Genomic DNA, 144179 nt, shown 5'->3' with positions numbered 1-144179 from the left:
GTCAGGGCCAGGGGATTCTGTGAGTTCAAGGCCAGTCTGGTCTACAGAGCAAGTTCCAGGACAGCCAGAGCTGTTAACACAGAGAAACACTGTCTCAAAAAACCAAAAATACACAAAAAAGTTGGTCACCACTTGGAATATCATTCCACTGTTTTGTGCCTTTTCCATAGCATTTGCTGGTGTTTTCTGATTACAGCAGCCACACAGCGTGAAAGCAAGCTTGCTGAGGAGTATTGTATCAATGTCTAGCAACAAGGTGGATTTAGGACAAAAATGACTCCAAGTTAGGAAATGTAGAATAATGCAAGAATAAAAGTTAAGACAGCTTATAATTTCATTCTCTAGGAAAAATACTTGTGATACAACACCAAGGCATTTTCCTTTACACTATCCTAAAAATTCTTTTGTATATTACACAGCCTATACTTAGCTATACATATGCGTATTTTATACATATATGAGAGTATTTTTAATTAAATATTTGTCATATGATTTTATTTTTCTTAACATATAAACACTATTTTTTCATGGTTATAGTACTTGGAAGTACAACATTCCACTAATTATATATATAATTTTAAAATTTCATATAATATATAATATTATATATATAGAGAGAGTATAATAATTTGAATTTTCAAAAAGTGAGTACACAGGTGAGGCCCTCATGTCAATCAAGGTCAGGATGATGAGGAAGATAATGATGATGGGACTGTAGTCTGCTATGCTTTGTATCCTAAGTGCACATCAAACACCCCCATCTCAATCTGTGCTCTGATTACAGTTAGGTACCACCTTGCCTATCATCATAGATGATATATAATTATTATATGTCTAATATTGGAGACATTCTTATGAAAACTAGATTACTAAAATCAGATTCTTCTGAGATTTTCAGTTCTCTTGTTTTCTGTTCTGGAGATATGGTCTAAAGTACAATGTTTAAGTTTTCTGAAGCTCAAGTTCCTCATTCCTAAAATTAAAAACATTGGTCTGTACTTCCCAGGACTGTGGCAAGTGTAGATGAGTTGAGCAGGTAGCAGAATGCCTGTAACAGAGTGAAAACCGAGCACATTTCAGTTCCTTTCCTTTGCCTCCTACACGGTACAGACACTTTTCTCAAGGTTTAGTCAAAGGTGAGGTAAGAGAACAAGGCTCAAATAAATAAACAAACAAATAAAGAAAGAAAGCATGGTCAAGTAGAGCTATGTGGAGTGGAAAAGAAAAACACAGCTTTGCTTTTTTCTGCTGCATTTTCATTTCATATGAAAAACACTAACATGTCAGTCGTGTATGCACTATGTAGTATATCTAAACTAATATTATATGTCCAGATCCATGAAGCTGTGTTCAATTTTATAAATTTGATATTTGTTCTTAAAAGACAAATTATTTGTCTTGTTCTATTTGACTTGGGATAAACATGAAAATGATCTTGCTTCTGTATTGTATCATTCTGGGACTATAATACAATACCTGAAGAAGGGTACCTGTCATTTGAAAGGCTCCATTTAACTCTTAGTTTTGGAGGCTGAAAGTTCAATATTAGGCAGACACATCTGTTTGGGCTTTGATGAGTGTTCTCTTGGCTACAATACGTGTCAGAAGGCTGGAAGGAAGCAACTATGTGGAAGAGTGTAAGCACACAGAATGCCCTTGCTTTCTCTCTTGAGTCTTTATAGGGCCATAGTAACCTCTTTGGAAGGGTGTGCCCAGGGATCTAATTGGTTTCAAGAAGGTCCCCCTCTTCAGGGTCCCACTATCTCCCATCACTGTCTGACTAGCAACTGAGTTTTTAGCTCATGACCCCTGACTTTTCTTTCTGTGTAAGAATTTAGAGAAATTGGTCACCAAAAGAACACGTAATCCAATAAAAAAAAATGGAGTACAGACCTAAACAGAGAATTCTCAACAGAGGAATCTAAAATGGCTAAAAGACACTTAAGGAAATGTTCAACATCCTTAGTCATCAGAGAAATGCAAATCAAAACAACTCTGAGATTCCATCTTACACCTGTAAGAATGGCCAAGATCAAAAACACTGATGACAACTTATGCTGGAGAGGTTGTGGGGTAAATGGGAACACTCCTGCATTGCTGGTGGGAGTGCAAATAGCCCCTTTGGATGTCAGTGTGGAGATTTCTCAGAAAATTAGGAAACAACCTCTCTCAAGACCCAGTAATACCACTTTTAGGTGTATATCCAAAGGATACTCAATCATGCCACAAGGACATGTGCTCAACTATGTTCATAGCAGTTTGTTTGTCATACCCAGAACCTGGAAACAACCTAAATGCCCCTCGACCAAAGAATGGATAAGAATAATGTGTTACATTTACACAATGGAGTACTAAACAGAAGAAAAAAAATAATGACATCTTGAATTTTGCAGGAAAATGGATGGAGCTAGAAAACATCATTTTGAGTGAGGTAACCCAGACCCAGAAAGACAATTATCACATGTACTCACTCATAGATGGCTTTTAAACATAAAACAAAGAAAACCAGCATACAAACCACAATCCCAGAGAACTTAGACAACAATGTGGACCCTAAGAGAGACTTACATAGATCTAATCTACATAGGAAGTAGAAAAAGATAAGATCTCCGGAGTAAATTGGGAGCATGGGAACCTTGGGGGAGGGTTAAAGGGGGTAGGGGAGAGGCATGAAGGGGAGCAGGGAAAAATATAGAGCTCAATAAAAAAAGAATTTAGAAGTTAAGCCTGATGTAACTCAAGAAGAAAGACAGCACACCTTAAAAGAACAAAGGGGTGAGAATCTAGACGGGGACAAGAGTAAGAAAAGGGTAAGGGGTAGAAAGATGGTAAGAAAAACTAAGATAAATGTGGGCAATGCCAGGAAGGGACCGGCACAAGGGGGCATTGAGTAAGAGCAAAGCGTGAGATAGGATGGAAAAGCATGGAGCAGGAGCAATAGGGGACCCTGGCAATGAAGAGCAGAGAGGATGAAACAGCTCTGGGCTGCGAATGCAAACTGAGATGAAGAGTTAACTGGCTGGCAGACTAAAGGGGCCTTCGAGTTCTGGACAGCATTGAGGGAAGTTACAGGTCTCCTTGTTTGTTTATTAAAGTACTGCGAAGAGCTATCAAAGGAGGCAGTTGAAGATACCTGGTTTTGACTCCTGTTGCTGTTCCTCCAGGATCTCTGTCTTACCCAAGGATGCAAATGGTTTCCCCCTGTGTTCCGTAACATGGATCTATCTTTACTCTAACTGTTCTGTGCTGCCGGTACTTGTGGGAGAGACTATCTTGTGAGGAAATTGTATGCAACCTATAGATTGACATATAACACCTGAGGATAGTTTGCACACACGCACTCACACTCATGCGCATGCACACACACACACACACACACACACACACACACACACACACACACACCTGAGGAGGGAATCAGTATGAGAACTAGGAAATAACTTCTTTTTCTTGTTGTTTATTTGGTTGGTTTTTTTGTTTGTTTTTTGTTTTGCATTTTTTTTTTTTGAGACAGGGTTTCTCTGTAGCCCTATAGTCCTGGAACTCACTCTGTAGACCAAGCTGGCCTCAAACTCACAGAGATCCTTCTGCCTCTGCCTCTAGAATGCAGTGATTAAAGGTGTGCACCACCAGCCAGTGGAAATAACTTCTTAAACTCCGTCCTTGGAGTCTGTCTCTTCGTCTCAATTTTTCACATAAATAAATAAATACAAAAAAGAGGAACTCAGTCAGGTTTCTAATTGATATGTAATCCATCTTAGCTACTCCAGGAAGACTGTGTGTTACTAATGCCATTTACTGTGTTGATTAACACATGGCAATAAAATAATAGGGAAATAGAATCCTTCCCCCCCCCCCCCCGAAATTTCTCTCTCTCTCTCTCTCTTTTTTTTTATGCAATGGTGTTTGGAGGCTGGGAAGAGGCTGTGGTGGCAAAGGGGGAGTATATCCAACGAGGGGGAACCTCATTACTACAGTATTCTGATGAAGTCTGAGTAAAAACATCTCTGATCTGGCAAAATCTAAATCGTGTCTTCCACAGGGCCTTGTGTTTGGATGAGGGGTCCACACTTAGAACACATGGGACCTGATCCATGCAGTGACTCAGACCAGGAGCAGAAAATGGAACTGTTGAAGTGACAACAGCCATGACCACTCCCTGCTGGGCTGCACCCAGGTAAGGCACGCTTCCTTAAACTGTAACATCTGCGGTGAAGTTCCCTGTATTTCCTCGTTAATGGGGAGAGAGTGGAGTCTGCGTGTGCTCACAGATGTATCTGTTCATCTCCGTTTTGTTCCCTGCGATTTCCAGTGCTCCCAGTGTTCACTGCACTGGTTGTGGCTGCCGTGGGTGTTCATTTAAATGAGGTTAAGCATTTTGCAAAGAGCGTGGCACACAGGGATCCTCGGTTGGTGCCTGAGGAGAGTACTGCAGGCGCGGAGGTGGTGTGACTTTTGTGTTCTCCGCTGGCCTCCTCCCTCCTGGGCTTCAGCTGAGCAGTGTGACCTGACTCTAACAGATTTGTTTTCGGTGGCATTTGGTATTGGTTGCTGGCTCACCGTTTCTATGGGGGAAGTGTCACGCTGAAGTCTGTAGGGGTGGCCGACTGTGCCCCTCTTTGACATTATTACTCATTTCTTGAGCGGAGAATGTCATCTAGGGTCAACTTCCCCCATTTTTTCAATGTATTGGAGCTGGCCATATCTTCTCTGTCACTCGAGCAGAAAGTACAGCCTTCACAGACTACAGGATGGGGTGGGGGTGGGGGGGTGACACAGGCTCCGGAGGTTGGGCTTCCTTTTCCCTTTCTTTTCAGCATTTCTGTCTTAATGTGAGTCCCTCAACCTGCCCGATGTCTTAAACAGCGTGACAGACTTGTTTTGTCCCTGCTTCATGGTGAGAAACCTCTTATTTTAAATGTTTGAGAATCTTGCAGGGCCTCTGGGTCCCGGAAGAATGCATCAAACATAGAGACCCATTGCTTTCAGTTTCTGCCCGTTACCCCGTGACACCAAGGCACAGGGTAAAACTTCTCAGTTTTGTTTTTATGTGTCTCAAGGTCTCCGTGTCTTTCTCCTGGCATTTTCGTGCATGAGAACATTTTCTATCTGCCTTTTATTTGATCTCGTATGTTAGCTCAGTGTTTTGGTTAGATTGGGAGGGACTTTGGATGAACTATCCATTTCCTTTCTGTGTGTGGTGGCAAGCCTCATCACTGACCCGGGTTCCCAGGTAGCAAATGTTCTTTTGGCCTGCAGCTGTGAGGTCACAATTAACTGGAGCGAGGATGTTGGCAGTTTTTTTTTTATTTTCCTCTCTTTTTTTTCTTTTCGTCCGCTAGTCATTCACTACGCGTATGCACTATTGAGTGTGTGCATGTGTGAACACTATGTGTGCCGTGCTGCAGACTAAGTCCTTCCACACGCCTGTGAACACCGGTTTTCCTTTCGTTGTGTGGCATGTCCCCGGTCTAGAGCGCTGAAGAACACATTTGGGACAGGCTGTCTGGGACAAAGACTTCATTCATGATTTGGAAAATAAAAATCCTGGAAAGAGGTTTTGCTCTGACTTTCTGTAGTCTACACAGAAGCTTGTCTAGACTTTGTAGCTTATTTATATGCTGCCTGGACTAGATGGGCCTGCTCAGTAGGGCATGCTCTAAAGCCAGTGAAGGCCAATAGAGCCTATGCCTGTTTCTACTCTGTGACCCGTTGCCTCCATCTTCCTGCTGTCTGAGAACAGATCGGAGAGTTGTGTGGTGCCGAAGACCCACAGCCTCAGTCCCACTTGGTGCCGAGCGAGAAAAGTGTGCACGCCGCCATGTCGTGTCTTCCCCCAAGTTTTGCTCACCTGTTTTCTTCTCAGTGAAGCTTATTCTAATGGCATTATTCAAAGTTGAAAACTGCACCTTCCTATCTCCCAATCCCCTGATTCTGCTCTCCACGGGGCTTACCTTTTGTATATATTTACTGTTTGTGTATGTGGTTGTTTTATTTCCCTGATCCCTTTGGGTTATAAATTCCACAAAGGCAAGGCCTTTAAAAATATTTTAATTGCTTCATCCTAAATGCCAATCAATGATCCGGCACAGAATAGATGTTTGATAAGTAAATGTCATTGGTTGAACAAATATGTGTGCCCGTAACAATACTTATTTTACCATTAAGGTCAAGGCACTCTGTTGCTCTGAAATAGCTGTTGGTGAAGGCCTTTAGGGTTTTCAGTCTGAGCCCAACTCTAGGATTACCTTCACTACCCTCATCACCTCATTCTGCTCGGGGCTTTTCAAGGGATGTTCCCTATGTACTTACAAAAAAATTCCCATTCTCGTCAGGAGGCAGGATCAATGCTCCGTGAACCCTTAGATGGCAGGGCTGGGTTCATGAGACATGGAGATCTCCGTCTTCCTCACGATAAGCAGATTTAGATGGACCCAGGCAAGTGTCCTCTCCATCCTTTTCATTCCCAGAGCATTGCCTACGCCTTCACGGCTGTTCACAGGTACCAGTGTGATGGGGATGACTTGATTGTTCTGACCACTGGGTTTTGTCACCTATCCTCTGTGTGCAAATCCCTAAACAGGGATGCCTTTGGAACCTGAGCGACGAGCATAGATACCGCAGTCTGTAGAAAGCTCTTCAATCTCGGTTACATCCTCACAGGAGACACTAAGCCTAACGGTCTCTGGGCTGCAGTCTAGATTTCTTTTTTCTGCACATTGGTGAGTCCCCTTGAGAGAAGTTAGTGGGCAATAAAGATCTCAGCTGGGGAACAGGATTCTCTGGTACCTGGTAGGGATCACATGTGTACCAGGCTGGGGACAGCTGACCAATGAGATTGAGCGAGTGTCTATTTTGTGTTTTTCATTTCCTCTAATCACCCTTCCATCGCCTTTAGGAGTCAGGCAAAGAGAGAGTCTGTGGTCTTAATGACCCCTCAGCTAGTCTACGCTGAAGTGGGGTGCAGGGGAGAAGACCATACAAACAGCACTCAGCACAGGATTAGAATAAGCCAACGACAGGCAACAGCTGAACCTGGCTCAGCAACGTAATCCACACTAAGTTGAAAGCCTGGCTCACAGTTGGGCAGAGTGGCTCATGTCTGTACCTCCTAGCTGAGACACGAGGCTCAGAAGGAGTTTGAGGCCAGTCTGGACTGCATAATGAACTCCTCGTCGGTCTGTGCTCAATAAGCAAAGCAACACAACAAAGCAGGCTGGCTCAGTTGAGTCAAGGGTCTTAGGAAACCAACTCCAAACCTATCTCCAGCATCCAAGTGCTTCACGTTGGTCTTTTTGGATAGAGTCTCACTCCCTTCCCAGAGAGTGACAGTCTGACTGTCTGTGGCTTGGAAGCAGAATAGGGAAGAGGGCACCAGTCTGCTGCCTTCAGCATCCACTAAGGACTCTTTCGTCTTTGCTGGGTCAACCTGCTACACCTGCCATTGTACCTGCTGTTCCTTGAGGGCCAGAAACCTTGGGGCTATCTTTTCAAGAAGCAAATGTTATGTCAAGGTGGGGAAAGAAGTGTGGAGAAGATGAAGGATTTTGAACTTCCCTGAAACAGTATTGACTCGGCCCTTCTCTCAGGTAGCCCCCTCTCCGTCAGTTCCAGAGACACTGGCACCTGCTGTTCCCAAGAACTCTGTAGATGCTGTGGTGTTACTTCTCCCCAGGGTTGACCACTGTCCACATGAGATTTGGTTCTCTCAGATATCTGTTTACTCACGAGCTGTTCATCTCTTTTTAGCATCTGCATTAAGTTGCTTTGGTCTTTTCTCCTCTCCTACCATTCTGGGGGGTTTGTCTTTTGAACACATCCTTCTCTGTAGATACAGCTTGAAGGAGTGAAGGAGAGGAACATAGGAAATTTGTCACTTCATCCTAGACCCTTTAAGGAAGTCCTGTCTTTCTCTAGAACTATCTTGATATGTTTCCAGGAAACCCATCCGTTGACTAGGGGTAGGGGGAATCAATTAGTTATGTGTCATAATTTAAAATCACTTTAAGCAATGCTTTGTCTCCCTAGGGAATAAGACTAGATGTTCTCCGACCACCTCTCTTTGCTCCTGTGTTTCTGCTTTATATACTATGCATACATCTTGATAAGGAGATCTTGATAAGGAGGCTTTGGGCCCAAGTACTCTAGGATCATGTGATATTTGTGTTTTTCTGGCTGCTGCTTGCCTCGCTGGCAAAGCAGGTTTAAGGGTAGCTGGTACCTTCATCTGAATTGCTTAGAACCTGTTAGTCCCTGTTGGCTGACCTGGTTTAATTTTGGCTTTCACCGGCCATAATCCCTGGGGTCTCCACCAGTTACCCCACTGCCCACCGGTCTGCCTCAGCCTTCACACAATGTTGCTGCTAATGTGAAGTCAGTGGGTGGACTGCCTGGTGTTGATGCCTCCCTGGTACTCCAAGGGGAGTAAAGGTTGCTCTGAAAGCTGAGTTGGAGACATGCCCTCCGCACCGAGTTTCTTAATTGTGTGCCCATACACAACCAATAGGAGTATTCTGCAGATAGCTCAGATGGGACTAGGCTATGGGCAAGTTCTGCTGCCTCCAGTGTTAACTGATTATGAACCTGCTCCACTATAGACCAGACCCTGGGATGAAGGAAACCAGGACCCACATGCTTAACAGTCTTGCTCTCCCATTGCCCTGAGTTTTTTTTCCTTTATAAAAAAAATGATAGAATGGATTATTTTCAGGGCCATCTCTTCTGTTTATCTTGAGGCAGACAGCTTCATTGACTGTTTGCCCGGGCTCTGTGTTTCTATCTTTGGGACGGAGGACCTCGATACAGGTATGATAGTTTGGAAAGATTTTCTTCCTGGAAAGTATGACAATGCCTTTTCAATGTCTCTGTTTGTATTTTGGAGGTTGGATATTAGATAATTTTTCATCTCTGCATTTTTTATAAAATATCTTAGTCCCTCCTTACTTAAAAAAATTGACACAAGTCTATTGTATTCAGGGAAAAAAAGGCAAAAGAGAAAGGCAAGTAAAATTTTCAAAATACTGTTTGCTCAGTCCTGATGGGATGATGTGGATAGAGTTTGAAAAGACTTAGAAAGCTTGACTGTCGTGAAGCGTTGGCACTTGGATGGTGTGTGGAGTAGGGATTCTAGTTACAGAAGCTGAGACTTTTGGTTACAGAATTCTGAGTATTAGCCCTGTGAGGTAGAATCATTGTTTAACAACCTCCATCTGTATAAAGGACTACAGGTCATTTTCGTTCACTCCCCTCTCCCCTTCCCTCTCCTGATGAAACCCCTTCTTTTCGGCAAACACTTCACGTCTGATTTCTGTATGTGACCCATTGAATTTAATTAGGGTTTCTTGCCCCTGTGTGGTTGGGAAGTTGTTTCCTGGAACATGGGCAACATAACAGCATCTACCCCAATGAGAAAACGACATTGTCTTTTACCTCCCCCGGCAACTATGAACTGCCAAGATAAACACATGCAGACTGAGTTCAAAAGGGCCATGTTGTCTTGCCAGAAGGCATTCAAAACACACACACATATATACATACATTATATATGCATAGGTGTATATATAATATTTGTATATTTTAATAAAACATCTATAAGAATTGAAAGTACCAAAAAATTAAGACACACTAATGTTGGCTCATGAAATTTTGAGTGATTTTATCCCTTCTCCCGCCACAAGGAGAAAAACAAAATGGTAAAGATATTAAAGGATTGATCTTTTGAAAAAATGTAATTATTTCATTTTCACTGAAACAACGTGTCAAACAGCCAAGGCTACCATGGTAAGGTCAGGCTGAGATGTGGGTGGGTGGAGTGCTGGTGTATCTGGTCTCGCAGCCCCCAACATGTACACCTGATTATCCCACCAGGCCACCTCTCCATCCCTGTTCCACCAGTGCATTTGACCATGCATACATGCAAAAGTGTTATTTTGTAAGAGCCCAGATTGAAACAAAACATGACACTCTCTTGACAGGATGACTGTTGCTAAAGATGAAGCGGAGGTCAAAGCTTCGCCTGTCTCTGCATTCTGTACACATTCTCCTAAGACAGACAGTAGGGGCTAGCTCTGGGCTTCACTCAAAACAAGCGATTTTCCACTGCTTGCACAGATGGCCCTGGCGAAACTGAATGGGTCACAAAAGAGAGGGGCGTTTTGATAAGAGGCAAAGGTTAATGGGGTTTGGAAAGAGATAAGGGACACTACAGGAGTAAAGTAGTCAGAATGCATTGTACGCATGCACGGAGCTGTCAAAGAACAAACCTCATTAAAAAGGAATATAACTACAAGATTTTGTACATGTTTTCATTTTTATGTGAAGTCACCTATTGGTGCATACAGTATCCATGAGGAGGGTAAAATAAAAAGGGAATTGAAAAACTAAGCAAGGCTCTTCTGCTCTTGCTACAAACTAAAAGATTTCTAAAATAATTCAGTCCAGTAGCCAGCATCTAGAGGAGAGGTTCTCAACCTGTGGGTCGCGAACTCTGGCATCAAACGACCCTGTCATACGAGTCACCTAAGCCCATCGTAAAATACATATATTTACATTAAGATTCATAACAGTAGTAAAATTACAGTTATGAAGTAGCAACAAAAATAGTGTAATGTTTGGGGGGGGTCACCACAATATGAGAAACTGGATTAAAGGGTAGCGGCATTAGGAAGGTTGAGGAACGCAGCTCTACCCTAGAAAATTGCTACTCTGACAGTGGCCACATGGTGGCGCAGTGACACCTCACAAAAGTGGCTCTCAGCCTCTTTAGACGCAAAAAGCTTAGGATCCTAAAGAAAGGTCTTTAGGACTCCAGGGGGACCCCCAGAAAGAGAGGAACTGGTCCCATGTGCTTCTGGCTTCCAAGAACAGGCACTGCCGTTTTAATATTTCTGTTAAAAATGTGGTTGGACTTCTCCCAGAAGCGGTATATGAAACTTTCCCTTCTGGTCTTTTGTGTGAAAGAGACAGCAATATCGTTAATCTTTGTGTCTGCTTGGTTTTGTTTTGATTACAAGCGATGGATTTCATTAAGAATCCACAAGTTTTCTGTGTGCTTCTGCATCTTCATTTCTTTGGCTTGAACTGGGTTCCCTTGAATTGGCTTGAATCGACCCTGACTCACCTCTCCCCAACCTATTCTCTTTGCAGCTGAGTTACGTGTGGTTGTAATACACATATTATTCAGCTCCCTGCAGCTTGGGGTTCACTCTCATTTTCTGAATGTCGTTGATGAACTTCACACCGCTGAACTGAAGGTGACTTTCTCAGTGTGTATCTATGTCTCCACCTTCCTTTGCTGGCTGTAATCTCTCCTGGTGCCCTTCTTACTTAACATTTTTTTTGACATTTATTGTTTCTTAACATGCATGCATGTTTGGCAGGAGTGTGCCCACAGCAGGCGTGGGAAGTCAAAGGCCAGCTTTTACGTGTCCATTTTTGTTTCGTTTTTGAGATTATAATTGAATTACATTTCTCCCTTTCCTCCCTCTACACTTCCACATAATCCTCCCTGCTCTTCTTCAAATCCATGACCTTTTTTTCATTAACACATGCAATGCATATGAATATACATATATATTCCTAAAAATAACCTGTCCAGTTTGTATAATATTATTTGCATGTTTTCAGAGTTGGCCATTTCGCACTGGACAACCAGTTGGAGTGCTATTCCCTGAGGAAGACTTCTCTTGCCTTCCTTCCACCATGTGGGCTCCAGGGATCAAACTCAGGTCATCAGACTTGGCTACAAGAGTGCTTTCCCACGGAGCCATTCTGCTGGCCCCCTCATACATCTCTAGCCATTCATCCCCAGCTTTGAGGAGTTTTTCTATTTTCTCTGCTGGTATACCCCAGGGTTCTTTCTATGCTTGCCCCAAAGTTTTTGTTTACCTTTGCACACTTCTCATGCAGAATCCCAACACTGATATTGTTTGGAGACTATTGGTACATGCAGGAGGCAGTGCACAGAGCAGAACCAAGAAGGACATTTTAATTTACGTCAGATTTGAGATCTCTATGGAATATGCGAGACTAAAGTTCAAAGGTCAAGGTTAAGGTGTATTAACCTTATCACCACTGCTGCCATCTCCATTTAGTTGCCCAAACCAGAGACAGCGAAGCCATGCAAAACTTCTTTGTCTGAACTCTCTGCATCAGGCCAGTCAGTAGAGTTCATTAGTTTGGGCCCTGAATGATTTTGAATCTGTCTTTGGAACCATCGCCATCCGCAGGATTCTGGTCTTTCCTTTCTGGCTTAGAACATTGTTTTCTCCAGTCCCTTTCCCCTGACTTGAGTCCTTAGGTATATTTTCTGCACGATAGAGAAAATACTTCCTCTAAAGCAAAACTGAATCTTTTAACGTCTTTACTCAAACACTCTGTCGTTCCAGATTCGAGTGCTACGTTGGTAGTATCATTTCCCAAATGCCACTTGCTTTGTTTATGTCTTCTCGTCACTTCTTGCCTCATTTCTCACCAGTCCGTCTTGTTTTACACCATTGTCTAATGACACTCAGATGTTTGTTACTCCTCGCGCCTTTCCCACTGTTTTCGTCTCTGGTTTCGCTTATTTCGTGCCCTTTGTCTCAAATTCTCTTCCAAGTGTTCTTTGCCTTGAAGTTTTTTAGCTCATCTCTCAATATTCTCATCCATGGCATCTAAGTTTTCCCTCCAGCTTCTGTTTGTTCTGACTGCTCTCTTATGACCCTTCCACAGACCCACACTGATATCTGTCCTGTGGGGCTTCCTGTATGCTAATACAGTGAGTTGCCTCTGTGTGTCTGATCTAATAGGCCAGTCTTCCTTCAAAGAAGGGATCATAACTATTCATTTCTCTTACACACCCCTGTTTTGGCACAGGACATAGTGCATAATGGATGTTTAATAAAGTTTTGTTATGTAGAATTTGACATGTTGCGGGCTCAAAGTCTTGCTGTGTGAAGTCTACTCTGGTCCTGAGACCAGGAAGCCCAAACTGGCTTCCTGAAAAGAGAGTTCACTGGATTTGGACTAGGAGAAGAAATAGTGTATAACTGGAAAGCATTTGAATGAGCAAAGTGAGAAGAGTTGCGTGGAGGACAGAGAAGCAACAGAGCTAAGCAATCTTCAGGTTTCCAAGCGGATTGGTGGAGCTTTTGAGAGGGTCTGGTGGACATAGGGCCCGTCCCTGAGCAGAAGGAAGCTGTAGAGATCCTGGAATAGCGAGATGGCATTTCCAGAGTGCAGGAAGAACAGCCCAGCATGGGGAACTAGGAGAGCTGAAGTAGGAAGTGGAAGGGACCAGCGAGGTCAGGGATGCTTGGTGGACAGGCACCAGGTGAGAAGGTCTCAGACAAGCATGGAACTGTGGGGGGGGGAGACAAAAGAGTGACTCTTACTTACTTGCTTCTCAAACACACAAGATCTATTTAAAATAATTAAATAAAATTTCAGAACTGGAGAGATGGCTCAGAGGTTACAAGCATTGGCTGCTCTTCCAGAGTACCTGGATTCAGTACCCAATATTCAGATGGTGGTTCACAATCATCTGTAACTCCATTCTAGGGAATCTGATGCCCTCTTCTGACCTCCACTGGCACCAGGCATACACCTGGGTGCACAGACATACAAGCAGGCAAAGCACCAGAATACATGACCTAATTTTTTTTTAAAAAAAAGTTTAATAAATATTTAAACACATATGGTAAAAAAGTACCTAGAATGTATGAAAGCTTTCATAAATCAGAAAGTCAAAACTTGAAGCTGGGGAGATAATTCAGTTGGTAAAATAGTTCAGCAAAAAGACATTCAGTTCGTACCTTAAGTATTGCTGTGAAAATCTGGGTATAGAGACATCCACGCACATATAATCCCAAAGCTGAAAAGGCAGGGACAGGAGCATTTCTGGGGACCATCAGATAAAATGAGAGATCCTGCATAAAATGAAAAGGTGAAGGGCTTGTATGTGAAGCTCTTTGGTCAATCGCTGGCACCTTGTAAACCAGGAATGAGGACGTTGACCTGGCATACGTGAGAGGTGGAAGCATGCGGATTAAGAATTTAAGCCCAGCTTCAGCTACATATTGGGTTCAAGGCCAAGCTAGACTGCACAGGTGCTGTTTAAAAATCAAACAAAATTCATATAAGCCCTCTAAGAATTTGACAACATCATATTTGATCCAGTAAGTTCTTGCAAGTTACCTTAAAGAAATAGTTGTTTGGCACCAATATTTAATTATAAACATGTTTATTACCATTTTATCTCTCAGCAGTGCAAAGCGGGGCACACTCTTCCGCTGAGCCGAATAGTCAGACGTCTGGAATGCTGCCACCTGTGTTGAGTGGTACTTGGCTGCCCCCTTAAATAGCTCTCAGCAAAGCTGTCTTAGTGGTGCCTGGCGCCTTGTGTTGAGCTCTCACACAGCGCGTATTTTCGTGGTTATTCCTATAGTCTAATCTACAGCATGTATCGCTCTTCTTTTACAATTGCACAGCCTCTTCTCTCAAATTCTCAGTGTCATTGCTGCGGAGTCTCATTGGCATGCCGCAGATTATCTGCTCGTCCCGCTGAGTTTCATGCATAAATATTTCACTGTTCCTCAAAGAATCTTGCTTTCCAGTTGACTGATGTTGAATCAAATATCCTTACTCTCCTCTCAAGTCTTTTAAAGCAACAGTTGACTGTGTTTCCAAAAATGCACGGACTGCCTGAGGTGCCATAAATACAATGTTTTCAAACCTTTGAATGCTCCATTTTGCATGAAAGGTCATATGGTTCACTTAATGCTATAAGTTGTGTAACTCTAACTCCAGTTATTTTTTTAAGATTTTATTTTGCAATGTTGTGTTTATGTGTGTGTGTGTGTGTGTGGCTCTGTGTACATGAGTGCAGATGCTCAAGGAGGCCAGAGGTTTGAGATCCCCATGGGCTTGGAGTTATAGAAGAAGTTGTGATCCAGTTGACATGGATACTGAGAACTGAACTTGGGTCCTCTGGAGAAGCAATATGCTCTCTTAACCATTGAGATATCTCTCTAGTCCCTTAACTCTAGTCTTTAAAAAACATTAACTATGTTCTTAAAAACTTAGATGATTTCTTTAAATGCTAAAAGAATCCATCAATGACTATGTTCATCAGTTATAAATACATTAGTAAATGCTAGATTTTACTTTTACAGAGCCCCACTATATATCACCTAGGTTGACCTCAAAGTCTTGATACCCCCCGTGTCTGCTCCCTGAGTGCTAAGATTGCAGCTGTGCACCACAACATCTGGCTTTAGAATCTAGCTGGGTGATCATTGGCAAGCCATGCCCTTTTGATTCCTGGGAAGTGGTCCTAAGTATCGTCTATTTAGACAGATAGGCAGATAAGTATATATGCTAGATTAGAGTAAATACATAGTATGAAAATGATTAAAAATGTAGAACTGGTTTAATAAGATGATCAGTTATTTTACTTCACCTCTTAGCACACATAGAAAAAAATGGGTCACCACAATTAGTCATTGCTTGTTTGATCATGCCTTCAATACTGCCAAGAATCAGAATGAAATAAGAGAAGTTCTATTCTTAGTTGGTAGGTATAGTTAAACTTATTAATTGTTCAGTGAAATATGATGAATAAAAGCTCAGGGTCAGACATTGGGGTTCAACCTGAAGATACAAAAAGTAAAACAGCCAGCCACTGGCTCTTACCTTAATCTTAGTCCAAAAAATGGTGATCCTGCCTCCAAAAATCTCCTAATGAGACTGTGTGTCTGAGAGCTGTCTAGCCCCGTTTTATATTCTTTTCTAGGGCTGGGATTAAAGGTGCACGTCATTGTGGCTACTGGGATTAAAGGTGTGTGCCGCCATAACCTGGTCTGCAAGGCTGACCAGTGGGGCTGTTTTACTCTCAGATCTTCAGGCAAGCTTTATTTAGTAAAATACAACCAAAATGCCACTACAGCTCAGGCTCAGTTTAGTCTAGTCATGGGACTTCTCTTCTTTACTAGGCTTGTTTTCTCTCCTGTACATTGAGTATATTGTTAAGGCTGTACATTGAGTATATTGTTAAGTCTTTAAAGTACTAGCAAGATGGCTTCTGTTTTGTACTGAGATTGGAGACATGGGTGCCTTATACCTTATGGAAATGTTTTGTATCTCATAAATGTACACAGAAAGGATGGACAAGCTATCGAACTAATGACGCTAGGATAGTTCACTGAAGACTCTAGTCATTTACCGAGAAGACTACAAAGGTCCCAGGAAACACCTTGAAGAACTCTTCCCATGGCCATCCTGCCTTTTTCATAGGCACAGGCAGACAGATGCTCATTCCACGGTTAAACAGTTTTCCTGTTTGCAAAATGGTGCTGCTCCTGCAGTGTTTGTTATGTGGGTAGTCCTAATATGTTGGTTGGCAATCCAGAACTTAAAATTCTCATGTTCTAGATGTCTACCCAGAGACATCTAGATAAAGCAAAGTACATATGTAGTCTATGAAAATCTTTCTGCTAAGCAATATGGAGGTATTTGTTAAATTCATCTCTTTCCTTTTGCCTAAGGCCCAACCAAAGTAAACTCTTTTTCCACTCTTTCCTAGCTCCATTCAGCCCCTGCTTCTGTGTCCATCTATTCTTAGAGCCAGAAGAAGCAAACCTGAGGAGGTGCAAACTCCAGAATGTCTGAGAGGGCCCAGAATACTCATAGTTTAGTCTGTGTACCACAGGCAGCATCTCCAGCCACACGAAAGAGAGATGTCACCTGTTGGAACTTGGGTGTCTAGTATTTATTTACTTATTTATTTGGTTATATAAAACACTCTGGTTCTCGGCATTTTATATCTGTTAATGCTTTTGAACTAAATTCACACACACACACACACACACACACACACTGGGCTGAGGAAACATGGCAGGATTTTATGACTGTTGAGAGATAGGATGAAAACAGGTTAATATAACGTTCATGAAAGTTGACTCTGCTGCTGAACGGCGTGGGTTAAAATCGTGTTTTTGTCACATCATGGGTCAGTAGAGTTAATTAACGATTCTGTTCCTCTGTTTTCTTAGCTATGACATGTGGAAAGTATAAATCATAAGGATTGCTTAGTGGTGAAGAACTGCTTTTGGAATATACTAAAAGCTTACAAAATACAGCATACAGAGGGGAATCCCACATCAGTGGCTGTCCAGCAATATCATGTGGCAGTTCCATCAGAAAAACACTGTGGTGTTTCTGAGAGGTGGTCATCAACGTCCAAAAACATCCCCCTGAGTTTTATTAGCATAGTCTTGGGTCACTGACATCGATTTATGTTTTGCTAAAAATCAGGTTCACAATCAACTGCTTAGTCCACATATTAAGTGATAATGCATGATATTATAATTTGTTTTGATTGCTTAGTTTTTCCCACCCAGGTAGAAAAAGCAAATGAGGAGGAATATAAAAATATAATCAGAAAATTGATAGAAAATATGACATTTGATTATGAGGAGGTTCTGTGGGCCCAACTAGATGATTGAATCTCTCTGTCATTTCTAAGAATAAACATACAGATTGGACAGATGCCATGCTGACTAGTGAAGAAAGCATAAGGAAAACAGGACCTCGGCTTCTCTTTCCTGACTCTAAAGAGTGCATTTCCCTTCCAATCCATAGGTTCCACGTTGAGAGAGAATCAGCCCCAGGGGTTACATTCTTCAGATTTCATAGTTGAGTCTTGCTATTTGGCCTGACTCAGCATGGAGATCCACAGAGCTCCGACAATTACAGAAAATCATGCAGAAGAGAACTGCGGTTGCGGTCAGGCCCCTGCTTTGCCCTGTTGTAACACAGGGCTTCCCTGAGGATGTCAGATGCCTCCCGTTGGCGCGTTGTGAGTGCTAGGTGTTTAAACCATGCAGAGTTACACAAATTAAGAAACCTGTTATGCACCATTAACTTCTTCCTAATGAAGAGATTTTGTTGCTTCCTGGCTGGGAAGATTGTCTTGTGGAGGAAAAAAAAAAGATCATCAAAGCAATCACTGTAATTTAAAACATTTGTGCTTGTCTTTTGATATGGGCTCCCTAGTTAAGTCACTGACATTTTCTGTCTGTCACAGAGGGTCCTGTCTTATGGGAGGAAAATGGACATCAAAGCAATAACTGTGATCTAAAGCATTTTTGCTTGTCTTTTGCTATTCCTAGTATTCCCTAGTAAAGCCGCCGACATTTTCTGTCTGCCAGAGTGCCCCTCCCAACAAGTGGTTCTTTTCAGGCTTGCCCCTAGCTTTCCCAGAGGGCAACTCCCTGTGACTTTGAGTAAATGCCAAAGTATATTTCTGTATGTCACAATCTCTGTTTCAAGTCAGAGTAGCTTGATCGTATCCTTCATACTCAACGGAAAAACCGACTTCGTATTTTCACTTAATGGGAGAGTAAATGGGGAGATTGTATTTGCTTTATTTACAAAGGTTGATTTTAGGAGCTATCATCCCCAGGGTCCACCTGACCCCACTGTCTGCCTGCTTTGAGACAGTCTCAATGACTTACAACTCACCCATTAGTCTAGACTTGCTAAGCAGGAAGTGCCAAGGAGTTTCTCCCTGTCTTCATTACCCACCGCAAGTGTGTGATGCTGCACTTGGCATTAGAACACAGGCTCTAGGAAGCAAACTCATCCTTGCAAGGCAAGTGCCCAGGAGTTACTAATTTTTGAGTAGCTATTTTGTTCTATGAGCATCATGGTTTGCATTTATTCCCTCCTCTCATTCCTAAAAAAAAAAAATCCAAAAAAGTGAAGTTGAACTAAGTTACAATAATAAAGCATCAAGACCCCACCAAAAGTTTCAGTTGTTGAGCAAGGCAAACGTTTATCATCTACCCAAACTCTACTGTCAGTCATCAAGTGTTCTTCATCTCATAAAGCCAAATCTCAGCTTATAAATCTGGCTGGGTAGTGTCAACATAAAGGGACCGATGCCATTAAAAATAAAAAGTTATTGTTTCTCACGGTTTTCCTGGAAGTGAGGGGCATGACTCACTGCAAGGACCATATGCCACCCAAGTCAGTCAACCAGCAGAATTAGAAGCAACAGGAAAACAGGCCCGAGGTTTTCATTGTATTTTCTGAGGATTCAGTCCAGTAGGTCAGAGTCAACAGATGAGTTCTGAGTTCTGACTAGCTTGGATAGGGGTTAGTCTTGGGCCTGGTAGTCTCTAGTTGCTTGTTTTGGACCCTTGGTGACATCATGAGAGGAGGATACTGGCTCTGTATGTGAGAGTTAGCCATGGGAGGTGGCCAGACACAGACACGGGATTAGCTGCTTTGGAATGTCGTTTCTCTGGTGCACTTTTCAAGGCTGGTCTCCAGAAGAGGTATAAACAACTTCGGCTGTTAATTTGGCACTGTGATTGATTAATGGAAGCTCCTCGGACAAATATAGAATCTATGAAAATCCAGAACACATTTCAACACCTGGCCCCTGAGTTTAGCATAGCTGAGCAGAAGAAGAGAGAGCAAGGCTCCCTCTGGGGACTTTGCAAATGTCAAATCTGTCTGTCTATAACCATGGCCAGGGTGCTCACAAGACCTAGAGGATTCTACTTCTGATGTTTGCTGAACGGACACGTCATCAAACTGCCTTCTACGTATTTATGATTACGGCCATAGACTAGTGCTGTCTCAGCCCTGGTCGGAGGAGCTTTGTTTTACAGTGGGCTGAGGTAAATGAAGACACCGCTAACCGGCCCAAGTGTTGAGAACAAGTGACGGTTAGGTGTCCAGTCTGAAATGTGACATCTATAGCACACTGCCCAAGGCTTCAGGAATGAAGCACTACAGAAGAGAATGTGAAAAGATTGTAAGGCTCAGAAGACAGGAGACGTATTGTGAACTACTGTCTTCTGGGTATGTCATGGCCATTGTGATTATGAACGCTCATGGCTGAGGCTACCACACAGAACTTGCACAAAAAATAATTCATAAAAATAGGATGGGGGCTAATTGGAGTGAAAAAGAGGGGCATTCGAAGTGGGAGATTGATAAGAGGGAAATGGGTGAGATATAAGATCACAATACATTTTATAGACATATAAAAACTGTAAAAATGTTATAAAGTTTAGAGCTGAGAACTCCGTAATGACCACTTGTGATTTCTGTGCTAATTTCTGTCTATTGCAAAAGGAAGCCTCTCTGATGAGAGCTGAGGGACAAGCTGATCTATGCACTGATCTTCACATCTACCATATAAAGATATTAACTTAGAGGGCAGTTTGATACTATGTCCATTTAGCAAGAAATAGCAGTAGGTTATTTCCTGAGGTTTACAACCCATCTAGCTCCGGGTTCTCTGTTCTAATAATGGTGCCAGGTATTAAAATTGAAAGTGGTGCTGACTTTCCAATCCAATAAATATGGTATACTAAGACCCATCAGCTTGTATAAATGGCACATTGTATGCTATGAGTATTCTTTATCAATGAAGATTTTATTTTTTTAAGATGGCTCAGATAAGATTCTAGGAATCAGATGGATTCCAGAGTTTAGCAATTAGGGCACTGATATAATGTAAGGGAGAATTCCTGACTTTACCGCTGTGTTATCAAGCTTTAAGCATGAGAGCCTTGAAAGACTCAAATAGCCTAGAAAACCACTGCTCTCAAAGGGTTTGAATTTCTCTCTGAAAACAGAGATATGAAGAACATGCTTGTCACCATCAGGTACTTTTTTGGTGAGACAGCTCAGTGAGAGCCTGGTCTGGCATCCCCAGGGTCACCATACCACAGTGCTGCCAGTCTAGTTACCTCAGTAACACATCTGGAGGCGCATCTTCAAGACAACGGATGAGAACAGGCGAGGCGCAGGCCGACGCCGTGGTGCAGAAAGTCCCCACTGAGCACCACAGTGAGTTCCTGGAAACGGTGTCATACAGCACACCAGTATGCGGTACTCACATTTTGGCAGACAAACAATGCTGTATGTCAAGTGCAGGCTATGCAGCTACCAAATACAACTTAACTCAAACATGACCAGACGACTTTTGGAAGCGAAGGTATCTCCACTACAGACCCTATTACAATTCCAGAACAAAATATGACAATTTCTAGATCTTCTATAGGAAATGCAAACACTGAGTTTGCTTTGAATCTGAATAATATTTTCATGTAGTATGAAGCCTAACTCACAAATTGTATCTTCACTGATTCATAACCATGACTTCAAACACATTCTGTTCCTTGTGATTAACCATTCTATTTGAAATTTTAGAATGTAAGTTTTAAATATTAACCAGATTTTTCAGGTCTCTTAGAGGACTGTCTGAGGAAGTCTAACAGATGTGTGTGTGTGTCGTGTGTGTGTGTGTGTGTCTGTCTGTCTGTCTGTCTGTCTGTGTGTGCGTGTGTATGCATATTGCGTTTTACAGTTTTCTCAGCATTAAATATACATTTTCAGAATCATTCAATAGATTCATTGTATGCAAGAAGTGTATGACAAAATGGTGCATATGTGTACAATAGGGACAAATATACCCATCTAGAATAGGTACAGCTCTCTCCAGCAAGAGCTGTCTCTAACAGGGAAATGGTAGATGTTGTCTGTGGGCTTATAGTCAGTTCAAGAAAGATGAGAAAGTCCCTTTTTAGGCTTGGCAGTGCCTAAAATCAACAGACTGATTTTTTTCAATTACTGTGCACCAGCTCTCTTAATTTACGTATTTACACATAAAACTATATTTGTTAGTGACCCAGTGACTACATTTATAGATTCAAGAGAAACAAAGAACACATCTTCACAAAAATATGTTCAACAATGTCCATTACTGATAAGAGCCAAAATCATTCCAAATCCTCCTAAACTGATAAATGTGTGAATAAAGTATTATATACACATGTGTGTGCATGTATGTGCACGTGTGTGTGCATGTATCAGAATACCATCTGCCATAAAACATATATAAATAGCATAGATGAATTTTTTAAAAAACTAAAATTTATTTGGGTTGTATATGAACCTATGTCTGTGTGTGTACACGTGAACCAGAGTGTGCAGGTGGAGGTCAGAGGGTAACTTTTTGGAGTCAACTCTTTCCTTCCACCACATGTGTCCAGGGGATCAAACTCAGATGATTAGGTTTGCTGGCTGATATCTTTACTCACTGAGCCATCTCAACGGCCAACACAAATGAATCCTGAAAGCAACAATCTTAGGGTTGCTAGCGTAGTGGAGCTAGACACAAAGGACTGAATATTGAAAAATCCCCATCCAGAGGGTAGCGAACAGGATGGAGTAGAAGTGAGACAGTGATGAAAGGATACGAGGTTTCCTAGAGTGTGAAGATATTCTAAAATGTATTGGAAAAAATGGTGAGCTACCAAATTATAGACTTTGACTGATTCAGTAATATTGTATGCAGATTGTATTTCAGTGAGGCTGAAGTAAAATTTCTATAACATCTACCACAGCTCAACACTCCAGAGGCAACACAAAAAGAATTTTCATATTATATGTTTTCATTTCAGGCACAAAAATATCATAGCATTCCTGGCACTCTGGTGTCAGGGAGGGAAACATAACTGAATAGTCTCAGGACATGTGGGGCTTATTTTTGAGGAGGCAAGATTTACTCCAAGAACCACCAAGAGGCTAGTTTACCACTTGGTACTATTCTTAAGACTTGTTTGGTTGGTTGGATCAGTTTGGGTTTCTTTTATATGTTGTTAAATCATATGTTTTTTTGTTTTTATATATTGATTTCACAGATCTCAGTAAGTAAATGATATAGTCCAAACACTATGCATGTAAAGGATGACACCTTTTCATCTTCAGTTTTGTCTCAAGCCATCATGGTCCGCAGGGATAGAGATTAAGACATCCTGAGAGCATCAGTGTCAGGGGCATGCTGGGTGTTGTGAAGGGTTCAGTAAAGAGGTTAAGAAGATACTGATTGGTTTATAAAGGGCTATTATTAGATTTATTGTCTAATGACACTCATTTTCTTTGAACCATAGTTTGATCTTCAGTTAAAAGAAGGGGCAGCTGAGGATAGAGTTGGTAAAGTCCTTGCCTAGCAGGCACAAAGCATTGGGTTTGATGTCTGTTAACACAAAACTGAGTCAGGGTGGTACACACCTCTAATCCTCACACTTGAAAGGTTGAGACAGAAAGATCAGAAGTCCAAGACCATCCTCACATATACAGCCAATTCCAGGACAGCTTAGGATTCATGAGGCCAAGGTTCTAAAGATTATTTAATGGTGAACAAAATATAAAAGAGATCCTAGATTTTTCCTCCCCCCTCCAGGACTGTATCCTACTTCTGTTGCAGAGAGGTTCACTGCCTTCCACTTAGGAAATGTTTCCTTCTTTCTGTTGTGGAAGGAAAGAGAATCAGGTGCATCTTAAAAGAGAAACTGCCTTTCCTATTTTCTTAGATAAATAGTATTTCTTTGCCACAGGTGATCTGATACCCAAGGTTTTCATGGTGAACAATTGTTTCCTTACCCAGCATGACACGTGTGTCAGTAATCACTAGTGTCTCTGGGCAATGCTGCTGGGAAGGGAACTTCCACTTATTCCCAGGAATTCTCAGGACTGCATCCTTTCCCTCCTGTGTGAAAATTCATTTGTAGTTTTGTGAAGAAGAAAATTAATAATGAAACTTGAATTATCACCCATGATGTTACTGGTTTCCATTTACCCCAAGACTCATTTATCTCTTGCCATCTCTTGGCATTTGATCAAAACCCAAAGGATGCGAAAATGAGTCATGGCTTTGTGAGTCTTACTTTCTCTATCTGTAGCCTTTACCTTCACGGCGGCTAGGAGTGAGAGAAAAGGTGTGTCTCTTAGCCACTCTTAGCCAGTAACAGAGGAAGTGAAGGGAGCTCTTCGAAGCCCAGGACAAGAATATGCATTTGTTGTGGTGACTACCTTGGAAAATGAAAGTTTGGTACTGTTTACCTGTGATAGTTTGGTTCTCCAAAGTTGCCTTCTAAGAGGCAAAGCAAAAAAAAAAAAAAATTAGCATGGTTTGTATGGAATACATTCTTGAGATGAGAAGACTTGAGAAGACTACACATGCTATTCATTCTCAAGAACATTTACTCCTGGTGCCACTGGACAACAGCCAGTGCATGTGTGTGTGTTTGTGCATATGTGTGCGCATGTATGTGTGCATGCATGCATGTATGTTATGGAGGGGGAATAAAAAGCGTCTTCCTTCTGTAAGAGTGGCTATGTTCCAGAGGGGGAACCAGAAGAGTCTTCTGTGGCTATGTTCCAACCTGCAGATGACAAGACTGCTCTGTGGAACCAGAACCAGGAGAATCCATCTCATAGAAAATGTGAACTTGGAGATTCCGCATCATAGAGCCAGGTGGTGGTGGCATACACCTTTAATATTTCTCCTCATTTTGAATCTGGCTCTCAGGCACAACTGCTTTGACCAATGGCATGCCAGCTTTCAAAATAGCTTTAAGGCAACTAAGGAGATTTCTTCCTTGGGGTGGAGCTCTGAACTTTCATATGAGAATTCCAGCTAGCTTCTGGAGATGCCTGGATGGGGAGAGGAAGAAAGCTCAGATGCAGCCTCACAGATGCCACTGCCATGGCAGTTGGTATGGGAAGGAGACCATCCTGGCCTCTCCAATCTGATGAACTATCTGTTAGAAACCAAATGTGCTCCATGAAGAATAGGTAGATATCCCAGCCCAGGTACCCAATTCTACATAACTGTGAGGCACAAGCTGCCCTGAGGTTTAGGTTTGAGGCTAGTTAATTATGCTGCAATAGACCATAATGAACTACAGTAGGAATCAAGTAAGTAGATACACAAAATGCAATTAAGCAGGGTATGGTTAATAACCAATAGCATTTCCTTCTCTGTCCCCTCTCCCTTTCTTCTTCCTTCCTTCTATTCTTCCTCTCTTTTCTCTTACTTTTTCTCATACCTTCTGAAATATGTCAATGACTTGGCAAATCCTGCAGTTCTCAGCATTCAGCACTCACAGTCTTTGTCCTGTCCATTCATAGCACGGAGTGAAACCTAGATGGCATCATTTCCTGATGGATTTCTTGGCTTTTCACTTTTTCCCCACGCTCAAGACAGCTGATAAGTCATCCTGACATTCAAGACTTCAGTTTGACGTATTACTTTTGAAACCTTGTCTTTTCCCATTTATGAATACATCCTGGAAGTACTTAACACTAACCTATAAACTGTTAGGTTCTTGGAGAAAGGGGTGGATTACATCAGTATCACCATCAGGGAGATTAAATAGAGTGGGAGCAAGTGACAGTGAAGGAACAAACAGAGTGTCCCAGAGGCAAGAGTCTGAGGCTGTGGGAGTGAGGAGTAAAGGGATCATTCTAGGTAGCAAGGTCAGGGAAGGTCCTGAGACATGACACCAACACCAAGGTCTAGTAGACATGATGTCAAGGCCGTGAGATGGATCCAGAGCGTCCTTCTAGGTGGAGAGGGAACTGGGTGGTGTGGAGACCTGGTGGAAAGGAAAGGAAGTCCAGTGCTTGGTATCTAGGCTAAGATGGAGGAGCAGATCTGCCATTGGGTGTTGACACCCGCCTCTAGGGATTCTGAGAGGGCAAGGCAGGTTGGGGCTCATGCAGGCCATTCACATGGGAGGCTCTCTGATGTTCTCTACTTTAGATTTTGAAGGTGTCACCTCTAAGATTGCTGAAGGATTGAGCCCATTGGGAGAAAGGAAAAGATAAAGACTTTGTCATCTCCAAAACTGATTCCAGAATCTCCAAGCAGAGGGTTTTGCTTTTTTTCTTCTCTGTGGAGAATATTACAAGCAAAACTTGTTGTTGTTTTAAGAGAGGATTTCAGTATTTAGCTCTGGCTCCTCTGAAACTCACTAATTCAGGATGTCCTCAAACTCAGAGATGTATCCAGGCCCCACTCCCACCCCACCCCACCACCATTTCCCCCCGGAAAGTACTGGAATTAAAGACTCGTGCCCTTGTGCTCGGCTTGAAACTTTCGTACACATGACATCATTTGACCTCTTGTATAGCCTTATAGTTTATCATGTGTGTTTCAGTACTAGCGGAAATTCAGCTCATTCCTGAGAATGCTTTGAAAGAATTGAGAATCTCAGTTTTATGCAGTAATAATGAACATTTCTTGAATCAGACTAAGAATGATTGCAGGTGTCATGAGTTTTCAAAATTATACCTATATAAACATTTCTAGTGATAGTAATGTTAATACTTGGAAACGACAGACAACAAAATATAATATATATAGTGTAAATATAATATATAAATATAATGTATCTAAGTATATATATATATATTAAAGCTTATAAATGGTTTTCTTTAAAAAATAAATGTCTTGACATTCCCTTAAGTGACTTCTATAGAGTACTAACACTTTGAATGCTTCCAGAAAACAAAATGCCCTTTTCAGTTTTTGGAACCACTTCAATCCCATCTGGGAAATACACAGAACTCAGAATCCCATGGACAGCACTTTTTTTTTTCTTGTTTTCCTAATGATAATTTGCTTCTGAACCCATTTGAAGACACAGAGTACCTATTACCTTCCTGCAAAGTACTATCTGCAAAAGAACCCCAGGAAAGCAGATCCAACTAATTTTTCAATATCAAATGGTCAGCCCTGAAAACATATGCATATAAATAATATAAAGACCAATCAGATTGTAGTTATGTGTTTAGGAATACATATGTCTACACATATACATACACATGTATAACAACAATTAATGAAAAAAAAAGAGGCCATAAAGTTGAAAGAGAGCAAGGAGGAAGATTATGGGAAGGTAAAGAGGAAGGAAATGGGAGGGGAGATGATATAATTAAACTATCACCTCAAAAGATAAAAATATAATTATGAAAATGATATAAAATTTAGATGGGGCATGTGAAAAGAGATTTCCATTTAAATGAATCAATCTGTGGTGAGTTCATTTATAAAAAGGGAACATTCTGGCTGCGTTGTTTTCAGGCCATGTTTGGAAGATGGATGAGAAGAGCTGAAAGTGAAGACTGAATGCTGGCTAGCAGTCTGAGGGAATGCTGGGCAAGCTGACAGGTCATGGCCGCTATGTTCATTTACTGTGGGAAATGCTGATTCTCCTGACTTTTATGAACAGGGTTATTTATGGTCTTTCTCCATGAATTTTATTTATTTATTCATTTATTTATATTGAGATACATGGCCAAAATGAGAGAGATGAAAATCACTATGATTATAAATTATGTCTCAGATGGCTCTCGGAAGTGAAAAACTAATTCATTATTTTATTCATAACTATGTCAAGTGGATATTTTAAGCTAATTAAATAAATCTACAATAGTGTTTCATATTTGTTTAAAATTGTTTCTCTAATTTACGGAGTGAGAGGCTTTTTTTTAAAAGTCTCATCACAATGTTTACTAACCTAAAAACTACTTACAAGTTACTTCAGTAACTTGTGTTATTTGTTAAGCTTGGCCATTTCATAGGAAGTTGTCTAACACACTCAGGAAGAGGAGATGAAAGTGGAAAACAAGGAGCCGAGCTACTTCATGCTTGAGAAAAATGGAGAAGACCAAATCGAGCTCACTGAATTTGACCGCAGCAGCCTGGTCCTCCCCTGGTACCCTAGTTCTCTCTTCCTTTTTACCCTGAAACCACAAATTGTGTTGGTCACGTTTATTTATTATGTTCTTAGCATACAGTTAATACTTAGTAAGGAGCAATGAAGAAAGAAAGGAAGGAAGGGAGGGAGGGAGGGAGGGAGGGAGGGAGGGAGGGAGGGAGAAATAGAAATAGAGAGGAGACAGCGGGAGGTTTTGTACTTTCACAGAAAGGTTCTAATAATACACATTATCTTTACCTTGATCATAGTTTCATAACAGAAAATGATGTGCTGTGGTTCATGTTTTCATACAACCTTCTCCAATTCACATAAATTCACTGGTCCTATGGGGAACTGGAGGTTTTATAGGATTCCACCTAGTGATTTTTGTTTTTAATGGGGGGGACACTAACATATGTAATTGTACATGTTCAAATGTATGCACGTGTACATGTGCACGCAGGAAGAGGCAAGAGGTTGATGTCAGTTGATTTCCACCTTTGTATTTACACAGGGTCTCTCACTGAGCCTCCTGAGGCTCATTCCCAGGGATCCTCCTGCCTCTACCTCCACAACTGGAGGACTACAGGTATGCACTGTCTCACCTAGATTTTTGTGTGGATGCTGAGGGTACAAACTTGGTCCTCAGGTCCCCATGGCAAGTACTTTACTGACTGAGCCATCGCCCTGGTCCTCTCCATCTAGTCCTAAACTGATACTGCGATCTGTGGGAGGTATGTCTCCAATCTTGTCTCCTTATTTATAATATTTATAATATGAATAATAGGGCTGTGGAGCAGATTCAGCAGCTGAGAAAACGCTCTGCACAACCGCGAGGAACTAATTCTGGAGCTGCAGCATCTGCCATCCATGTTGTTGTTTGTTTATCTGCTTTTTAATTTTTTTCTTTTCTTTTTTTTTTGGATTTTCAAGACAGGGTTTCTCCGTAGCTTTTGGTTCCTGTCCTGGAACTAGCTCTTGTAGACCAGGCTGGCCTCGAACTCACAGAGATCCGCCTGCCTCTACCTCCCGAGTGCTGGGATTAAAGGCGTGCGCCACCACCACCCGGCTTCTTTTTGATTTTTTTTATTGATTTTATTGAGCTCTACATTTTTTCTCGGCTCCCCTCCCTTCTTCTTCCCTCCTCTTCTACCCTCTCCCATGGTCCCCATGCTTCCAATTTACTCACGAGATATTGTCTTTTTCTACTTTCCATGTAGACAAGATCCACGGATGTCTCTCTTAGTGTCCTCATTGTTGTCTAGGTTCTCTGGGATTGTGAATTGTTGGCTGGTTTGCTTTGCTTTGTGTCTAAAAGCCACATGTTCTAGTTCTAGTAGAGAGTAACAGGAGGATCACTATTGATAGCTGGTCAGCTACCGGAGCAAAAGGGGCAAGCTCCAGGCTCAGTGAGAGACTCCGTCCCAAAGAAATAAGACCGAGAACTATCGAACAGGATGTCCCACATCCTTCTTCTGGCTTTTACACATGCACACATGCACATACAAAACGTGAGCACACACACATAAATGAAAAAGAAAAGCAAAACCAAGGTTAAATCTAAAGACCCCTGGCAATCCTCTCTACCCCTTGTGCACATGCGTGCATGCTCACACAAGTCACTTGTATGACAATTTCTACCTTAGAGTCTTTACTCAGGGTGTCAGGGTGTGTCTTATAAAACACCCTCATCCCTCTCTACTCTTCTGCACCTTCCCCCCTTCAAAGTGTAAGTCATATGTGAAGCTATGGGATCATGAAGTTGCTCCCTGTACAATGTCTCTGTTTCCTACTTATTGCTCTTACAAGCTCCTTCAGCATTCCAGTGAGTCCCTCCAGACAACTAGCATGAGGATTATATCCCAGTTTTCTATGTATCCCCTCAACTTTGCCCCTGACCACTGTAGTGCTAGTTCTAATGGTCTTAATAATAAAAGCCCAGAGTCAGCTACCAGGGGTGAAAGTTGAAAGATCAGAGAAGCAGAGCAGCCAGCCACTAGTTCTAACATTTACCTTGGACCTAAAGGGCAATTCTGTCTCTATGAATCCTCACGCTGAATGCCCGTATGCCTGTCTCCTCCCGCCTTATATTCCTCTCTCTACCACTCATATCCCTTCCTGTCTCCGCCTCCCCAGTGATGGTATTAAAAGCTTGTGACTCCCAAGTACCAGGATTAAGAGTTTAGATCACCACCACCCGACTCTGTTTCTCTTTTAGACTGGATCATGTTCGTGTACCCAAGGGTGGCCTTGAACTCACAGAGATCTATCTGCCTCCGTCTCCTTGAGCGCTGCGATTAAAGGTATCTGCCACCACAACCTGGCCTCTGTGGGTAACAAGTGTGGCTAGCTCTGAACTGTGATCTTCAGTCAAGCTTTATTTGTTATAGTACAAACAAAATATCACCACAGACCACCTCCGATAAAACTTTCAAGCCCTGGACAGGTCCCTGCCCTCACTGCTGGTAATCCCCCTGACTCTGGAGTGTGGTTTGGAACTCCCACGTAGTGATCTTCTGCCCTACTTCTGGATTTTACAGTAAACAGCTTAGCAGCTGGAGGCGCTGAAGTGGCAGAAAGGTCCTGTGGGTTTGCTTCTGATAATATTCATATTGTTTCTAAACCGTTGAATGTTTCCTGCTCTTGTTGAAGAATCTCTCTCAATTTTTTTTTATTGTTGTCTGCCTTTCCTGGATTCCAGGCCCTTCCTGAGTTCTACCCGCTTGGGGCTTCCCCATTACATCTCTTTGTTTCTCTTAGCCACGTACTTTTCTTCCTTCCGTTAACTCAGGTCTCCCATGGCAGCTTTGTTGTTTATTCCTATTAGTTCAATAATAACTTCCTAGAGAATGAGATTTCGTTTAGTGGAATTGTGATATCTCATCCTGACTTCATTTCTAATCTGAATGCATGCCCTATAGTCAACCCAGCTGACACAGTTTGTTTGTGTTTTTGGTTAAGCACTGTTCAACCGATCTTGTTGAGCACTGCTTTCTCTACATATTCAGGTGTCCAGGTGTCCTGGCTCTGTCTTCCCTCTCTATGCCTTTTTTACAGAGACAGGGAGGATCAATGTACTGACTAAAGTAAATTACTTTAGCCATTTCAACTCTTCGTTTCTATCTTCTTTTGCAGAAACATGACAATTTCACAACTTTTGAGAGGAAGTGAGATATCGTCCTAAATAACACTCTCATACTCCAATTTCACTCTATTTTGGTCTTCTTAGCTTTACCCTTGTTCATTTCTTCAGTACCTATCTCAGCCCATATAGTGTGGCAGGCACTGAGGTGGCTTTGGAAAGTCGGGAATGAAATGTGTTGGGTGGCGTTGCCACTCTCACAGGGTATGTGGTCCTGATTGGGAGATAAGCAAGCCTCCATCTCTCCATTCTGTTCCCCCTCGCTGGGTAAAGCTCTGAGAATATGCTCCTATACACAGGTGCTGCGATTATTTCCATTAGGGTTTCAAAAAAAAAAAGTGCCTGAGCCATGAAGGAGTTACAGCCTACATCTGGTGTGTGTAGTAGAGAGGAAGGATATTCAGACGGGGAACTGGCCGTTTCTGGAGCAGTGGGCTGGTGAAGAGAGATGGAAGCTTGCTTATCAGACTCTCCCATCAGATCATAAGTTCATATATAACACCATCTAACAAATTTCATTCCTGACTTCTCAAAACCACCTCAGTACCTGCCACGCATGAGCTCAGATAGTTACTGAATATACTGAGGCTTTTCCCACATATTCTCTTTGCTAACCCACCTCTCCAAATATGTTCACTACCCTGTCTGCCTGTCCATTCTTTCTACTGCACACACCAGACATAGGCGGTAGCTCCTTGATGGCACAGGCATTATCTATCTATCTATCTATCTATCTATCTATCTATCTATCTATCTATCTATCTATCCATCCATCCATTTATTTATTTTAAATCCTAAATCACAGCACCTGACATGTAGGAGCACATTCTCTGAGAACTTTCCTGAAGAGGCAGTTCCTGAAGAGATGACTGATTTTATTGAAGGGGGCAGAGAAGTATTTCTGAATGAGCAGCATACCTGAAAAATGACTATTTGATGTTGCGGTTTCTCTGGGCAGTTATAGATAGATCTGCACAGCAGTTGGTTCTTCTACCGTGTAATCTGTAAGGGAAGGGGTGCTAAGGAGAGAATTGGCTAGTCAAGAAAGGCCATGTGTGCTGTGACTGAGAGGGTTTGTTTGTAAGATGGCCTCTAAATGAGGATTGAATACAGTGATAGAGTACTTGGACTAAGAACATTAAGTGCTTATCAGGTAGGACTTGTGGGTTTACTTACAAGATATTAGGGAATAACTAATAGGTTTAAAACAGAAGACAGAGATGCTCTGTTGGATATTTGCATAGGCCTGTTGTAGGAACAGTGGGCTGCGTTCCTACTGCCCAGCTCCTGGTTACCTGGCTAGCTTTACACCCGAAATAACAACACACAAACTGTTTTGTTATATGTAATTTTGATATGTTAAAGTTAAAGCCTTCTTTTTTGTTGTTTAAACAGAAAAAGGGGAAATGATGTGGGAGTGTCATATCAATCTGTTGCTTTCATTGGTTAATTAATAAAGAAACTGCTTGGCCTGATAGGTTAGAACATAGGTGGGTGGAGTAAACAGAACAGAATGCTGGGAGGAAGAGGAAGTGAGGCAGATACCATGCCGCTCCTTTCCAAGGCAGATGCCATGCTGCTCCTCTCTGGTCAGACGCGATGGAGCAAGCCGCTAGGTCAGACATGCTGAATCTTTCCCAGTAAGACACTGGGACACAGATTACTAAATATGGGTTAAGCAAGATATGAGAGTTAGCCAAGAAGAGGCTAGATATAATGGGCCAGGCAGTGTTTAAAAGAATACAATTTGTGTGTTGTTATTTTGGGACATAAGCTAGCCAGGCGGCCAGGAGCCAGGCAGCAGGAATGCAGCCCACAGCTCCCACTACACAGGCCACTTTATATAACGCAAAGGAAGGAGGCTACCACAGCAACCTGGGTGAGCTATCAAGTCACAACAGGCAGAGAGTATGAGTTTTGGTTCTGAGAACTGTCTGATTCTTGATGGCTGCAATAGTATGAAGAGATGGAATTGGTGGTTCTGTGAATCTGCACCAGGAGAGGGACACAAATCTTAAAGGTGACAACAGATTTTCTAGCCCAGGGAATGAGAAACACATAGTATCTGAGAAGAGGGAAAGGAGCAGGTGGGGCGTGCATGTGGGAGCCCCAGGTGCTCAGATTTGCTCAGATTAGTTTAAGGAACATGATGAGCACCCAAATCTGTGTATCAGCTCAGCAGCTGGATGGAGCTAGATCTGTAGTTTGGCAGTCCGTCAAATTCCTGCGAAGATGTAAGTTTGATTCACAAATCATTAGCACAGCAGTGCTGTGCAAAAGGATGACACTGAGTGAAGCCACTTAAAGCAATGTTTTCAAACATTTTGGACAACAATATGAAATTCATATTACCTTACACACACACACATACACACACACACACACCTCCTCCTGATTAAAAACTTTCAGAGACCAAATCTGAGTGCACAAATGTTATTCTCTGACATTTTTAATTTTGTTTCACTTTTAAAATATTGGTTATGATGTTCTAAACTGACATCAGAACACTAATATTTTGCAAGCCACATTTTAAAAACCCGGTGTAGGAAATTAGTAGAGGTCTGAGAACTGAATCCTGCTGCCAAACTAGTGTGTGGACTTCTAATACTATTTTTGAAATATCCAAGCTAATGAATGTTACTATTATAGTAAAACTATTATTTATATTTATTGATTGAAAATGATATTTTAAAAAGTCACTCCTCTGAAGAAATTGACGTACTGTAAAAGATATTTTATATAAATATTTAGCCTTTATAGGGTTTCCCTAAAATTGAAGTGGCTGTATCCTAATTTGGTTTCTGTTGCTGTGATGAGACACTAACCAAAAGCAACTTGGAGGAAGAAAGTGTTTGTGTTTGATTTGTTTTGTTCTGAGCTTGTATTTCACACTACACTCCATCTTGGAAGGAGGCCAGGAGAAGGTCAGTGCAGGAGCCTGAAGCATAGATCATAGATGAATGTTGTTCCATGGCTCACTTCTAGGCTCCTGTTCATCTACTTTGTCATATAGCCCAGGACACAGCCACATATGCTCCCACCCATAGTGATCTGGTCCCTCCCACATCAATTAGCAATCAAGAAAATATGCTGGATGGAGGAGGGCTGTCTGTCTATGTGTTACTTTCATTGGTTAAATAAAGATACTGCCTTGGCCTTTGATAGGGCAGCCCTTAGATGGGCGGAGAGGACAGAACAGAATTGTGGAAAGAAGAAAGCAGAGACAGGCAGACACCATGGCTCTCCTCTCTGAGACAGACACTGGTTTGACTCATGCTGGTAAACCACAGTCAAGTGGCAATACACATTAATAGAAATGGATTAGTTAAGATGTGAGAATTAGCCAATATGAGGCTAGAAATAATGGTTCAGGCAGTGTTTAAATGAATACAGTTTGGGTGTGGTTATTTTGGGGGTTAAGCGGCCGGGCGCCAGGAACACTGCCCGCCGCTCCCTTCTACTACAAATCATAATGCATTATTACCATATTCTTAATCTTTGCCACACTTTCTCTCGCTCTCTCTCCCTGCCTCCTGTGTGCGTGTATGAATATTTCTCATGTATAGCCTCAAGTCGCCTTGATGAACCATATTGAGATCACCCTGTATAGAAATTTCCATTCCTGTGGGTGCCCTCATCAACCCTTGTGGATTCTGTTACACACCTGGATTTTCCTTCCACGCAGTTCTCCTCATCCATCAGTTGATCTCTGATATCCCCTCCCCTCTAGGTCTTTCCTGGGCTCTGACACATCAAGACTCACCTGTCCCTGGCTCCCTGAAGATATCCAGCTCACATATTTTCAAGGGTACTCTCCCTGCTGGGCCACCCTCAGTTCATATCCATTAGGATGTGGTTCTGACTTCAGCACCCAAATTAAGTTCGCTAACTTCTGTAGGCACGTTCTCTGCACCTTTCTTGGGTTCTATTATAGCCTCCACCCTCATCATTCATTGGGTCCACCAGCTTGCATCAAGGTAGTCCCCTGAGACATCCACATGTAGCCGCCTATTTTACTAAACCCTCAACCCTATCTGTGTTGTTATTCTTTTTTTCTCTTTATTCTTGGGGGGGGGGCACTACCTAGCTTCCAAATAAATCAGACATGGAAGGTTATTCTTTCTTATAAGCACCCAGCCTTCAGTTGACTTATTTCTTCCCTGCTTTTCTTAATGTATCCCAGCTACCTTTTGCCTCTGGGCTTTTTCCTTGTCTTACTTCTGTATGTCTTACTTTCACTCTTATTCCATGGCTGCTTGGTTGACTGGCTCCTGATGTTCTCCTCTCCTTGTTCTCTCTTGGCTCCTCTCCTTCCCAGATTTCTCCTCCTATTTATTCTCTCTGCCTGCCAGTCCCACCTATCCTTTCTCCTGCCTTGCTACTGGCTGTTCAGCTCTTTATTAGACCATCAGATGTTTTAGACAGGCAAAGAATCACAGTTTCACAGATTTAAACAAATTGGACATAAATAAAAGCAACACATCTTTACATCATTAAGCAAATCTTCCACAGCATAAACAAAAGTAACACACCTTAAAATAACATTCCACACCATATCTGATGGTTTGGGGATGACATTTCTGAGGAAGGAAAAGAAGAAAGGTTTAGTTAATTCTTAAGATTTTATCTTTATTGTTTCACTGGCTAAAAATCCATTGCCCAAGGGTGGACAGGGGTGGACCAAGAGATCACATACCAAAAATTCAAATGGAACAGGAAAGTAGAATTGAGTTAAAGTTTAACATAAAATGACCCCTGAAAGAATTCTTCAGGAATTCAGGCTTCCTAGCATTTCATATGAATGACAAGTTTTATTTAGTTCTCCAAGCTCCTGGTAGCTTGAGTTCCATCATTTTCCTATTGAAATAATTTATTTTTCCAAAGCAAGTTTATTCTGAAGATTCTCTAGAATATTTCTTCTTATGTATTTTGACCACCGGTTCTCTTCTCTGTGATTATTCAAATCAGAAATTCTGAATTACTTGATTATAACAGAACTTTGATAACCAAATTTCCTGTGGTTTTCTAATTGTTTTCCTGTGTAATAATGGACCACCCCAGAAGTTTGTTAGTTACTTCAAAAGGTCTAACAGAAATCCAAGCTCACAAACAGGTTCACAAAGCTCAGTTAATGCAACTGATACTGTAACAACAACAATAACAACAACAACAACAGTAACAACAAAACCAAAACCCCAGGACCAGGACCAGGGAGGGGATTTCCCTGCATCCTTATTTCTCTTTCCTCTCTTTACTAGTAGACTTTATCCCTACCGGCATCTGTCACCTTCACCTACATTCATTTGCATCATTGTTGTCTGAGGCCAAAGCCCTCTATTTACTAAGAGAATTGCAAGCTGAGTAATTTCTGGAGAGATACTTGGGTTTCTGACACAATCAGAGAAAACCACCCAGTCCTATCACATTCACCAAGCTCATCTGGTCAGTGGCATAAGAGAGTCCTGGAATTCCCCCCCTTGCGGTGGAAGAATGCAGGGCAGACCAAGAAAAATACCCTTTTACAGGTCCATTCTCAAGGCTGCTTTAGAATAACCAGGGATATTGTTTTTTTTCCCTCTTTTGAGAATTGTATTATTCCATTGGCTCTGAGTTCACTAAGTGGAGATTTGTCATTTCCTATCCCACTAGCCTGCCGTGAGCTCATTGACAATCCTGGAGCACTGGTAGATACATCTTTGTGGTGTTGAATAGCTTGGTCCCCAGGGTGGTGCTATAGTGGAGGTGGTAGAGTCCTGATGTTGGGGAAGACTTTGGGAGGTCCTTCTGTCATAGGTGATGTGTCCTTGAAGAAAATTTTGGAATACTGACCTCTTCCTGTTTCTTTTATACTTCCTGCTCCTGAAATATGACATCTGCTTCTTCTACACTCCCACTATGATGTGCAACCTCCACTTAAAGTCCCAAGTGAAGACGCCACTAGATCTTGCGCCAGAACTACAGCAGTGGTTCATTTGAAATTGTTCGTTGCTCTCCAGTATTGATCCTTTTTTTGCCAAAAGGAAGGTCTTTCCTCAGGTTCTGGTTGACTAAGTGCAGGAAAACAACATCTATTGTGTGGTATTTGCCAGAGAAGAGGAAGAAAGCATTTTTGTGTATGATGAAGATTCCCAGGCACAGAGATTTCCTACACATTGTCTCATGTCACATGTGTCTCATATAGTACCTTTCTACCCCTGGACCTTCCTGAAGATAGAGATTTGTGACAGAAAAGGCTTCACTATTCTCCTCAGGGCCAGCTGTGGACATATCTCCTTCCTCCCGCCAATATCTGTCTTCCAGGTTTTGATGGAGTGGCCAGCAGGACAAACCTCCCAAGCCAACCATTTCCTTCTTTCAGGCTGAGTGTTGGTTTTCATTTATTTGTGTCTATCACATTTTATTATCCATTAATCCATCAGTGGTCATATGGGTTGCTCCAGTGTTTAGGCTATTGTGAATATAAGAGGAATCTAAGAGATATCTAAGACTCCAACTGCAATTTCTTTAGATACACACCAAGAAATAGGATTCCTGGAACAGACGATGATTTCATTTTTAATTTTTTGAGGTACATTTGTATCCATATTAACTGGTACAGAGGACTGCCTTTTCCCCACATCTTCTGCTATAGAGTAACAGCCATTCTAACTATTACTAAGTGATTTTTTTCATCATGATTTTCATTTTCAATTTTCATTTCCATGATATTACTGATGCTGAACCTTCCTTAAAGTCACCTTTGCACATCTTCTTCAATGTCTATATAGTACCTTTGTTAAACTTTTAATCAGATTTTGGGGGGGCATATTTACTTGATGGAGAGCATCCCACAGTTGCTCAACTCTTCATTTTATATCAACTTTTCATTTTATACATGGTTTGTAATAGAATCCTGTATTTTTTTTTCTTGATGTTTCAGCACATAGAAGCCACAAGACCATTACATGGAATATGGGCACAGTTTGTTTTATAAAGCTTCAAATCTTAAAGTTTTTTTAATAAGGAGAAATTTAGCAGCTGAATATTTTAATTCAATATTAAAATGACTATCATGGGGTTGAAACTAGAGAAGATAAGCCTCTAAGGACGAATGGAGGAGGGAGGCAATAAATACGATGGAGTAAAATATACTTAGCACCAAATAGAGGCATCATTGGGTTAAGAATAAATAAGAATGAGAAGTGACTTCTTCCTAGAGAGAACCAAGTCTCCCAGAGAAGACTGTTCCATGAGTTCAGTAAGCCAAAGTTGGGAAGTATAAGACTTGAGGAGAGGATGCCTGCTAGGATAAGGTACAAGGTTTCTGAGGACTATGGCCAGAAATAATTCATGAAAGGCAGTTGCAGAATGGATCATGATCTCTGGGCTCTTGATTGATGGGTTCAGATTTTGTTGTGCTTTACATCTCAAGTGTCTCCTGTTAAGAATATTCTCAAACAGAGCCTCTCTGCCAGCGCAAAGAATTCCAATCAGACCAGATTAAGCCAAATTAAACGCCCAAGTTTAATAGGCGGCAGACTCCCAGGTAGCTGGGAGCATGGCAGTGGGAAGACAGAGGGAGCTCACTGCAAACCTAGTCATGTGTTACTTGTTCCAGCTGCGACCCAAAATACCCTGTGGGAGGGTCAGCGCTTGGCAGGCTGGGAGTTGGAGTCTGGACCAACATCTCCCAAAGGCCCATTTGTAAAGGCTCTGTTGTCATTAGAGATACATTGTGGAAGGGAATATTGGGAAACCAGCCTCTCCCCTACCTTAAAGCTTCTTTGTTACCGTGAAGTGGGCAGCCTCATCAGCCAAGCCCTCTCTCCATGCTGCCAAAGGCTTAAAGCAACAGGACCAAAACTTTGAATAACACTTTTTCTTACTAAGACAATTTTTTTCCTGATATTTTCCCATAGTGCTGAAAACCTAACCCAGATTACATTTTATTAGTAGCATGAAGGAATTGTGTAAGAAAGTGAGTGGCATGAACTGATTATCAGTTTGGGAGCTGTGTGGTAGAGTGGGCAGCCTTGGTGACATAAGGTAAATTTTATTACAGTCTGACCATTTATTTATTTATTCTGCAAGTATTTGTTGAGCATTCAGTAGTAGTGCTGTTCGGTCTAACAAGGTGTGGCACCTGTCTTTGAACCCTTTCTAGCCAGGTTGGTGGCATAGCTTTGAGAGTGATAGTACAAAGAAAATGTAGCTCAGAGTGATAAGGAGGGGTAAGAATGAAGCTATGTGGGTAGGTGGCACTGTGCTTGAGTTTTGAAGGATGGGTGTGCGTATATATCAACTAGACATATCTGGTGTGTATATGCGGGCATGTATGGTGATGGTGGCGACATGCATGGTGACCAGACGCTTCAAGTACAGAGACTCATGCATGACTACATAGACATGTAAATTATTTCACAAAAGTGGGTTTAGCAGTATGCAGCCGAAATGGCAAGAAAATAAGCTTAGGGAGATAGACAGACATAAAATCATGAAGGGTCTTGGTTGATCAATAAAGAATTGTGTCAGGGGCCATGCGAAAGTGACAGCAAGCAGCATTGAAACTCGTGGAACATGGCTCAGCAGTCAGCTTAGACACACTGGAAAGGCAGAGCCCCAGGGACTACGTGGGCTAAGGACCTCGTGCTCTTATCAACATGGCTCTACTTCCTGTACATCCCTCATAACCTATGACTTCTATGAAAACTCTCAGGGGGTTTCTGGACCCGCACTGGGCGCTGTCACTGGTACTTACAATAAGAGTGATTGACTTTTTCCAAGCCTTGTTGCTGGAGCAGATAAATGATTCAACCACCACACTTAAAAGGAATTTAGACATGTAGATTTTTAGTAAAGTTAGGTTAAGATGTTTTTGTTAATGGCTTTGATGTAGAAAATCTTGGAAGAACATTTTAAAGTTTAAAAAGACAGACTTTTAATAGTTGAACAAAGGATTCATTGAGGTCAGAGAACAAGAGAAAAGGAAATCTGGCTATTGCTGACTGGTGTTAACTTTCTTGCTAAAGATGGGTTGTTGATCAAAGGTGATGATTAATTCCTTGTACCCATTTTTTCCCCTCAGTTTCATGGTATGATTTAATAAAAAACTGTTGATGAATGGTTATCCACCCTGAGGATGTAAAGTATAAATGACTGATTATTTTATTTAAAAAGTTTAGATTTGTTATTCTTTTAATTTAAGGTCTTTATAAGATTACCCTTTGAGATAAATAATAAAATGATTGATTATTTCTTTTTAACCACCATTAAGCCTGCTATTAAAAGAACTGGCTGAGAAAAATACCTTGCTTGCTTGCACTTTGTTAACCTATGACAAATTGCTTAGACACGAATGAATGTAGGTCCTTGGGAAGAATTTGTTCTCGCCTGTAGTAATATAATGTTTAGTCATGTAAGGGTATTGAGAAGCATGCTGGCTTTTACTTATATTCATTGTAATCATTCACTGAATAAAAGTAGAATGTACCACATTGTAATTTTCATATTGTTTGAAAGATTTTGCCGGGGTGTATAAGCAGCAGTAAGGGAAAAAATAAAGAGATATAGAAGGGAAGATATAGGATAAATTCAGGGAAGATATAGAAGGAGTACAGCTAGGAAGAAGAAGAGAAACAAGAGGTTAGAAAACAGAACAGAGAAGGAATAGGGTAGAACAAACAGCAGAAAAAAAATAAAATGAAGAATTGAGCTTTGGTCCTCAGAAAAAAAGTCCCCGTATGTCTGTTTGTCTGTCCAGCAGTTGGCCTAGTCAGATCTCCTCTCTAGTTTCTCTGACCAACTAAAAGTTGACCTTTCAACAGTGCCATTTTATTAGTATTCTGAAACCTATCATTATCAAAGATATACATTTAACAAAGCAAATCTCCTAATCAAATTTGGGCATTAGAGAGATAGCTTAGGTTCATATAAGAAGAAGGCAGCCAAAATAGAGGCAATAATAAAGAAGGCACAGTTGCCCCACTGAGAGGTAATGAGGCCCCAGGATTGTAGTAACAGTGGGTAAACTGAATCAAAAAAAAAAATCCTGGGGTGAAATCTTTAGATTCAAAAGTTAGATTGGATACAGGATGCCGTGTGAGGACTCGTCTAGCAAGATAACTAATGTTTGGCCCACGGTAAACAGAAAATCAAGATGGCATGACTTGGCATAGTAAATGGACATCAGAGAAAAGAGAATGCTTGGGGAGAAAAGTGATGAACATAGGGTGTTGAGCTTGGAGATGCTATGAGTCATTGCTTTATGAGAATGAACAGAATTCTAGGGAACTGTGACATTTAAGAGATGAGTGGAGGGTTCTCTGAGAGATAGGAAGTCACAGTGTCACAAACGTGGTCCCTGTGAGATTAAATGGTAGTTCATATCTGAGTAACACAAAACCATCAGGCTGTTGCTTAGGGATGGCAAGAGGGAGGAGGCACGTTTATGGCTGCGAATGAGGAACAGATTCAAATACTAGAAGGACAAAGAGGAGGATCGCAAGTGCGCGTGCAGTAAAGACATGCATGGGAGGCACAGAACTACATAGCTGTAAACTGGCAAGTTACTAGACGTGGGAAAAGGTATCTTTATTATAAAAGCACATACATTTCTTACATACTTTCCCATTGTTGTGCCCATAAAAGTTGTCCTGTACTGAAGTCTGCTCTTCTCTCATGGTAGTACTACAGGTGGCAATGACTGGAAGGGCGTTTGATCTTAAAGAGACCAAATCACAGGCCCGACCTTAGCCTGGCAAAGGAGCACTAAAGGGAAGAGAAAGCATGTGAAATGGGCAAAGGGGTGGAGTTTGAATCCCTGGTTTGCATCAAGGATTAGTAGTTCTAAAGAATGTGGAAATCGTGGGACCTACCAACAGGAAATATTTGCAGACTTAGAACAAAAATGTTTACTTGATTTTGAGATTAAACAGTAGTTCATATCTGAGTAATAAAAAAACCATCAGACTGTTGCTTGGGGACCACAGGTATTATCCTTATCTAGGAATTATGGGAAAATCCCCAGGGGTTATTTCTCTCAGACTACCCGCAAGCATTTGAGTAACACTAGAGATGTTTGGTTCCTACGCATTCTATAAAATATTGGCTTATGGGTGCCAGAAAAGCCTAGGCTTGACTTTTTATCCCATAATAAACATTCTCATACTTTTGTAATAGGAGATACAGTCTTAGTAGAAAATAAAATGTTTACCAAAATGGGTAGAAAGTAGTTTTCCACTGTCAGCACCTCATAACCACTGTTAGCCAGTAACTGTATATACGATATATAATTTGTAATTTTGTTTCTTTGATGCCAGCATAAAGATGATTGTCAATCTTTGCTTTCTTCTTGTTAACAAAAAACAACTTGTATTTCATAATGTTTGGTTTATAAAAATTATTTTCAATGGCTACTGCTAGATATTTGAGCTGTATGGGTCTTTTGCAGTTTTAGACAGTGTGTTGATAATTATTTTTGTTTACAATTGGTGTGTGTGTGTGTGTGTGTGTGTGTGTGTGCATTTCTGCCTAGAAGGCAAATCACATATACTTTATATCTACTTCTGAAGTGCATATATATACTACATGACCCACAGTTGGGAACAGTACTCTGGCTAGTTGTTAAGGTGGCTTAAGTACAGCTCTATAGCATCAGCTCTCAACTTGGGTTTAGGGACTGTACATGTGATTGTTTGTGAGGCTCAACAGGGGAAGAACTTTCATTTTCCCCAAATTCTAACTAAAATTTAGATTTCCCTTTAATTATTGACATCAGCCACCACCGTGTTTGAAGTGGCTGAGACTGTACCACTAATGGAGCTCACGAATATTTCCATTGTGGTGCCAGTAACTTGAAAGGGTATTATTTGTGCCTGTCATTGATTCAATATTATAATAACTATGAATTTAGTTGGTATCTCTTCCTATAAAAAGTGTGTGGAAAATAGCTATTACCAAATCATCAGTCAAAAAATGTGATGTATAATTTGTTTTCATTGGTAGTTTATGCAATATATATTTTTATAGTATTATGATGAGAAATGGCAAACATGAATTACCAGAATGTCAAAATTTATAGCATACAAAAAGACTGAAATTCCTAAGAAAAAAGTAGAATCTGAGAAATGAAAATTATTCTCATTAATTGAGAGTAATAATAGAAAACAGCTAAGCAAAACTGTGATATATTAGACTCTGTTACATACCTTGTTTATTTAATTCTTACAACCTAATGAGGTGATCTGTTTGAATTTACAAGCAAAGAGCCTGAGGTCACAGAGCTAAGCCAGTTGTGTAACCAGGGCCATGAACTTAGCAGTGCTCCTCAGGGGCTGGGTACTTCCTCTTGGGTGAGCTAGAATTTAGGAGAAATAAATGTGGACGTGCAATATAGTGAAGTCAGTTACTTTACCTGGTCATCCTGATCTGTACCTCACAAGTCTGAGCACAGTATGCTCTACCTACTATATTTATGCAAATTTGGGGCAGAACACTTAAAGGAACTAACCAGGGTGTCATGGACTCTGGTTCTGACCATAGTTTATAACTATGTTTATAACTATAATTCATTATAGTTATTTCATTTATTCATTAATTATTTTTTCTTTATTCATCAATTATTTTTCAACTTTATTTATTAATTATTCATTAATCCATTCATCCCACAAGCATTTTGAGCCTCTAGTGAACCAGGCACATTTCCAAGTCCTGGGAATATATCAGGAAATCAGGAAGATGTGGTTCGTGCATGTTCAGGGCACCACACTTCGGTGGGGAAGATGAGACACCAAACCCAGCATCCCAACATGAACCTTTCTCCTTCCCTCTCTGCGTGGGTTTCTTACCAGCCCAGCCTGCACCTGTGTATTGCTGTGACTTAGGATAGCCTCAGCTGTACAAAGTCTCACAGACTCCCTGTTTTAGCCACTTGACCCTTCCTCACCAGAGTTTATATGTTGTATGAAGATATTGATATTGATGTGTCTGGGGGTCTTTTCATGTTGTTCTCCCCTGCTACAGGGGTGGAGAGGGAAACCCACTGCAAGGAGACAGATGGTGTTGGTGGTTCACTGTTCACTACCTCGCTGACCCCTTCCATGCCGCCTTTGCGGATAGGAAGACAGCTCTAGAGAAGAGCGTCTCTCTGGGGTTTAGGATTTCAGTTCTGTGACGATGTCACACCACTAACTAGATTTATGGCATTAAACTGACCAGTTTTAGAAAATACTTCTTTCTAAGAGAATCAGGATTAACATATGAGCAAGGGGGGTTAGGATCATGATGGGGAAGACCACAGAGACAGCTGACCTGTGCTAGTAGGAGCTCATGGGTTCTGGACTGACAGCTGGGGTGCCTGCTTGGGACTGAACGAGGCCCTCTGAATGTGGGTGGCAGTGGTGTGGCTTGATCTGTTCGTGGGATCCCTGGCAGAAGGACCAAGACTTATCCTGGCTGCATGAACTGGTTTTGGGGGCTCGATTCAGGGGGAAGGGTCCTGGTACTGCGTCAACTTGGTAAGCCAGACTTTGCTGACACCCCCAAGGGAAGCCTTGCCCCTCTGAGGAGTGAATGGAGGATGGGAAGGGAGGGAGGTGGTGGAGGAGTGGGAGAAGGGGAGTGGGGGAGAACTGCGGTTGGTATGTAAAATGAAAAAAATTAAATAAAATAATGAAGAAAAAATAAGAAAGTCAGGATTAAAGGAGGGGGCGGAGGAAGAGAGTCCCCTGCGGTTAGAGGAGGTGACCACAGGCAGCAGGCAGGGGCCAGGGTTTGTACTCACAGGAGCCTTCTCTTGCTTAGCTTTGCTAGGGGTCTGGGGAGGCTGAGGGAAGCAGCACTGGGCAGCTTCTCATAGGAATGCACCTTCATGATCTGGTTCTCACCATCCTTGGGCTTGTCCTAAATGAGCTGGCAGTAGAGACTGGCACACAGACTCTGTGTGGTTCTTAAAAGCCTCAAGGCAGCTTTCAGAAGGCAAGAGAGTTACACCTCAAGCCGTAAACACGTTAGAACTAGGCTCACCACAGAACGTTTTCTGCTTTTCTTCCAAAGTCAAGTTGCCTCCTGGTCTTAAACTGTCCATCAAATTGTCATCTTAACGTCATTATAAAACAGTAGTGCACACCCGAAACTAGAATTTTTAAGTGACATGGTGGTCTTGTTGGGACAGAACATCTCTGGCCGCCTCCTCTCGGTATCACACAGACTCTTGAGGGTATGGGGAGACTTCACCAAAAGCCTCCTTTTGGACTCCTGACATGTCACCTCAGATCACTTCTTGACTACTGTTTGGAATTCTGGGCATGAGGACGGAGTAAGTAGAGACACTGTAGCTAGAATTAGAAGTGAGTCTTAGTGCACAGATATCAGCACAGCTAGAAGAGGAATGGTAATCTGCCTATCAGTGAACCAACTAGGGACTGGACTCAGCCTGGAGGGAGAAGTGAGAGGGAACCGAAGGGCTCACAGTTAGATAAAGCCTGCTAGGCAGGAAGAGAATGACACCTAAGAACCAGAGCACACCATGTTCCAGCTTCAGAACTGTGACTGTGTTAAACTCCTTCCAACTGGGAAGAAAGATCCTATGAGTTTTTACATGTAGCTGAGTGCCCCTACTCTACCTAGCAATGTAAACTAGCCTTAATTTCAGAAAAACTTTCTAGACACAAAAGTCAAGTCCCAAGCCTTGAACTTGTGATACTGAGCTTGATGCTCACACCCAAGGGTCAAGGAAAAGAACAGTTTTGGTATAGATTTTGAGACGATTTAAAATGTTTTTACTGCCTCTCAACTCTCCTGGGAAGAGGAGCCTTCCCTGGATGTGGACCAAGAACCTGCACCCTAGAGGTGTTACTCTGGCTAGATTCTATGAAGGGAGTGGGTGCAGGGGATAAAATACTAAAATAAAACTGGGAGCCACGGGTCCCCATCTGCAGCTACAACTTAAACTTAAGATCCTAAACATGGAGTCAGTGACGGGTGCTGGGAAGGGTGCTGGGAAGGCAGAAACAGGGAGGGAGGAGGATCTTGGCGTAGAAGTCTGTCTGCTCGCCTTCACTTCTTGGCCTTGCCCTGAGAGGCCACAGCGTCCGTGGCTTTCCCGCACCCTCTCTAAATCTCCCAGGAACTGCATGGGTTTAACGGGCTTCAAGTTCTTGTCCAATTCATAGACAATGGGAATGCCAGTTGGCAGGTTCAGCTCCATGATGGCCTCTTCTGAGAGACCTTCCAGATGCTTGACGATCCACCGAAGGCTGTTGCCATGGCCGCAATCAGGACTCTTTTCCCCTCTTTGATCTGGGACACAATCTCTTCATTCCAGAAGGGCAGTGCTCTGGCAATAGTGTCCTTCAGGCTCTCACAGGACGGTAGCTGGTCCTCAGTAAGGTCTGCGTACCTGCAATCGTTACTGATGTTGCTGTAGAGGGATGATCCGGCTCCATTGGCGGTGGTGGGACATCGTAAGATCGCCTCCAGATCTTTACCTGTGCCTCACCCTGCTTAGCAGCAGTTTCTGCTTTATTGAGACCAGTCAGAACCCCATTGTGTTGTACATTGAGGCACCAGATCCTGACCACTGGCAGCCACATCTGGTCAGTGGCATCCAGGACTGTCCAGAGGGTCCAGATTGCTCTCTTCTGCACGGAGGTGAAGCAGAAGTCGAATTCATAGCCAGCATCTCGCAACGCCTGTCTTTGCCTCCTTGTGGCCGGCCCGGCTTAGGTCAGGCTAAAGCGGTTCTTCGAGTTTCAGGTGCTGGATGAAGACTAGCTTGTAGGAGGCCATGGCAATCTTATTTACAAGGGTCTGCTTTAGGAGGATGTCAAGGAGGAACCATGCTGTGGTCTGACCAGTGAAATGCTGCAGCCAAGTTTTGTCCCTGGAGCCTGTCCTGCACTCTTCCGCAGTTAGGTAACTGGGGGCTGTAGTCATTCCAGTGGAAGGTGAAAGTAGCTTGCATTTAAAAGATGATTTAGAAGATACTATCTTCCTCTCTGACCCTAGAGGAGCTGCTGGCCCCGGAAGGATGGGATCAATCCTGTCAAATCTATGTGTTAAATTTACTTTTACAAAAATAAAAAAGTACATATATATTTATCAGCACACAAAAGCCCCTCTGAGGTTTCTAGTGGTGAAATAGTCCTATGTGGTCACCAGAAAATAAGCCATCCCTCATATCAAGTGAGATAAGCTCCTTGTCCTCAAGGGACAGGAGTGTCTCTTACTGTGTGTTAGGATCCCTCTGCCTTGTCTTGTAGAGGGGAAGTGCCCCTTAATCATGTCCAGGATTTTGTTTTCACTGTCTGAATCATGTTCCAGCTGTTTGACCCTACCATGTGGGTTCAGATCTTGTTTTGGGCATACTAAATCTCTTACCAGATCAGTATAATAAAGGAGTGATGTGCAATAAAAAATTAAAAAAACAAACAAAAATAAATAAATAAAATGTTTTCAAGGTTCTGAGCAAAAGTACTTAGCAGTAGGACTCTGCCTTGGCTCCAGGCAACTTGCCTGTGTGCACAAATGTTGTGGCGGTGTTTTGCATCACATTAATTCATTTTGGTAATATACTATTCCATCATGGCTGAACAAATATGACATTCATCTTTGGGACTGTGAAGGTGACTCAGTGAACAAGCACATTTCCTGTGCAAGCAGTAGACCGTTAGTTAGAATCCCCAGAACCCAATTGTAGCCAAACATGGTGTGCATGCCAGTATTATCAGCATTTGGGGCAGAAAACAAGTAGATCCTGGGAGCTTGCTGGTCAGCCAGCCTAGCTACAATTGCAAGCTTCAGGTTCAGCGAGAAATCCTGTGTTGGGGGGTGTAAGGAAGAGAATGATTGAGTGGGACACCAGATGTTCTCTTCTGTGTGCGTACCAGCAACACACATGTGCACACCCATGAATCATGAATGCAGTATGCACAAACACATGAGAGAGAGAGAGAAGAGAGAGAGAGAGAGAGAGAGAGAGAGAGAGAGAGAGAGAGAGAGAGGAGAAAGAAGGAGAGGGAGAGAGAGAGAGAGAGAGAGAGAGAGAGAGAGAGGAGAGAGGAGAGAGGAGAAAGAGAAAGAAGGAGAGGGAGAGAGAGAGAGAGAGAGAGAGAGAGAGAGAGAGAGAGAGAGAGAGAGAGAGAGAGAGGATAGAGAAATTCAACTTCTCTGAGGCTTAAATCAAACTGAGCAAATAACTGAAGTCAGGATGCTAGAAACTTTCCAACTGACAGATCAGCTACATTTCTCCTGGCAAAAACAGTTTTCCATGCTGCTTTCAGTCCAACTCCGTAGAAAGGTAGTGAGGTCAGTAACATAACTTCACACGACCCTAAAGGGCAGTTACCTTGCCAAGGAAGTCATCCTGTGTGACAGTTCTTCGTTAGGTTATGATCTCATGCCTCTCAAAACTGTTGCTGATATATCAGCATGTCCCGCAGTGCAAAATATCTCATCCACTACATAGCCCAGCAATTATTCTTAGACCCACTGAAGTGTCAACATCCTTAGCAGAAGCCCATGAAAAATATCAAAGGTCAAGTGGTCACTGATGGAACCGAAGATAAAGGCAGAGAGGAAAGTTTAGAAAATTTACCAGCGCTTCCTACACGCAAGAAAAGAAAATGTTCAAGCATGTAAGGAAATGCCCTTTGAAAATTAAAGATTGATTAGAAATGAAACAAGGCAATAAAAACATCAATCTGGCAGTGGAATCAACACGAAGAGGTTTAGAGCCACAGATCTAAGGCTGTCTAGAGAGTTCACAAAGAAGCAGAGGCTAAAAGGGTTTAACTAGCATTTTAAAAAACATGGGAGAAAGTGGAAAATTAATTAAACTTATGATTTGTTGCTGAGTAATTTACTGCACAGTGGGATAATTCAAAGATCACAAGGACTTTGTAGCATATCCCAGATAAATCCCAGTTCTGATCTCTATGCCAAGATGTGTCTACAGAATGTGTGGCTGGATCTCTGGTCTTTCCCCTCAATGCCTTGGCATGGCTTTCCTAACTCCATACTCTCCTTGGGCTCTCCTTCCTGTGACCAAGGAAGCTATGAAACTATTTTAGATGTATGATTCCACCTAGCTTTCTTGAAGGCCCATTCTTACATAAGGGTGGCTTTTGGTCTTGAGGGTATTTGAAAGAGCATTGGAGTTAGGGTCTGGCTTACCTCACTCAGGATAGTGTTTTCTATTTCCATCCATTTGCATGCAAAATTCAAGAAGTCCTTGTTTTTTTACTGCTGAGTATTACTCAAATATGTATATATTCTATACTTTCTTCATCCATTCTTCCACTGAAGGGCATCTAGGTTGTTTCCAGGTTCTGGCTATTACAAACAATGCTGCTATGAACATAGTGGAGCATATACTTTTGTTGTATGATAGGGCCTCTCTTGGGTATATTCCCAAGAGTGGTATTGCTGGGTCCAGGGGTAAGTTGATCCCGAATTTCCTGAGAAACCACCACACTGCTTTCCAAAGTAGTTGCACAAGTTTGCATTCCCACCAGCAATGGATGAGTGTACCCCTTTCTCCACAACCTCTCCAGCAAAGGCTATCATTGGTGTTTTTGATTTTAGCCATTCTGACAGGTGTAAGATGGTATCTTAAAGTTGTCTTGATTTGCATTTCCCTGATCACTAAGGAAGTTGAACATGACCTTAAGTGTCTTTTGGCCATTTGAACTTCTTCTGTTGAGAATTCTCTGTTCAGCTCAGTGCCCCATTTTATAATTGGGTTGATTAGCCTTTTACGGTCTAGTTTCTTGAGATCTTTATATATTTTGGAGATCAGACCTTTAGGGTCAGAAGAAATAAGCCCCATTTACTCACAAGTAAAGTAAAAAGTTACCACTTTGACCATAGCTTTCCTATTGATGGGCACAATTTATTATCTACATATACATGATTCCAGGTACAGAAATTGTAATGAAATAACAATTTCCCAGGACTTTTGAGAGGCTCCAAAGTTTACATTTTCTTTCTATATCCAGATAATAAGATATCTAATATCATGAAGTTGGTATTAATGCAGATAATCTAAAGATAAAAATTATATATAAAATATATTTTAAATAGTTGATGTTAATTTTAGGTAATTCATAAATGACAATATTTAATGAAGTAGAAAGCTCATGGGGTTAAGTCATGTGATTTGAAGTTTGTAATAAAATAAGTTATCAGCATTTTAGGCATTTTTTGGGTCCTTTCTGTTTTGTTTTTCGAGACAGGGTCTCTCTGTGTAGCCCTGGCTGTCCTGGAACTCACTCTGTAAACTGTACTGGCCTTGAACTCAGGGATCCACCTACCTCTGCCTTCCAAGTGCTAGGATTAAAAGTATACATCATCACTGCCCATAAATTATAATTATTAAGAGTAGATATTATTATATATGTGCTTTAAATCTAGGTTTTCAATGGAGCTTTATGTGTTCATCTATCCAAGTATCATATATATATATATATACATATATATATACATGTATTCAATTTCATGTAGTATTATGTATGTATACAGTATACATTTGATAAATTTATTTAAATTAAAACTCCAAGGATTTGAGAATAGCTAATAAATTGAAGATTTTGGAACTTCACTTTAGTCTTTATTCAAAAGACTAAAGTCAGGAGTGGTGATAAAAATGTACAGAATCCCACTTAAATGCCTTAACTGTTCATTATTTTCCAGTAAATATTACCTATGGTCAAGTTAATGGTTTATGCTTTATTATCTTTCATCATATTTATAAAAAGATGTAATTTGCATATCAAAAGACTAGCTTATGAAAATGCCACTCAACAGTGTAGTATAGTCACAGAATTGTAGAGCCACCTCCACGGTGTAGATTTAGTACCCTTTCTCCACTCCAAGAGCAAACCTAAGCCCGTGGGTGACTGCACCCCCTTCTGACACAGTGCTGGGGCACACAAGCACATGACTCCATAGATCTGTCAAGTGTATTTGCGTTGGCTGACTTTATTTTCTTTACATTGAGCCGAGGTTGAGTTTCTGGGATCACCACCACCTGGTATGTATTTTTAAAGTTCTTAAATATTGCTGATTTGCTGCTACTTTTTATAAATTTTTCTACCACTATTATAAAGATGCTGGTGTTTGCTTTATTTTTTTCTCATAATGACTGTCTGGCTTGAACATCAGGGTGATTTGGGCCTTATAGAAAATGTTATAGTGCTTTTTTAAATCATATTTTGGAAGAGCTCATAAAGAATTGATATTACTTCTTACAATTTGCCAGAGGCATTGTATATTTTGTGCTTTGCATTATGAAAAATTTCTAAATAACTAATCTAGTTTTTTACTTGTAATAAATATATTTGGATTTAAAATTTTATTAGCTAGTCAGTTTTAGCACATGTATCTTTTTGGAATTTTCCCATCTTGCTTGAGTTATCTAATTCGTTCTTCAGAGTGTTCTCTTACTATTGTTTTATTTTTGGAGGACTAGCAAATAATGTCCTCTCCTTGATAATTATTAGTTAGTATAATAATAACTAAAATCATCTTTCTGTCACCCTAGCTAATGGTGTGCCAATTTTATTATCTTTTCAAGGAACCAACTTTTGACTTCATTGCTTTCATCTACTGTTTTCTATTTTTATGGAAATTATTTTTGCGTTAACCTTTATCCTTTTTCATAGAAAACTTGTAGGAAATTATGCTATTTTCATTTATAACATTTAGTTGGAGCATGATTTTTCTAGTTTAAGTTGCTGGGTTATTTTTCTTTGAATTGTTTGTTAACATTGTTTTACTTATTTATGAATTTCCAAATTTTCCTTTGTTGATAATTTATAATTTAATTTTATTTTGATCTGAGAATGCATTGTATAATTTCACTTTTCAAATTTATTGAGTTAACTTTATGACCTACATTAAAATCTGCAGCAGAAAAATGCACACTGGAGAAGAATATGAATCCTGTTATTATTGAATGGAGTGTTACATAGATGTTTCTTAGATAAAGTTGCTTTATCACCTCATTAAGAATTTCAATCTCTTTATTGATATGTCTAGTTGTTGTATTTATTATATATTCAAATAGAAAGAGACCATGAATTTGAAAGAAAGCCAGGAGGGGCACATGTAAGGAGTTGGACAGAAGAAAGGAAAGAGGAAGTAATATAATGATATTATAATCTCAAAAAATTGTTTAAGAAGTTACGTGTTTATGTGTATGTCTTTGAGTATATATGAGGACATGAGTGCAGGTGTTCACATATGCCAAAGAAGGCATCAGATTCACAGCAGCTGAAGTTACAAGTAGCTGTGAACCACCTGAAGTGGATGCTGGGAATTGAACGTGAGTCCTTTGCAAGAGCAGTGAGTGTTTTACTGCCCAGTTGTCTCTTCAGGCCCACCCTCTCATTATTTAGAAATGATATATTTCTAGGTTTTAAACATAGTTATATATTTGTTAACTTATTTTTTTATTTTTACTGTATTTAGGTATCAATCCTAGGGCTTAACAATGAACACTTTAGCCTTTCTTTCTTTTTTGTCTTAAAAACCATGAATAAGAGAGACAGAGAGGAGAGAGAGGCAAGGGAGAGAAGAAAGAGAGAGAAAGAGGAGAGAGAGAGGAGAGGAGGAGAGAGGGGAAAGAGAGGAGAGAGAAAAAGAGGAGAGAGAAAGGAGAGGGAAAGAAGAGAGGAGAGAGACAGAGGAGAGAAAGAGGAAAGAAGAGAGAAGAGAGATTAGCCAACCTGGTTCCCTGTTGTACAAAGTCATCTCATTTCTTTCATTCATACCAAGAACTTCTGTTATAGCTACCACTGTTGATCAAATCAAACAAATGCTTGACAAACATCCTCCAAGATGGGAATGTGTGACCAAATACATAGAAAAATTATGTTTATCTTATCTGTTGTTGACAGAAGTTTGTGTCCCACCAAGTCCTGCAGTCATTCAGTCCCAAAGAAACACACACAGGCCTACTTTAATTATAAACTGGTTGGCCTATAAGCTCAGGCTTTTTATTAACTCTTATATCTTACATCTTAACCCATAATTTGTGTCTATGTTAGCCATCAGCGAGACGTTCTCATCTTGCTTCTTCTGTGTCTGGGTGACAATTGTAGACTGAGTTTTCTTCTTCCCAGAATTCTTCTATTCTCATTGTCTTGCCTCTGCTTTTTGCCTGGTCACCCCACCTATACTTTCTGCCTGGCTATTTGCCAATCAGTGTTTTATTAATATAAGACCATTGTCCCACAGCCAGCACTCCCCCCTCCCTTTTTTTTCAAAACAAGAACTCTGAATCGAATATCCTTTGTTTAGCTTTTTTCCTATTATCCATAACAACTTGTAACTTTATACTAAGATAAATATCCATAATCCATTTCGGGGGAATGTGGGCATAGTTTTCCAGGCTACTTCCTGCTGACTGGGGGCACTGATAATCTTATGGGGACCTAAAGAAAATTTAAGATTATGGTCAAGTACTCACTGGAAAATTCTGTGAGGCTTGATCATCTCAGCCAGCAGACAGAGAGGAGAGGTTGTTCTGGATATAGAATGTAGACATCCGGGTCATCTGCTCCTGTCAGAGATGTTTCAGGAAGTCTTCCTTAATCAAACCTTATTTTTAATAGTCCAGAATGAATCCATAGCCTCTCATTTCCTGTGGAAACAAAAGTAAAACCTCTTCTCCAGAGTAACATATCTTTTGACTTAAATTTTGAAGTCAAGGCATTTTCAAAATACACATGTTGGATTAATCCGGCAGCATTTATAATCAAATGTCTTTTAGCAGCTGTGCTCCTTCCTCAGTCATCAAACAATTTAAAGACAACACAATAACATACAATCTCCAGATTCTTTGTGTATTTTCCATCTTTACATGGCTTTATTTTAAACTCTACTTCTTTTCTTTTTCTTTTTAATTTTTGGTTTTTTGAGTCAGGGTTTCTCTGTGTATCTTTGGCTGTCCTGGAACTCATTCTGTAGATCAGGCTGCCCTTGAACTCACAGAGATCTGCCTGACTCTGCCTCCCAAGTGTTGGGATTAAAGGTATGTGCCACCACACCCAACTGCTCTCTTTATTTTTTTTTTATTTTAAGGACTCTATCCTTTTTTTTCTCTCCCAAGCCTACATATATTTTTAAACACACTGTAAATTGTTTAGAGACTTTTTCGTCTGAAACTGTCTTTACTGTATCTCTCTTTTTCTGGCCACATGAATTTTTAATTTGCTAAGCAATATGGCTAGGATTGAAATCATGCTTTGACAGCTGGATCTAGTCCATTCCTTAGCTTTCTGAGAGTCTAGCCTCATGGTAGAGGTACCAGCCCAAGCCATGTTTACTGCCACAGTTCTATGGAGTTTTAAGGTCCCTGCCACCACCAGAAGCATGCTACCAGCTATTCATCAACACCATTTAAGTGTTTGTTATTGGGGCCTCTTAAAAGAGCTGCAAGGTTTTTGCAGTTAAAGCTTAGTCAGGAAATCGTTCTTAAATAAGACAAGCTTTCCTCTAGCAAACAGAGCCCACCCAAGAAAATGCTCCTACCAAGAAACCATGCTCAACTCTGTTCTTTTTCTAGAATTACTTCACAAACTCTCTCAGGTTTTATGTAGATGCAGTTGTCCATATTAGTACCATTCTGTTGACCAAGGTTTCTATCCTGCCTGGTCCTGTAACCATTCAGTCCCAAAGAAACACAGAGGCCTACATTAATTATAAACTGGTTGGCCTATAAGCTCAGGCTTCTTATTAGCTCTTATATCTTACATCTTAACCCATAATTCTTGTCTATGTTAGCCACGTGGCTTGGTACATTTTATCAGCGAGTCAGCCTCATTTTGCTTCCTTTGTGTCTGGGTGATGACTGTAGACTGAGCTTTCCTCTTTCCAGAATTCTCCTGTTCTTGTTCCCTTGCCTCTATTTCCTGCCTGGTCACCCTGCCTATACTTCCTGCCTGGCTACTAGCCAATCAGCATTTTATTGATACAAGACCATTGCCCCACAGCAATCTCTTAGGAAAATAATTTATACTGATTGGCAGCATCAATAATTGATAGTGTTTGGCAGATGGACTCTAGGCTGTAGGTGGTTCATGCCTTTCAAGTTTCTATTCAAGGAGATGTTATCCAATGAACACTGAAAAGGTTTACAAAGAAGACTAGAACATATCCCATTCCATTTTACATGGACATCAAAGGGTGCTGTGCCCAGGCTTGTGTCAGACAGAAATACCAGATTGTTCACAGGCCCCACAACAACCCTGACGCAAGAGCTGGAGGAAATTGGTGCATAAACTTTTCAGCTGCTTCCTTAACATGCCATAAGTCTTCTCTAAAGAATGTTTCCCAGACCATTTCCCAGACTTTTTCTACAGTTAATCTTGTCTCCCCTGCTCCTGACTCACTTCTCTACTCCCAGTTGACCTTCCCAGTAAATCATTAGTGCATGAATCCATGTCTCAGGCTCTGTTTTTGGAGAATGGCAAAATGTAATGGACACATGCATAATACAACCAGGTCCCAGAATATGGAAAGGAAAATAAAATTGTTGGTAAAGGAATTATTCCTTGGGATAGACAAGAACATCATATATGTTTGGAACTGGAAACTTACTGACTGAAGAACTAACTTTGGTAACAATTTTATTCCACTTGCTATTGGTGTTTGAATTTCCATTTTATTATTATTATTATTATTATTTTGATTTTCGAGACAGGGTTTCTCCATTGCTCTTGTAGTCCAGGCTGGCCTCGAACTCACAGAGATCCACCTGCCTCTGCCTCCCGAGTGTTGGGATTAAAGGCTTGAATTTCCATTTTTGATAGACATAATCTCAGAGCCTCATTTTCTAGTCCATTGGTAAGATCTTGTATGGCAAGGCCTCTGAGCTGATCATTCCCTTCCAAGGCTACCTGGCTTCTCGATAGTAGAAGAAAAGGTCACCAGTGCTAGCATGCACCATGATTCCAGGAACAAGGGATTCCCAAAGCACAAGAAGACACCAATAATGATCATTTTCAAAGTTACTATACTGTTGTGATATATTGATACTATATTGCAATGAACACAGCACTGAGAGTAGCCCCTATATAGAGAAGGAAGGGTACTAGAATCATGGAGATGGGCCTAAGCCAAGATTATTGTTCCACCCGTGACTGCATAAGCTTTACAAACACAAATACAGACTTCCTGTACTTCAAGGTTGTCTTTGCATTGAAGAGAGTCAGAATGGCGTTTAGCTCTTTGCCTACTGTCTCTTCTTCGATCCATCCATCTTCTAATTACAGTTTTATATGACAAAGGTAGAAACATATAATGAAAGATTACAGTGTATATAGTAGCTAAAGAACATATAATGAAAGCTATACAGTGTATATAGTAGCTAAAGAAATCTCTAGTAGATTCCATGGGGAAAAATCTTTAAAGGTTGGAAGAAGTGGGAAGATGAAGCTAATTGCTATCTTAAAGTATGTTTTTATACTGTAGGTGGTGATGTCATATAGGCCATAACTGAAGTGTCACGTATTAACCTAGAATTAAGTGTATAACGAATCACTTGCTAGTGTTGCATTTAACTTCACTGCAGCCTTGGTTCTAAACACATAGTATGTGCACTCTACCCAGAGTGTACCCTCGTGCCACACAATGCCAACAAACTCTGCCTGAAGCATGTCAACTTAGACTTGAGACTATTGTATATTATGGGATGCAGTGTTTGAACTATGCATATGTTATTTGCTCTTAGATAAACATAGTCATTTAAATATGGAAAACAAAGACTTTTGAGTTTTCCCATTGACATTCCACAGTGTTATCAAGTTAGTGGAGAAAAGGCCTTGATGTAAAGGAAGCATTCCACAGAAAAAGAGACCTGCAAACCTCCATGATGGTAACAGTGAGACTTTCTGATGAAATTGTCACACACTCAGTTTGCTTACCGAATGACAATGAAGCCCTTTCATGCCATAAATAATGAGACCATAGAGATAGGAGAGAAAACCTTTCTAACTTTCCAAGTAGAAACGGTAGCATGTGGGTTATAATTCAAATGATTGAATTGAAGGCAGGTGATTTTCTAGAAGTAAATTTGTTGAAAACAGTTATTGAAATCAAGATGAGCTATCCAGTTTCTTTGATTGTTTAAAAAATCAAATTAATGAAAGAGATTTAGAAAGTGGATATAATCTCTTCTTTTGTTCAGTGTCAAGATAGCACCTTAAATTATGACAGTTTATTCAAAGATACTTCACAAGAGAAACGAAACTTAAGCAGTCATGTGTTCCTTTTGGAGATTTTACTTTCCCTTTGAAAAAATGTTTTGGACTCTGAGATACCATCTTACACCTGGCTAAGATCAAAACCATTGATGACAGCTTATGTTGGAGTAAGAGGAACATTCCTCTAATGCTCGTAGGATTGCAAATTTGTACAGTCACTTTGGAAATCAGTATGGTGGTTTCTCAGAAAATTGAGAAACAATCAACTTCAAGACCCAGCTATACCAATCTTGGACGTATACCCAAAGGATACTCAATCATATCACAAGGACACTTGCTCAACTATATTCATAGCATTATTATTCATTATAGCCAGAACCTAGTTACAACCTAGATACCCCTCAACCGAGAAATGGATAAAGAAAATGTGGTACATTTACACAATGGAGTATTACTCAGCTGTAGAAAGCAAGATATCATTAAATTTGCAGGCAAATGGATAGAACTAGAAAAAAAAGTATCCTAAGTGAAAACTCAGAAAGGCAAACATGGTAATGTACTCATGGATATTAGGTATAAAGAGTAACTATGCTACAATCCATAGCTCCAGAGAGGCTAAATAACAAGGGGGGACCAAAGACGGGTGCCTGGATTTCCCTGGGAAGGAGAAATAGTTGTAAGTAAACTGGGGTGGGGGACATGAGGAATCCCCAGTGTGTGAGAGTTTGGGGTTGGAGGGGGAGAGTAATGAAAGAGATGTCTTGATTGGGGGAGGGGAATTTCAGGATTAAGGAGAAACCTGGTGCCAGGAAAACTCCCAGGAAACCACCAGGATAACCCCAGCTAAGACTCCAGTCAGTAGTGGAGAGGGTGCCTGATCTGGTCATCTCCTGTAATCAAGTTGGTGACTATGCTAATTGTCATCAGAGAGCCTTCGTCCAGTTGGAAGCAGATTCAGAGAGCTACAGTCAAGCACTAGACCCAACTCTGCTCTGGGAGTTCTGCTGAAGAGAAGATTTTATGAGACAGTGGGTCAAGGTCATGGCAGGGAAACCCACAGAGACAGCTGACCTGAGTGAGCTCCAGACAGCTAAGGAGCCAGCATGGGACCTACTTAGGCCCTTTGCATGTGTGCAAGAGTTGTGTAGCTTGGTTTGCTTGTGGGGATCCTAGCAGTGGGATTAGGACTGTCCCTGGCTCTTAAACTGGCTTTTGGGGACCTGTTCCCCATGCTGGATTGGCTCGCCTAGCTTTGATGCAAGGGAAGGAGCTTGGTCCTGGCTCAATTTGATGTGCCAAGCCCATGTTTTATTGACTGGGGTGGAGGAGGAGGGGGGATGTGAGGGGAAGGAGTGAGGGGAAGCTGCAATTGGGATGTAAAATAAATGGGAAAGTTTTAATTAATAATAAAAAGAATGTTTTGGTGTAATTATTTTTACAAAGAAACATGAAGCATAGTTAAATATCACATGAAAAGAACAAAATGGTTTTTAAATGTGTACTTAGTTAAGTTTAAAATAGAATGTGAGGAAATGATTAAACAGTTCAAATGCATTTTTACCATTTTTCAAATAATTTAGACAGAGAAAAAAATGTAATTTCCGAAAGCAACATCAATGAATTTAAAATGACTTCTGAGTGATTTGTACACGCAGTGGATTTGGGTGGGTGGACAAGTGTGGAGGATCTGGGAAGCATTGGGGAAAGGGAACCCACAATCAGAATATATTGTATGAGAAAGGCCTGCTTTAAATTAAACGGTTAATTAGTTAAATAGAATGACTTATGACTTGAAACAAATAAAAACACTTTAAAAAACCTATCACTTGCAAAGAAACATAATAAAAATAACCCCAAAACCAAATACCTTCTGAAGAAAAGGTTTTCAGTGAATTCTAATGTTAAAGCTGTGAAACAAATACACAATACACAAAAGTCATATGTATTCAATACACAAAAGTCATATGTATTCAAAGAGGCAGAATACTGAAAAAATCTGTTTTCATCATCCGGACACTGTAGCTAATTTTCTTTAGTGACTCATTTGTCTTGAGAAATCGGGTAGTGAAATACGGTGGGTCAGCCATTTGTCTTCTAGGATGATGCTGTAAGATCAAAGGGCTTTTACATCCATGATATCCCAAATGACTTAGTGGGGTCTAGAAATACAAAGTTTGGAGTTAATGTATGGTAAATAGCTGCCTTCGCTCTCTTATCTGAGGAAGTTGTCTTTGGATGTCCATGGGGCTTGGGACATCCTAACACCTGTCTTCATTAGGGTTTCTGTTGCTGTAATGAAACACTATGAGCAAAGCAACTTGGGGAGGAAGGGGTTTTTGTGGCTTACACTTCCAAAGCACTGTTCCTCATCAAAGGAAGTCAAGACAAGTACTCAAGTAGGGCAGGAACCTGGAGGCAGAAGCTCATGTAGAGGCAATGAAGGGGTGCTGCTTCCTGGCTTGCTTCCTACAGCTCACTCAGCTTGCTTTCTTATAGATCCCAGGATCATCAGCCCAGAGATGACACCACCCACAATGGGCTGGGCTCTCCTTATCAATCAGTAATTAAGAAAATGTCTTATAGCCAGATCTGCAGCGGGGTGGGGGTAGGGGGTCCTCAACTGGTTTCCTCCTTTTCGGTGGTTCTAGCTTGTTTCACATTGACAGAAAACCAACCAGAACAACATGGTTATGTTATTGTCAGGCAGTTAAGCAGAGAAGGCTGAGATGGGCAAAGGTGAGATGGGAAGATGATTGTCAAAAGCGTGATTTTTGAGATGGATCCTGAAGAAAGTCCTATCAAGCTTAGATGCACAATGCAAGGGAAAAAAACACCTGGATACTGCAGTCTGTGTGTTGTGTACTGAAGGAGAGTAGAAAAGTGAGTCACAATAACACACTTCAGTGAAAAAGTGGCATCTACACAATATGCTGCAGGAAAGATCTGCATATGTAAATCTGATGTCTGTCCCAAATTCCTTTGGTGGAGATGGAGATGGATATTAACATTTGCAGAGAGGTAGACAGAGAACTAACAAAGTAGTATTAATTAAAGTATTATTATAGATTGGAATGACTACAGTTCCTACCTAAGGTAGGAATGGACACCTGATCAAATTCTTTGCAAATACTGAGTCATAAATTCTAAACCAGAGTTCCTAGGACAGTAGATATGACTGGTTCTTGGTGCAGAGACCATAGAATGCCTTTGTATCCATCATTGCTAACTGAAGGTGTGATTATTTTTTTACAACCAAAGGTAACAGACCAAGCTGTGCTTATTTCCTGAAAGTGGCTTTGACATTTGAAAGTGAAACTCAGCATTAGAAGCCTGCATGTATCCGGTGAAAACAATCTGTGAACTGTGAAACTATAAAACCATTTTGTGGATAAGTCAGCAAAGTCATTGCTTCATGGGATTTACTTCCCCAACGAAGCTATGATGTCGGTAACACAGACTTGGACATTTTCTTCCCACTATCTGCTCTTTGCTAGGCTAACTCATTAGAATATGGATGTAACTTTTGATGATAAATGTACAACCATCACGGCATTTACATTTGCCAAAGTTTGCTGCCAAGAATAATGTATTGAAGGTAGGGCAGGCTTGTGTCACATCAGCTAAATACACGTGAATAAAGCATTATCACTTGTTGATCCTCTCCTTGAGATAATGTTTTAGGAGCTGTGGGCTGTGTTCTTGCCGCCCCAGCTCCTGGTCGCCTGGGTTGGAGCTTCATTGCATCTGCTCTGGAGAAGAGTGGCATCGTGTCTGCCCCAGAGAGGAGAGGAAATGGCGTCTTAGCTCACTTCCTCTTCCTCCCAGCATTCTGTTCTGTTTACTCCACCCACCTATGTTCTAACCTATGAGGGCCAAGCAGTTTCTTTATTTTTTAACCAATGACCTTCCTCCATCAAGATGACAATATTGTCAGTTTGTAACAGAATGTTCCTTACCTTTATTCATCTCTGTAAGTGTATCAATTTCAACAATGACAAAACAGCCAAGTGTGATGGCATACACCTTTAATCCCAGCCTTGGGAAATCTCCGTGAGTTTGAGGTCAGACTGTGTCTATGTAGTGAGTTCCAGGACAGCTAGGGATACATAAAGAGACCCTTACACAAACAAACCAAAAACAAAAGAAAAGAAAAACAGCAAAGCATTCTTTTCACTGTAGGCTCTCCTTGATTCAGTGTGACTACACTGCTCCCCTTGTCCTGGAGCAGTGTCTATTTCTCCAACCCATTGAATCAGAACTTGACAGAGATAAAGTCATTTGGACCATAGTTGCATTGAAAACTATTATAAATATGACACTGGGACATCAAACATGGTGAACAGAGTTTGCCTTTGAAACCTGATCCTTAGGTGTTCTTTTTACTTCTCCAAAGAACTAGGGTCCTTCAATTCTTTGGGACCTTAGGTCTTATATATAAGGAATGCTCTGAAATATCCAACAGGGTATGCATGAATGCATGCTTTATTTGATAAAAAGATGGGCACTGTGAGATGGACCTTTGAGAATGCAGGACCTCACTCCTTCAAAGCTTTTAAATATCACTGAAAAGACAAAGTGTTATAGTTTTATGACTCATACTTTTATATTCGCTTCTCCCCTCACTCAACTCTGTTCCCACCATTCCCCAGTTTCCTCATATCCCCCATGGTCCGGCTGATTTTCTTATCTTCTAGGGACTATATAGAAGAGTGTCCTGATTCATTTTTAAAATTTCAGGCCAGAAATATCTGATTCTTGGAAGTTTACATATAACCTCCCTACCCTAGCCAGCCCATCCTGAAATAATTTGTCAAGTAAATTACTGCATATGTTAATCAGCCTTTCAGTCAACTATTTCGTCAGTTCAGCTTTTCCACTTCTATTAATGGTGACTTCAGTCCACTCACCCGAGGCCACCTATCTCAGTAGGTTACCTCTTCCGTCTTCTAGTTAGCTTGAACAAAACAAAACTCAACAAAGTAGTTCCGCTGACCTCAGTTGTCTAAGACTTATGAGACTCTTTAATCAACTTATTACTTTTAAATAAATAGTTTCAGGTCTAGAGAACTGGCCCAGCAGTTAAAAATGATGACTGTTTTTCCAAGGGACCCAAATTCAGTTCCCAGGACCCATATCAGGAGGCTCACTTCACCTTCACCCGTAACTCCAGCTCTGAGTGGACCTGCAGTCATGTGTACTTGCCTACAAACAAACACGTGACTAAAATGTAAATAAAAGAAGAAAATAATTCTGAATCCTTTCTGAGCTTTTCAATATTTTCTATGCCCTTAAAAATGACAAGTCAAGTGTGTGTGTGTGGGGGGGGATAGCTTGGTTGGTAAAGTGTTTGCCTTACAAACATGAAGATGTTAATTCAATTCCCAGAATCCACATAAAAACAGCAGGGCAGACTGTCATACACTTGTGATTCCAGAATTGGGGAGGCAGAAACAGGTGAATGCCTGGAAACTTGTGGGGCATTCAGCCTAGCCTACTAGATGAGCGCTGAGCCTGTGAGAGATCCTTTCTCAATTAAACCACTTAGATGGATGCTGGAGAAGGATACCTGAAGTTGAACTCTGGCCTTCTCACACACATGCACATAATACATGCACCCCTGCACATATACACACATGAACATGCACAGAAGTATATAGACCCTCACATAATGACGCTCATCTCAACACTCTTGTGTCTGTGCTTGTTACTTTTGTTGATTGTCACTTATACTACCTTGTCTTCATGTGTATCTGATTAATTTGCATTATCTGTTGGACTTTGTATTTGAAAATTTTCAATATTTTTAGATCTGAGATCATTTTATCATCCTCTAAAGAAAGTAACTTCTGTGAGGACCTTGGAACCACTGGTTCCAACCAGATGGGTTGTAGGCTCTATAAGTACAGTTCTGTTCCTCTTTCACCCCTACTACTAGAGCTTTTTCTAAGGAATGCTAAAAGGGTAAACTTTAATAGAAAAATTCTATATTTAAAATAAATGAAAGCAACAGTGCTCTAAAACCAGTAGATGAGGACGGAAGCATCAGTTACACCTACTTGCATTTTCCTGGTCTGTGGTAGTTCCTAAAGGATCTCTAAGGAGGTCAGCTTTTCCTGAGTATCCTTTTTCAAACCCAGAAGTTTAGAAATCAACATTTTTTTCTGTCTTTATAAAACCAACATGAATTTTGGTGGGCATTCAAGCTTGCCACATCTCATTAGCTTTACAGGCATGCATTATATCTTTCAACTCAGGCTTATGTGAATAAAATAAAATAAAAAGCAAATATTGGCTCAAAATACCTCAATTTAGTTGCAAACTACTTTTCTACTGTATCTAAAGACTGTTGTAGGAGGCTGCTTGTTCATTTCCCGGCCTCCTAGACTCCCAAAACAATCACACAAAAACTACATTATTTGCAATACTGTTTGGCCAATAGCTTAAGTGTATTTCTAGCTAATTCATATCTTAAAATTAACTCTTTTCCATTAATCTATGTATCACCATGAAGCTGTGACTTATCATATAAAGTTCTGGGGTTTGTCTCTGGCAGGGCTATATGGCTTCTCACTGACTCTGCCTTCTTTCTCCCAGCATTCAGTTTATTTTCCCCACCTAGCTCTACTCCGTCCTGCTTTAGGCCCAAAGTAGTTTCTTTATTAATCAATGGTAATCACAGCATACAGAGGGAAATTCCATATCACCTCCCCTTTTCTGTTTAAATAAAAAGGAAGGTTTTAACTTTAACATAATAAAATTACATATAACAAGATAAGTATCAAGCAAGAATTGGTTACAATATTTATACCTACTTTATCTTTTATGATAACTAAGGAAAACTATAATTATAACTATCTATTCTTCAACTCCATCAAAGACTCCAGAAGGATATAATATTACCTAAGTAAACAAGAAGTACAGTGTAAGCACTTTCCAACACTCTAGAATTGACAGAGACATCTAGCTGCCTGGGCAATCACTCAAAGTTCTTCTGTATCATTGGGGCATCCATCTTCAGCCCACAGGCCCATAGTATCCAGCAGACTTTTCCATGAAGCAGCAAATTTCAAAGACAGTTCTGCCTATATTAGCAGTTTGTCAGTCACTTTCTCCTGTGTTCTGCAAAATGTCTGGCAGACTCTTTCATGAAGCAGCAAACCTGAAGAACTGGTTCATGTTTAGGCAAGTTCAACAGCCATATTTCTGTGGGTCCTGCATGTCCAGTTCATACAGCATAACATCAAGCAGTCCGGGCAAGAATAGTTTCTTGCCCAAATGACTAGTTTTGCCAAAAAGAAAAGCTCCAAGTGGAGTGCCTTTGGTGCTTAACATTCTCTCTCAGGAATAGATAGGTGCTGCCAGGATCAATCGTGTCTCATGTCAACAGAACCCTAAGTTATTTAAATGTCATATTCTACAGCTCTTTGAAGTGGTTAAATATTACCTATCTATACAGAATACAATCTCTATTTATCTAAAGAACCTGATTAGTCTAACTATAAGTATGACAAACATGGATGACTATTGATATATAAGTCTTAATGTCTTCATAGCTTAAAGACTAAGACTTCATATTAGAATATTAAACAATCTTTAAACCACTTGCAACAAATGAGGACAATGACCTCAAAGTGTAAAGAATGTATAAGTATCTTGATCAGAGGTCAAAATGTATAATGCAATATAATAAGTATATCCTAAAAGTGATCAATATACATAATGTCTTAAGCAGAGGTAGAAGCATGCATGCATACAATATGACAAAATAACTTTGCCTAGGTATACCAATATTGTAGACAGAAATAGGAACATATTCAATATAATTTGAATTTGTATCAATGTACAAGAATCTATACCAATGTAAATTGCCTATAAATAGCTCACAAGTACTTACTTTCTTACTCACTATTATTATTAGTGTGAGTGAGCTCATACTAATCTATTATTCCATCCAATTTTCCTGTTTTTTTTCCCAAAGAGATCCCTGAGCCTACATCATTTCCACCCAATTCCCCAACCCTATACCAATTATAATCAAACCCTAATTGATGTTCCTAACTCTGAGGACAAACTTTGTTGGGAGAGGGGATGTTGTCTTCTAGAATTACTTCCAGCTGTCATGGGGGCAATATTCTTTCTATAGGATCCTGTGAAAGTAAAATGATGGTTAAGTTTCAAGATTACTGTCTGGTATAATTGCAAATAGTCTCTGAGTACTTAGGTAATAGTATATCTTTCTGGAGTCTTTGATGGAGTCCTAATTTAACTGCCCTTTCTTCTGTCAGAATTTCCTCAGGAAGGGAAAGTAGGAGCACTACATTGACCACACCCTAGGTGACAAAGGGCCAACTATTCTAGGTTGTCTATTATGGATGCTGTCTTCCATCCTTGCTTGATCCTTTGGTCCCGGTTTAGAAACATTCAGTATCTCTTCTGTAATGAAAACTTCAGGAAGAAAAGTATAAGATGAATAAAAAAAATTAAGCATTTATTTTGCTATTTATTTTTAAATTTTATATTTCTGGTTGTGAGTCTAGCCTTTAATGGCTGAGTAATCTCTTTAGCCTTATTTTTAAATTTTAAATATTGAACAAATGAAAAAATAAAAAGGAAAGGACTGAGGGTGTTAAATGAATGCTGATTACATAAGTTTTATTTGCTATTAGTGTCAATGTTTTAGAATGACAGGCATGGTTTTCATATATATGTAATGTGAATAGATAAAACAAATTATTGTCAACATAACAATTGTGAATTTTTCTAAATCATATTTTAAGAAACCTGAGTTTTTAACAATGCATGAATAGAATTCAATGTTTTTGCATTTAAATTCTATCTCTAGCCATATATCAGTGAGCATTCTAAATTGTATGTCACCTTGGGCACAAGATTAGGGAAAATAACAGTGTAAAGAAGGTTTCATTCTATATGATGAGATTAAATATTTAGGTCTGGGAGTAACTGTAAGAATTTGGGTCATATTAATAACTGCAAGATGTCCCTATATATTATGAAGCATACTTATTTAAATTGGTGAATATGAAAGTGTTTGAAAGATGCCTTTAAAATAAATGTATACATCACTTTTTAAATGGAACTTTGCCTGAAAGCTTATAATGTAGTTAGCTAATAACACCCTTAAATCATGTTTGAGAGAGTCATAGTTTGACATTTAACAAATGACTAGCTGTATGTTGCGCCTGAAGTAATGCCATTTAGTTTCTCTGCCATTAAAATTAAATGTCATGATGTAGCATTGACCTTATAGAAGCCTTGAATATACTGCCTCTGTGGTAAAGTTAAACAAGCCTCTGATGCTTCACATGGGTTTCAGAATGCACACTAGCTAGTTTTAGAAAGCAGTGACTAACACTGCTATTGGTATGTGTTCACTAGACATTGTTAGTTATTGAGTCTTAAGACATGTACTGAAGACGTATTTCTACCTTCTGTAGAAATTTTATGAAACCACATGTGGCAATACCAGCATATAGCACGAAATATTTTCACAGGTTAACATTTCGCACGACTCTCCAAATTATTCAGGAGAATAAATATTACTAAGAGCTAGGGTTAGGTAAAAGGGTGTAAGCCATTCAAAGGGAGCACATCCTCATATTGGTCTCTACAAGGGGTCACAGAGGACCACAAGTTCACTTTTGTAGATTTCACTTAACAATGAAACCAAAACATCTCAGAGTCATGGAGTCCTTTATGATTGAATACTCTAATCTCCAGCTGGGGGAAAAATTCTTAATTAAAACTGAAATTGGGAGTGAGGAACCTGGACACAATAAATGAATCTTGATAGAGAACATTCTAGAGGGAAATTTTCCATTTATTTTTTTCGCAAGTCAACTTATAACTCTCATACCTCGTGGGAATTCCATTCTTGCTCTTTGGACATTCTTACCCAACCTACTAGCACATCTGCATTCAGAGTCATTTGTCTTGGTCTTCATTTATTCAATCAAAACTCTAAGTGCACTGTTTTCCAAGTGAATCATGACTGTATTTTCTGTACATGACTTCTAAACCAGTAGTGTTCAACCTACACGACCCCCACAAGGATCACATAATCCTGCATATCAGGTATTTACATTATGAGTCATAACAATAGCAAAATTAAGTTAGGAAGTAGCAACAAGGTAATTTTATAGTTGGGAGTCACCCCAACGTGACAAACTGGATTAAAGGGTCATAGCACTAGGAAGATTGAAGGCTACTGTTTCTTAGAACATTTATTCCTCTTCTTTCTAAAAATTCTTACTTTTAAAAGTTAAACAATAGCATGTAATTTAAGTTTCTTGATTTGTGTTTCTTTTCTTGGGGCTTCAGAGCTTAGAAACTAACCTTAGAATCCATGGAATCCCCAGGGTAATGCCTTAGAAAAGCAAAAAGTATTGAGTGAATCCCTCTTTGAATGAGATCATTAAATCCAATGTTTCTAAATAGCTCTTTCATTCAAGCTGATATTAAATTATACATGTTTTGGTGGCATATCTGAATGGATGAACTTTGCAAGCATGATGCCTGAATTTCTCTAGATGTAAAACTGATTATTTATTATTGTCTGCTGTAAGAAAGTTAGAAATTTTAAAAAAGAGTACCAAATGTTAAATCATTTGGCATGATTTTCCTGGTGGTTTAATATCATGGTTTAAAAGTGAAATGCCTCCCACAGATGTATCTCAACATGCAATCTCTACATGGAGCACTGCTTGGGAAAGTTGTAGAAGCTTTGAGATATGAGGCCAACTGAGAATGCAGATCACCAGAACCAGGCTTTAGAAGGTTGGAGCCTTCTTCTGCTTCTGGCCTAGCTCTCTGCTTTCTCAGCCTGTTAAGATCTGAGGTGTCTACCTCATGTTCCTGCCACTATGGACACAATGCCATCTCAGCAGCAATCCTTCCCCCAAACATGGCAGAGGGTATCTCCCTAAGTCATGGGTGTGTGCGTGTCTTAACTCTTTTCTGTTAGGACAGCAGTTCTCAACCTATGAGTGGTGACCCTTTGGAGGCCAAATAACTCTTTCACTGGGGTCAACTAAGACCACTAGAAAATACAGATATTTACAGTATGATTCATAGCAGTAGCAAAATTACAGTTATGAAGTAGCAATGAAATTTATTTTATGGTTGGGGGGGTCACCACAACATGAGGAACTGTATTAAACGGTTGCAGCATTAAGAAGGTTGAGAACCACTGTGGTTAGGGTATTTTTGTCACAGACAATAGAAGTAACCGTTGCAAAAAAAAAAAAAAAAAAAAAAAAGAATGTCAGAGAGACCAATCATGTGATCCTTAGTGACTCTAGAACTGGGATTTAGAAAGTATCCTAGTTAAGATTACTATTGTTATGATAAAAATCCATGACCAAACACATCTTGGGGAAGAAAAGATTTCACTCATGCTTCCATTTCATCATTGAAGGAAGTCAGGACAGGAACTCAGGCAGAGCAGGAACCTGGAGGCAGAAGCTGATGCAGAGGCCAAGGAGCACTGGTGCTTACTGGCTTTCCCCTAATGGCTTGCTTAGCCTGCTTTCTTATAGAATCCAGGACTACCAAGCCAGGAATGGTACCACTCACCATGGGCTGGTCCCTCCCCCATCAATCACTAATTAAAGAAAATGCTCTACAGACTTGCCTATAGTCCAATCTTATTGAGGCATCTTCTCAACTGGGGTTTCCTCCTCTCAGATGACTATAGCTTGTGTCAACTTGATATAAAACAAACCAGCATAGGAAGAATTCTTAGCTGCAAGCTATAGGAACCCAAGAATGCTGAAAATGGATTTTAATGAGCAATTCTCATGAGAGTCCAGAAGGCCCAAGTTCTGATAAAAATGCTGATAGTAAAGACTGTTGTTGACTGGGTTTTCTGTCCTGCCTGGTTCCACAGTCATTCAGTCCCAAAGAAAACACACAGAGGTCCATATTAATTATAAACTGATTGGCCTATTAGCCCAAGCTTATTAACTAATTCTTATATCTTAAACTAGCCCATTATTCTTGTCTATGTTATCCACATGGCTTGGTACCTTTATCAGTGAGGCATTCTCCTCTTGTTTCCTTTCTGTCAGGTGAAGACTGACTCTTTCCTCTTCCCAGAATTCTTTTGTTCTCATTGCCCTACCTCTACTTCCTCCCGGGTTGCCCTGCCTATACTTCCTGTCTGGCTACTGGCCAATCTGCATTTTATTAAAATAATACCAGTGACAGGATAAAAGACCATTGTCCCACAGCACTCCCCCCCCAACTTGGTTTAAAACAAGAACTCTGATTCTGATATCTTTTGTTTAGTTTATTGTCCAGACCATTATCCATAACATATTGCAGGCAACACTTTAAACAAAGATAAATATCCATAATCCATTTTTGGGGGAATGCAGGTGTAGTTTTTCTAGGATACTTCCTTCTGATTGGGGGCTCTGATAATCTTATGGGGACCTAAAGAAAATTTAAGATTATGGTCAAATTCTGACTGGAAAATTCTGTGAGGTTTGATCATCTCAGCCAGCAATCTTGAAGCTATTCTGGATGTAGAATGCAGACATCTAGACCATCTGTTTTTATCAAAAATGTCTCAGGAGGTCTTCCTTGATCAAACCTTATTTTTATTAATTCAGAATAAATCCACAGCCTCTCATTTCCTTTGGAAACAAAATCTCTTCTCCAGAGTAACATATCTTTTGAGTTAAATTTTGAATTAAAGGCATTTTCAAAATACATATATTAGATTAAGCCAGTGGCATCTATAATCAAATGTCTTTAGCAGCAGTCATATCATTCAAAGACAACACAATAAGATACAGTATCCAGACTCTCTGTGTATTTTTCATCTTTACATGGCTTTGTTTTAAACTCTATTTATTTTCTTTTTCTTTTTAATTTTTTGAGACTAGGTTTCTCTGTGTATCTTTGGCTGCCTGGCACTCACTCTATAGACCAGGCTGTCCTTGAACTCACAGAGATCTGCCTACCTTTGCTTCCCAAGCATTGGGATTAAGGTGTACCACCACACCCAACTACTCTCTTTCTTTTTTATTTTAAAGACTTTATCCTTTTTCTTTCTCTTCCAAGCATACATATATTTTTAAACCTACTGTAAACCATTTAGAGGTGTTCTTCATCTTTGAATCTATCTTTACTGTATCTCTCTTTTTCTGATCACACGAGTCTTTAATTTGCTAAGCAATGTGGCTAGGATTAAAGCCATAGCTTTGACCACTGGATCCATCTCATTCCTTAGTTTTATGAGAGTCTATCTTCAGTGCAAAGATACTTGTGGGAGCCATGTTTATTGCCACAACTCTTTGGAGTTTCAAAGTCCCTGACACCACCAAGAAGCATGCTGTTGGAAATCATAAATACCATTTAAGTATTTGGTGGCAGGGCCTCTTAAAATAGCTACAAGGCTTCATAGCTAAATCTGAATCAGGAAGCCTCTCTTAAATGAGAGTCCTTACCTCTAGCAAACAGAACTCACTTGAGAAAATGCTGCTATCAATAAGCAGTGCTTAACTCTATTCTTTTGTGACTAGAATTATTTCCCAGGCTTTCTTGGGTTTTATGTGGATCCAGCTCTCCATGTTGGCACCATTTGTTGAGTGAGATTTCTGTCATGCCCAGTCCCGCAGCCATTCCTTCCCAAAGAAAATACACAGAGATCCACATTAATTATAAACTGATTGGCCTATTAGCCTAAGCTTCTTATTAACTAATTCTTACATCTTAAACTAGTCCATTTTTCTTGTCTATGTTAGCCATGTGGCTTGGTACTTTTATCACCAAGGCATTTTTATCTTGCTTCCTCTGTGTCTAGGTGATGACTACAAACTGATTCTTTCCTCTTCCCAGAATCCTCCTGTTCTCATCGCCTAGCCTCTACTTCCTGCCTGGCTTCCCTGCCTATACTTCCTGCCTGTCTACTGGCCAATCAGTGTTTTATTAAAATAATATAAGTGACAGGATAAAAGACTATTTTTTCACATCAGACTGTAGTCAGGAAGAAATTGGATTAGAGGGAATTCATGTTGCATTCTAAAAGACTCTTGTTGCAGAACAGAATTTTTTTTAACTAGCTAAAGATGTGTTACTATTTTACCTTGCCTGTCTAAGGTACTTGATTGGTCTAATAAAAAACTGAGTGGCCAATAGGTAAACAGAGTAGGAATAGGTGGGGCTGGCAGGCAGACAGAATAAGTAGGAGGAGGAATCTAGGCCTGGGGGGAAAGGGGAAGAAAAAAGAGAAATGACAGGGAGATGCTAGGGGCCAGATAGATAGACATGGAGAAAGAAGGAAAGTAGGACATACAGAATGAAAGAAAGGTAAAAAGCCCTGAGGCAAAATGTGGATGATAGAAACAGGTGAAATTAAGTTAAAAGAGCTAGTGGGAAGTGCCTCAATTAAGACTGAGCATTCATAAGTAATAATAAGTCGCTGTGTCTTTATTTCAGAGCTGGTTGGCAGCCCAAGGAAAATTCCAATTATAGACTCTAGCTGTGTCTTGTCTGTGTCCTAATAGCTGGAGTAATGCTGGGTTCAAAAGTAATGGGATAATTAATTTGTTAGCTAAAACTTCATGACAGCATAGAATTTAACCTGTGTCATTACTACTTACTACAGTTAACCAGATTTCTAAAAAAAAAAAAATAATAAGTAAATAAGAGGGGGGAAAACATTCAGTTTGGTAAGAAAAAAAGAATGTGAACTAAATTAAAGTTTTATTCAAAGTTAGCGCTGCAAAATGGGTGTAATTGTTAATGAGATCAGTCCCATTAAAGAGAATCCTTACACATTTTACTCTGACAATATAAAAGGCACCTTCAAGTAAGTGCTCCCTGATCAAAGGCTTCAGGCTGTGCATGTACCATTTTCAAAGAGCTTTCATTTAAAAAGGAATACCTGAAAGAGAGTGCCACTGCCGGAATGTGCTGCACAAATAGGGACACCAAGGAAAATGTTTTCCCAGGTTTTGCTAAGCAGCCACACAGTGACCTTTCATGACGACAGTAGCAGAGAATCTTGAGCTAGCAGCAGAATTTTATTGTTCATGTGGTGCTATTTTGTAGGCATGTAGAATTATGAAATCGTGGAGGCTTACATGGAGGCTCCAGAAAAATGCTAGTGAGGAAAGGCAATGGGAGCAATGGTTGAAGCTCCTGAAGGGCCAGTATGTAAAGGATGTTGGCAAAGTCAAGAGTGCTGGACATCGGCCAGTGAAATCTTCGGGCACCAAATGGAGTCAGGCCAAGAGACAATCTAAATTGGTTACTTTTCTGATGCTATGAAAGAACACCATGGCCAAGACCACTTAGAGAAGCGAGGGCTTATTCTGGGCATGTGGCTCCAGAGGGGTTACAGTCCATCCATAAGAATACAGTTTCAAATAAAATCCCCTAGAGAGTGGCGACGGTGTACTCTCAAAGGACACCCTGGGCTGGGAATTATGCAAGGGTGCTCATATTTCTGCACACAGTCACTGTCTAATGGGGGATGTGGGTGGGAGGACTGGAAGATATTTCCAAGAACTGCTTTGGCTTTTTATTCTTTCAGAAAAAATAGCTTCAGCAGTCATAGGAGTGTGTAAAAGAATTGTCCGATGTGGATGTTAAAGGATGAGCAAAAGCATGGGAAGGCATTGGAGAAATCTGGAAAAAGAAACTCTTAGAAAGGCTTAACATGGAACCCATCACTACCAAATAATCACTTTAAGACTATTGTTTCCTTTGCATTTCCACCACACTTCCTGCTCGCAGGAGTTAGGTATGAGAGCATGCTAAGAAGCTGCCTCCACATATTCTCCCCAACTTTCACTTTGGCAAACCTCAGAAAGAATTCTCCTCTGCCCTGTGATGATGGGGAATACAACTGAGGTTGGATTTCTTATTTCTGTTTGCCCCTTATAATATATATATATGGTTTATATATTATGGTTTGCAGTTAGCTTGGGATTCTTTGACTCATAACCTACAGCAGTTGACTCCCAACGTGGGGCTTGGGGATTCGGGACCCCTGTGGCTCCATCCAGGTACCACTGGGCTCTGTGTGGTACATTTTGGTATTTGGCTACTGATCATCCCTGTGATGGCTCTGTAGCAGACTCTGGCCTCGGGGGAGCCACTCTGGGTCCAGCTTCACCAGTGCACGATGGTAGCACAGGTGGGGCATGGGCTTCCCCAGATGTCCCTGTCAGCATTGCTGCCTTGCTGTCCCTGTGTTGCTGCTGCCCAGTTAGGGATCTTGACGGCGTGCACAGTCTGATTTGCACTAAATAACTGCTTTTAATTTAAGCTTATTTTTTAAGTATCTAATGCGCTAAAACCAATTTGAACTGTTGAAGCCAGCCACGCGGCTACAACTGTGACATCTACTGGCTGGTAAGTTATTGAACCTATTCCAATGCATTACAGTTGAGATTTATAAGGTCAAATTTATAATTCATAAGGTCAAGATTACAGATAATTTAATGATGCAAGAGTTCAACAGCTTTTTTACTTCTACGATGGGTGGTATTATGCAAGGCTTATCCCTGTATTTAATTCTAGGGATTAGCTTTGTCTTTCATATTCTCTCCTTTAAAAAAATGGCTTAATAATAGAGCCAAAAATGAGACACTTTTAAAAATGATACAATCTTTACAGACTGATAATGACCAGCTAAAAGGAAAAATCAGCACTCTAAAAAAGGAAATGACCAATTTGATGGACAAAACCCAGTCAATGACAGAGGGTGCTGAGACATTGTCTGAGAAAATTTGTACTGTTAAATGTATCAATTGGAATCTGCTAAACAGTTATAATAGATTAATGGATGGGTGTCTCTTCAAGAAGATAATATGTACACCATCAAAATTATGTCCAAAAATGAGACATTATATTTACTGGACAGACTTCATACCTTAAAATCCTCAATGAGGACATTAGAACAAAACAGAAGACAGGAGATCCAGACTTTTAAAAAGGCAGTGGTAAAAAGATTTTAAAAGATTAAAAAATTTATCAAAATTGATGAACAAAAGGTACAAAGACAAAATTTAGCCTCATTGGTACATACCAAATTCCAGGATGGCTTACCCAGAGTTCTAACTGCCTTCCAGTGATCTCTTCAAAAAGACCATCTTGCACTAAATATCCTAAGGTAGTCAAAAAATATACATGGGAACCAATACGTATGAGTGACCTAAAAAAATTAAACAAGCAATAATGGCTTATGGCCAACATTCACCCTTTATTAGGAAAATGATCAAAACATGGGCTTCAATCAAGAAGGATACCCCACATGATTGGCTTCAATTAATCTCAGTGGTCCTAAAAGATGGACTGTACTTCTCTGGAAGTGTTATTAGGGGAAAAAAAGCAAAAATTTTAAAACAACAAAAAAAAGCAAAAAGAATTGATATTTCCCAAGATCAAATTCTGGGTGAGGGACATTACTCTGATCCTCAGGATCAGGCTCTTTACAAAGAACATGTCTTGTCTCTATGTAGCACAGCAGCTGCTTTAAAGCTTGGGACAGGATTCAAAAACCAAAAAAAAAAAAATTGAGTCATATATTAGGGTTAAAGAGGGTAAAAGAGAACTCTTTAATGACTTTTTATAAAAATTAACTAAGACTGTACAAATAGGAGTAACAGACCCAGAAGCTAGACGTGTACTTATTAAATCTTTGGCTTTTAAAAATGCCAACTTAAAATGCAAAAAGATCCTTGGGCTTTAAAAGGTCAGATCAGCACCAATAGATACATGGATCTTACATACAATGAATGTTGAGACATTTAACTGTAGCACTAAAGCTTGGGTAGGAAAAGTGATTTCCAATGGTATGAGGAGACACCAAATTACCAAATGTTTTAATTGTGGTAAAATAGGATATCTAAAGAGGGATTGTAGACAAGAAATTCCTAAAAATAATATCTCCTCTGAAAATGGCAAAAATAGGAGGACTCAGCCTTCAGGTGTATGTAGGAGGTGTGACAAAGGCTGACATTAGACCAATAAATGTAAGTTGACAAAAGACAGACAAGGAAACCTGATACCATCGGGAAACTCCTTGGGGGGGACTTCTCACATGCCTCCATGTCAAAAGTGGTTCAGTCATTCCCAGTCACTATGAAAAACATGTCTCGTTCGAGACCAGCCTGGTCTAAAGAGCTAGTTCCAGGACAGGCACCAAAGCCACAGAGAAACCCTGTCTCGAAAAAAAACAAACAAAAAAAGAAAAACATGTCTCACCAATAATGCTTTATTAACCTTAATTTTTCTTAATGCTAATTTAAAGAAACAATGCCAGCAGAGAGACATTAAATAATAAAAAAAAAGTTTCTACATTAAATCAGCTGGTGTATTTCAAGGGTGTTTGACCTCACAATGAAAACTAGGAGATGGACTACATTGGGGAAGGTTTACTTTTGTTTCCAAAGGGTAAAAAATATGGATACCATCAAAATGAATAAAGATTCACTTTAAAAAAAGCTCTTACAAAAGAAAAATGACAGCTAATCCACAAAGATAACAACCATACACATGGTAAGGAAACCCTGTGGGGTTGGGGCAGGGTTCCACTCTTGTCTTTATAGAAAAAGACACATCTTCAAAAAGTCAAGAGCTCCTGGACATTTGGATGCTAAAAGAGAAAAACAACTCTCCAAAACAAATCACCAAAAAGAAAAAAGAAAAGAAATATGACTTATGAGAACAGGTGATAAAAATATACACATATAAATATATGTTTATAAATATATAGATCTGGCTTTGCAGTTGGACAATGGCTATTCCTCTCTAAATCATGCATGTTGTTTAATAAAAAATTCAGAGTTTCTGCCTCATGTCAGGAACCATCTGGTATGGGACAAAAAAAATTAGAAAAAATTTTACTTTCTCCAGGCCTATTTTGTCTATATCACATTTTCATTAAATATATGCCTATATAAATAATGTTTAAGTTTTCCACAATGAACAGTAGATTTTCCTACAGATCCTTTTCCTATAGTAATCTTTAAAGATTCCAGGAAGGAGATGGGGCTCCACAGCAACAACTTCACCTGGTTGAGAAAACATCATGATGCTAATAGCGATAATGTAAGACAGGTTTTTGGGTACCACCTGCTAAAATGGTGCACATTCTCACAATGTTCTAGGCAGAACTGTTATGGTAAAAGTAAAACAGAACCATTCCCTAAGTGGCCTCCAGGCCACAAGGGGCAGCGAGTCCCAGGCAGCGAGCCATGTGAAGGGTAAGAGACAGAGATGGATAGGCACATGGCATGCAGAGTGAGGATTGTATATTTATTTAGTGGATTATGGAAGGGAAGGAGAAAGGGGAAAAGGGGGAAGAACAGGGAGAAACAGAGAGAGAGAGAGAGAGAGAGAGAGAGAGAGAGAGAGAGAGAAGAAGAAGAAGGAGGAGGAGGAGGAGGAGGAGGAGGAGGAGGAGGAGGAGGATGAGGAAGGGGAGAAGGGTGAAGAAAAGAGAGGCAGAAGCTGCCTCTTCAGGAGAGAGACAGAAACAAAGGAACTCAGGCTGGAAGTGGAAGGAAGATCTACTTGCCTCAGCAGACGGGGGGGGGGGGGGGAAAGAGGGGGCAGGGCTTGTCTCTTAAAGGGACAGGACAGACCATAACAAGAACTCCAAATAAAAACTTTGGAAAAACCCTACCAACTATTCAAAAATCATTTGCAATTATACTAGACAGTAATTTTAAAACTTAACCATCACTGTACTTTTACAAAATCTCATAAAAGAACATCACTCACATGATAGCTGAAAGCAATTCTAAAAGACAATGTCCCCCCTCCCCAAAAAGTTTGTACCCAGGGTTAGGAACACTATTTAGGAGTTGATTATTACTTGTACAGGGTAGAGGGTTAGGATAAAAATTATGTAGGCCCAAAAATCTCCTTAAAAAATAAAGAGGAAAAATTGAATGGGATAATAGGTAATTTAGTGTGAACTTATTCACACTAATAATAATAATAGTGAATAATAGAGTAAATTCTTGTTATGAGCTATAATTTATGGACAGTTTACATTGGTATAGTTTCTTGTATATTGATATAAATTAAAATTATATTTGTTATTTCTGTTTACAATATTTATACTCCCATGTAAAGTTATTTATTCAGATTGTATACATGCATATTTCTATCTCTGTTTAAGACATTTTCTATATTGATACTGTTTTTAAGATATATTTATCATATTGCATTATACATTTCTACCTCTGATCAAGATAGTTATACATTGTTTATATTTCGAGGTCATTGTCCTCCTTTACAACACAGTTGTTTAAAGATTGTTTAATATTCTGATACAAAGTCTTATTCTTTAAGTTATACAGGTATAAAGTATTATAGATCAATAGTCACTCGTGTTTGTTATACATATAGTCTGATTAATTAGGTTCTTTAGATACATAGAGATTATATTCTGCATAGATAGGTAATCTTCAACCCCTTCCAGGATCTGTAGAACATGGCATTTAAATAACTTAGGGTTCTGTTGACATGAAACACAATTGCTCCTGACAGCACCAACCTATTCCCAAGAAAATGTTGAGCACCAAAGACACTCCACTTAGAGTTTGTTTTCTTCTTGGAACAATTGGCCTTTGGGCAAGGAACTGCCCATGCCTTGACCACTGACACAATGGTGTCCGGGCTGAATTAGCTGGACACAAGAAAAAAGACTGCCAAACCTTGCCAAGACAGAGTAAGATTGTTCTAAAAAATTTTTTGTCTCTAAAAGTAGTCTGTCAGTTATGCTAGACCTTAACCAAAGTTGGTTGCTTGAATGTTACAAATAATATTTTGAGTGATTGCTAAAGTAACTAGTTGTCTCTGTCATATACTGCACACTTTGGAAGCTTCTTGATTGCACTTCCTGCCTACTCAAGTAATATTGTCTCCCTTCTCAGGCTTTCAATGGGATTAAACATTAAATAGTCATAGTTACCTTCCTCTTAAGAATTAGCCAACCCATTTCAAATACAAGACTTAGACTCTTTAAAATAAAATGTTTATTAAAACATTTAATGTGTGTTCCTTGCTTAATATTGTTTATGTTGGTTGTAATCCTAATTTATACTTGATATCTGTTCCTAGTGTATGTAGTTTTGTATTGGGTTTGTAACTCTCCTATTTAGACAAAAGGGGGAGCAGCAAATCTCTGTCAGCCACAATATTGGAATATTATCCACAATTCACCACCTAAGTGTGAACTTAGTTTGGTAATTTGAATTACTATGGAATAGGCAATTGGGATCTTGATTGTTAAATTTTAGAATCATAATTCTGAGGAAAAGAATAACTGTTTATTTAAAACTGATAAAAGTGTAGTCACATTGGAAGGACTAAGACTTAGGCATACAGACAACTGTTTTAAGACAAAAACAAGTCCAAATCTTTAAGAGTTGAGACAAGGTTAGGGTGTGACCTTTTGGGTATTCTGGGAAAAATGCTGGACCACCCACGGTTCTCTCTCTGTGTGGTTCCCATGCTATACAACTGAGGTTTGACTTCTCATTCCTCTTTCGTAAGTTTGTCTCTTATAATAATAAAAGTATAACTGGTTTATCTTGGAGTTAGCTTGGGATTCTTTGACCTGTGACCTTCAACACTATGACAGAAGCACAGGGAGCTAGGCAAATGATTACTTTAATCAGGATTTAGAGTTTTAAAAAATGTACTTCCATCCTTCAGAGAAAAAATTTCTCTCATAAATTTAAAAATGCTATGTTATTGAATACATATACATACACTCAAACACACACAGAGACACATGTACTCACACATGTAGACAAATACATGGAGAGACACAGACTAACACACAGAGAGATATAGACACAAAGACATACACACAGGCACAAACATGCACAGATACACATACTCATACAGAGATAGACAGACAGACACACACACACACACACACACACACACACACTTCTGTAATAGCTTTTATTCAGTTACTTAACAGAAGGTCTCTGGTTTGGCAAATTTAGGATTTTCCTCTGTAGTTTCTGTTCTGGCTTTCAATTGATGGGGACTAACTGATTTGTGTTGAGCTCTGGGAAGGAGAACCATGGAAAATACAAGCATTATTATCCACAATTCACCACCTAAGTGTGAACTTAGTTTGGTAATTTGAATTACTATGGAATAGGCAATTGGGATCTTGATTGTTAAATTTTAGAATCATAATTCTGAGGAAAAGAATAACTGTTTATTTAAAACTGATAAAAGTGTAGTCACATTGGAAGGACTAAGACTTAGGCATACAGACAACTGTTTTAAGACAAAAACAAGTCCAAATTATACTGTAGCTCGGGAGTCCAGCTCACAGAACTGCACCCAGGGTTACAGAAAAGAATGCTTTCAGAGTAGCAGGGACTTAAGAAGATTTCCTATCTGTCTGAAGGAAAAAGACTCACATACACGATCCGAGGGTCATGCATGCTTTTTGTATTTACAGCCCTCATTCTCCAGGTTCAGTTCTCTAGTTCTAAATCTTTAGTTCCAATTCTCTAGTTCTAAATCTTTAGTTCCAATGTTCTCCTTTCAATTTTCTCTAGCTTCTTTATTTACCTAGCTTATATACACAAATTCAACAACAAACTTCTTTCAATAGTTACCAGAGTTACATCTGAGGGGAGTGAGTAACTGTGCCAATGCCCAACCATGGCACTATATTTTAGTAGTCCAGGGAGATTGGAAAAATGTACAGTGGTCACAGCAATTTCTGTGGTTTATGGCATGACTTCAAACCCGGCATCTCTGTTTCTGACGTTTCAAGGAAATTACCTCTCATAAACTCACAGAGATATACTTGCGTCTGCTTAAGTGCTGGAATTAAAGCCTTGTGCCACACAGCTGAGTCACTTATGCTCATATGCTTCTTAAACCATTTCATATTTTCTGAAGACAAGTCTCATTTACTATAGCCTTTAAAAATACGTTGTTGAATTTTATTAGTGAATATCTTAACTAGTACTTTTATTGCCATCCTGAGAACTTTATGCATGTTGGCAAATGCTCTACACATGAGCTATATTCACAGCTGTTTATCTGAATGTTTGTATTGATATCCACTCATGTATCATTGCATCGAAGTTAATCAGAAAGGCTTTCCTCTCTGTGTAGTTTGGTGTCCATGTTGCTGTGACTTTCCGCAAGGCGGTGGAAAATCTTCCTTCTATTTTGAAGTTTTCAAACAGCATTAGATTTTTTTTTCTCTCTGCTCTCATGATTTGTGATTATCCTAAGCTTAGATTTAGGACAAAGTAGAAATTTCAGGCAAGTCCTATTTTCAAATGTATTCTTCAATAAAAGTTAACATTAGTCTAACAAGGAATGTTAAATAATAATGGTATATTATTGCCTTCCAACATTTTAAAAATGAAGTATTACATGTTAAGGAACTCAAACCAGTCTTGAGCAGTGCAACAGAATTTTAGAGTCATCTTTATGATGTACTGAGTCTTAAGTTTTACTCTGGCTACCTAGTCCTGAAAGTTGGGGGAGGTACTTAGCCTCTCGGGGAGTTCATATCTTCAAGTGCAATACAAATACCAGACCATGTCTAAGTCCTTACACAGTTGAAACCCATGTGTTATTTTAATGATTATAATCTCCCTGCCTATCACAATGCTATTTTAGGTGGTATCATCAGAGGTAATTTAGGCAGGTGGTTGCCCTGATTCTTATTTTAGAATTTAGAGAAGCTAATCTGGGGTGTTGGCTGGAGAATTTAATATTTCTTCACCTGTCCTTTGAGTTTTTTTGTGCCCAGGGTTTGGGAAAGAGAGGTGTGTGCTAAATAATCAGAGAGCAGATCCAAAGAAAGCAAGGGGATACTTGCCTATTTAAAGTAACAACACAATTAAAACTCCAAGTCACAGGAACAAAGATGCTGCTTCATAAGCATTATCCCATTAGAGAGGACTCCATCAAGTCCAGACAGGGCCCTCTTGAGGCTGAGGCTCCACATTTGAGCACAGGCATTTCAAATGTGTTTATATGCTTTGATCATTGTTAAAAATGAACTTAGTTTAAAAATTGTTATTTAATCAGAGTAAAATTAGACCACCCAGCTCTGACAGTGAACTGCTGAGGTGTGACTTATAGATAACCATTATCCAATTCCACAGACATTGACAATCTTGTAGTTATGTTCCTGTAATGAAGAGAGCATCAGTGAACATGGTTGAGCAAGTGTCTCTGTGGTAGGATGAAGTGTCCTCTGGGCATACATTCAAGAGTGGAACAGCTGGATCCTGAGGTAGATGGGTTTCAGTCTTACTGGGGAACTAACACAGATTTCCATAGTGACTGTAATATGTGAGTGTTCCCCTTACTCTACATCCTTGCCAGCTGTCATTTGTTTTACTGATTTTAGCCATTCTGATAGGTGTAAGATGAAATCTCAAAGTAGTTTTGATTTGCATTTCTCTGATGGCTTATAGGATATTGTGTGTTTAAGTGTTTCTCAGCCATTCGAGCTTCCTTTTTTGAGACTTCTCTGTTTAGATCTGAACCCCATTTTTAATTGGGTTATTTGTTTTCTTGGTATCTAGTTTTTGAATATTTTATATAGTTTGGATATTAGATCTCTATAAGATGTGGAGTTGGTAAAAATCGTTTTCCATTTGTAGGCTGCCACTTTGTCCAGTTGATTATGTCCTTTGATACACAAAAGCTTCTCAGTTTCATGAGATCCCATTTTATTAATTGTTGATCATAGTGCCTGTGCTAATGGTGTTTTGCTTAGAAAGTCTTTTCCTGTGCCATTATATTCAAGGCTATTCCCTGTTTTCTCTTCTATCAGATTCAGAGTATTTGTTTTATGTGGAGGTCTTTGATTCATTTAGACTTGAGTTTTGTGCAGGGTGATAAATATAGACCTATTTGAATTCTTATACATGTTGTCATCTATCTTGACCAGCACCATTTGTTAAAGATGCTATCTTTTTTCCCTAGTGAGTATTTCTGGCTTCTATATCAACAATTAGATGTAGGCTGGATGGTAGTGGCTCACACCTTTAATCCCAGCACTCAGGAGGCAGAGGCAAGTGAATCTCTGAGGGTTCAAGGCCAGCCTGGTCCACACGAGCTAGTTCTAGGACAGGCTCCAAAACTACAGAGAAGCCCTGTCTCTAAAAAATAAAAAGAAAAGAAAAAAAATCAGTTGTTCAAGGGTGTGTGGATTTATGTCTGGGTCTTCCATTTGATTCCATTGATTAATGTGTCTGTTTTTGTGACAGTACCATACTATTTTATTACAAAGTTCATATGGATTCACAGGGACTGAAGCAGCATGCACAGGGCTGCGTGGGTCTGCACCATGCCCTCTGTGTATATATTATGGCTTCCAGTTTAGTGTTTTTATGCACTTCCTGAATGTGGGAATGACTGGGTCTCTAATTCTTGTGCCTTCTCTTGGGCTCTTTTCTTTTTGCTGGTTTGTTTTGTCCAATTCTGATGTATAATTTTTTATATTATATATTATATTAGAATACCTTAGAAGCCTGTTTGTTTTCTAATGAGAGACAGAAAGGATATGGATCTGAATGAGAGAGGTGGTGGGGAGGAATTAGGAGTGGAGGAAGAGGAAACCATAATCAGAATATATTATACAAGAAAAAATTATTTTATATAAAAGGGGAAAAGGAAAGAAAATGTTCTTTCTTTTCTCATAGGCAATAATAGAAGATTTATATTCAGGACATCATAGATCAAGCTCCCTCAAATTTTCTTCAGTCATCTCTTTCTAACCCCTTAATTCACTCATGGTTGTTATGAAAAATCAGCTCCACTTCTCTCTAGCCCCTTTCTCTTGCACATCCTCAGAGCCATGTGGTCCCCATCCATTTGTTTTCCTTTCTGATTACCTGTTCCCCTAGGAGAGAAACCTCTCTTCATTCTTGGGAAGGATTAATCCTCTCACAAGCAGGTCTTCCCGCCACAATTCTAGCAAATTAAACCCTCATCGCTTTTTCTCTCCCCGTCACAGCTGCACCTCTCATGGTTTAGTGACAAAGCAGAAATGGATTTCTGCTCCATGGAAAGAATTTATCCAAGAGAGATTTTCTGTGATCTTGCTGGCAAAAGGAGAAATTTATCCAATATTTCCTCATGTTCCACCCCTCTTGGGAATACCTAAAGGATGTCAGTGGTGGTTTACATGGGTTAAATATATTGAAATTATTCTGATCACATAAATCATTGCTTCTGTAGGGTACTCACTAAGATGACATATAGCCTTAAAATGTAGAAATCTACTTACTGATTTTTTAAATTATTTGACAAATCTCAAATCAAGGTTGCTTTATGCAAATTAAACTTAAGGTTGCTCTAACATGCCTGTCTATTTGGAAATTTCTAGTAGCATCCTTTGAATTTTCAATCACAGATGTAGCTTCTGAGAATATTTGGGGGAATGAATACTTAATGGACTTTTATTTTCTTTTCAACATTTATGGAGTTGGGAAATCATGGAGGTGAAGATCATGTTATATCCTGATAGGACTAGGGAAAAGACAAGATAATCTTCTAGCAATTCTTCAGCTAAGAGTTTTTTATTACAGAGCAGAAAAGATAACTATGCTGGAAAAAATAGGGTTGATAAGGAGTTGGGATCAGTAGGATGAGCTTCCTAAGGTATTGGCGTTTAACTCTCTACTGCCCGTTTAGAGCGCTGATTTCAGCCTCTTCAGTTTGACTCTCAAAGGAATGAGACTTCCTGAACACTGGCTCACTCTGGCTTCCTTGGGGGAAGTAAGAGCACGTGACTACAGGAAAGGCTTCCTATCTTCCCACGCTGTGGTTACCAGTCAGAGAAATAACAAGAAATAACCTTATTGCCTAATGAAAACTGTTATGAAATAGACTATGAATTTAACAATATAAAGATGTGCTACGTTTGTTTACGCTGCATCTGTTTAATTGTGTAAAGTTGTGTGGCTCTTTTACCTTGCCTGCCTAAAGCACTTGACTGATTTGATAAAAGATGCATGGTCAATAGCTGGGCAGTAGAGGGATGGGCAGGACTGGTGGGCAAAGAGAATAATAAAAGGAGGAATCTAGGTTCGAGAAGAGAGAATGAGGGAGAAAGAGAAGGAGATGCCTGGGGCCATCAGCCAGCCAGACATGAAAGAATCAAGAAAAGTATAATATACAGAATGAAAGGTAAAAAGCCTTGAGGCAAAACATAAATGAAGAGAAATAGGCTGGATTAAGTTATAAGAGCTAGCAAGAAAAGAACCCAAGCTAAGGCTGAACATTCATAATTAATAATAAATCTCCTTTTCATGATTTAGGAGCTGGTTGGTACCCCCCCCCCCAACAAAAAGCATGCTACAGAAAGCTAAGGTGGTCAGAGACACTCTGATGTTGGCTGCGTTATTACACACTTTATTTCCAAAATAGGAATCTATTTCTGTGGCCCCATCAAGGAAGTGAGAATCAGGATTTATTCTAAATACTGTGTTCTTAGGTCAGCTACATTTAAAAATAGACTGATGGGAATTGAGAGGACCTTCAAGGTTTTCTTTCTGCGGATATTCCCCCATCTTACGGGTGCTCAAGAATATCCTGAGGAAGATACCCAACAATTTATTTTAGAACCTAGTGTTGTCTGAGTCAGAAAAGTACATCACGTCTAGCTAGAGTACATTCAGTCCGAGTTGGTGGATTTTCCTACCTCACAGGAACAACGTGTGAGTTAATACATTAATCTTCAGTTACAGAAGTTTTCGTGATCAGATTGCAAGAATGAGTTTCTAACACTGACCTTAAGCATGTAGGAGTAGGAAGGTTTTGCAGGATATGGAGCGATAAGGCAAGCAACTCCTCCCCAACCCCGCCCCGCAGTGGTCAGAAGCTAGCTACCCTTCAGCCAGTGGAGTCCCTGTGCCTGCACAGCTGCACGTCATCGTACTTCTGACAGTTAAAGTCACGATTGCTATGTTCCTCCTTGGGCTTCATTATGTAGTTCTGTGATGGGGAAGCTCAGCCAAGCACATCTGGCTACGGTGTGGCTGCCTGGAGGCCAGGTAGAAAAATAGGAGAGAAAAGTGCGCACACTCTCTCTACGCTGTGCTCACCGGACCATTTTGGATTTCGGACCTCTCACTGTTAGCGTGAGTGTCCCCCTTTTTCAATTATTAAAAATATAACCGTTGTTCTCGAGCTGGTCTGGTTATTCATCGCACGACCGGATACGCAAACGCTTACAGTTCTGTCTCATAAAATGCTCACCATACCGGCATCCGCACCCTGGCACACAAAGGACTTCCTGGACATCTGCCCGAGCCTTTGTTTACTTATCCCTTCTTAATGGGCAGAGGAGGAGAATGGGTGGTTTCCATTATGTGATAAATCTACCAGTCTTCTTCACACTGTTTTAATCATCCCAGAATTCTTTGCTCTAGATTAAAATCTACCGTTCTTTCATCATTTTATCCCTTGGTTTAATTCTGTAGAATAAACAGACAGTAAATGTGTTTGGTCTCTACTAGAAAAAACAATGTTCGGCCATCAGTATCTTTGCTTTCTAGAAAAAAATAAATTTAAGCAAATAAAGCAAACAAGAACATGATTCTCTTAAATCCTGGAGAAGAACTTTGAAGAACTCAACCCTGCTCCAGTTAAATAGTTAGTTTTGAATCAATATTTATTTGAATGACATTGTGAATGGATTTCTCAACCTATTCTTTCTATGTGATAAAGATGTGCTGGGAAGCCCCAGTGTATTCTATCCTTTTTTTAAGCTGTGATTTGCTACCTGTCTTGTCTCCTTTTAAAAAACCAAGAGAGAACTTTCTTGGAGTAGTTTCATGCCTGGTAATCATGCAAAACCAACTTCCCCTCTACTTCTCCAGTAAGAAGCCCAGGAGTTGTCTAAGACAGAATAAGGACAGCTCGGGGTGATCACTGAACTCTTTCTGGGTGAGAAAGGGAAGGGTCCTCATATGTCCTTCAGGAAGACTTAACCATCTAAAATCTAACTGTGGTGTGTGCTTCTCGGAACACCCATCATCTTCATCAGTATCTATGCTAGAGTCAGGGCATGTTCTTGGGAGATTAGAGATCACTAACCCAGATCTAAGAAATAAACAGTGCTGGCTAAATTCACGTGCATCTGAGTGCTGCTGCAGTACAGAGGTCACCTTTGGCTGCTACGTGCTTTCTTAAAGAAATTTCCATTCCCATCAAAATCCCAGCTAAATTCTTCACAGACCTTGAAAGAACAGTACTCAACATCATATGAAAAAGAAAAAAAATTCGGGATAGCCAAAACAATCCTGCACAGTAAAAGAACTTCTGGAGGCATCACAATCCCTGACTTCAAACTCTACTACAGAGCTACAGTACTGAAAACAGCCTGGTACTGGCATAAAAACAGACAGGAGAACCAATGGAACTGAATCTAAGACCCAAATATTAATCTACATTCCTTTGAACACCTGATTTTTGACCAAGAAGCAAAAAATATCAAATGGAAAAAAAGAAAGCATGTTTAACAAATGGTGCTGGCATAATTGGATATCAACATGTAGAATAATGAAAATAGATCCATATCTATCACCATGCACAAAACTCAAGTCCAAATGTATCAAAGACCTCACCATAAAGCCAGGCACACTGAGCCTTATAGAAGAGAAAGTGGGAAGTACACTTGAGTGCATTGGCACAGGAGACCACTTCCTAAATAGAACTCCAGTTTTACAGACACCTAGAGAAACAATTAATAAATGGGACCTCCTGAAACTGAAAAGCTTCTGTAAAGGAAAGAACATGGTTAACAAGACAAAATGACAGCCTAAAGAATGGGAAAAGATCTTCACTAACCCCACATCATACAGAGGTCTGATCTCCAACATATACAAAGAACTCAAGAAATTGGTCACCAAAAGAACAAATAATCCAATAAAAAATGGAGTACAGACCTAAACAGATAACTTTCAACAGAAAAATCTAAAGTGCCTGAAAGACATTTAAGGAAATGTTCAACATCCTTAGTCACCAGAGAAACGCAAATTAAAACAACTCTGAGATTCCATCTTACACCTGTAAGAATGGCCAAGATGATATTGATGATAACTTCTGCTAGAGAGGATGTGGAGTAAAGGGAACACTTCTGCATTGCTGATGGGAATGCAAACTGGTACAGCCCCTTTGGATGTCAGTGTGGCAATTTCTCAGAAAATATGAAATAACCTTCCTCAAGACCCAGTAATACTATTTTTGAGTATATATCCAAAGGATACTCAAACGTGCCATAAGGACATGTGCTCAGCTATGTTCATAGTAGCATTGTTTGCCATAGCCAGAGCCTGGAAACAACCTAAATTCCCCTCAACCGAAGAATAGGTAAGGAAAATGTTGTACATTCACACAATAGAAAAAAATAATGACATCTAGAATTTTGCAAGTAAATGGATGGAGCTAGAAAACATCATTTTAAGTGAGGTAACCCAGACCTAGAAATACAATTATCACATGTAATCACTCATAAGTAGTTTTTAAACACAAATCACAATACCAGAGAACCTAGACAACAATGATTACCGCAAGAGACACACACACAGATCTAATCTACATGGGAAGTAGAAAAAGACAAGATCTCCTGAGTAAATTTGGAGCAAATGGACCTTGGAGGTGGGTGAAGGGGATGGGAGAGGCAGGGAGGGGAACAGAAAAAAATGTAAAGCTCAACAAAAATCAATTTAAAAAAGACAAAAAAAAGAAGTTTTCATTCCATGAACATCTTAGAGGTCTCATTCCTTCCTTTGCTCTTGCTCTTTGAATGACCTTTATCTCCACCTTAAATGGGAATGTTAATCTTGTCTTGTCACAACTTAAGTTTCAATTTGTTCTTGAAGAGGCTCTTTTAGACTGGTTGTCATCTAGTTATCAGTTTGAGCTTCAAAGGGCTTGCTGCTTTCAACAGCCACCACCATAGACCAAAGATTTGCCACGTTAGGAGATACATTCACTGATTTGCCCCAGCTTTCTACCTATCTTTGGTACCCAAAGCATCCTGCTTGCCTTATCTTGCCTAACTTTCCAAGGAGTTCTGTGCTGCCCCCAGACTCTGCCATGGCATGTGGCATTTACTCCACTCGGAATACTTCATTTCTTTCTCATATTCACCTAACATTATCACTCTTGTAAGTAAATGCCCCCCCCCCTTTTTTTCAAAACAACAGTTGGACATTATCATCTGGATTAGCTTCAGGTTTCATCAATATATTCTTATTTTAGGTTGTCATCTGAAATGCCCCCACATGTGCCCGTGGATGACTAGGCTGCCCCACATATTCCTGTGCATAACTAGGCTAACTGTTTGAGTAGACATTCCAAACTTGTTAGTAGTGTCATGGTGTTGGGTGGGCCAGGTTCCTGGTGTCTTCTTCCAGAATGAAGTAAAGGCACATAGACCACACAACTAGCAAGGTAGCTTTATTCAAAGCAATATACAGTTCAAATTTGATGGTGAGCCACATGAGTGAAAGGGTACTCGAGGGCTGCAATTATTGTCAGGGACTTTCTTTTAGGAGTTCAAGACAAGGCAGAGCTCCATTGCTTAGGTCATAACAGGTGGTTCTCCATTTAATTGAGAGACTGGGATTATGTAAATCTTTGCTCAAGGTCCCTTCCATAACGCATAAGTCATAGGTGCACTCAAATACGCAGACGCATAAAATGAGAAACAGGATTTTTCTTAAAAAAAATAAAAACAAGAGTTCACTTAGAGGATATAGTTTTCCTTATTGAGCATTTATTCAAAAATGATTGTGGCCAGATTCATCCTCCTTTCTTGTTCCCAGATATATTGAAAATACATTTGAATAGAAACTGTTCAAGTTTATGGTTGATAATGAAAAGAGAAACATATCCCACTGTTCAGAGTAGAGGATGTTTGTAGACTGATATCATTGGAGGTCCTAGGCTATTAACAATTTCATTGTGCAAAGAGAATTGTGTAGACTTAGTGTGTATGGGCATGTAGACTTAGTATGTGCAGGTTACCAAATGCACTAGAGGAGAAGTGTGTGCATAGCCCAAGTCAAGTGGAATGCTAGGTTGCTGAACTCTTCTCTGTGTGTACCTGTCTCAGACTCAAGAAGTTCCTGACTTCTTACAGAGCCCACTAAAAACCCAACTGGACTACAAGCTCAGCAGGGGTAAATCTTACCTAGGAATAAACAGCAAATTATTTTTTTGTGTGTATGTGTGTACATATATACATGTTTGAGTGTTTGTACATATTTGTGTGCATACAGGAACATGTGCACATTTGTATATATGTGTGTATAGGCCAGTTACTGGTATTGCATGACTTCCTCAATTGCTCTCCAGCTTATTTATATTTTGGGACATGGTCTCTCCTTGAATGTGAAGCTAACGTGTTTGATCAGCAAATCTGTGGGATTCTCTTATCTCTGCCTCCTTAGTGCTGGAATTATAGGCATGCACTGCCATATCCAGGTTTTCTGCATGAGTTTTGGGATATCAAACACAGGTCCCCATGTTTGCATAGCAAGCACTTTACCAACATCTGTCTTTCTAGCCTACAACCTTATTTTTGAACAGTATTTCCTCCTCTCCTCTGCCAAATGTATAACACTTCCTTAAAGACACTCATCCCAACTCCTTACTCCATCCTGAGTTCCCTTAGCACCAGAGCTATGCAATTGTAAAACAATTTATTGAAAAACTCAATTATTTTTTTGAAGAAAGGAACCGTTTTGTTGACTTGGAAACTTCAAGTAGAAACTTAACAATGGCTTACTTAACATTTGCTAAATGAATAGGTTGAGGGATGGATAGTTGAATGGGGGATTCATGGCTAAATGGGTAGGTGGATAGATGGACGGAGGAATGTGGGTAAAGGGTAGATGCATGGGTGAATGGCTGAATGAGTAAATGGTTGAATGAGAGAATAGATAGATGAGTGGATGGATTCATTATGGGTGAATGGATGGGTACAAAGAGAAGTGTGAAGGTTTCGGGATTAACAGAATGCCTTACTCTTGATATTTTGGGTTGTTTTCTTACTTTGTTTTCTAGAAATAGATGAATTATGGGCCTATAATCTTTTTCTAAGATTTCAGCAATTGTTTTTACTTAAATGCTGAATTTTACATGAGTTTATTTTGAATCAGTAAATATTGTATGTATCTATCATGAATAGCATGCCATTTTAAAATATTTTTGGATATGAATCATGGAGTGGTGTAATGTATCTAATTAACAAATACACAGTCTCACATGATTCTTGTTCTGTGCTGATAATGTTATCCAGTCTATACAGCTTTCCAGGCCTGTGTCTCCTCTATAGATCTTTAGAATCCATTGCTCTTAGCTCCAGCTTCATAGCATTTGACCAACATCACCACATTATTTTGGGCTCATTGCTTTGGGCCTTGGTAGATATATCCAAGAGCCCAGGAGGCACCCAACTTTCTGTAGGGTTCACTGAAACTGCAGCTGAGCCACAAGTCCAGTAGTTGTGGACCTTACTCAGATTTTAATTTCTTCCCAACCAAGAGGCTCCCGGGGATACTGACAAAAAGTCCCCAGGCTGAGGAGGTATTTCATTTCTCACCCTAAAAACTGAAAGTTGTCCTGGTTTTTAGTTGGTATGTTGGGAAAATTTTAAGACATATCCAGACCGCACCCTTGCCAAGGCCGACCTTACAGAAACGTAACAAGGTCTATTGTCTTTGGTAAGAGGCGAGATCCTGAAAGCAGATCATGCTCCAGTGACAGCAGGTGGCTAGGCCATGTTTGCTCCACACAGTGCTGCTTTCTCTTGAACTGCATTGATAAATCTGGTGTTTTCTCATTGGCACGCATTCTCCTGTCAGCTGTGCTTTTCCCAGGGAGTCACATTTTTCTTCTATGAGCACAGCATTCTTTCAAACATCTTCTATTGGTGAGTCACAGGGACCCACCACAGTAAGGGAGAAAAGTCCATCCCTACACTGGGGCATCCGATGACTCAGTGGACCTAGGGCACATTCCAGCAGAAGGCACTTCTGCATTTTATCATGGGCAACTTTCCACCACCTCCACCCAGAAAAAGTGAAACACACTTTGGGCTTTTCCCGTTTATTCATACCTGTTCTCTCTCTCCCAAAATGATGGTCACACAATGTTTTCTCATTTCTAGTGGGGTGCATTGTTAATTGTTCAGAGAGAAGGCTGCATGCAAGCAAGAATATGGCATGTATACAAAAAAAGTAAGTGGGGAAGGCAATGAACAGTTTCTCAGAGGCTTTGGGAATCAGTTACATTATCCTGTTGCCTCCATCAGTCTTTCCAGTTAATTCAGAAATAACCAAGCCTTAACTATGTCTACTTTTACTTCTTAATGCATCTTTTTGGTAGTAGGCAGTATGATGTCCTCAGGAAAACTGCACACTGATTAAGTACCATGAAGTACTCTCTAACATGATCTCATAGCCCTCTCTCCTTTGTCTTTATTGCAGCTCACACCCTCAGTTACTGTAGTTCTTTATCTTTCAATGACTGCCTCCAACTAGACTATGAAATCCTAGACAAAGAAAGCCAATGTCTGTTTACCTGGAGTCTTGAATCGTGCTCCATAATCATAGACTTTCCATAAACAAAGGATTAATGCATAAAACCAATTATCAGCTGGCATCGGCTTACCTGGAAGCAAGCCCCAAAGTGCTTCTTTTAAACCACTTCAGTTATTTCATCCATACCATGATTGAAAGCCAGCCTACAGAGCTCTTCAAACTTCTGGTGCAAGTTTCCCTAGTTTCTTAGGCTCATATCTGTACTTTGCTCATCCCCCTACCCCCACCCCACTACAAACTGCCTAATGGCTAATATAAGAAGGCACTGTGGGCTCAACTGTGGTCTACTTCACCCTTATACTATCCTACCCCTCCTCTTCACACTGTTGCTCCTTGCCTACTTGAACTCATCTTTCATTGTTTCTTAATCAGATTTCTCAAACCCTTTCTCTCTGATCTGCGGGTTCATAGTTGGGTATCAGCAAAAATTTCTGTAATTATGTCATTTTTCTCCATAACCCAGGAAGGAATTATAGAAACAGTAGAAAAGGCAGTCTTAAAGTTCAATTTTCTGGGGGGAAAATCAAAACAAAACTAGGCTTTCTCCAGATTTCCAATGATTAGTTGGACCAAAGGCTCATCCAAGAGGAATGAAGTTGAGACCCAGCAAGTACAGCAGAGGAAAAGGATTATGTGACATGACATCAGACCTCAGATACACGTGGTGGAGTTCCTTCTGCGAAATTTGGCAACCTTAAGTCCTGACCACACTGGTCTCAGCACATGACCTGCAGGTCCTAGAGTAGTCGCTAGCAGCTAAAGAAAAGGATGCTAAAGTGCACTGATCTGCAAACATTTTTCACATGTTTAGTCCCTAAAAGGGCTAAGATGTTATACATCTCACATCTTTAAGCTTAATGTTTTTCCTACAAATTTAGATAGATACTGAAATACATTATTTTAGCATATTGTACACATTATTATCAAACTTTAAATCATTAAAAATATATCAGATGAAATAAAAATATAACAATTGGTCACTCTTTCATATTGAAATAAGTGAACATATCTATTTGAAATTTTTATTACATACCTTTGAATTAATATCCTTACTGCCACATAATTTTATCCTAAAATAGCTACTTTGCCCTAAAAGTCTTACCTTAACTACCTTATAATGTTCTTATAACAAATATGCATCTCTCTATATATTTAAATTTTAACATTTGAAACTTTATCTGTATTGAATTGCTATAATAATTAGTAAACAATTGATTAAATATGTATATAAAATTTGTGGGATGTAATATAAGTGGATAAAATGTTACACGGGACTGTTTTCCTTTCTAATATTTACTGTAGGTATCCATGAATGAATCTGTCTCATTGCTAAAATATGACAAGCTTAAGCATTCAATTTCTTTCCCATTTTTAATTTTTAGGCATAGCAATTTTGCAGACAATCTGTGCTCACATAATCAAGCAGTTAGGCGTGGGAACAGAATTCCACACAGTCCAATGATAATGCTCCTTAGGAATGAAATGCCAACGCTTACCTCAGAAGATTGAGTAAGGATTGTTTGCTTAATGATCTGCCAACCGAAAAACTGATTAAATCCTAGTCTATCTCTTCCAAAACCAAGGAAGCTGCCTGGCTCATGATCCCCAAAATGCTTGTTAAGAGTTCTTTGTTTCTGGGTTCTTTGTTTAAAACTGCCAAGTTTTAAATGTTGCCTTTTTCCTTAGCTGTCATGTTTTTAAACTCCGAAGCATCTTTAGGACAGGGGGGTGCTGCAGGACCAGGCTGGTCAGAAATTCTGTCTAAAAATAGCACTCAACATAAGGCTTGAACCCATGACCCTGTGTTCTATGCTTTTGTACACTATAAAAATTTGTGACTCCTATTAGTTTAATAAAATGCATATTGTCCAGTAGCCAGGCAGGAAGTATAGGTGGAGTGACCAGACTAGGAGAATTCTGGGAAGAGAAAAGGCAGAGAGTTAGTCACCAGCTAGATGCAGAGGGAGCGAGATGCCTTACTGAGAAAAGGTACCCAGCCATGTGGCTAAACATATATATGAATTATGGGTTAATTTAAGTTGTAAGAGCTAGTTAATAATAAGACTGAGCTAATAAGCCAAACAGTTTATAATCAGTATAAGCCTGTGTGTTTCTTTGGGACTGAATAGCTGCAAGACCAGGCAGAACAGAAACTTCCATCTACAGAGGAGGATATACTTTTTTTTGCAAAATGAGAGAAAAGATAACTTATACTCTATTATTAATCTTTGACACTTTATACATGGAAACTCAGTCCCTTAGACCCTTCTATCAGCCCAATATGGCGGTCCACATCTCTAATCCCAGAACTAGGAAGGATGACTCCAGGAAGACACCAAGTTCAAGTCCTGTCTAGGCTACACAGCCAGTTTGAGGGAAGCCTGGTTACACAGTGTGACTGTGTCTGTATATCTCTCAGAAGTCCCTACACACCACTGGTATGTGTAAAATATGTAGAAAACCACTAGATTAGTGTCATGGCTTTTGTTATCTTGGATGTCTTTTTCTTAAGTGGTGACCATGGGTCTCATTAATAAGACCTAAAGCACCCCAAAATTGTTTTCCGAATTCTAAATTATTATCAAGACAGTCATTCTTAGAGTTTTGCCATCACTCATCTGAATAATACATTTGAAATAATACATTTGTAATAATGATGAGAAATAATAATTGACCTAACATTTGTGTATATATTATGTTCAAGTTACTTTACAAAAACTTTCCATGAAGCCTATACTACTAACAACACTCTAAAGTACATATAATTCCTATTCTGCTGATTATGAAATAAAGCCACAGATTATCATTTGTGTATGGTTTCATTGGTAAGTGGTGGAACTCAGCTTCATACCTGGAGAATTTGGGTGGGACAGCTGGAGCTTAACCCCCCACTTACCATCGCCTAATGGGCTATCACTATTGTTCTTAGCTTAACATTGCTGAGTTTCCTTCATTGAGTTTTCCAGATATATTTTGAAGCCCTGAGGAGCAGCAGCATGAAGCAGTTGGGTTTTGTTGGAGGGGTGATAGCCATGCCTTAGGGTGAAAGTCTGAGAAGGGTGCTGCTGCAGTGACTGTGGACAATGGAAAAGGCAAAGTGTGGGTGGAGCATTCTAGTCCTAGGAAGAGAGGCTAAGGACTCAGAAATGAGGGCGGGAAAACGAATCGGACCTTATCACTATGACTGTCCGCAGGGTCCCTTTGGGAACCTGGTGTGTAAAGCAGAGAATTAACCCTTATGTTCTAGTGAATCTGCTTGTCCTGTGCACGTAGACATGTGTGGGAGATTTAGGGAGTCTTTCACATCAGTCTCGATATTATTGTGCACATATGCACTGACTGCATCACGTGATGCAGACACAGCCAAGGCTAATGTCTTAGATCAGAAAGGCTGATAATCGTGATGTGTTCCTGACTCAGGAATGTTTCAGTTTCAGGCCAGTTTTCCACTTCACTTGCCAGAGTCAAATGTAAAGTCGAGCAAAAAGGGCTTAGACTAGTTACATCATCCCAAGAGTAGGGATAGATACTGATAAGCTCAAACCTACCCGAACGTCTTGAAGGTCAAGGTGCCGGTGCCTGTCAGAACAAGTGAAGGAAATTCCCAAAGTTTTGACAAAGTTATATGTGTTCAACTGGGACTGAAATTCTGGAGTTCGTATGTCCTGCTTCATGGGGTTAAAGCATATATGTTGTTTAGATGGGAGGGTGGAACTCAGCGCTTAGACATGAGAGCTGTGAGTTCAACTCTGGAAAGAAACAAGCTGTGGAAGCCGCTCTAGGGGTTATTTCTGTTAATCTCTGGGTACCTCTTTCTGAGAACCAGAATATTATAAAAGAATTTGCTGGTAAAGAATTGGGAAAAAAACCAAAGACCTAAAGTAATGCTTAATTTTGAATTCAACCCACTGGAAAAATCCTAAAATGGACTAGAAAATCCCACTCCTCCTTTGTAAAGTATATCTCCACATAAAATCTGGGACAAGACTTGGGATAACACTGACATGAAAGAATCGTGGTATGTGGTTTTTACTTCTAAATATGAGTCAGTTGCAGTGAGGCTGTGAAAACACAAATCACTCTGGGCACAGTACCAACATGAAAAGAATAGTAGCTACATGGCACCATGAATAACTGAGTGGTTGGCAGGAGAAAGTTCTAGAGAGTCAGACTTCAATCCATTATTGGAAAGAATCAGCTAGTAATTCGGAAGTTTTCAAATATGACATGGACTATCTTATGAGATAATGGGATGGAAATGGGCAAGGAAAAGCCATTAAGGATGTTATAGTGGGTGGTGCCGCTTTAATGGGCTAGATATCAAATTAGGTCATTTTATCTCTCATGCCACTTAACTATAGCACAAATTTTGAAAATAAAAAATTCACTTGGAAATTTCTTTTGTTTTCTTCATAAATTTTATAAATATATAAACTTGTGAGGTAAGCAAATTTACGTACTTTTAAGTTACAATTATTTATTAGAAAACATGGGTGGGTGGTGGTGGTGCGAGCCTTTAATCCCAGCACTCAGGAGACAGAGGGAGGCAGATCTCTATGAGTTTGTGGCTAGCCTGGCCTACAAAAGCTAGTCCCTGGACAGGCCCCAAAGCTACAGAGAAACCTTGTCACAAAAAAAGGAAGGAAGGAAGGAAGGAAGGAAGGAAGGAAGGAAGGAAGGAAGGAAGGAAGGAAGGAAGGAGACGAAAAAAATCAAAAACAGAAACCATGACTGTAGTTTGCAAATACCTTTCCATGATTTTTTTTTTTGAAAGAGGGGTCAGAATATGAATCACCATGCTGTATTCAGGTTACAGACATTTCATTGAAGACAAAAGGAGAAAATGATTTGATTCAAGGAGATCATATCTAATTATTGAATAGTTGTAGGGCCTTCTTGCCTCAAGAAAAGAGCGTAACCAAGTGAATTTTCTATTATTAATATTTTTGTTAGCATATAAAATAATGGGTTTCAGCCTAACACTTTCATACATACATCATTAAATTTATCCCATAGTCATCCCTCATACCCTTCTCCTGCCCACCCGCTCTTCCCCCATCCTTCCATCAACATTCTTTCTCCAGCTTCCATGTCAAATACATATATTCAAATTTTGATCCCAAAGAAGTTTGTGTTGCTTTTATTTCCTCATTCCCTCTCTTTTTCTTCTTTCCTTTTTTTTTTGGTCCCCTTTCTCTCTCCAAATATCCCTTCCTTCTTCTTTCATCTCTCTCACACACACACTCATGCACACACACACACACACACACTCATGTGCGCACACACACACACAGTCAGTAGTGGGGTCAAACCAAGGACATTGCATGTGCTTTTCCTCAGTCTCAGTCCCACAGACTTTTTTTTCTTAAGATTTTGAGACTATGTTTTGTCAAGATATTCAGGTTTGCCTTGAACTCAGTTTATAATTGAATTTTATTCCATTTACAACTTATAAGAGATTGTCATATAAGATGTCTATGGGGAGAATAATGTTCACATTGGTGTGTGCAAGTCCCCGATGGGAGTCATTCACTCAAAGGAAATCCAAGGATACAAAGGAAACAGAAAACGATAGTGGAAAATGCAGCAGAAAGTCATTCACAATTATGGACCCTTGAGTAAGCCATTCATGGTTCTGGGGTCTGGAGTAAGTTATTCACAGTTATGGGGTCTTGAGTAAGTCATTCACAGTAATGGGGTCTTGAGTAAGCCATTCACAGTTATGGAGTCTTGTGTAAGCCCATTGGCTTCTTATGCTGCTTGTGGGTAGAGCTATTTCAATTAAAGGTGGTGTAGTGATACTTTGTTTGTGATCTAACAAATAAACCTTGCCTGAAAGATCAGAGAAGCAGAACAGCCAACCACTAGTTCTTACCTCTACCTGAGACCAAAAGGGCGATCCTGTCTCTATGAACCCTCAGACTGAATGAATGTTCTACTTGAAACCCCAGACTGAATGCTCTCTCCAGAAAACCTCAGACTAAATCTGAGCTTCTGTTTCCTTCTGCCTTATATTCCTTCCATGTTCTGCTCTACAGCAGTACCAGACACTCTCCCCACCTCCTTTACAGAGTTCCTGAACTATCTGGTTAACCGTAAGCCTCACAGTACATGATAGCAGTATATATTGCTATCTTTCAAAGACCCAATCAGTGCAGGGGCTCTCTAGCTGTGTGCAGCCTGCATTGGAGGCACATAAACGATTGTTGATAGACAGATTCCTGGGTCCCAGTTCAGCTTCCTGTTCAGTAGATGAATCCCAAGGAGCTCTGTTTCAACACAAGTGATGATGGTGTCACAACCCAGGGAAACATGCTTTGAGGATTACTGACCTACATAAAAAATAGAGTGACAGGTGAAAATTGGAAAGGAGGCAGCAGTGATTGACACACAGCTCTGTTTGCTACAGTTGTGCAATCGCTGGACAAAGACAAAATCAAGTTGACTTGAAATTCAAAAGTATTCCAGAAGAAGACATCTTAAAATATTAAATTCCAGCTAGAAAAATGCATTCCCAGGGAGACAAATTCCATTCTGACTGGGGGTGGGGACAGTGTTAGGGGCTTAGGATTCTGGGATAATCACATGAATTCCAGTCTCATGACTTGACTTTTAGATGTTGGCAATATAGTTCTCTACTATGGCCCAACAGTTCTCACATTTGACCCTTTATTAAAAACAATAACCTACGATTTTTAAAAATAACTGATCCATGTAACCCGTGCCAAGATCAAGGGTGTGGTCTGTGCACCAGGATATTGGAGTGTTTTCCAGGTCTGTGTGCATAGCTGAGATTGTAGCCTCTAACTCGTTTGGTTTACAAACTCTTTCTTTACTCTGAAACCAAGCCCAAGTTCCAAAAGTGCAGTGGTAAGCTGAGTGGAAGGGATAACGGTTAACTTCCTAGGGTTTCTACTTGTATAAATTAACCTAAAAACAGCAAAAAGAGAATAAAAGAAAAGGAAAGGAAAGGAAAAGAACACGTGACAGTGGTCAACCAAACTGACTTTTGGGCAACAGTTCTACAAAGCAAGGTATTTTTAGATATTTGGGGATGTGATTAGCATAAAAGAACCAGATTTTTGTAGTATGAAGGAACTGCATTCTTTTTATTTTTTTTTAAGTCATTAGGTCTTAGTCCTACGTAGCTCATTTAAACGGATACAACAACAAGCGAAGTTCTGTGTATTTAGAAGCCTGGTTTTGAGGACGGCTCTCACCTCCCTTAAACAGAGATGTACAGGCTTGGCCCATGCCCGTCAGTCTTGTTTCGCCTGTGACATCACTTTTTCCAGCCACTTGTTTGGAACATTTACATTTTGTGAGCCTGTACTTGCCAGATCTCAGGCTGCCTGGGAAACAAAAGGTAAGGATAGAAGGGGAATTGACATCACCTGGCAGCCATCATCGACTCCGACTCCGGGTACATAGCAGGAATAGAACAGAGGATGCAGGTGAGTCACAGTCATGCTAAGACATGTTGGCAAGAAGGATTTCCTGCTCGACTCTGGAGGAAGCAGATGAGAACTTTATTTTCCTGCATCTCCTGCTTATTTGTGTTGCAAACAATTCTCTAGACAATTAATCTTTGGACTATTTGTCAGAATTCTCTTGGTCTGTTCCTCCAAGTACAGAAGGTGGCATACAGGTTCTTAAATGAGTCTGTGTCTTAACGAATGAATTTGATACAAGAAACTTCATATCAAAGTAAAGAAAACTACCAGGCTTCTCCCATGGAGAACCCGGTATTAGAAAAGACTGCTTGAGGTACCAGAGCTCTGGCAAGTTTTCTGGAAAGAAAACAATATAGGTGCCCAGGAGGCAACGTGGCAGCTTCTGTGATCAGGGAAACATTAATTGGATCATAGCCATCATCACTGAGGGAGCAAATGGTCCACATAGATACTTGCTCAATCTCTAGAAACAGAGATCTAACATCAATGTGCCTCTGAACCTCCTAGATACCATTGTTAGGACAAACACACTGCTCTAGTGCACATCACCAAAACCTACATGTTTTGCTTTTCCATATGAAGTTGAGTATTTTTATTTTAAGGTTTGTGAAGAATTTTGCTGAGAGTTATTGGACATTGCATTGAGTCCGTTGATTTTAGTAAGATTGACATTTTTACTGTGTTAATTCTACCTATTCAAGAGCTTGGGAGATCTTTCCATTTTCTAGTGTCTTTTTCAATTTCTTTCTTCAAAGATTTAAAGTTCTTGTCATATAGGTCTTCCACTTGTTTGGTTAGAGCTACTCCAAGATATTTTATGGTTTTTTTGTGGCTATTGTGAAGGGTCATATTTCTCTGATTTCTTTCTCAGCCCATGTTTCCTCTGTATAAAGGAGGGCTATTGATTTTTTTTTTTGAGTTAATCTTGTATCCTGATACATTACTAAAGGCCTTTATGAGTTGTAGGAGCTCTTTGGTAGAATTTTTGGGGTCACTTCTGTAAACTAGCAGATGCTATTTAAATTGTATACAACCCTCACAACATCTTCCATGGGTTTTTGATATATGACAACTCACTTTTTGCTTTTTTTCCTATGCTATTGGTATTCTCTTTAGAAAGTCAGTGCATACCTACATCTTTAAGTGTTTTTCCCAATTTCTTAGAATTAGTCCAGAATATCAGATATAATATTAAATACCTTGATCCATTTTGATTTGGGTTTTTATAGAATAAAGAAATGGATTTTATTTTAGTCTTCTGCATGAAGGCATCCAGTTTCCCCAGACCTTGTTGGAGAGTCATGCTCTTGTCACCTTATCAATAATCCCATGGCTGGATAGAATTATGTAAGTTTATTTGGGGGTCTTCTATTCTATCTCATTGGTCTCTACATCTGGGTTTGTGCCAGTGTTGTGATGTTTGTTACCATATATCATATAATTGAAATTGGGCGCTGCAGTGCCTCGGAGCGTTGCTTTTGTTCTCATTTACAATTATTTTGACTATTTGGAGTCTATTGTGCTTCCCTATGAATTGTATGACTATTCTTACTAGTTATGTGAAGAATATATTGTAATTTTAGCAAGTAGTATATTGAATCTGTAAATTGTTTTTGATAATATAGCCATTTTAATTATATCAATATATGAGCATAAGATGGCTTTCACCTTCTAATCCTTTTTAGTTTCTTTCCTTGGCATGTTGATGGCTCCTTTTTTGAGTTCTTTTACCTCTTTGGTTATGTTTATCCCCAGAAATTTTATTTATTGTTTTTGAGGCTATCGTAACTAAATTAATTTACTGATCTGCTTGTTTGAGTTCTCTTTGAGCTGATTGCTTGATTTCAAAACTAAATGTTTGGATTCCTTGGCTATCAATCATTTTGGTTTCTTTGGATTTAGTTACTGGTAGGCTTGGATAGGAAGAGAGGGAGAGGTTAAGTAACAAAAAGAAAACCAGAAAAATGAGATTACTATATCCTTTGCAATAAACTTGCCATGTCTAGTAAGTATTATTCCTAACTTCTGTGAACCAAAACAAATTATTGAATACGGGAAGGGAGATCACAGGAATGATCTTTTTATAGGAAATGTGGGTGGCCTAAACTTGTGGTTTGTATCTGAAGTAAAGACAGACTTGTAGGATTAAGGCCTTAGCTTTAATCTGTGTTAACCCCGGACTGTTAGTGTCAGAATTAAATTGAATCATCATGTATATTATGATGGCCAAAAGTTGCAATACTGGTTGTTGGTGTTTAAAACCCACATATTTGAAATCAAGTGTTGAGAGTACCCTACTTTTGTACATAAAACATGTAGTTTTAAAAGAAATCATGAAGTCAGCAATAGTGATAAGAAGAGTAGTAAGGAGAAGAATTAGCAAAGCTAACAACAAAAAGTCAATTTTAATGGTGTGACCTGATGTTTTGTGAAAAAAGCCTGTCTGTATTAAAGATTGACTAGAACTTCATAATTGTGGAGAGGTGGGATGCTGTAGATGAAGGCCAGAATTATCTTGGGTTGTCTTCAATCTCTTGAATAGGCATTTACCACCACACTGCATGACCTAATATCCTTGTGACTACCAGGTACAATATTTAGAATTTATCTTTAGGCTTAGCAGACCATTAATTAACTCAACCAACACTAAAGGTTGTTAAAATGCCTGAACCCGTTAGAAGATGCCTTTCTGTTCTATACTGCCTGGTGATCTGATGTCCCTACCAATGTATCTGACTTAATTAGACTTAAAATGTGTTCTTTTGTTTTTCTGTGACTTTAAAAGTTCATGTAACCTTCTCCACAGCAGAAGAATATGGCATTTAAGGTAACTTCAATCATATATTCTCAGATCATGGTTGCTCGTTTTGGCTCAGAATAAACTAACTCTTATTCATTTTGGAAAACAACTATATTTTTTGTCAATGAAATAGAAAAATGTATAGAAATGAAATAGACAGAAAAAGAATATTTTGTGAGGTAGAACTAGAGCAGAAACAAATTATATTATCTTTTGGTGTTTTGTGGAACCCAGGTGACAGAAAAACAATCTCACACATTCTTTCTGTTTTCACACTGTTCTCCTTTTCCCAGATTTCCCTTTATTTCTCATCAGCCTTTCCCAATATAATTATAGAGTATTTGATCAAGGTGATCATTATGTGTAGCAATCAAATCTAGCCTATGATTGGCAACTATTCTATTAAAAAAGAAGGATGATGGGAAGGAAAGAAAGTGGTAGGAAGAAAACAGAAGGCTGTGGGAGTGGAGATGAGAGAACAAAGAAGGCCAGCAGGTAGGTGGTACTCTTTGCCAAAACGTTCCCATCTTGTTGAGTTCTCCTGTGTTCTCCTCAACTGAATTAATATCTCTTTATCCACTAGAGGGAAATATCATCATTTCTCCTTTAGGAAAACTTCCTAAATAAAAGTCTCTGCCCCCATCCTACTGGAGCCTGCTTCTTCTAGACAGCATCATCACATTTTCCTCACCCTTCTTCCAGATAGGTTTTGGCAGCAATTAAGCAGCATCTTAATAAGGTGTGAACTGTCAAAAAAAATAACTTGTATCCCTACTGTAGAAAATTCTCATTCACTCTTTATTCCTTAGAAATCAAAACATTCTCTAACCATTCCCCTTAGATTCATGAGTGGTCATGTGTACCCCATGTTACAGTCTGACAAGATAGCATTACTGCAGTGTGTACTTTATTGTCTTTTCAGAAAACAAAGCTGGGAGTGGAGCTATGGTTCAGAAGTTAAAAGTGCTTTTTGCTCTTCCAGAGAACCAGAGTTTGGTTCTTAGCACCTACATGGCAGATCAAAACTACCTGTAACTCAACCTCCAAGAGATCTGACACTTCTGTCCTCAGAGGACTCCTGCGTTCATGTGTACAAACCCCCAAGCTGTCATGCACATATACACATTTAAAAAAGTAAGACAACAAAACTAGATGTGCGGCAGGAAAGTATGAAACTTTTCTTTCCCAACTATTGCCACTGAACATGGACAAACTGTAAAACAGATTTTAAAACACATTAAAACTTGATAGTGCATCAGGATTCTTCATAAAAATAGAAGCAATGTACTCACTTATAATTGGTTTCTAGCCATAAATAAGGGTCACGGAGACTACAATTGGTGAACCTAAAGAAACTAAATAAGATGGTGAACCCAAGGAAAAACATATAGTTATCCTCTTGGCTATGGGAAGTAGACAAAATTGCCGGGGAGAAAATTGGGATTTTGGGGGTGGGGTAGGATGGGGGTAAGGGGAGATGGGGAGAGAAAAGGGAGAAGGGGAGGAAGGGGGGAACTTGGGGAAACAGGAGGATTGGGATAAAGGAAGGTTGGACAGGGGAGCACGGAACCACAATTCTTAGTTAAGGGAGCCACTTTAGGGTTGGCAAGAGACTTGACCCTAGAGTGGCTCCCAGGAGCCCATGGTGATGTCCCCAGTTAGTGCTTTGGGCAGCTGAGGATAGGGAACCTGAAATAACCCTATCCTATAGCAATACTGACGAATATCTTGCATACCACCATAGAACCCACATCTGGTGATGGATGGAGATAGAGACAGAGACCCACACTGGGGCACTGGTCTGAGCTCCCAAGGTCCCAATGAGGAGCGGAAGGAAGGAGAAGATGAACAAGGAAGTCAGGACCACGAGGGGTGCACCCATCCATTGAGACAAGGGGTCTGATCTATTGGGAGCTCACCAAGGCCAGCTGGACTGTGACTGAAAAAGCATGGGATAAAACCGGACTCTCTGAACATGGCGAACAATGAGGGCTGATGAGAAGCCAAGGACATTGGCACGAGGTTTTGACCCTACTTCATGTTCTGGCTTTGTGGGAGCCTAGCCAGTTGGTTGTTCACCTTCCTAGACATGGACGGAGGGGGGCGGACCTTGGACTTTCCACAGGGCAGGGAACCCTGACTGCTCTAAGGACTGGAGAGGGAGGAGGAGAGGAGATTGGGGGAGGGGAAGAAAGGTGGGAGGAGGGGGAGGGAAATGGGAGGCTGGGAGGAAGCGGATACTTTTTTTTTTCCTTTTCTCAATAAATAAAAGAAAAATAGAAGCAATGAGAGAGAGTGGGGCGTAAAGAATGAGAGAGGATAAGAATCCTGAAAGCTGAGGAATTCTAAAATTGTCAGGTAGCAGGTTGGAGAGCCAGCTGAGCCAATGCTTCATTTTTGAACTTTGGCAAACTATGGAAGTTCAAAATGGTCTGCCAAACAAAGGTCTCACCTATTTATAGCAAGGTCAGGCTTCTCATTCTGTGTAGACCTTTATCTCACCAGATGAGTCAGTCACATCAGGCATACTAGAGAAATGCTTTACTTTACCCAGCCCAATAATTCAGACACTGATCTCATGCAAAGGCACCCTCACAAGACACACCCATAATAACATCTCACCAAATATTTATACTTGCTGCCAAAATGACCCATGGAATTAGCAATCCCAGAGAAATAAATTCCCTAAGAATTATGCTGCACTTTTTCTGTAACAGTATTTGTGAGCACAGGAAAAAAGAATAATGTCATAATTGAGAGCCTATGGATGATCTAGATGGTTCCCTTTCTCTGACATGCTCAGCCTCCCAGAAGCCCCATAGTTATTGTCTTTCATTGTAATGGTTTGTGTCCTGTTAGATGACCAAATAACTCCGGGGAGGCAAAATTGGAGTCTATAACCCTACAAAATCATCATCATCATCATCATCATCATCATCATCATCATCATCATTTATGCATATACAATGCTTAAGCATGAATGTGCAGCATGTTTGTGGTGGTTCTCCAGTTGTTCCTATCCAGATGGATAACCAAGATGTAGTGTAGGAGGCTGTTAGTTAGTTCCCAGCTGCTCAGCCCCAAAATAACCACACAGAAACTATTAATTAAATCATTGCTTGACCCATTAGCTCTAGCTTTTTATTAGCTAACTCTTACATCTTAATTTAACCCATTTCTATTAATCTGTGTATTGCCATGGTGCCTGTCTCTGGCAGGGATACATGGCTTCTCCTGACTCTGCCTTCTTTCTCCCCGCATTCAGTTTAGTTTTCCCCACCTAGTTCTACTTTGCTTTATCACACAAAGCCAGTTTCTTTATTAACCAATGATATTCATAGCATACAGAGGGGAATCCCACATCACCTAAAAGAACCCTAAAGGACTGTACCGCCTTTAGGCAAGAACTGTGATCCTGCATATACAGTTCATACAGCGTAACATCAAGCAGTTCAGGGAAGAGCAATTTCTTGTCCAAATGGCTATCAAACTCCAGAAGGAGCCCCTTCGATGCCCATCTTACTTTTGAAGTAATTGGTACTAAAAGGAGCAGTTGTGTTTCATTGTCATAAAAAGATCCTTAGTTTTCAAAACATTTTAAATGCCATATTCCATAGGTCGTTGAAAGGTTTGGAGAATATCCATCTAACTGAAATATATTTCTATATATCTAGACTACCTAACTAACATGACTAGAAATTTGACTATATTAACCTTCATCAGGCGATGAAAGGAGACAGAGACAGAGACCCACATTGGAGCACCGGACAGAAATCTCAAGGTCCAAATCAGGAGCAGAAGGAGAGAGAGCACGAGCAAGGAACTCAGGACTGCAAGGGGTGCACCCACACACTGAGACAATGGGGATGTTCTATTGTGAACTCACCAAGGCCAGCTGGCCTGGTTCTGAAAAAGCCTGGGATAAAACCGGAATCGCTGAACATAGCGGACAATGAGGACTACTGAGAACTCAAGAACAATGGCAATGGGTTTCTGATCCTACTGCACGTACTGGCTTTGTAGGAGCCTAGGCAGTTTGGATGCTCATCTTACTAGACCTGGATGGAGGTGGGGGTTCCTTGGACTTTCCACAGGGCAGGGAACCCTGATTGCTCTTCAGGCTGTGGAGGGAGGGGGACTTGATTAGGGGAGGGGGAGGGAAATGGGAGGCAGTGGCGGGGAAGAGACAGAAATCTTTAATAAATAAATAAATTAAAAAAAAAGAAAAAAAAGAAATTTGACTATTATAGATGACTATTAACCTATAATTCTCAATTATACATTACATTTTTAAATTAATTGCACAAACACAAGAGCAGAGTATACATATAACAAAATTGACCTTAAATTTGTATCAATAAACCAAGATCCATACCGATTTGTTTTATTGTCATAATCAAGGTTCACAGTCTTCTTTATGCTCTCTAGCCAGTGTTTTTGGGACCTTCTTCTTCACCTTATCCCATGCACCCCTCCAAGCAGTGCTATCTTTGCGTATCTGCCATCATTCATTCTCATAACATGGCCAAAGTATCTCAAGTGCCGTTGACATACCCTGTAGTTTACGTCCTTCTGTAGATGGAGATGTTTCTTAATGTCATCATTGTGCAACCTATCTCTTCATGTGACACTTAGAATCCTCCTGAGACATGCCATCTCAAATACATTCAGCTGCTATTTTGAGTAGCATTTAATTGTCCAGGTTTCAGAGTTGTAAAGAAGGCAGCTCACAACAAGTGTCTCATATACTTCTAATTTGGTTGTTGTTGTTATGTCTCTAGTTGACCAAATCTTTCCTAGTGCCTGGAATGTAACCCTTGCTATCCCTATCCACCTCTTGATGACTGAAATAGTTCCCTCCCTTGAACTGAGGTTTCCTCCCAGATAGACAAAGTTGACTGTTTGCTTGAGGTTCTGATTCTTTACTACAATGTTAAAATCCTGTCTTCCCAAGTATTGTATCTCAGTCTTCTCGATGTTTACTTTCATACCAAGGTTTTCACTTACTTCCACCACTGTATTTACCATGGACTGCAGCTCATCTGGACTTTCACCAAGTAATGCTGTATCATGGGTGAAACACGAGTTATTGATTTGCACACCACCTATCTGCACACTTATCTCCTCATCCTCCTGGGTTGTTGCTATATTAATTATGGGATATATTAAAGAGTAGGAGTGAGAGGACGCATGCCTGCAACACTCCTATTATTGTCTTAAACTCATCACTTAGTTCTCCACAGACTTTGACTGATGCAAAGGTATCTTTACAGGCATTTTCTATTATTCTTGTTATTTTCTCTGGGTACCTGTCGAAGCTCATTGTTTCCCAAAGTCCTTTCCTCCAAATGCTATTGAATGCTTTCCTGAAGTCAATGTAACAGACATATAAGACACATTAAAAGAAATATAGGAAGAATAACCCTACAAAATAGATATCCCCTAAATATCTTAGAAGGGGTCATCTTTGAAGCAAACTGCAAAAGACTTTGTGTAATGTGTGCTTAGAAGCATTAATAAATGCTTATGGTTTTCTATGTCTTGATCTTGACTTATATGTAGTGTTTTGATTTTAACAGAAACTCTCTGAAATATGCACTAGTATTGTTCTTTGGGTATGAAGGCATATATATGTGTGTAAGTTAGATAATGCTCCACAAGTAATAATTTGGAGACCTAAGATCTTATCTTAATTTACTTCACCCAATAACTATATTCTTGTTGCTATAGTATATTGATTCTGTTAACAAAGGAAGCACATGACCCTAACTTAAAATGATCCCTGACTGCACTATCAAATGCTTGTGACCTAATCCCTTCAGAGAAGCCTTCTCTTTATTTTACTGCATAAAATCAGAGAATGGAAAAATTGGAATTCTGTTTCTATTATTCTTCTTGCAACATTCTTGTCAAGTCTTTGACTGTGACATGGTTCAAGCAAACAGTTACTTAACTTTTCTCCTTCAGTACTCTAAGCCATTTAGCTGCCTTAATGCCCACCAGTCATTGAACTGGAATCAGGTGCAAATGAAAGAATTTATTCAAAATTCTAGTTTAGCTCCTTTCCTCTTCTTCTCTATATGTTCTTTCTAGCCATATACACTTCCTCAGTCAAATCTTTATTTTTTAAAACAACTTTTTCTCATTTTACATACCAATCCCAGTTCCCTCTCCTTTCCATCCTCCTCCTTCCCTTACCCCACCCCCATCTGCTCCTCAGAGAGAGTAAGACTTCCCCTCTGAGTCAACAAAGTCTGGCACATCACTTTGAGGCAGGACCAAAGCCCTTCCCACTATATCTAGGCTAAGCAAGATTTCCCTCTAAAGATAATTGGGGTCCAAAATGCCAGTTCAAGCACTAGAGATAAATCCTGGTCCCACTGCCAGTGGCCCCACTGACTGCCCCAGCCACACACCTGTCTTTCACATTAAGAGGGGCTAGTTTGGGCCTATGCAGGTTCCCCTGCTGTCAGTCCAGAGTTAGTGAGTTCCCACTAGTTCAGGTCAGCTGTTTCTGTGGGTTTCCCCATCATGATCTTGACCCTCTTGCTCATATTATCCCTCTTCCCTCTCTCTGACTGGACTCTGGGAGCTTGGCCCAGTGTTAGGTGTGGATCTCTGTATCTGCTTCCATCATTTTCTGGATGAAGTTTCTACAATGACAATTAAGGTAGTCATCAATTTGATTACAGGGAAAGTCCAGTTTAGGTATCCTCTCCACTATTGCTTAAGGTCTTAGCTGGGGGTCATTCATGTGGATTCCTGGAAATTTCTCTAGTGCCTGGTTTCTGACTAGCCTCTCAGCCAAATTTTGTTTGAGATTTCTTCTTTGCAAGGAGTTCATGGTACCTACCCGACTAAAACTTGTGTTTTAGAACTTGTCAGTTACCCATGGCTCTCCATTCAGGTTTATTATTATTATTATTGATTTTTATCGAGCTCTACATTTTTCTCTGCTCCCCTCCCTGCCTCTCCCCTCCCCTTCAACCCTCTTCCAAGGTCCTCATGCTCCCAATTTACTCAGGAGATCTTGCCTTTTTCTACTTCCTGTGTAGATTAGATCTATGTATGTCTCTCTTAGGGTCTTCATTGTTGTCTAGGTTCTCTGGGATTGTGAAAACCAGCCCACAAATCACAATTCCATTAAGTTTCCCAGATGACCACTCCAGTAAACAGAATATATTATGAAACTGCAAACAAAAACAGAATCCTGTTTGTTTTTCCAAACACCATTGTCCTTCTTGGCCTATCCAGTCTACTGTTGGTTGGCTTCTCACAGTTATAAGGTCCTCCATTACTTTTGAGCTGTATTTTTTTTTAAAGGATCCATTTCTCAGGCTAGAAAAATCCCAGTTTTGAAGGTGTCACTATTCTCTGCTGTTGCTGGCGTCACAATGCTCTAATTATCTATATTTTGAATTTTGAAAATGCTAAAAAGAATGTCTCTAAAATTGTAGTTGAAGAAAACTGTAAGCAACCTTCCCAAGCTTCTGGTCACTGAAAACTTTGCTTTGCTACATCACAGGAACTCACTGGTCTGGTCTCAGAAAAAAACAAAAACAAAAAACAGTATTCAACCAAGAATCATGGGTTAGGGAGAAACCCGGGGCTAGGGAAATTGCCAAGAATCCACAAGGATGATTGCCAGCTAAGACTCCTAGCAATAGTGGAGAGGGTGCCTGAACTGGCCTTCCCCTGTAATCAGATTGGCGAATACCCCAACTATCATCATAGAGCCTTCATTCAGCAACTGATGGAACCAGATGCAGAGATCCACAACCAAGAACCAGGTTGAGATCCTGGAATCCAATCAAAGATAAGCAGGAGGGAATATATAAGCAAGGGAGGTCAAGATCATGATGGAGAAATCTACAGAGACAGCTGAACCAAGCTTGTGGAAAATTAAAAATTTTGGACTGTCAGCTGTAGAGACTCCATGGGACCAAAGTAGCCCCTCCATATGTGGGAGACAGTGGTGAAGTCTGGACTATCTGAGAAGCCTCTGGCAGTAGGACCCGGATATATTCCTGGTGTATGAGCGAACTTATTAGAGCCCATTCCCTATGGGACGATGCCATGCTCTGCCTTAATGCAGTGGGGAGGAGCTTGGTCCAGCCCCAACTTAATGTGCCAGACTTTGTTGACTTCCCATGGGAGCCCTTACCTGTTGGGAAGAGTGGCTGGAGAGTGAGCTGGAGGGTATATAGGGGTGTGGTGTGGGAGGAGGGTTGGGGGGAGAACTCTGGATGGAATGTAAAATGAAATTAAAGAAATAAGTTAAAATTAAAAAACAAAACAAAAGTAGACTACCTCAAAAAAAAGAATCATTAATTAGACTCTTGATAAATTAAAACTTGAATTGTTCATGATCTAGATGGAGTAGAAGATTTTAAATATTATAGAAATTTTTATGTAGCTTGGCTTTTCTTTCATGGAACTTTTTCCACTATGGCTCAAAGGTAAGAACTGGTCTTTTAAGTGGGCTCTTTCCCAAAGAAAGCTATGAGAAAATCTACAGCTGGTGGAGGCTGTGGCAGCACTGTCTGTTTGGTGGACCTGAGTGGGGTTGTATCTTTTTCTGAGAAGATATGTGGCAAGTCCACAACAGAATGGATTTCTAATGGCGGGGATGAGCCTATCTACAGAGAACTCAGGATGGAAAACAAATGTCTTGTCTTCTTTAAGCACTGGAAGACTACAGTTAAGTGTTAGTTATGGATATATCTAGATGATACAACCTACTGTTCCACACCAAGTCTACTGCTATAGCCCATTGCTCTTGGGCTTCCAGTCTTCTTAGCCAGCTACTGTACAGAATACTGTAGGCAATATTAAAATATAGTGGTAAATATTTGCATACAGTGAACATATATAACTGCATAAAAACACCACAAAATATGTTACCACAAAATATGGTACAAAAGGAAATATTAAAGAATATTTCCTGAAGGGAAAATTGCTCTTAAGTCAATGAATGAATAATAAGTGAACATGAAGGACATTGTCATCCACTATTGTCAACTATTAACATGGACAGTTAGGCCACATTAGATTCTTTATACAATAGTCCTTCAGCAATAAATTAGGTGTAGCTTACTATAACTTCACTACTGTATGAACTTTAATTTTTAAAAAACTTTTTTGGCTCCTGAGGTAGCACTTAAAACACACACACACACACATACACATATATATCTGTACAAAAACTGTGCTGTAGGTTTGCGTACACATTGTGTGGTTATGCAGAAGCAAGGCTTTGTGTTGAAGTGGACAATGAAAGCAGTCTACCAAGAACCAACACCTCTGAAACTACAGTCAACACAAGCCTTCATGTTAATTGTCTAGGACAGATATTTTGTCACAATGGTGAAAAACCAACATAATAAACATCTGCTAAATGCTAAAACTTTTGGAAGTAATTATGCTTCCAATGTGTTGTATGGTAGTTTCCTATGAGGTTAAAACTTTCCAGATTGGAGGGAAACTTGAGACAAAGGATGTAAAGGAAAAGCAAAACAGTATTTATTTTTATTTTTTTGGGATAGTGTATTTTTAAGACAGGATGTGTTAATCCCACAGATGTGAGAAGACCAATGACCCAAATCATGGCCAAATTAATTAAAGCAAGCTTTTTTTTTGTGAGTACATGGGTTGTCTCTCCCCAAGGCAGGGTTCAAGAGATCAGAATTGGATATGAGGAAGATATAGCTCAGGAGCAGAGGGTTTCCAAATGAGGGATTTGGCAGCAAGTAAGCAGAGTTACAGAAGTAGAAAAAAAACATAACAAGTTGGTCATAATAACCTCTTGAATCAAATGACATAGTTGCAAGGTGGTCATAAAAATACAGTCAAAGCAAGGTGGGCCTAATAAGGAAATTATAACAACTTTTTGAAACAAAGGCATCATTGCTGTTTCCTGGAACAGGCAGTTCAGAACTACTTGTAGTTAGGATTATTAAGTGGGGCATAGCCCAACTTTGAGAAACAGAGATTTAATCATAAACAGGAATGAGCCTATTTTGTCTTCACTATACGATGGCTTTCAAACCTAAAGTGGAAGCAGGTTGTTTTACCTGATTTTTATTTTGTTTTGTTTGTTTGTTTTTGTTTTTTCGAGACAGGTTTCTCTGTAGCTTTGGTGCCTGTCCTGGAACTAGCTCTTTTAGACCAGGCTGGCCTCGAACTCCCAGAGATCCGCCTGCCTCTGCCTCCCGAGTGCTGGGATTAAAGGCGTGCACCACCACCGCCCAGCTGTTTTACCTGATTTTAACATGGAAATTAAACAACAGGATATGCTAGAGCAGTGGTTCTCAACCTGTGGGTCGCAATTCCTTTGGGGATCAAATGACCCTTTTATAGGAGTCGTATACTAGATATCCTGTATATGAGATATTTACATTATGATTTTTAACAGTAACAAAATTACAGTTTAAAAGTAACAATGAAAATAATTTTATGGTTGGAGGCCACCAACACATAAGAAATGTATTAAAGGGTCACAGCATTAAGAAGATTAAGAACCACTGCTCTAAAGGGAACAGTATTCTAAAAAAAACTCCATCTTAGGTACAGGAAAGCTTCATTAATACAGGAAATAAACAACTCAAAATAGCTTCAGGAAGTCCCTGAAACTGATCAGTTTCACTAGTCCCTGGCCTTCCCCAAAGTTATATAAGCAGTAAAGGCTCCTGAGAGTCACTCTGAGAGGACTCAAGCTACACAGAAGACTTTTGAGAGACAGCCCAGATGCCTGAAGAAGCAGAAAGTAGCTGAGCAACCTGAAAGTAACAGAGAGCAGCCAAACTGCTGCCCAGAAAAACAAAGACTAGGTCCTCCCCCCTCCGTCCATATCTAGGAAGGTGAACATCCAAACTGGCTAGGCTCCCACCAAGCCAGCACATTAAGTAGGATCAAAACCCCGTGCCATTGTCCTTGGCGTCTCATCAGCCCTCATTGTTCGCCATGTTCAGAGAGTCCAATTTTAACCCATGCTTTTTCAGTCACAGTCCAGCTGGCCTTGGTGAGCTCCCAGTAGATTAGCTCCACTGTCTCAGTGGGTGGGTGCACCCCTCGTCGTCCCGACTTCTTTGCTCATGTTCTCCCTCCTTCTGCTCCTCATTGGGACCTTGGGAGCTCAGTCCAGTGCTCCAGTGTGGGTCTCTGTCTCTATCTCCATCCATCACCAGATGAAGGTTCTAAACCCTGACTGCTCTTTGGACTGGAGAGGGAGGGGGAGAGGAGTGGGGAGAAGGGGAGAGGGGTGGGAGGAGGGGGAGAAGAGTGGGAGGAGGGGGAGGAGGAGGAGGGAAATGGGAGGCTGGGAGGAGGTGGAAATTTGTTTTTTTTTTCTTTATTATTCTCCTTTTATCAATAAAAAAAAAAGAAAAAAAAGAAAAACAAAGACTAGCTGGGCACCTGGAAAAGATACTTTCCCACAACTGCCTACAGGCTGTGAAGTGTGCTCCAGGTTCCCAGCGTTTGTGAGTAGCTGTCACCCATGTTGGGGTGGGCCTTGGTGATCCAGATGTCTTTTAGTCATTTGTGCCCCTGAGAGTAGCCCCTCGCCCATACTTCTGTAAACCGCCCCAATAAAACCAATTGATTCACTAAGTTAGACTTTGGTGATGTCTGTACTTTGGTCTGTCGTCAGTTCCTTATCACAGGTGTGGTGCATTTATTTGGGAAGCATCAGTCACACACTGATAAAGTCTTAGATTTCTATAATAGAGATATAGAAATAAAAGTGCATTCTCAAGCTCCAGGACTTGACCACGACTAAGGAAACAGGCATGAAGAGGATAGTGGCAATTTGTAGGCGCATTAATTTCTCTAGGAGAGGTGTGTTCTCAGCCACCAAAAACAGATCAAACTAACAATCTTGCTCAAGTCTAGCTTGGTGAACCAGGGATTTTTATGATAATTCATGAGCTATCATGATGAGTACGGGTGAAGGATTATTTACAGGAGCATGAATGACCCCAAAATCTCTGCATCACTCAATGATTCTACCCCAGAGCAAATGACAGCTTCATCTTAGCTGCTCAGGTGGAGTTCTCATTCAACTAACCTTCCAACCTCTTTGCACTTTTGAACATCCCAGGACCATGCGAAACTCGGACAGAATTACACATGGCTGAGGTGGGGGACAGGAAGGAGCTCATCTTCCTGTCTTATGTGGGTGTCTAGTGATCTTCTCACACCCTTTTTTTATGAGCTGACGTCAATAGACCCAACCTTGCTGATGGTTTCTTGGAGGTAATCGCTGTTGTTCCGAATTAGACGCTAATGACTATTATGCTTGGAGGAGCATCATGCAAGAATAGGGTTGGAAATAAAATGAACAGGTTCAAGATTTGAGAGACAACACAACAATTAAACAAAGAGAAGTCATAAATTTGAGCATGAACGAGTGGGGGTGCATGAGAAGAGTTAGAGGGAGGAAACAGAAGGGGGAAGCGATATATTTAATTTCAAAAAAGATAAAATATTTTTAAAAGACAACAGCTTGTCAGCCTTTTAACATCATCAAGCAATTCTAGTCATCTATGATCCTTACATATTTCTTGAACATAGCCAGGGTGTCGTGCATATGGTGACAGTACTCTTTATGTCCTGACTCACTACACTTGGCCCAGTCTTCCACTTGGGTCAACTTAGTGAGCTGCACACATGGTTACAGTAAGCAAGGAAGGAAGAAGGACTTCTGGGAAGCTTTTAAAACCAATGTCCCTGGCGATGCAAAATGACTAAGGGTGGTTATGCAAACAGCTTGCAAACAAAGCCGAAGGAAGACAATATGCCCTTCAGACAGAGCTCTCCAGCCACTTAATTGGCAGCCAGTAGCTCACTAGCCAGAGACAGACTTGGTGCCTCACTGAAAAGGAATGTGTTTGAATCAGTTGTAGTAAAAGATAAACAACTGAGATTGCAGATTGCAGGCTCAGTTGGTAGAGTATTTGCCTACCTACACAAAATCCTGAGTTCAAGCCCCAATATTGTATAAAACCAGTGTGCATGCCTGTAATCCTAGCACTTGGGAGGTAGAAGCTGGAGGATCAGAAGTTCAAAGTCATCTTTAGTTACTTTGAGAATTTGGGGCCAGCCTAGGACACCTGGTACCTTATTTCAGAAAAACAATAAGTAAACAAACACCAGGTAATGCTGGCATTTCTATGTCTGTTTTGTCTTAACTACCCTTCACCCTCCAAACTATATGGAAATACTTAGATTATTTTTACGAGGTTATATTTTATGACCCAGGATGATTAGACAGCAGTAAAATGCCCTCTGCCCATGACTCAAATGCAGTCTGTCATGTACTCAGTAGCTTAGCAATGTTCTTAATAGACTAAGGTCCAGGCTCGACCAGCTCCTCATGAAAAACCTTTGGAACAAAAAGATGTGAGAACTAGATCATTCCTGCAATCCAACTCCACTGAGTCAGTGACCTTTGCAAAAGGAGAAGGGATCTTAAGCTGACCAAACCTGCTTCCTTTCTAGAGTGGACACATGAGCTCAAAATCCTAACTAAATAGTTGTGAAATACAAACAATTGCATATCCTGAATACCCACTCGGGTTGAGAGTCTTCAGAGTTATTTGTTTATCTGTTCTTCTGTCTACTCACCCTTACATCCTCAAGAAAGAACCTAAGATAATTTTTAATATAAATGTCCCAGCTGGAGGGATGGTTTAGTGGGTCATAGTCAAGCATGAAGACTTGAGCTTGAGTCCCCAGAACCCACATAAATGCTGGGCAGACATGGCAGCTGTTCTGTAATCATAGGGCTGAGGAGGCAGAGGCAACAGAGAACAACCCCCTCCCTCAGGACAAACTAAGTAGCTAGATTTTCCAAATCATTAAGCAATGAGTTCAAGTGAGAGATTCTGCCTTCATATATAAGATGGAGCCATGAAAGCATACTTCCACAATACACATATACATGCAGTCCTAGCCATACCCACACCTGCACACATGTGAGCACATATGTACATACGCACATACAAAAAATGAATTTCATAGATCCTTGAACTAGTCTGGGCATTACAGTTTAGATGCTCAGGTAGCCAGCACATCCATTAATAAAGTATGTCATAGTAAAGTAAATCATTGCCTAAACTGTATGTCTTGTGTGTGTTATAACTTTAGTGACTTATGAGTATGTGTTTTAAATCCTCTCCAAGTAAAAGATACTTGTTGCAGGGAGGGGGCCACTTGTTTGTCCTACCCCCCCCCCCCGGCTAGCTTACACTCGAAATAACCACACAGAAACTATATTAATTAAAACACTGCTTTGTCATTAGCTCCAACTACTTATTGGCTAACTCTTACATACTAGTTTAACCCATCTCCATTAACCGGTGTATCGCCACATGGCTGTGGCTTACTGGAGATTCTAACCAGTGTCCATCTCAGGCAGAGGATCCATGGCTTCTCTGACTCTGCCTTTCTTCCCAGCATTCAGTTCTGTTTTCTCTGCCTACCTAAGTTCTGCCCTATCAACTAGGCCAAGGCAGCTCCTTTATTCATGAACCAATAAAAGCAACACACAAACAGAAGGAACTCCTATACCGGATACTTGCCCAGTTGCCTGCCCTGCCAGTCTTCTCTGGCTCTGCTCTTTCTCCCGATGGGGGCATGTAGTAGAAGGAGGCTGCTTGTTTGTTCCTAGCTGCTCAGCCCAGAAATAATCACACAGAAACTATATTATTTAAACCACTGCTTGGCAAATCACTTAACTGTATTGCTAACTAGCTATTATATCTTAACCCATTTCCATTATTTTATATTTTAAACAAGGTTCGTGGCCTACCCACAAGGTTCTAGCTGACAGCTGGCATCTTTCTCCTCTGGCAGCTCCATGGTGTCTCTCGACTCTGCCTTCTTTCTCCCAGCATTTGGCTTAGTTTTTCCAGCCTAGCTCTATTCTGACCTATCACAGGCCAAGCCAACTTCTTTATTCATTAACCAATAAAAGCAACACATATACAGAAGGACTTCCCACACCAGGGGCAGATACACCCCATTCCATTAAATCACTCAGAATCTTCTTAACCAATTCTCAGAAATATCCTCTTTCTGGGGGTCTACATGTTATCAGCAAGGGGGTCAGAAGTAGAGACACAGCTCCATTCTGTCTTCTGCTGCTGTTTCTGCTGTTTGAGGAGTTCCCCTAAACTTTTTAGGGAACTCAACTTTAGGCTAAACTGGGACTCCCAGTTCTGACACAAAAAAGAATTTCAGTACTTTTAGTGATATTTCATTTGTATTTTAATAAATAAAGCTCACCTGAAGACCAATGCTGGCTTTGAAGTTGGAGTGTGGCTCTCTCCTTCTCTAACCCCAAGCATGCTTATTAAAGTTAAATCCAAAATCTCTGTTTCAGTCAGAAGAGCCATCTGATATGGGACATAAGGATAACAAAAATTTAAGGACTATTTTATTGCTACTAATCTCATAATCATCTAGTTTTATATTGACTCTTTAACAGCTTTTCTTAAGGTGTAAGTTTTATAAGATAAATATTTATATATTTAAACTTTTTGTCATTATAGAGTACTAATTAATTCTAGAAAAAGGTTTCATCTACCTTTCTGTACATGATTTGGGGTTTGAGTCTATCAGTTTTCTGCATAAACCATGACATCTCCAAAAGGATAGGACAATTCTTTAAGGACTATGGTAACACCACTAAACTGAAAAACACCACCTAAAGATCGGTTTTGTACTAAAAATTTCTCAGAGTAATTTCTAGGTGGCTAGCTGAGATGATCTAGCCTAAAAGACTACAAAGCCAGGATTTGAGACAAACCCTGCACTTTCCCTTTACACAGAGATTGAACAAAAAATGATAACAGCTACCTTTCCCAGGACTTGACAATTAACCCAGGTAACCACAACCTTTATACAGATAGTTTTATCCTGTTTGCCACCTAGAATTATTTGTATTTATCTATTGACCAATTGACCAGTTAGCCAACCTACTTGATAGTAATTTTCTAAAATAAAAGATTGGGCCCTAGGTTCATGGTAATTAAGCTGTCCATCCAGTCAACTACGCATTTACTTGTGAGGCTAGCCCAGGACACTACAGATATGGGGAAGAGACATCAGAGACAGAAAGATATTGAAAAAATTGCTCTCAACAAAAGGATAAATTTCTTCTCCTGCCTTTTTGTTTCCTATTTGCTTCATTTATTTATTTCCTGCTTCATTCCACAAAAACCAGAGGTATCTGAGAGTAATTTAGATACTGCCTCACCAGGGCCAGCTGTAATCTGTCCCAGGTTGGCGATTTGCCTTGATTTGAAACACTTCCCACACATAAATCTCAAAGGTCAAAGGTGGAAAGTTCACTGTCTCTCAGAAGATAGTGAGTTTAATTCAGAACCTTCAGTAGCCAAGCAGATTTCTAGGTCTCAGTCTCTCCCCTTCTTCCGTCTCGACACCTCTTCTGCCTCAGCTAATTGCCAGATGGTGGAAGCACATCATTTCACTGTTTCTTCTTTGGAGGGCTATCCCTCCCAGGTGAGTTAACTGAGCTCCATCACTTCAGGAAATAATTATGTCTCTAGAAAACCAATTTTCTTCTATTTTGGGCCCATCTCAGGAAGTTTAATAGATGAAAATGAAAAATAATGAAGTGGCTCTTAATTCGCAGATGTTGTTGTTGTTTTTTTTTTAATATATTGTATTTGTCTGTGTGTCTCCCATCTTTGCGAGCTTGTGAGACATGGGGTTCTGTGAGGGGAATGTGGGCTTTAGGATCAAGGAGTTTCATTTTAGCCTAGAAGCAGTGTATCCTTAAATAAGTAAGCGAATGTTTGGGAATCTGTATTTTCTTTCCCGTTAAAATTGGGAGGGATGGTGTCCTCGCACTGTCTGCTTCTAGTCTGTGTCATCGCCTTTGACCCGACAAGCCCTTCCTTTTACCCTCCTCCCTCCTTGATTTTGAATTTTTCTCATCTGCTGTAGAATGAGTGCTATCCTCCAAACAAACAGCAGTCAGATGAAGATCAGAAAATTGGCCACGTGCAAGAGACATCTGAGATAAGATTAGCTGATGGTGGATACTCCCTCATAGAAGAGATTCCAGCAGCCCCAGTTTGCACCTCTTATATGTGACCCTGCCTTAACTGCACAGGCTATTAAGAATAAGGTAGAGTATATGGACGTTGGAAAGTTGACTGAGAAACAGGGAGGTACTATTTTGTATCTACGGTGAAAAGCCATCATTGTAGGGGTCCGCGAAGGTGCTGTGGGTGTCAATTGATCAATAGAATTAAGAGAGCTCTCCCTGAAAATTGTGATGATTTTTTGCATCTGTTGGATCCTGTGGTGGTTAAAGGCACATCTTTTTTATGGCTTATCCCAGGAATGGTTACTGGAATACAAAGAGAGGTCTCAAAGATGCCCTATATGATTAGTAAAACTATTAATATTACTGAAAAAGTATTAGCAGAAGTTAATCATGAGTTGGGTGAATTGAGGAGCAAATTTTACAAAACAGAACTACTATATATTATTTGGTGCTTAAGCACAGTCTTGATTGTTGACAGTTTCTTGACATACGTTTCTTTAATGTGTCGGATTTTCCCCCACACTATTGGTGGTAAAATTGATGATTTGCATAAAGAGAGATAAAATCTGTCAAACGACCATGAATGGCTATCAAGATCAGCCTCCTCGACGTGAGTTCCAAGGCAGCCAGGACTACTTTGTGAGAATGTGTCTCAAAATAAAAATGAAAACGCACAAAGTCGAGAAGGGAAAAGTGTGTCCACACCATCACTTCCTGTTCCGTCTCCACCTCTATTAAAAAGGCAGCAATAGAGGAAAGGACTGTCTTGAACTGTTTCTGCAAAGTAAGAGGGTACAAGGTGCGAAAGCCCATTCTCTTGGGACATGTCCAGCGTGTCTCCCTTTAAGGTCCATTTCTCTCCAGTTGAAGTGAGTATTAATTATCCTTACTGACTTTCTGAGGAGCCACTGGAAGAGTCAGAAAAGGAATCTCTATTAGAAGTATAAACTCAGCTGAGGAGAGAGGTTAGGTCCACAGCAACTTCCACCCTGGCAGATTAAAGTAGCTGTATAGCTTGTAGATCTCCGATGTAGTCAGGCTATGGTGGGGAATGTTTGACTCTGACGTGTGTGATATCAGTCGAGATCTGGAGAATCCACTCCCAAGGTAGAAGTACTAGAGCTATGTAGTAAGAGGTATGTGTTTGATTTACAGAGCTCCCAAAAGATTGGGATTTCCTGAGTAACGGTGAAAAGAACATCTATTTTTATCTATAAGAGCCTTTCTCCCTTCAAACTCTCCCACACACCCCTCCCTTTTTCAAACTCACGGACTCTTTTTTTCATTACTAGTTATGAAAGCCAACACAATATGTATTATAAAACTAAAACGTGAGGCCTAAAAATAAGGAAACTACTGAAGGAAAGTGTACACACATGTGCACGCGCACACACATACACACATGCAGGGTATCTCCTTTTGCCCCGTGCTTGTCTTTCGTTCTGTTGCAGATCTTAGTCTGAATTAATCCACATGCCTTTTTAATCTTGTTTCTGTGCTCTCGTTTTCATCTTTAAAACAATATAGTTGCTCAGTTTAGTGCCAAGAATTTTTTACTCTGGTTTCTTCTGCCAGTTCTAATTTCAGGGCTTACGTTCAAGTCTGTTATACATTTCCACTTGGCTTTTATGTATGGATAGTGGTCCTAGGCAAAAAGCCAAATTTAAATATGGTCTCTTTCCCTGTTCCAAGATGAGAACTCTGTGCTAACTGCTTTCCAATGTCTGAAAACAGGTTCTTTATAGAATTGGCCTGGTTTTATAGTTTTTTATAGCAAAAGGGAAGTCCAATAACCATTTCTCCTCTATGACTGAAACTGCACCTGCATTGGAACATATTACTGTATTTAGTCTCATAGTATAAATATAAATACCAGCAGGCCACTTCACAGCTGTAAAGATTAGCCACTTTCCATTATCTTCTAAGACCCTCGAAGACAAAAAGGAATTGTAATTGCTTTTTTGTTCATAACTCTGACAATTTGGCACACATCAGATCTTCAAGAAATAAACCACAGAAGGTCCCATTGTTCCCTATGTATATGAAAATTTGAATATCTGAAAAGACAAATCAGAGAAATGAAGTCAACTTTTATATATTGGCTAAGTGCTAAGATTTTCAAATTTCCATGAGCCAAAACCTCTCTCCCCCCCTCTCTCTCACACACACAAAGTTTTACTGAAGCACAGCCATGATTATCAGTCTAGACATTCCCTGTCTGCTTGCTCACTGTAATCATCAGCCCGAATATTTAGTCCTGCAAATCCCAAAGTATGTAGTGAATGGTCTTTGACAGAGGGTTATCAGTCCCTAATTGGTGGCACTGTTATAGGACTCCTCAACTCAGCTATTCTGTGCAATAAATAATGTAATTAATCGGAAGTGGATTCTCACACCCTCAAAGGTACTTGCCCCAGGTTCTATGGCTCATAAGCAGCGGAGCACAAATTTGCATTCTGATTTATCAGACTCTGACTCCTAGGCTTTCTGTTTCTTGTTGTTTTTAAATTCCCCTTTTATTGAAAATAGTTTCTTTTCTCAAGTAATATGTCCTGATTACAGTTTCCCTCCCGCTACTCCTCCCAGTCCCTCTCTACCTCCTCTCCCGCTCCTTTACCGTATCATTAGAAAACAACAGACTTCTAAGAGATAAAAATGAAATATAATAAGATAAAGCAAAAAAAAAACCTGTCACAACAGAGTTGTACAAGACAAATAAACAGAATAAAAAAAAACACACACACACAAAAGCCCAAGTATCAGAGACCCACTTATTCACACACTCGGGAATTCCATAAGAACACTAAACTGGAAGCCATAATATTTCCACAGAGGACCCGGGGCAGACCTGTGTAGGCCCTGTGCATGCTGCCTTGGTCTCTGTGAGTTCATAGGAGCTTTGCTCAGTTGATTCAGAGGGCCTTGTTTTCTTGGTGTCCTCCAATCACTCTGAATCTTAAACTCTTTCTGCCTCATCTTCCTTGAGGTTCCCTGAGATCTGCAGGGAGGGAGTTGATAGAAACATCAACTTGGGGCTGAGTGCTCCAAGGTCTCTCGCTCTCTCCTTTTGCTTTTTGTCTGACTGTGGGTTTTTGTATTTTCTCTCATCTGCTATAGGAGGAAGCCTTTCTGATAATCACTGAGCAAGGCACTGACCCATGAGTACAGCAGAATGTCATTAGTAGCCTTTTTATCACTATGTTTTATTTTTATTTTTAATTTTTAGGCCAGTAGTAATTAGTTTTAACCTAGGTTTCTGGACTATTTGCTTTCGGAGTCCTAGTCACCCAAGCAGTGTCAGATATGGGTTCCATCTTATGGAGTAGGCTTTAGGTCAAATCAAAAACTGGTTGGTTACTCCCACAAGCTTAGTGCCACCATTGTCTTAGCATATTATGCAGGCAGGATAGCATTGCAGATCAAAGGGTTTGTGGCTGGTTTGGTGTTCACAGTTTTCTTTGGGTAGCCTGCAGAGTACCAAAGGCCCAGAACATAGATGTAAAGGCTCTATGTAGGCACCAGCTCAGCGTTTCCATGTTCAATGAGTTATGCAGGTGCTGGCTTCCGCATTGGGGCCTTGCCGTCAGTTTGTGGAGAGCAAACTATAGACTTGGCAACAGCCTGGGTTGTTTGGGAATTTCCTAGGTTGTTTGGGACACCTTTGGCCAACAGCTCAACTAAATGTAACACAATCTTGTTACAGGAAGCTTCATTTGATGACAAGAGATGGCCAGTTAGGGCTCTGTTTCTCCCATTATTTGGTGGTTTCATTTAGATCACCTTCATGTATGCATATATTTGTGGAAGCTTCTACTGTATTAGGTTTCCATGCTACCCTTCAAATGCCTCTTATTTTAACTGGCTCTCCCATAATCCCTCCTTCATCCCCTCGCACCCCTCCCTACTTGATCCTCCTGTTCCAGCACCCCATTCATCCATAATTATCTATTTTATTTCCCTTTCCTCATGAGTTCTGTCTGCATTCTTTAGTCTCTTACCCTTTGTGATTCTACAGATTGTAGTTTGCTTTTTATTGAGTTGATAGCTAATACCCACACATAAGTGAATACATATTATACTTGTCTTTCTGGGTCTCAGGATGATTTTTTTCTAAGTTCCATCCATTTGCCTGAAAATATCTTATCATTTTTTAAACGACTGAGTAATACTCCATTGTGTAAATTACCACATTATCTTTATCCATTCTTTTGTTGAGAGACATCTGGTTTGTTTCCAATTTCTGGTTATTATGAATAAAACAACAAGGAAGATGGTTGAGCAAGCATCTCTGTGGTAGGATGAAGCATCCTTAGATGTATGCCCATTAGTGGTATATCTGGATCTTAAGGTAAATTGGTTTTCATCTTCCTGAGGAACCGTCATACTGATTTCCATAGTTAATTGTACAAGTTTACACTCCCACCAGCAATGGATGAGTATACTCCTTACTCCACATCTCTGCCAGCATGAGCTGTTACTTGTTTTATTGATCTTAGCCATTCTGACAGGTATAAGATGAAATCTTAAAGTAGTTTGGTTTACATTTTCCCAATGACTAAGCATGTTGACAATTTCTTTTTTTTTTTTTTTTTTTTTTTTTTTGGTTTTTCGAGACAGGGTTTCTCTGTGGCTTTGGAGCCTGTCCTGGAACTAGCTCTTGTAGACCAGCTCACAGAGATCCGCCTGCCTCTGCCTCCCGAGTGCTGGGATTAAAGGCGTGCGCCACCACCGCCCGGCGACAATTTCTTTAAGGGTTTCACTGTGATTTGAGTTTCCTCTTTTGAGAACTCTGTTTAGATCTGTACCCCATTTTTATTGCATCATTTTGATATCTAATTTTTATCTATCTAATTATATATTATATATGATAACTACTTATATGCATATCTAATTAATTTTTATATATTTTTAATATTACTGATCTATTGGGTGTGGAGTTGGTAGAAAACTTTTTCCATTCTATAGACTGCCACTTTGTCTGAAAGATGTTGTCCTTTGACATGCAAAAGCTTCTCAGTTTAATAAGATCCTGTATTATTATTGTTGATCTCAGTGCCTAAGAGTGTTCTATTCAGAAAGTCTTTTCCTATGCCAATATACTCAAAGCTATCCCCCATTTTCTCTTCTATCAGATTCACTGTATCTGGTTTTATATGGAGGTCTTTGATCCATTTGAGTTGAATTTGATGCAGGGTGCTAAGTACGGATCTATTTAGATTCTTCTACATGCAGCCATTCAGTTTGTTATAGATGCTCTCTATTTTTCAGTGTGTACTTTTGGTTTCTTTATAAAAATAATTTAAAAAACCCAGTTGTCCATAGGTGGGTGTATTTAAGTTTGGCTCTTCAATTCCATCAATATGTTTGATTGTTTTTGTTATTGTTGTGTTGGTGTTTTTTTGGTTTTGTTTGTTTGGTTTGGTTTTGGTTTGCTAGGTTCTGGGGGTTTTTTTGTTTTATTTTTGCTTGCTTGCTTTGCCAATATGATGCTCTTTTTCATTATTCTATCTTTGTAGTACAACTAGAAAGGGAGATGGTAATACCTCCATCAGTTTTTTTTAGTTATTATTCACGATTGTTTTAGCAATCCTGGAGTTTTTGGTTCCATATGAAACTGAAAATTGTCCTTTTACGGTCTGTAAAGAATTGTGTTAGAATTTTGATGGACAATGAACTGAATATGTAAATTGTTTTTGGTAGGATGGCCATTTTTACTATGTTAATCTTACCAGGCAATGATTATGAGAGATCTTTCCATCTTCTGATATCTTCCTCAATTTCTTTCTTCAATGGCTTGAAATTTTTAATCACATGAGTCTTTCACTTGCTTGGTTAGATTTATCCCAAGATATTTTATATTTTTTTGAGGCTATTGAGAAATGTTTTGTTTCCCTGATTTCTTTCTCAGTCCATTTGGCATTCATATATGGGAGGGCTACTGAATTATGAATTGCCTTTTTATATAGCTACTTTGTTAAAAGTGTGTATCAGCTTTAGGTGTTCTCTGGTGGATATGTGTGTGTGAGTGTGTGTTTGTGCATATCACTTATATATGCTACCATGTCATCTGCAAATAAAGATACTTTGACTTCTTTTCCAATTTGTATCCCCTTGATCTCCTTCAGTTTTCTTATTGCTCTAGCTAAGAATTAAAGTACTATATTGAATAGATACATAAAAAGTGGACAACCTTGTCTTGTTCCTTATTTTAGTGGAATTGTTTTTAGTTTCTCTCTATATTGTTAGCTATGGGCCTTATTCCGTTAGGTATATTTCTAATATCTCTAATCTCTCTAGGGCTCTTGTGATAAAGGGCTGTTGGAGTTTGTCAAAGGCCTTTTCTGCATTTAATGAGATGATCATGTGGTTTTTGTGTTTCGGTTTGTTTAAATGGTGGACTATACTTATTAATGTTGAACCATCCCTGCATTTCTGAGATGAAGCCTACTTGATCATGGTGGGTGATTTTTTTTAACGTGTTCTTGGACTCAATTTGCAAGTATTTTACTGAGAATTTTTGGATCTATATTCATAAGGGAAATTGATCTGTGATTTCTCTTCTTTGTTGGGTCTTTGTGTGGTTTTGGGTATTCGTGGCTCCATAAAATGAATGGGGCAATGTTCGTACTGTTTCTATTCTGTGGAATAATTTGATTTTGGGAGTAAACTCTTCTTTGAAAGTTTGGTAGAATTCTGTTCTAAAATCATCTGGCCCTGGGATTTTTTGGGGGAAGGGTGTGGGATTGGGAGACTTTTAATGATTTCTTCTATTTTACTAGTGGTTGTAGGTCTGCTTAATTGCTTCACTAATCTTCATTTAACTTTGGTGAGTGATATGTATATAGGAAATTATACATTTCTTTTATATTTTCCAGTTTGCTGGAGTACAGGATTTTTAAGTACACCCTTATGATTCTCTGGATTTCCTCAGTGTCTGTTATTATATCCCCCATTTTAATTTTTGATATGCTAATTTGGATATTCTCTCTCTGACTTTTACCTAATCTGAATATAGGTTTGTCATTCTTATTGATTTTCTCAAAGAACCAACCCTTTGTCCCATTGATTCTTTGTATTTGTTTTTTTGTTTCTATTTTATTATTTTAATCCTTGAGATTATTTCTTATCATCTGCTACTTTTGGGTGTGATTTCTTCATTTTGTTCTAGCGATTGAAGGTGTGTTGTTAAGTTGATAGAATAAGATCTCTCTAATATTTCAATGTAGGCACTTAATGCTATGAACTTGCCTTTTAGAATCATCTTCATTGTATTCCATAAGTTTGGATGTCTTATGTACTCATTTTCATTCAATTCTAGAAGGTCTTTAGTTCTTCTTAAATTTCTGTCTTGATCCACTTTTCATTTAATAAAGAGCTATTTATTTTCCACGTGTTTTCAAACTTTCTGTTGTTTCTTATATCCAGCTTTAATCCATGGTGGTCAGATAATATGCAAGATGCTATTTAAACATTCTTATATCTTTAGAGACTTACTTTGTGTTCAAATATGTGGTCAATTTTAGAGAAAATTCCACAACATATTGAAACAAAGATATATTGTTTTGTGTTTGAATAAAATTCTCTGTAAATATCTGTTAGATACATTTGGTTTATAATATCAGTTAGTTCTAGCATTTTTGTCTAGTGTTTTGTCTGGATGTCTATTGGTGAGAGTTGGGTATTGAACTTTCCCACTGTCAGTGTGTGAGGGTAAATATGTGATTTAAGCCATGGTGATGTTTCTTTTATGAACTTGGGTGTCCTTGTGTAGTAGCCTGGGCTAACATCTGTGGTCTCTTAGAGTCTGTAGTACATCTGTCCAGGGCCTTCTGTCTTTTAGAGTCTCTATTGGGAAGTCATGTGCAATACTAATAGTGCTACCTTTATTTATTTTTTATTTGGTATCTTTTCCTTGGAACTTTTAATGTTTTTTTTCTTTGTTCTGTATATTTAGTGTTTTGATTGTTATATGCTGAGGAGACTGTCTTTCTGGTCCAGTCTATTTAGTGTCTTGTCTGCTTCTTATGCCTTAATAAGCATCTTGTTCTTTAGATTAGAGAAATTTTCTCCTATTATTTTGTTGAAAACACTTTCTGTGTCTTTGACTTTGGTTTCTTCTCCTTCTTCTATTCCTATTATTCTTAGAATTGATCTTTGCATAGCACCCCAGATTCTCTGGATGTTTTAAGCCAGAAGTTTTTTAAATTTAACATCTTCTTTAGCAGAGAGATCCATTTCTTCATGTCTTTTAGTGTTTTTTATTCTCCTTTTCATCTCCTGTTTTTTGTTGGTGAAGTTTATCTCTATAGTTCCTAAATTTTTCATTTCCAGATTTCTCTCAGTTTGAGTTTTCTTTATTGATTCTATTTCCACTTTCAGGTCTTGAATAATCTCATTGATTTCCTTCCCCTGTTTGTTTGTGTTTTTATAAATTTCTTTAATTTTATTGATTTTTATTGAACTCTACATTTTTTTCTGTTCCTCTCCATGCTTTTCCCCTCCCCTTCAACCCTCTATCAAGGTCCCCATGCTCCCAATTTACTCAGGAGATTTTGTCTTTTTCTATTTCCCATATAGGTTAGGATCCTCATTGTTGTCTAGGTTCTCTGGGATTGTGATTTGTAGGATGGTTTTCTTCGCTTTATGTTTAAAACCCACTTATGAGGGAGGACAAGTGATAATTGTCTTTCTGGGTCTGAGTTACTTCACTCAAAATAATGTTTTCTAGTTCCATCCATTTGCCTGAAAAATTCAAGATGTCGTTATGTTTTTTCCTGCTGTGTAGTACTTTGTTGTGTAAATGTACTACATTTTCTTTATCCATTCTTCAATCAAGGGGCATTTAGGTTGTTTCCAGGTTCTGGCTATGACAAACAATGCTGTTATGAACATAGTTGAGCACATGTCCTTGTGGTACAATTAAGGATAAATGGGTTTATTCATTTCCTCTTTAATGGCCTCTGTCATATTCATAAAATCTGTTTAAGGAATTTTGCTTGGGCTTCAGCTATGTTGCAATATCAGGGCCTGCTATGGTAGGATAGCTGGGCTCTAATGGAAACAAATCTTCCTGGCTCTTATTGATTGTTTTGTTAACCTGGCATCTAGGCATCTGGAGTTAGAAAAATTATAATTCTAGGTTCTAATATCTGATTTTGTCTTTGTTGGGTAAGGAGTTTTGATCCTTGATTTCTGTTTCTCCTCTGGTTTTTAGGAGTTTGATGGCTATGTGTTGCCTGGTAGAAAATTCTGGGGTCCTGATAGGTGTGGCCACTGAGTAAATATGAAATGTGTTTCTGGGTATTGGGAGCTGACACTCAGGAATGAGAATGGGCTGGGGAACAGCTAAGGGGGGTTACAAAAGCAGAACGTTCTACCAGAATATGTTTAGTTAGTCCCCTGGGAATGGAGGCAGAGAGTGAGGAAGGCCACAGTAGGTGTTCTGCCACAGAGGTGCGGATGTGAAGGAGGATTAGATCTGGAGGAGCAAAAGGAGAGGTGAAGCTCTGCAGTTAACCTACCTGCTTTCCCGGCCAGAGTGGCTGCGAGTTCTTAACAAGTGCCTGATGGTGTTGGGGGCTGAGATAAAACAAGGAATCGGGGGAGGAAAGTTAGGAGAGAAAGATCTGTGGGACCCACTGGAGGTAAGGGGTAAGGAAGGCTGCAACAGGTACAAAGCTGGGCATGAGACTAGGGATTGGATCTGGAGGAGGAGAGGGAGAGGCGAAGATCTTCAGTCATCTCTGTCTTCTTCCAACAGTAAGAAAACCTGAGTCCATATGGTGCTGACTACAGACTGTCATCATCTCATCATGTAAGATCCTTTCAACAATCCCTGAATTTATATTAAGTTATAAATATATGACATATATATTAATATGTATGCATGTGTGTGTGTGTGTGTGTGTATATATATATATATATATATATATATATATATATATATATATATGGTATAAGGTAAGACACATGGAGATAGATGGTGGTTTCTGTATGCCTGGATGATAAGAACATTCATTCCCATCCACAGATCTCCAGTAAAGTGAGAGAAGATGGAGATTAAGTTCAAGTACCAAAGGACAACCCTTTGTTCAATCGGGTTTCCATGGAAACTCCATAAAAAAATCCTAAGTGATAGGATCCAGGCTGGTGACCATGAGATACAGGGAGGGTGGCTCACCAGGAAAAGAAATGGAAACTCAGTGTCTCATCTCCATTCTTTGCCTTATGCATCTTTTTGAGGTGGTTATAGGCTTTATAATACACTCGTAAACATGAAGTATTCACATGTATCAACCCTTGGAACAAGTTGTTAAACCCAAAGAAGGGTATAAGAACCTTTGGTTTATAGCTAGTTGATCAGATGATATCCTGGGAACTACAATTAGAATATGGACTAGGGAATCTATGAGACTGAAACTTTAGCCTGTGGGCTTACCACATTCTAGGTAACTGGGCATCAGAAATATATTAAATTATAGGAAATCTAGATGGTCTTAACAGATAATTGGAGAATGGCTTAATATATAGGAAACTCCCACATGTTTCTAAGGTCAGAAGTAAAGTGTATTTGAATGGAAATGTAGGATTGCCTTAGAATAGCCCACTTTGTAGCCAGTTTTGGCTGTTGAATGAGAACTCAGCTTGGGCTGAAGATAGAACATTGTTGAGTCTTTCCACTTTGGCTGAGCTATGGGATGTACAGTGGCTAGGTCTCAAAAGTCATATCTGAAGTGATAAGAAATAGAAGCAGTCAGTTTCGTGAAACCTAAATCCAGAAACCGTCTCAGGTTGGTAGGTATTGAATTCTAGCAGCCAAACATCTTAGAAGTCAGACTGATATAGGCTTTACCAGCCGTCAAGGAACTAACAAAGAATTTGGATACCATGTTTTGAAACTGTCAAATAAGATGCACAGGTTATGAGGTGAGGAATAATTTTAGAGTGGAAAAGGATAAAAATCTGAAAGTAGCCATGCAATAACAAGATGGCATCTCATTGACTCCAGATGCACGAACACCTACATTGTAGAGTGCTAAGTACTACCTCTAGTGTTTTATTTATTTTACACTTCTGAGTCAACATGATAAACCTCAACAGGACCTGTGTGGATGTCACAGATATGGGTACTCCTTGCAGGTCACACTAATATCTGCAACACACTCTTCAGTACCACAGATATTGTCTCAAAAGACATAACTAACTCCCAGGACTTCTGCTTTCCTAAGAACTTCCTTAAGAAAGCTTCATTTCCCCATCTTACTTTCTAGGAATTTGAGAAACTACTGTATCACCTTTGAATATATAATCATCATAACCATAATAATAATCATAATAAGCAAATATATAATCATATACCACTTTTGATGACAGTGTTCCACCCTAGTGGTAAGTATAAAATTTGTGTAAGCCAAAGAAAACATACAATCCATCATAATAATCATAGGGATTATAGTGTCTTAGGTTTCTCTGTTAATAAAGGAACATCTTCTAAACCAGTAGTTCTCAACCTTCCTAAGGCTGTGACCCTTTAATACAGTTCCTCACGTTGTGGTGACTCCCAGCCATGAGATTATTTCATTGTTAGTTCATAACTGTAATTTTGCTACTGTTATGAATCCAAATGTAAATATCTGTTATGCAACCCCAAAGGGGTTGTGACCCATAGGTTGAGAACCACTGCTTTAAACTTTTTCTCTAGGCTAATCTTCAAGGATAGGTGTTGAATTTATGGGTGTCCTGGTGTCTCTATTCAGACAAAAAGCCTTGGGAAGGGGCAAGTTGACAGATTTGCCACCAAAAGCTAAGATCATCTACAGGAAATCTATAATGTCCTGCTATCATGAGCATACTTTAGTTAATAACGACAGCTTGGGAGACTAGGAAGATGCTTTAGCAGATAAAGGGTTTGTTGTACAAGCATCAGAACCCAAGGTTAGCTCTCCAGTATCGACTCTAAAACCTGATCAAGACAACAGGAGACTCTAATGCCAGTGTGGGCGGAGGCAGAGAAGGGAGAATCTCTGGGATTTGCTGGCCTGTCAGTCTAGCTAAACTAATGAGTGCCGGGCTCAGTGAGAGACTCAATACCACCCCCTCAACATCAAGAAATGTTGGAGAAGAGGGGATGAGTGACAAATTTAGGAGGCAGAACCACTGTCTTTATCTGTGGACGAACTGCAGAACCTACCTGGTTCCAAAAGACCGCTCCAAACCCATAGTCACACAGACAACCATGTTAATCTCAGTGGGTTACAAAAAGAACAAGAACAAAGAAAAAGTAAAAGAAGAGAAAAGAGATGACATGAAGGTGAACAAGAGATTTGTAATGAGGAACGGAGGAGTAGGGAGCTAGTAGTTGACTGATCAGTAGCCATTTCATACTGGTACAGAATTGCCTAAAAAACAATTTTAATTAGTAAGAAAAATTAGTTTACAAGAAAAAATAAGGTGTATAGCGTTTGAGGGAAACTCCAACACCATCCTTTGGTCTCTACACAGGCGCATGCATGTGCACACACATACAGACACAAACATATAGACCCAAGAGTACTGAGGTTTTCCTTGGATGGAATGAATGCTGACCTTTTCAAGGCCTAGTAGGGGAAAAACACACTTTTATAATATGTTAGGTCACGTTTGCCTGAACTAAATATTTCCATTCCTGGGCCATTGCTGAAGCATTTTCCCTTCTTCTCAGGGCTTATGGAACCTGTTTGGTTTGTACAGGATAGTCTTAGACCTGAAGAAACACTGACTTGGGTGTAAAGTGGGCCAGCCTTGTAACCTCTCCTGAGCCCTTTCCAAAGAACTACAGACACCCTGTCATTGTTACAGTCCCGACATAGATCTTGAACCAAGGCAGAGAAGCAGGGAAAGCCACGGGGCAACTCAACCTTCCCACACAGCCTCCCTTCCCACAACAGAGTCACTCTCCTCCAGGTGCCATGAATCATTTCCGCTGCTTCCCACCTGAGGGAGTGGAAGAGCTCTCCCCAGTGAAAACAATTCTGGGTCACTCCAAGGTAATGTTTGTTTTCTTCTGGCCCTCATCTTGCCAGGTCCCGGTTTTCATCATCCTCTAAGGAGAAGCACAGAGCTGAGCTTGGCTTGAGTGCTTGAGTGTGCACTTCAATGCATGGAAATATTCACCATAAACCGATGTGTGTAGCCTTTCCATTTTTATAGACGGTGAAGTCAGTCTTAGAGATGAAAGGCACATCTAAATAGCACAGTTGGTGGTAGAGCAAGTATTGCGTTTGAAGTTGGCTGATTCCAAACTTGAACGTTTATGACTATCTTATATTGTTTGGACCCTTCCATTCTATAAAACTTCTTCCTAATTAATAGAAGGGAAACTATACAAACCCTCATAAATGTTTACTTGGGCATATGTGGAGAACTTAAAGGAAACATTTTATTTTCAGAAGTCTTGGCAAGGAGAGGTGAACAAGGTCAGGTGGGAATAACAGCCTCGTCCCTGCTTCCTTCACAGTGTCCCTCGGCTGTTTTTATCATCGTTGTCTCTTATCAACTGATTCTGTGTCACCACTTGTTTTACACTAACACTGTGACAATTGTCGGGCTGGATCTTCCGAGCTACGAGGCTATGGTTTCCAGAAGAAGCAGTATCTCCCAGTCTTCGGCCTATATTCTCAGGCATTGGCCTGAATTGACATGTGAAGATCCTAAGGAAATGGACAGATAATCAGTTTGTGTCTGACTTCTGGCCAGACACACGAAGATATTTAGTTCTTTATGTTCCTGTAAGAGAACAAAATAAAACAGGGGAAATACATAATGCAAGTCAAAATATAAAGAAGAGGATCTTAAGCGTGTTTTGACTTGTTCCTTGTAGAATGCCGCACCTGGCATAGCACGCATTGCAATCTTAATCAGCGGCTGTGACTCTCTGCAAGGGCCCCTCAGGATAGGACCTATTAGCTTTCCCTCATAGGAGGAGAGGTTAGGGACGATCGGTAGACTCTTTCCTGAGATTCCAGCCACTCCCTGCACCCCTCCTCCTGGCTGTATGTAATCCTACCCCAGTTGCTCACAGTCTTGCTCATGGTCTTGGGAGGTGCTGGAAGATACTGAGTGTAGGAAGCTAACTGAAATGGGAACACCCTCTCTGTATCCACGGGGAAGTCATCGTCTATGCTGGGGAGGGACTTTTTGGTGATATGGTTGTTTGGAGGCACCCATGCACCTGTAAGGAAGCCAAATAAACTCATTGGCTTAGCAAGCTAGACTTAGGTGAAACTGTGACATTGTTCTATCATTGGTGCCCTACTGAGGGTGAATAAATATTTATTTACATTTCTCAGGCAACTTTTATATAAGATTCCTGAATCTCCTAAAATAGGTGAGAAAGTCTAGGATACTGTATACACTCTATCCATGTTGTAAGCCTGTTGGGTAGTTATTCCTAGATCAAAGACCAACTGGTATAAGATGGGTTGGAATCTAACAGAAAGTGATGTGTCTGATTTTTGACACATGCTCTTCAGAGGTCTTAGAAGAATCATAAGAAACGGAGAATGTAAAGACAGGGCTCTGCCAGGCTGGGCACTCGTTATTTCCGACCTGGGAAAGGGATTATCATCTTGTTGGAGACCAGGTAAAAGCAAGAACACCAGGGGAGAACTGCCAGGGATTGCTTGAGAACCCGGTTCAGCTGGCATCGCGTTCTGGCCCTCATGTTAAAAAACCCATCTGCCTCACTTGGGCCAGGTATTGACTTGTCTGCAATAGAGCTGACTCAGACACCAGGTCTTGGGGATCGCGAAAGGTCTCTCAAGCTGCGAGATTCATTCTTATTTTCTGCCAGGGAAATCCACAGGGTGAGCGCATAGATCATCATCCCCTAGGCACTCATGTACATGGAGCAAGGCTCCTATCTGTAGGTCCGCACAGTCACCCGACTGGAATGCGAAGCTGGTGGAGAACTGAAATATGAAGCGTTCCCTAGGAAAAATGCCTTGGCTCTCCTACCTGAGAGTTTAAGGACTTTCCGTTTTGGAATGCCTGGGAGCGTGACTGATGAGGCACCGGGCTAGGGGAACCCAGGCTGAGTGGAAATCCTATCAGATCTACTACCTAGATGAAGTGGCTGACAGTTTAAAGTATACAATGGAGAGGGGAACTGGGTGAAGAGTTAGCCTCCCTCCCAAGGCTGATGAAGCCTTTGTTTCTGTCCTGGCTTAGAAGTTGTCAAATCTAAAATCCACACTGACAGTGAACCACTGGGGCAGACAGAATAGACACCTGCTCTCTCTACCCTGCTCTATTAGATCCTTTCTTTCCACCGTCCTGAAGGGCAGGGTCACACCCCTCCTTTCTGGCTTTTCCCACTGCAGCAAACACACAAACTATTTCTCTTAGGGCTAACCTTTTGCCTTTGGGTCTGAGAGATGCGCAGTGAGAACACTGAAAACACTGGCTTGCCAAGGAAATATCCCTGAGCAGATGCTTCTATATAGAAATTTCTGTCCAGGTTTTTGTTTTAACTTTCAGCAAGAATATTGAAACATGCAACCATGTTCAGCCAATCCAGTTCCCGCCATCTTTTCTGCTTCCTCAGCAGGGTCACCAAGCTAACATTTCTTGCATCGGCTTTATTGCTACAGTACTGCAAAGTTCCCTTCCAAATCACCTTGAGTAGTACGGAGATGCCTCTGTGAACCTCACCATATAAACTGCAATTCTCACTGCCTCCTTTCTGCTCCTCCTTGTCCTAAAGCCTCCCTCTGCATTTCGTTCTCTGTGGTGACCAGCACCTTATAAAATAGTATATATTTGGCCTGTGCATTTATTTATTTAATGCTTCTCATTGCTTGAAGTTAAGCTATGTGTTTGTTGACAGATCTCTAATGTCTGTGACAATGCTGGACATATAGTTGGAGTAATGTTTAAAGGATGGGAAAATGAATGAATGAGTTAAATGGTTCATCAAATAAAATAGGGGTTCTAATTGTTTCGCACTGTTTTTTACTTGTTCTAATTATTTGTGTCACTATGGCTTTCATGGGAAGGCCCTGAAAGCTCAGAAAGAGAGAAAGTCAGCTAGTTGGTTACTTCAGAGCAGCATACCTCCCAAAGGACTGTTTCATCTTTCACTAACAGAAAATGTCAACGTAAACTAACAGAAAAGGGAGATTAGTATCGGTGCTGTTCCTGGCCTCATTTGAAAACTACAGGCTTACCTTAGGCTCCCAAGGCAAAGTCTTGCACCCCAACCCTCTTGAACCAAGCAAGCCTTGTTGGCTCATCTCTAGTTGCTGCAAGTACCGAAAGATTTCATGTGATGATCTGTGGGAAACAATGCCAAGAGCAAATTCCTGTGGAACACACCTTCCCTTCTGGCCTGGGATTAGTGACATGGAGTACGAAACTTAACCCTGATAGAGCAGAGATGTGCCAGTGTCTTCAGGACGCTCTCACCAGCTCACAGTCCTGTCTTAGCATGCTCTTCCTATCAACCTGCCAATGGGTTTCAACTGCAGCTTCATCTGCGGTAAATGGTAATGAGAAGTAATAAGATAGTTTGGGTTTCATTCAGCAGGTAGAGCCTACCCACCTCCAACCAGTGGAAAAACGAAGAGCCAGGAAACAGTCTTCTATAAAATATGCTGCTTTGAAGTAACTAACTAGTTGACTAACAATCCCTTAGCTCTACAGAGAAGCTATGACAGCCAGAATAGAGTTGTAGATCTAAACAACATATACACTTCTGTGCATGTGCCCATGTCTACATGTATATATGGAAACAAGAATGGGTGGGCAGAGAACATTAACTCAAGAGCTACATGCAAACTTATGTTTAAGTATCTCCACAGTTCTATTTCCTCCTCATGCCTAGGCCACAGCCAGCCCTTACAATTTGATTGTCTTTTTCTATTGTAGTCCATGTTTAGAATACTTGGTTTTTCTTCCAGCCTCTTTAATAATTGTTGTATCTCTTTTTATGATCACATGTAATTGCTTCTTCACCCACGGTTTTATTTGGAGTAACTTGTCTTGTCTCTCTCACTCCCTTTGGAATGGTACTTTTGCCCACATCCCATAACTTCAAACTCAGTAGTACTGCCCTACGCTCCCTCTGTAATAAAGATGGCCGACTAGGCCTGTAACATTATATATACCTCAGTATAGCTATCTTAGTGGTTTTTCTTCTTTGCCACTGGGTTTCTCCATTCTAGGCCAATACAAGATTAATCATTCTAAAAGAATTATTTCTCAAAGCTCAAAAATTTTGGAGGCTTGGGATGTGGTTTAGGCGCATGCGGACCTGAGTTCCCATGCACACCACTCATGTAGAAAGCCAGGTACGACAGTTTGCAGCTGTAACCCCACACTGAGGAGATTGGGTCTGAAGGATCCCTCATGCTTACTGACTTGCCACCTAGCTGAACTGTGGACCTCCGGGTTCAGTGAGTGACCCTGTCTCAGAAAACACGGTAGAGAGAGATCAGTGAGATGGCTCTTCTGGCCAAGAAGCTTGTCGTGTAAACTCTGGATTCCAAATAAAAATGGAAGGAAAGAACTGGCTTCTAGAAGTTGTCCTCTGACCTCCACACATATACCATACACAAACCCACTGTACATTCATGTACATATATGTGTGTGTGTATACATATATGCATATACACACACACATATATGCATACACACACACACCAAACACAAGCACATATATACAATAGAGCACCACTTTTAATATTGCTTTTAATATTTTTAAAATTAAAATGTAATTATATCATTTCCCTTTTCCTCGCTCCATCCCTCCTATGTACCCCCACCTCACCCCTGCTCTTTCTCAAATTCTTGTCTTCTGATCTCTTGTTCTTTAATTGTGTATACACAAGGGTGTTTTTTTTTCCTTTTTCAAACCTACGGGATAAAATCCAAAACTTTTAGTTTAACAATCAAGGCTTTTCAAAGCTCTGTTCCAATCTACATTGTATTTTGGTAATTTGTTCCTCCCATTCTTCCTTTTGAAGTGTTGGTTTGTTCTAGGGAGTCTATAAGCAGTTCAAAATGGAGTTCCCTATCCTTGTGATATTGCCCGCATCTTCCTCTATTGATCCTTTAGCACAATTAAAAAAACTATCTTTTCACGATGTCTAAACCAGTTGGCATATTCCTCTCAAATTACTGGTAACATGTAAAAACTACCATCAACAGACATTTATTTGGTATCAATTAGGCTTCAAGGATAATTCTAGGTGTTGGAGACATGGTAATAAAGAAACCCAGAGACACCAAGATACGTTCACTCATATAGAAAAAAAAATGAAAATCACAATGCTTAGATATAAACACAATCTGGCCATTCACAAGTTACCATGGGAACATAAAGGAAAACAGCAAATCAATTTGAATTCAGAATGAGAAAGCTAGGAAAGTTTTCATGAGTGGAATGATGATTGATGATTATTAGTGTGTACATTTCCCCACTCGAATCTTAATTCATCCAGGGAAGGAACTACATCTCACTTGTTCTTGTTATTAGTGGTGGACATGTTTATTGACTAAATGAGCGAAACACTTATAATGTAGGCAGACTGGGCTAAAGAAATGTTAAGTGATTTCAAACTCTAAGACTAAAAGTCATCTTTATGGAAACCAAGGATATATTATAAAAAGATAGAGTAGCCAAGTGGTGGTAGCACACGCCTTTAATCCCAGCACTAGGGAGGCAGAGGCAAGTGGATCTCTGTGAGTTTGAGGCCAGCCTGGTCTACAAGAGCTAGTTCCAGGACAGGCTCCAAAGCTACAGAGAAACCCTGTCTTGGAAAAAAAAAAAACCACCACCACCAACAACAACAACAAAGACTGTTTAAGATTTAGGAGTTAAAAGTCCTAAAATCTCCTATTTGAAAGCAGCTCCCAAACAAGGGTGAGCTGTCTTGAGCACAGGGATGCGTAAGAGCTGAGGAGTTAGGCAAACGAACCAGCCTATGGCCTGGGAAGGAGTGACTTGGCGAGAAAGGAAAAAAAAAATGTCCTTTAAGTGAAACTAACTAAGCCTATCATTCCCGCTTTGAAAGCAGGTAGGGTGATGTTTCAGGTTATTTAGTATTAACTTCCACTCAGTAGCAAATAAAGATCTAGAGAAATGAGCTAAAACAACACTGAAAGACAGTTCACCAAAGTGTCCAGAATGTGGGATAGTCTACTGAGCAACTCAACTGCTTCTCTTTATAGGATAACCACTATAGGAACACCATGCTGCCAAATAGCATGGGACTACTCTAAATAAAAGGAAATTGGATTGTAATCAAAGGTTATCTCAGAGACAAGCTGGGAACTTGAATGTTGATCAGACAGATTAGGGAAACGCTGTTGCTGGTTTAGATGTGCCATGCCACTGTGATTATGGAGAAGAGTGTTAGTTTTATAAGATACTGGTAAAATTAAGACAAGATAATAAATGAAGGTCAAGTTTCATGAGGAATTTTCTTCAAATAGATTGAGAAGAGGAGCGATGGAAGGGAGTGAGAGAGAGAAGAACAGAGGGAGAGGGAAGAAGAGAGAGTGCATTTACACAGTATAAACAATCTGGTAGTACTGAACTATCATCTCATCTTTTTGGTATGTTTATCTTTTTGTTGTTTTGATTTTTTACAACTGAAAGAAGAGGTTAAAAGACCAAAATTTATGAGGAAAAGTTGTCAGTATGGCAAACAGGTAGCTAATGCACTGTTTTATGTTAATCCACACAGGTTTAGAGTCCCAGAATTCTAGAAAGCCAGAGGGAGTTCAAGCCTCTGGAGTCCTTCTGAACTAACCACAAATGAACATTTCCCAGTGAGAAACAACAAGCTCTATAAAATTTCAGAGAGATGAGCTGTGAGTCCTAAATCCCAAAGATCCTTACCTCTCCACTCCCAGCACACAGACTTTGCAGGCTAAGAGGGCTAGGAGCATGTATGTATGGGCTCACATAAGCTGTACAAGGGATGTGCATGTTATACAATATTTTACTAATTAAACTTTTTAATATATCTGTAAACTATGAAAGAATAATTATTCAAAAATTTAGAATGCCCAAGGAAAACTTAGGTGAGCAAGAAAGAGCACCCAGCAATGTTCTTTGCACACAGTTATCTTGAAAAGGGTAGACTAAGGCTAGTGGTTAAGGCTCTTGTTTTAGCGGAGGTTTGAGTCCCAGCACCCACATGGCAGCTCACAATCATCTGTAACTCAGTTCAAGGGGATCCAGCACCCTCTTGTAACTTCTATGGGCACCAGGCATACACACAAACAAACATTCAGATAAAACACTCAAAAATAATTAATGAGTATTCTTTTAATTTTAAGTTACATGTATTTGACTGCCCCCTCCACTCCAGAACCTAAGAGGAATTGAATATTAAATATACTTGACAGAAATTAGTAGATGCCAAACTTCCTTTTCTGGATCTTTCAATTTCTAATGTTTTGGTTCTCTTTAAGAGCTGGTGATGTGTGCTGGTAAAGATGATCCCCATCTTAGCAACAAGGAGTTGTGAGTGTGAACCTTCCCATTGCTTCTGTTGGGTCCCAGAGTGTGCCCAACTCCAGCAGGCTCCTCCATCTGTCCCTGGAACTGATGTTTCTTCTGTTGGGTCCCAGGGTGTGCCCCAACTCCAGCACGCTCCTCCATCTGTCCCTGGAACTGGCGTTGCTGAATATGGGTCTTAGGACCTCCAGGCTTACCTAAGTCATCCGCATTCACTATAGAGGGCTCCTGTCCTCACAAACTGAGGCTCCTGTCTCTGCCCCTATTTTCAGCTCTAGTAGTGGGTTACCAGATAACACCAAGAAATATGCACCCTCCTCTGAATCTATCAGGAAAGTTCCTTGGAGGCCTGTCTTATTCCAGAAATGCCCCAAATGTCTCATACCACTATGTCTTCTTGAGAGATTGTACATTTGATATGTCCCCTTAGAACTGGAATGTTGAAAGAAAATAGTTTTCATGCTTACATACCGATACTAACCAGAAGTTTAGTCCCCTCCCATCAAGCTAATCCTCCTACAATTCTCTGTATGGAAAAAAATTTAAAAGTATAAATTTCCAGTGCTCCAGGATTTGGGTTGATGTTACTTTTAGGGTTTTTAAAAATCTTTTGGTCCAGAATTTTGCAATTGAATGATAATTATGTTTACTGCACATTGTATATAATTCATCTTTGTTTAAAAAAAAGGCAACTCTATGAAGAGACAATATGTCCAGAATACTTAGGACACTGGTTGGGGAGCTTATTAGCCTGGCTTACAGTTTGTTACTGATACGCGGCTCCCTGTCTTGACATTTGAGCATTGAGAAGGCTTCTAAGAACTTTTCTGAAATAAGAAAATAATATAAGATTCTTATTTTTCTACTAACTTATTTTAATGGCACAGTGACTAACTACAAACAACTAACACCATCAAGGCTCCTCCGTTTTGTCATGACCAAAACGGAGGAGACAAACAGTTGTGGTGAGGTTATCAGGGATTTGTTCTCCAAAATGAAACACTGTCGTAAACCCACCTCTTCCCTCTGTTTCCACCAGATCACATCCACTACCCTTTCATGATTCAAAGAGTTCATCTTTATTATTCATATCTTCCTCTAATTTTCTTAGTCTCCTTTCCTGCCTACCAAAGGATAAATTTCAAAATGTTTTTTTCCTGTTATCTTAAAGACATGTTTTTGCTGAGAGTGGTGTCGCACGCCTTTAATCCCAGAACTCAGGAGGCAAAGGCAGGAGGATCTTTGTGAGTTTGAGCTAGAGTTACAGGTCATTGTGAGATATCCAAGGTGGTTGCTAAATATTGAACTTGGATCCTCTGCATGTGTAGTATATGCTCTAGCCCCACTCCCCTGCTATTTTTAAAGTATTTTATTTTTTGTATGTGTATGTCATGTGTGTGAGGTGTCTATGCACATGTGTGCACATATGTATGGAAGCCAGACATTGGAGGGCAGAGGTTGACCTTGGGTGCCTTTTCCAATTCTCCTCCATCTATATTCTGAGACAATATTTCTCCCTGATTCTAGAGCTGAATAATTGGGTAGACTGGCTGGCCAGTAAATTCCAAGGATCCTCTTTAGTGTTAGAATTACAGGCACGTAAGTACCTGGTCTTTACCCACTGAGTCATCTCCCCAGTTCCCCTTATTTTAAAAGATGTATATTTATGTGTTCTTATATCTCTATTAATTGTTTTAATGTATCAGAGCTTTTTATCATATCATTAAAAATACTATTTTTACCTCCATACTCATCCTGTCTAAATTTTGGTGCTGAGTTAGCAACTGGCCTTTTCTCTTTTCTTTAGCTGACATTTTAAATAAAATGTGTAAATGAACCAAGATATTGGATCACCCTGTTTCTTCATCTATTATACCAGTTCTTAGATGTGTTTCTTTTGTTTAGAAACATCTCCAACATTATAGCTAATGGTACATGTTTATGAGTCAAACTTGAGACTATACCTAAAATATTTATTAACTTCCTTTAAAAAGAAAATGTAATTGGGTGCAAATATTTTCATTCAACATTCACATTAATCTATTCTTTATTCTCTCTCTCTGTACACACACACACACACACACACACACACACACACACACACACACGCATCATTGTGCACATATACAAATCAGAAGAAAACTTGTGAGAGTTGATTCTATCCTTCCACCATGTGAATCTCAGAGATCAAATTCAGGTCATCAGACTTGGCAGGAAACACCTTTACCTGCTGAGCCATCTTGCTGGCCCCTTCAGTATTTTAAAAATAGAATCCTGCCCCCACCCTTTTCCAATCACTGTTTCTACTTGAAAATGTGTTCTTGTCTTAGATAATCCATGGTTTTCCCTTAAAGCAGGATTTGGTCAGGGGCCCCAATTTCTCAGCACTGCCCACCTCCTTAACCACTTTGGCTAAATTGCTTAGAAATCCCTCCACACACTTTAAGTACCGCCTTTGACATGAGCTTTCTTGCTAGCTTAGACTTTTGGTATGTGAAGGTTCTCAGCTTGTCAGAACAAGCCCAACTGAGAGAAACTTGTGGGCAGGGCTTGCTATCAGGTGCCAGAGAACAGCATAATCTTCACAGCCAATCAGCTGAAGCAAGCCTAGTGTGCACACACTGATGGAGACAGTTATAGCCAAGAAAAACACCTGAATCCTACTTCCAGCTCTCTCCTTAAGTCACTCCCATGTCAGACCAGGTAGAAACTCAAGGGGCACAATGGTCTTTAAGAATGTCTTGGTTTCTGTAATACTACCTGGGCCTTAAATGAGGAAATACGGATATTCTGATGAAAATCAAATTATTGTCAAGATCTTAATTATTAAGATGTTCCTGAGATAAAGACATGGTTTAGCAGCTAAGAGTTCTTGCTATGTATAAGCATGAGGATCTGAGTTTGAATCCCCAGCACCCACATAAAAAACTGGGTGTGGCCATGTATACCAGTAATCACAGTACTAGTAAGTCTGAGACCAAAATGGACTAAAGACTAAGACAATGAAATCATTGGCACTTACTGGTCACCAGTCTAGCTGAAAAATCCCCCTCTGGCCTATGCATGTGTGCCCTTGGATGTGTACATACACATAGAGAGAGTTACATACACACACATTCATACATACACACACATACATACAAAGAGAGAGAGAGAGAGAGAGAGAGAGAGAGAGAGAGAGAGAGAGAGATCTTTTAATAAGGATGCTGCTTGTTGGTTCCTGGCCGCTTAGCTCTGAAATAATCACACAGAAACTGTATTAATTAAATCTCTGCTTGGCTCATTAGCTCTAGCTTCTTATTGACTAACTCTTACATCTTAATTTAACCAATTTCTATTAATCTGTGTATCACCACACGGCTGTGGCTTACTGGCTAACGTTCCGTCTGATTCCGGCAAGGCTACATTACTTCTCTCTGACTCCACCCTTCTTTCTCCCAACATTCACTTTACTTTTCCCCGCCTAGCTCTTTCTGCATTGCTCTTCTATGGGCTCAAAGTAGTCCTTTACTAACCAATGGTCTTCACAGCATACAGAGGGGAATCCCACACCAGGATCTTATATAAATATCCCAATTTATGTTCATTCATCCATTATAAGTTCATTATGAAAGGATTCCTGAGTTCTTGCTACATAAAAAAAACCCTATGCTGACTCACTAGGGAGATAAAGCAGAACTTTCTCATATGGAACTGATTATATGGGGGGGAAGGAACTCTAGTGAGGAAACTTCACAGAGCAATACAAAAGTATACCTGAGAGAGTGCTCCTAGGAACAGGGGGACTGTGTTCTTCGGCCACACAGGAGAGGTGTGAACTCATTGTGGTGCAGGAGGAGCCAGAGAAAGATGTCTTGTTAAGATGATGACAGAACTGAGATATGAAGCATTAACAGGAAGGAACTGAATAGGCAAAGAGGGAGAAAACATGTGGTTTTAGTTAGGGTTCTATTGCTGTGAAGAGTCATGACCATGACAACTCTTATAAAGTAAAACATTTAATTGAGAAGGCTTGATTACATTTCAGAAGTTCATTCCACCATCAACATGGTGTTGTACAGGCAGATATGGTACTGGAATAGTAACCTAGAGTCCTGTAGCCTGCAGGCAACAGGAAGTCAACTGAGACACTGGATGATATCCTGAGCATAGGAAACCGCAAAGCCTGCCCACACAGTGACGCACTTCCTCCAACAAAGCTACACCTCCAAATAGTACCACTCCCTATGAGATTATGGGGGCCAATTACATTCAAACTACTATGTTTGACAAAGAATCCATCTGGAAATATAATGAGAATGTATAGACAGACAGAAAGAAAGCCACCGTGGCCAGAAAATACACAAAAAGAAAAATACACGAACAGAAAATCAGGTCAGGGCCAGAATGTGTGAGGCCTCCTATTCCATGTTGAGGATATCTTTAGCCTGTGGGCATGAGAAAATCATAATGATTTTTAAAGCCAGAGTGTAGAGATGGTGTAGTCCCTGCTGAATATGAAAATTTTCATCTTGACTGTGATATGGAGGGTGTTATTGTGGGAAAGAATGTCCACTGGCAACAGCTATGTAACATTTCCAAGAATTGGGAGCTCACGTTGATGATGTGCTCGAGTGGAAACTAAACTTTCTAACAAGCATGTCTAGCTGTTTGGAAATACTAGCAGTCTGCCTACGCACATCAGCATCACAAAGAGCACTTCCCATCCTTAAAGTTTATTATTTACGATGATGTTGATAACATCTAGAATAGACCACTAAACTGAACTGCAGGTAAAGCTCTGAGAAATGCTTTTAAGAATGGCTTCCTGCATCAAGTCCGCTGAGAACCGGAGGCACCATTGCGACAGTTCC

General features: G+C 40.0%; 1 pseudogene; it reads right to left on the bottom strand.

The window, feature by feature from the left end:
* Positions 1-45723: 45723 nt before the first annotated feature.
* Positions 45724-95160, bottom strand: LOC142858123 (phosphoglycerate mutase 1 pseudogene; annotated as a pseudogene).
* Between the last annotated feature and the right edge of the window lie 49019 nt (positions 95161-144179).

The sequence above is a fragment of the Microtus pennsylvanicus genome, chromosome 10 (genome assembly GCF_037038515.1).
Source record: "Microtus pennsylvanicus isolate mMicPen1 chromosome 10, mMicPen1.hap1, whole genome shotgun sequence".
NCBI classification, from domain to species: domain Eukaryota; kingdom Metazoa; phylum Chordata; class Mammalia; order Rodentia; family Cricetidae; genus Microtus; species Microtus pennsylvanicus.
The sequence above is the reverse complement of the archived record's forward strand: the minus strand, read 5'-3'. Positions and strand labels throughout refer to the sequence as shown.